This window comes from Enhydra lutris, unplaced genomic scaffold (assembly GCF_002288905.1).
Source record: "Enhydra lutris kenyoni isolate GAN:26980312 unplaced genomic scaffold, ASM228890v2 scaffoldscaffold49, whole genome shotgun sequence".
NCBI classification, from domain to species: Eukaryota; Metazoa; Chordata; class Mammalia; order Carnivora; family Mustelidae; genus Enhydra; species Enhydra lutris.
The window spans coordinates 2,817,189-2,961,367 of record NW_019154133.1 but is presented as its reverse complement, the minus strand read 5'-3'; the positions used below and the strand labels follow the sequence as shown (position 1 = coordinate 2,961,367).

At 38.2% G+C, this 144,179-nt stretch overlaps 3 protein-coding genes across 4 annotated transcripts; all 3 read right to left on the bottom strand.

The window, feature by feature from the left end:
- Positions 1-74,179: 74,179 nt before the first annotated feature.
- LOC111156796 (inositol monophosphatase 1) lies at positions 74,180-108,540 on the bottom strand. The gene is made up of 9 exons (XM_022517856.1): positions 108,485-108,540; positions 105,321-105,386; positions 104,811-104,944; positions 102,730-102,834; positions 100,949-100,994; positions 98,607-98,715; positions 96,789-96,897; positions 77,487-77,638; positions 74,180-75,586 (listed from the first exon to the last, which is right to left on the bottom strand). The coding sequence occupies exons 2-9, from the start codon at positions 105,381-105,383 to the stop codon at positions 75,471-75,473; spliced, it is 834 nt and encodes a 277-aa protein (XP_022373564.1). The 5' UTR covers positions 105,384-105,386; positions 108,485-108,540; the 3' UTR covers positions 74,180-75,470.
- Positions 108,541-113,821: 5,281 nt separating this feature from the next.
- LOC111156781 (solute carrier family 10 member 5) lies at positions 113,822-117,540 on the bottom strand. The gene is given in 12 exon segments (XM_022517851.1): positions 113,822-113,923; positions 113,925-114,186; positions 114,419-114,461; positions 114,464-114,526; positions 114,529-114,632; positions 114,823-114,873; positions 114,875-114,969; positions 114,971-115,230; positions 115,233-115,285; positions 115,480-115,588; positions 115,591-115,715; positions 117,500-117,540. Coding segments are annotated over 12 exon segments (1,308 nt in total).
- Positions 117,541-119,821: 2,281 nt separating this feature from the next.
- LOC111156841 (zinc finger AN1-type containing 1) lies at positions 119,822-142,177 on the bottom strand. Of its 2 annotated transcripts, none has more exons than XM_022517940.1 (8): positions 142,123-142,177; positions 134,427-134,469; positions 132,814-132,853; positions 130,839-130,966; positions 130,660-130,751; positions 129,764-129,889; positions 120,100-120,251; positions 119,822-119,992 (listed from the first exon to the last, which is right to left on the bottom strand). In XM_022517940.1, exons 1-8 carry the CDS (start codon positions 142,175-142,177, stop codon positions 119,822-119,824), a joined length of 807 nt encoding a protein of 268 aa, XP_022373648.1. The 2 variants fall into 2 exon arrangements, with proteins under 2 accessions (XP_022373648.1, XP_022373649.1); XM_022517941.1 differs by having other exon boundaries at positions 120,100-120,245.
- Between the last annotated feature and the right edge of the window lie 2,002 nt (positions 142,178-144,179).

Below are 144,179 nucleotides of genomic sequence, written 5' to 3'. Positions count from 1 at the left end.
AAAACCACCACCCACACTTAAACTCACTTCCAAAGAAGAAACTATGGAACAGTAGAAATAGTAATTTTAGAAACTTAGAAGCCATCATCTTAACCAAGGGATCAAGTCTAAATCACCTGTGTTAAGTCATACTGATGTCATGTGCCCCCTGATATGATGCAGTGAGAAGGCACTTAATCTGTGTGGTTTTCTTCCTAAATACCCATAACCCAAACCTAGTCATGGGAAGGCATGAGACATGTGAAGACAACATTGAGAGACATTCTTCAAAACTGTAAGGTCTTGAATAACAAGGAAAAACTGTGAAGCTGTCATAGATTGAAGGAAACTAAGGAGACATGATGACTAAAAGCAATATGAGGTCCTATCAGATCCTAGAACAGAAAAGGACATTAGTGGAAAAACTGGAGAAGTTTGAATTGTTGACCGTTTGGTGGCTAGTGTCATACCAACCTTCATTTCTTACTTTTGGCAAATGTCCACCATAATGTAAGATGTTAACATTCGGGGAAGTTGGAGGAATGGTATATGGGAACTCCCTGTACTGGATTTGCAGCTTCTCTATAAATCTAAAATTATTGAAAAAAAAATTTTAAATGTAAAAATAAATTTAAAAAATAAAACCAAAAATATTGTCCACAGATCAGTAGACCTAACTCACCTAAAAGCTTGTTAGTAATGCAGATTGTTAGAACTCACTCCAAATCTGCTAATTCAGAATCTGCATTTTTTAAAAGATCCTTAGATAAAACACTTAATGTACAATAAAATTTGAAAAATCCTACTCTTTACCACCAGCCTTGGATTTAGCATCAGCTCAACCTTGTTGAGGCCAGAAATGTGAACTAGTTTTGGAGATTTTTATTTATTTATTTATTTGACCGACAGAGATCACAAGTAGGCAGAGAGGTAAGCGGGTGGGGCAGGGTGGGGGCGGGGAATCAGGCTCCCTGCTGAGCAGAGATCCTGATGTGGGGCTCCATCCCAGGACCTTGGGATCATGACCCTGAGCTGAAGGCAGAGGCTTAACCCACTGAGCCTCCCAGGCACCCTGTGAACCAGTTTTGATTAAGCAGCTACCTACTTCTCAGGTTCAGTTTTCAATCTAATTTAGGTGGCTAAACTTCTGTGCCCCTCCTTAGGGCTCAGTCGTTACATAGTAACACCTTCAAAAAGGCTCAAACCCTTTATTGTGTCTGTGATACATTTTCTCCCTTAAAGGCAGGAAGGAGTATTGCGTCTGGTTCCTAACTCGGTGCATGGGTCCCTGTTGCCTGCCACAGACTTCCCTCTTGCTGAAAGTCAGTTTGCCTGGCATTCTAAGTGCTGCCTCCTAGGACCCTCCTGTCACATCTTTCAAGGCACCTCCCATGCAGTTGTCACTGTAAACTCAGATGTTGTAATCTATTTGCCAGATTCAACCATGCCTGGAAATACCTAGAGATAGGACAGCATGTGGTGAATTTGGTTCTCTGTCAAACAGTTCAACAAAAAGAACAGGACTTCCAGAGACAGCAATTTTTACAAAAAAAAAAAAAAAAATTCAGTAGAATGTGTGGATCAGATAGGTAGGAGCTACTAAAGGCCTAGGAATAAAACTAGAGAGGTAAATAATTTCCTCTGTACCCAGGCTTTTTTACTTTTGTGTCATTAAAGTCTCAGAAACAAGGATTTACTGATTCTATAAAGACAGTTTCTTGATCGGATATTATTTATAAAATCCAGTTAGAATGGTGAAAATGACCATTCCCCAGACATAATGGCATTAATCTTCTCTTGAAGAAAAGGATTGAAGTGAATTGCTGAAGGTGAAAAGTCAGGAGAGAGGTTTCTCGGTGGCTCAGTTGGTTGAGCATCTGACTCTTGATCTCAGTGCAGATCTGGATCCCAGGGTCATGAACCCAAGCCCCACATTGGACTCCATGCTGGGCAGGAAGCCAACTTAAAACAAAAAAATAAAAGGAGAAATTAATCCTTGAAAACCTGACTGGTCTGCCAAGGGAGACTAGAGCTTCTTGCTTTTTGTAGGGAAACACTGGGCACTCATCTTGAGGCATCATGGCAAGTGCCAACCTCAGGAAACATTGTCTGAACTGAACCATGACACATGGATTTTTCAGGGAAGAGTTGCACCAGCACCCAAATGATTTGAGAGCAGCTGAAATAAGTCCAAAATGACCTAAAAGTTAGAACCAACCTGGTGAGTGGGGTGTAGGGAGAAGTTTATGGGATTCTATGCCTCACTGAGCCATAAAAGAACTCTGGGTTGGGCTGGATGCTCCCACAAGTCTACAGGGGGCAGGTTAAGTTATGGATCACTGATATGCACCTCTGGGCATGTTGCCCATGCCTAGGGAGCAGTAACCTGGGGATTATGCTTTTGAGCCAACACACCAGACTCTACAAAAGCACCCATTTCTAACCTTTTTGTGTCTTATTTCTTTTAATCTTCACTTTTGAAAAACTCTAATCTTATTGTTAATGAAGTAAGAAAGAAGAAGATACTTTCCCACATTGTGATCAGGATAGACAGGAAATTATTATCTTTCCCAACACTGGTGACTAAAGAAGTTTCACAACCAGGGGAAGGAGGGAGCAGGGCTGCCTGAGAGACCCCTTGCTGCAGTGGAGAAGGCCAGGTGCAAGGTGTAACGTGGACACAGCTGACTTTAGTATCAACTGTAGGAAGAAAATCTACTATTCTATCAAAATCATCTATGGAATAATCTAATATCATCTCCAGTTAAGCTAGCCAACTTCAAACTTTTGACACTCTAGAGTCTAAAATTGCAATGAAATATTCAGTAATTTTAAAAAAGTCATAGAAGGCAGAACATTTGTATCTTTGGCTTTTTTGATCATAAGTGTGCATTATGAAACTAATTAGCTCTAGGCTAGGCGGTATGTGAGTAATTTATTCTTCTCATATTAACATCAACTGTGAAATCTAAAGTGAGTGATGACATTCCAGGAACAATTGCATGTAATAATTCTTTAGCAAGTTTGGGCAATGCAGATTAGTTATCATAAGGGAAAACGTCATCTCACGCTATTTTAATGACGATGATGCCTCTATGGAAAAGAACTTAGGGGAAAATGAGTTTAGTCTCTGGGTTCCGGTTGAAGTCAAAGTGAAAATGAAAAGCAAACACTATTTTGAAATTAATTTAGGAGATTATTGGTAACATATGAGAAATTATGTTTTGGGGTTGTCTAGAAACAAACACTAACAATTTTGAAAAGCAATGAGATTTGCTCATTCATTTATTTATGGGTATACAAAGTTACTTACATTCTGATCAAAAATATGAAAAAATTGCATAATTAAATGACTGGAATTAAGTGCACTAAGTTGATTGTGTGAGATGTTAGATCTATGGGTAAGTTAATTTTTTTCTTACCAGTTTTCAGTAATTTCAGTTTTTCTGGAATTGTTCTATAATTAAAAGAATAAATTCCATTTTAAAGGAAAACCATAAAGGGGCAAATACTACATGATTCTACTCATATGAAGTATCTAAAGTGGTCAAAAATCATAGAAACAAATAGGTGGTTACTAAAGGCTGGGGAGTGAAGGAGAGTTTCAGTGTTGAGGGACATGGGTATAGAGTTTCAGTTTTGCAAGGTGAGAAGGTTCTGGAGAACTGCTGCACAACAATGCAAATACAATGGACCCTATGGAACTATACACTTACAAATGGTTAAGACAATAAATTTGTGGCATGTCTAAATAACCACAATACAGTACGTAAAATCATACTGAAAAGATAAAATTTTAAAAATAAAATATATTCGGGGCACCTGGGTGGCTCAGTGGGTTAAAGCCTCTGCCTTCAGCTCAGGTCATGATCCCAGGGTCCTGGGATCAAGCCCCACATCAGGCTCCCTGCTCAGCAGGGAGCCTGCTTCCCTTCCTCTCTCTGCCTGCCTCTCTGCCTACTTGTGATCTCTGTCTGTCAAATAAATAAATAAATAAATAATGAAATAATGAAATAAAATATATTCATTGAGGATTTGTGATACTGACCAGATATGGGAGTTAAAGTCAGAAATTAGCTTGGGAGCATGGGTGGCTCAGTCAGTTAAGCATCTGCCTTCAGAACAGGTCATGACTCCGGGCTCATGACCCCAGGGTCATGGGATCAAGTGCCGCATCATGCTCCCTGCTCAGTGGGGTGCCTGGAGCAGGGATCCTGCTTCTCTCTCTCCCTCTGCCTGCCGCTCTACCTACTTGTGCTCTATCTCTCTGCCAAGTAAATAAATTTTTTTAAAAGTCTTTAAAAAAACGGGCGCCTGGGTGGCTCAGTGGGTTAAAGCCTCTACCTTCGGCTCAGGTCATGATCTCAGGGTCCTGGGATCGAGCCTCACATCGGGCTCTCTGCTCAGCAGGGAGCCTGCTTTCTCCTCTCTCTCTGCCTGCCTCTCTGCCTACTTGTGATTTCTGTCTGTCAAATAAATAAATAAAATTAAAAAAAAAAAGTCTTTAAAAAAAAAAAACACTTAAAAAAAAAATTAGTCCAAAGTGAACTCCTGAAGTACATCATGCGAAATATAGAGTATACAGGAGGGGAAGCAGTTTTGTAAAGAAAAAGGAGATATGCATTCAACTAAAGTGTCTGTAGGATAGCCAGTTTAAAGTGTGTGTTGGGAAGTTGGATACACAGTTGGAGTACAGGGAAAAAAGATTGGAATCAGGGGGAAAAAGAGAGAGAGAGACTCAGTGATCTGATAAGGAAGAGGACATTCAAGATTAGAGTGTAAAATAAGAGGAACAGGTGCAGATCTATATGAAAAACTAACATACAACAACCAGTGAGGTGACTAAGAAAGGGGGACTGTCTGAGTTTCCCAAGGCTACCATAACAAAATCACCACAACTGGGCGACTTATTATCACAGAAATGTATTCTTTCATAGTTCTGGAAGCCAGAATTCTGAAATGAAGATGTCAGCAAGACCATCTTCCTCCACAGGCTCTAGTAGGGAATCCTTTCTTGCCTCTTGAAGCTTCTGGTGGCTTAGGCATTCCTAGGCTTGTGGCCACATCCCTCCCATCTCTGCCTCTGTCATTGCATGGCCTCTTCCCCTATGAGCCTGTCTTTTCCTCTTCTATCTCTGATAAGGAAATTTCTCACTGGATCTAGAGCTCACCTTGGTAATCTAGGGTAATATCTCAACTCAAAATCTTTAGCTACATAGGCAAAACCCTTTTTCCAATAAGATCACATTCCCAGGCTCCAGGGATTAGGATGAGAATGTATCTTTCGGGGAGCCACCATTCAACCTACTGTAGAAAGAAGGTGTGAAAATTGTAAGGACTATGGGGGAAAGGATCTCTATGTGGGTGAGGCAATGAGAAGACCTACACTGAAAAAAATAAAACAAAAAAAGACCTGCTTAATTTTGTGTAACATACCTTTCCCCAAATGCATTTGGCATTCTCTTCAAGTGTGAATACGAAGCCAAATAAGATCCAATCCCAGCCTTCATGAAGTCCAGTGCGGAGAGAGAAGCATATAATCAAAATAATTGTAATGCACAGTTTAAGGGCTACAATAGAAAAATGTTTGGAGTATTCTAGAAGCCCAGTGAGAGATGAAAGTAATTTCTGAAGGATCAAAGAAGAACTAACTGAGTGGAAATTGGCACGCACACACACACATAAGTGGTGGTGGGTGGGGGATTATTCTAGGAAGAGATTTCATGATCTACGATTTAGAGGCCGGGAAATGTTTATGGATTGTCTAGGGAAGAGCGGAAAGTTGGGTACACCCAGGAGGGTAAGGTCTAGGGCAAAAGTGAATAAGAGGTTATGTAGCAGCCAGAACTGTGGACAGAAAACCTTTAGCTTTACCTTTGTACCCCATTCTAATCAAGGTCTGGAAAATTAAAGGGAGGCCCTGGTGTGGGGAGAGAAGGAAGGCTATTAGTTTCCGCAGAGTGTCCGGGGTCACCTGGAGCTCTGTGAGTTGAGACTGATTGACTGCGAGCACAGACAGGCTCAAATGATGTCTGAAAGAACAGCGTGGCTCCAGGGGGGAGACTAGAAACAGGGGGAACCATCAGAAGGAAGGCTGGGGCAGTAAATTGGAGACGATGTGCTCAAGAGAGGCTAAAGCCACGGAGATGAACTACGCGTTGGATATAGGAAGGGGGCTCTAGCAGACAGAGGCAAGAGGCAAAGATCTCCTCTCCTCTTGGAGATCCGCTCAGGAGAACAGACGAACAGCAATATAACTGAGAGAGGAAAGGGAGGAATGGCGTTCAAATGGCGTTCACAGACCTTCACACAAGATTTCAAATCTTAATGGCTCTGAAACACTAACATTTAAGAAATAAGTCTGGGGTGGCTCACTTGGTGGTAAGCCTGACCTGAATGAACATGAGGCCATTTGTAACCTTTGCATATCCTCTTTAGGGGAATATGCAGTTTGCTAAAGAAATACTGCATTTGATTACACGGTGTTGTCTGCATATGACTTGCGTTTCCTTTCTCAAGCCTGATAAAAGTCTGAAACCAGGTATTTTTTTATTTCAAAGCCCAGGGGTTTTAGATAAGTAATTTTACACCTACAAGGAGTCCAGTTTGAAAGCTGCATTTGAGGTGTTCGAAGGGAAAAGTCCCATCAAGAGCAACTCTACATGAATGAATACAGGTGTGGGGGGAGGGGGGAAAAGAGAACATTTTCCAGCAAACTAGAATAAAATTTCAACGTAGTGACAATTTTCAATAAAATACCATAATAATCTGGAAAAAGGTTCTCCTCCCAGAAAAGCGTTCTTAGTTAACTTTAACACATTGAAACAAATTCCACAGTAAGGCTAAAATTTAAAATCTAATGTATAGGGATGCCTGGGTGGCTCAGTTGGTTAAGCGTCTGCCTTTGGCTCAGGGTCCTGGGATCGAGTCCTGCTTCTGTCTTCTTGCTCAGTGGGGAACCTGCTCCTCCCTCTGCCTGTGGCTCTTCCTGCTTCTGCTCTCTCTCTCTGACAAATAAATAAATAAAATCTTTTTAAAAAAAAAAATTCTTTCAAATAAAATCTAATGTACCGGCACTGCATACAAATTTTCCTATATCATTCTTTATCTGAGCAGACTTCTATGACAGACTGTCAGTAGGTAATCTCTACGTGTTTTGTTATCTGTGCTTTCTATTTCTACTTCTTTGTCATTCTTGAATGGAATCAGTCTCACATGGATGGCTACCTGTCTTCACACATCCTTCTGGCATTGCTGAATGCTCAGGTTTCTTTTGAAGCCATGCCCTTGGTGTACAACATTTTTCCTCAGGATATTTTACTTGTTCAAACACACAAGAGTTACTGGCAAAACTCCCTTGTTTCCTTTCCATTTATTTTCTGAGTGAAGGAGTAAGGAGAAAAAGAAATCAGAATTCCCATGCTCAATATCTAGAGAGAAGAACCGTGGAAGCTGAGACACTGCCAACAAGTTGGGAGTAAAAACAGTCCTTTGCCAGCTTGCAAATTCCTGACACATAGACCAGGTTTAATTTCATCATGTGTGGGAGAACGTGGTTTCCGAGCACTTCTATGTGTACACACATGTCATAGACAACTGAAGGGACCCTTGGAAGTGTGTCTCTCCCCACCCCCCAACCCCCACCCCTTGGCATTTCTTCTCTGCCCCATTCAGTCTTAGCACCACACAAGGGCCCACAAGGTCTCTGGGATTCAATGAAAATCAAACATGTAAGTTAGAGTTGGGAGCAGATGAGTCCATTTGATCATATTCCAGTTTCTTAATTACTACACATTCATTTTAATGAGAGAGAATGCACTTGAATTAAAACCGCTCTTCTTTTTCATTCAGCACATGCTGGCGGAAATATTCTAAATAAATAATTGCAACATATCCTGTGATTAACATTTACTGTTTTATCTCTGCACCCGAGTGCAGCAGTGGAATCCACCAGGCCAACAATTAAAATGAGACGTCACTTTTCAAGCCTAGTTTAAATCACTCAATAACATCTCCATTGTTTTACTCTCCATATGTCATTCATTCCACTCAATTCACACTTCACATATACTGTTGTTGTGCTCAAAGCATCCCTCCAGCAACAGAAATAGGGTGAGAACACAAACTTTTGAAGGGAAGGGAGTTGATGTTTGATGAGCACCTACTATGTGCCAAAATACTCTATCATCCAATTTATTCTCCCAAACCACCCCCATCAGTATAAGTGCTGTTAAACCAACTTTATAAATATGGGAACCAGAATTCATATGTTGAAATGCTAACCCTCAGTATCTCAAGCTGTAACTGTATGTGGAGAGAGGCCTTTTAGTAAGGTAATGAAGTTAAAATGAAGCCATGGGGTTGGATCCTGAGTCTACCTGACTGGTGTCCTTATAAAAAGAGGAAACTTGGTACACAAAGTGATGCCAGGGGTACGCACACATGGAGGAGAGATCATGTGAGCACACAGCAAGATGGCTGCCACCTGCAAACCAAGAAGAGAGGCCTCAGGAGAAACCAACCCAGCTGACAGGGTTGATCTTGGACTTCTGACCTCTGGAACTATGTATGAGGAAATGTATTTCTGCTGTTTAAGCCACCCGGCCTGTGGAATTTTTTGTGGCAGCCCTCGCAAACTAATACAGGTGGGTTCATGGAAGCCTTATCTCACAAATGAAGAGAATATAGGGAAACCACTTGAAGACAGGGCACACTTCTGACTAGAGTCATGATTCTCAAACCTTAGTGTGTATCAGAATCATCTACAGAATTTGGCAAATGTAGATACCCAGGTCCTGTGCTATCTCCACAAGATTCTTTGCTTCTGGTGATTCTGGTACTCACCACAGTTTGAGAATCATTAGACTAGAGAGTGGAGGACGTCATTAGCAGGTGAAAAAGCAGTTGTTATTGGGGACAAAGAGAGGCTAAAATGAGTGTGATTCATATGGATGGAAGTGATGATGTTAAGAAAATCTGCATTATTAAGATAAAAGGCATGATGGTTAACTTTATGACTTCAGCATGACAGGGATATGGTACCCAGATATTTGGTCAAACATTATTCTAGGGCGCCTGGGTGGCTCAGTGGGTTAAGCCGCTGCCTTCGGCTCAGGTCATGATCTCAGGGTCCTGGAATCCAGTCCCGCATCCGGCTCTCTGCTCGGCCGTGAGCCTGCATCCCTCTCTCTCTCTGCCGGCCTCTCTTTGTGATCTCTCTCTCTCAAATAAATAAATAAAATCTTTAAAAAACAAAAAAAAAAAACCAAAAAAACATTATTCTAATGTGTCTGAAGGTATTGTTTTGGATGAGATTCTCATTTAAATTGGACTTTGAGTAAAGTAGATAATGTCGGTGACCTCATCCAATTGGTTGAAGGCCTGAATAGAACACTTTGACCAACCCCAACCAAAAAGGAGTTCTTGCCAGCAGGTGGCCTTTGGGACGATTGATAGAGAGAAAGAGAAACATACATACACCCTTACACACATCCTACTGGTTCTTTTTCTTTGGAGAACCCTTATACAAGAGTTAGATGATGGGATACACTGACAGAAGGCCTTGATGAGGAAGCTAAAGAGTGTGGTTGTTAACTGATTGTGGCTGTAGAAGTTTTCAGATAAACCAAGGTGAGCCTTCAGACGACAAGTTTTGCCTTTGGCACTTACCAAAAGAACAAACACCAGTATAGAGTAAGAATCATCCATATCATCCTTTTCTCTTTGACACCAAAGAAAGATAGCAGCTATCTAGAAACATGCAACTTGCTAGAACAGGATTATAAAGGTTGCCAAACTGAATTTTCTTCATTGTTGTGACAAGGAATCACCAATGTATCACAGGGATAAAGTGAAAAGATGTGCAACAGGGTGACGAAAAATGCAGCTGTGGACTTCAAATCCTTGATGTAGATGCCAAGGCCATGCCCTGCTGTCATTTGCTGAGATTTGTTGAAACTGTTCTCTTTTGATGTTGTAATCATGAAAAATATCTCAGAATAAGACAAATCAGGTTAGATTTCAAAGGATTCAAATGAAGAACCCCTAGGGATTTCACACCCTACAGTTCTAACTTGGTTTTCAAAGACTTCTGCTGACATACGTCTTCTATCCTTATTGCTGTTGGAAGGATGGGAATAGATGCTACATGTCCTTGTTTTTAATGTGTTGTTGAAATCATCTATGCCTATCATACCCTTGTTGCAGCTATGTAGTTTTCTCAGTTCTAGACCAGTCTAGGTATTCTTCTTAATTTGTCTAAAATCTGTCAGCTCCCTCTCCAGTTTTTACACCAGTCTGTGTTGGGATGCCACTTCATTCTTTCATCTATTCTTTCCTTCCATCCAATATAGGTTAAATAAATATGTATTGAGTACCTAACCTAAGCTCCACACTGTGATAGGTATTTCAAATTCAGTCTTCCACAAGATAAAAGACATGGTCTTATTCTCATTATAATCTTTTGATAGCCTATAAAATTATATCTTAAAAGGCAAAAAATAAGAAGAAATGTTCCAAAGGATACTGACCCAGACCTCTGCTGGGATTGCATTGGCTTAGCCAGTGTGTTGGGGGTTTTTGTCATGCATGTTTGATTTCTAGAAACTTCATGGAGCTGAACGTTCATGAGTGAGGATTCCAATAGACGTAGACTACTTTGCCAGGAGACATGCAATGTGAAACAATTTAGAGCTTTCCTCCTTTCTCCCTCCCTACCTCTCCTCTCTCTCATTTAACAAGTATGTTTGAATCTATACCATGGACAAGGTGAGGATATAATGAGTGAAAACAGTCTTTGTACCCTTACAGCTTACAATACTGTAGGGAGTAAGGCAGGAATAAAATAAAATTGCTAGCAATTTCTAGCAATAAATGCAATGAAAGGCACACCAAAATGACAGGGGACCTCACTTCATCTGGAGACTCAGAGAAGGCACCAAACATAAGTACCTTTATTCTTACTTACAGGAAACTAGCAAGTACTATGCATGCAGTTGCTCAGTTCACTTAGTTTGAACCAGAGTTGGGAATGATTCCTTTCTCTAAAATGCTATATAAAATATCTATATTAAAACCCCCCAAAGAGGTACTTTTTAACTTAGGTGTCCACACAACTCTGTTATCTGACTGTGAGGATGGGTATCTTCCCTTTGAGTAGGTATACAGTGTGGGATTTGAAAATGGATCCCCCACTGGTCAAAAATAAAGACAACCAAGACATTCTCAGATATCATAACATTAAATATCCCTTTCTGGGTGCAGAAGTCCAAGCTAGTGCTGTCTACCATTCCACACATGGGCTACAGCAGTGGTTCTCATTAGACTCATCTGGGCGCCTCTAATACCACTGCCTGAGTCCCATCCCCAGAGACTCATATTAGTCTGATATAACTGGGCTTTGAAAAGCTCTCCAACTGATTCTGTTGTGAAACTATAATTAAGAACCACCAGGTAACAATGATCTCTATGCACAAATGACTGTTATTACAAAAATGGCCTATATTCTCAGATGTTTGAAAAGTTCTTGCCTGTATTCTCAAAGTTTTGCTTTCTCCAAGTATTTGACTCAAAGAAGAGAATTGCCAGCATTCTCAGAATTCAAGAAGCCTTCTACGGCAATCAAGTGTTAGTGATTATAGGTGCTTAAAACACTCAGAGACTAAAAACTTATTTTAGAAAACATCTTGAGGCAGAGAATATTTGGATTATACTGAAAAATACTTTGTTTGGGTTTGAAATTTATTTAAAGACTGACCTTCTGATACAAAGTCTATTGGGGGTGTATGTTGAAGCTTATTTTGCTCAGGCACTTAGAACAAAATAAAAATTTGCAGTTATGGTGACTATAAATTTTGGACTAAAATATTGAGAACCAGTAGGTTGTGTGTCTGTGGGGTGGGGGATGGGTTAAATAGGTGGTGGGGATTAAGCAGTGCACTTGTGATGAGCACCAGGTGTTGTACGGAAGTGTCAAATCACTATATTGTTCACCTGAAACTAATGTCACGCTGTTTGTTAACGAAACAGAATTGAAATTTAAAGACTTAAAAAAATAAAATTTAAAATGCCAAGAACTTCAATGAGCAATTCAAATGCTATAATCTATGGGAATTGATCTGAGAGAGGCATGAATGCAATGATCAGGAATGCTTCCTGGAGATGGAGGCCAGAGAGGCCTTAACTGGTAAGCAGGGTTTTGTCAGGTAGAGAGGAGAGGAGGCTGGGAGTATGGGGGATTTTACATGAGAGTGAAGAGCATGGAGGAACCGTGTGGAGTTGGAAATAAGCATTAGCCTCCAGCGACAGTGAGGAAACTGACCAGCAGACCTGTAGTGTGCTGTTGTAGAATCCTGGGAAAGAAAAATGCCTTACTACCATAGGACCAAACAGGAACTTCTTTACAGGTACATTGTAATTTCTAACACTGAGGAGACAGTGAAGTTCCTCAGCAGGCACTGATAAGATAGCATTTTATGAATATCAACTTGTTGGCAGTTGCAGAGAGGGAGGGAAAGATTAGAGGAAGAAAGACCAGATAAGAGGGTTTGGCAATGCCTTATCTGTAAGGTCAAGAGAGTTTGGGTTTTCCTGATGACTATGCAAAGAAAAACAATGGGATGTATGAAAGAGGCATTTTGGAATAAGAATCAACCAGAATTAGTCTTGACTATATGTAGGTGGTAATAAAAAAAAAAAAAGAGTCAAAATTATTCTGAGATTTTAAGCCTAAAGGATTTTGAAAGCCCTTAGGAAACTTGCAGATGCTGGGATCTTTGGGCCCATGTTATAACAGGAACAGAATAATCAATTCTGGCAGTTGTCTTTAGAAGGATAAACATACACTCCGTGTATTTTATCCATCTCAGAGTGAGTTTTTCTACACCTCCTTAGAACTAACACTGCGAATATTTTTTATCAGGCCAGATCTCTCACGACAAGAATGGTGTGATGCTCCGATCCCATAGTCAAAGTGGAGAATTCCAATTTATGGAGCAGGTTTTCCGTAAAACCTATAAATTAAGAGGGTAATGAATTAGTGCGCTATGGGCTCCCCTAACAAAATATCAGAATGAGTGGCTTAAACAACATAAATTTATTTTGTCATGGTTCTGGAAGTCAGAAGTCCAAGATAAAAATGTTTGCAGTTTGGTTTCTCCTAAGAACTCTGTCCTTGGCTTGCAGACGTGGTCTTCCCACTGTGTCTTCATGTGACCATCTCTCTGTATGTAAGCATCTTTGGTGTCACTTCCTCTATAAGGATATCAGTCTATTCTATCATGACTTCCATCCATATGACTTCATTTAACTTTAACCACATCCTCAAAGGCCCTATCTCTAAATGGAGTTACATTCTGAGGTTTCCTGGGGGTAAGGATTTCAGCATATAAATGCTGCGGTGGAAGGAACCGAATTTAGTCCATCAGAGGCAGCATTCTTTTGGAGATACCCAAAATTCAAGAATCAGAAAGTTAGGTATTCCTGAGAGTATGTTCAAAGTCAAGAGAACATCTCACCTCTTCTAAAAAACGAAGGAAATTAATCTATCACTAAAATTTTAGGAATTTTACAAAATAAAAATAGAAAATGCATTATGCAACTAAATCATTCTTCTTTGTCTCCCTATGATTGTTCTAAATATTTTGGATAAAAGAAGAGGGGAGCAAAGCTTTTCCCATCTCACCAAATCTCTTCTATGTCCATAAAGTTTTCCACCTGAAATCCTTTGTAAGGTCTCAGCATCTGGGTTTCTGCCCCCCTTCAAAAATCCATTCCATTCACTGATTTATATTTTTATTCATACATTTGTGTAACAGATAAATATTTGCATGTCCTCTCTGCCTCTTCAGGTGCTAGATCCTAGGATACAATCGAGAATAAGGCAATCAAGGGGGATACAGCTCTTCTAAGGCCGCATGGAGCAGACAGCAAATGAACATTAGCAGCCATCTGTGGCAAATGCAAGGAGAGATCTGAAGTGGCTGCTAGGCCAGCTCAACACAGAGGCACTTAACCAACCCATGGGGTTATTCAGAAAAGGTTTCCCTGAGAAAATAAATTTTGAGCAGTATCTGAAGGGTGAATAGCAAGAATAGCAAGAACAAAAGAAAGCAAGGTGGCCGGCTTGAGGTAAAGAGAATGACAAGGACAAGTCCTCTAGTGTGAGGAAGAGAGTAAGGCCTCTGAGGGGAGCTGGAAGAGATTCAGGATGTCGGGAACAGGTAGTGCAGCTCTTCAGATCAGCAAAGAGGCACGGGGGCAACTGGGCGGCTCAGTCAGTTAAGCATCCGACTCTTGATTTCTGCTCAGATTGTGATGTCAGGCTTGTTGAGTGAGACTGAGCCCCAAGTGGGTTCCATGCTCAATTGGGAGTCCGCTTGAGGTTCTCTATCTCCTTTTCCCTCTGCCCCTCCCCACTGCACTGCTCTGAAACCCACAGCACACACACACTCTCTCTCTGAGACACAAGTAAATCTTTAAAAAAAAAAAAAAAAGTTATGGTTTTAAGGGGATTAGGTGGTATTCTGGGGCAATTGGAAGCTGTTGAAGGGATTTGAAGGGAGGAGTGATTTGATCAGATTAGTATTTTTATGAATTCACTCAGGCTTCTATGAGGGCCAGAGATGGAGGCAGGATAAAAGGAGACAGGTTGGAAGGCTATTGAAGGAATTGAAAGCGGACAATGCTTGGAACTAGGAAAATGGATAGTATGGTGAAAAAAGATACCAAAAAACTGTGATTTGTGAAAAAATTAAGAATGTTTTCTTAGGCTTTCCAACGCTTCATTTAAGTTCCATAAAGAACAGTGATTTTCTTTTTTATCTGTTTTGTTCTCAGACAGATCCCAAATGCATCCTTTACGCTTCTGGAGAACTGCAAAGATAATGACCCCAGAGAATGTTGGATTATCCAGACAGCACTGACTGTACACTTTGACTGGATGGTACAATAACAATAGAATCCATTTTGAAAGCTTATTGTGGGCAAATACTGTACTGGAGGCCTTGTCCTATTCAGTCCTTGTGAAAAATGTAAAGAAGAGAAGCCAAGAATCAGAGATTTGGGGCACAGTCCATAAAAGGTAGAATGAAGATTTGAACCCAGGCCTGTCTGACCCCAAAGCCCATCTCCTTCCCCTAGGATCCACTGAACTCCAACCTCTCTGTAATAGGATGGAACATTACTTTTTCTCAGGGAGGTATTTCCTACTTGTTCAAAGACTGACAAACTTGCTTTCCTCCCTTCTGATCTGCCATCTTCGAGCACGGAGGCTTGCCAGGCCCCCAAGGCTGAGGGGACGAACCGGTCTTGAGCAAAGATCTCACATAAAGTGCTCCTGGCCCACAGCCTGTTTCTCCCAGAGTTTGAGGCAGAATGAGATCAGGGCAAACACTTTCATATTTTCTTTCTATGAATTGCTTGGATAACAGATTACTCTCTCAAAATATTTTAGAAGTAATGAGAAAACTGGTTACTTGAAGCTTAATTCTGACTAAGAAGAGAAAATTGTGAGCTAAAGAGGGAGTCACATGTTCCACAGGTTGCGATGACCACATGGTCTTAATTTTTTAAATACCCAGAGAATATAACTGTGAATCGGTTAGTTGAAATGTACTGGGGCACCTGGGTGGTTCAGGCATTAAGTGTCTGCCTTTGGCTCAGGTCATGATTCCAGGGTCCTGGAATCGAGCCCCGCATACAGCTCCCTGCTCAGTGGGAAGCCTGCTTCTCCCTCTCCCACGCCCCCCACTTGTGTTGCTTGTGTTCCTTGTGTATCTCTCTCTGTCAAATAAATAAATAAAATCTTTAAAAAAATGTATTTATTTGTCCCCTATTCTGTATCTGACCCTGGGTACATAGAACAAGACAGACAAAGTGTCATCCCCTTAGAAAGTTGATATTTTAATTTATGGGAGACAAAAGACAATAAACATAAAAGCTGGACAATTCTTGTAAGATTTAGAAAACCGAATTTTAATACCTCCTGGAAGTTTTTAAAATCCAAACTGCTAATACTGGATAAATGGTCCCAATTTTTCCCATCTCTTCTTTTAATTAACAATATAATATTTGGAATTGGAAGCCTAGTTTTAAAGTGAAAATGTATTCCATGACTGACAAAACTTCCATGGGAATGATGGAAAGAAGACAGTAGCATAAGGTAGTTCTCCATCTTTTAATAATTTTGTAAAGTTTTTCATATGCTTGGGGAATTTATCACCATTTTATTTGTTATTTCTGTAAGTATTTTTTATTTCTTGTATCAATTAAATTCAAGCAACATCTTATACCATAGTTAAAATATAGCTCTTCTGTTAAATTCAGCTTGGAAGATACTCTAAAGAATATTCTTAATAGAAATTTTTAATAAAAGGACATGAACAGATTAAAAAATATCAAGGAAAAAAAAGTATTCAGGAAATAATTTCACACCTAGAGACACTAAACGAGAAAGTTTGAGTGACCAAAGACCCAAATGTTCTAATTTTAAAAATTTAAAAAGATATATTCAGATTGTGGAAAATTGCTAAATTCTTGAATATAGCCCGTGAGCATGCAGAAAATGAAATGGTGACCTCCAGAAGATCAAGGCATTTTGATAACAAAGCATACATTTTTTTTAAATTTTATTTATTTATTTGACAGACAGAGGTCACAAGTAGGCAGAGAGGCAGGCAGAGAGAGAGGAGGAAGTAGGCTCCCTGCTGAGCAGGGAGCCTGATGCGGAGGCTCGATCCCAGGACCCTGAGATCATGACCTGAGCTGAAAGCAGAGGCTTTAACCCACTGAGCCACCCAGGCATCCCAAAGCATACTTTTTTAAATGAAAGGACTAAATGTGCTAAAACACAGTGCCTTGGTATTTATGGCATTTCCCAAGATCTTTCACAGTATCTGTGTTAATAAGAGTTTTTTAATTGTATATGTAGTACTACAGTTAGCAAGTTGGATTCCCAGTGGCACAGTAATATTGATTAGCAGTTTAATGGAAAGCTGATGGGAACTCTCTACTCTTCATTCTCTCTAATGATTTTACCAGGGATTTGAATGAAGATATGGAACACATGTCTTCAGATGTAACAATGTACAAGGTTTAGGGTAAAAGCTAATGTGTTTGAAAAGAAAGGTTAGATTAAAAACACTGATTGACTGGAATGGTGAGAAAGGCAGACTGTTGGGTTACCATGATAGAAAACTCATTATCATTGCTGTCTTCCTCCTGGGTTTAGTAAAGCCATAATCCAGATCTAATTGAGCATCTACTTTTTTTTTTTTTTTAAGATTTATTTATTTGTTTGAGAGAGAGAGCATGCACAAGTGAGGGAAGGGGCAGAGGGAGAGAGCCTTCAAGCGGACTCCCCACTTAGCACAGAGTCTGGCTCAGGGCTCAATCCCAGGATTCTCAGATCATGACCTGAGCCAAAACCAGGAGTCAGGCACTTAACGAACTGAGCCATCCAGGCGCCCCTAGTATGTATTTTTATTCAATGAACAGAAATTCATTAGCACTGGGGGAAAATAAGAGACAATAATTATTATCCAGAAAGGACTGATTTTAATGGTCACTGATAAATAGGCTTGTTGTTATTGTTGTTTTCTTCAAATGAATGAGTAGAAAAAAAATCCCCCAAAATAACACAATTTAGCTTTCCTCTTCAGATAAGATCTCCTATCACATACCAGATATATGGCTAACTATATATGGTCTTTTCTGGAGTTTATTCATGGCTATATCACAGTGTTAAAATGATGCCTAGAACTTAGCCACAAAAAAATACTTGTTTATTGAATGACTTTAGGGTAGGGAAACTCACTCCTTTCTTGGACACTGCATTTCTAGGGTATACCAGTTGCTGGAATGGTCTTTCTTATACTGAGTCAAACTCATTTTTCTATAACTCCCCATTTATTAGGTGTAATTATGCTTTCCTGATAGGGGCAAAATGAACCTACTTACCTTCCAAATATTTTAAGATAACTAGCATTTCCCTTTTAAGTATTTAATTTTTCTAAGAAAAAGGTAACTAATTCCTGAACCTTATTTATATAACATGACTTCCTATCCCTTAAATCATTCTCATCATTCTCCTCTGCATATACCTCGATCTTCAGAGTTTCTTATAATGTGGTGCCCTGAATTATATGTATCTCCAGCAGGAAGTTGATCTGAGCACTATACCACCTTATTGTAAGATTGGATTAGTTGTCTGAAAGAAAGCTATATACGTAGCAATTATTTTAGTTCAATCTGAAATCAATTAAGTGTTTTCTCAAACTACGGGTAAGTCTGAGCTGACATCTGAGTTACACATGTTAATTTTTCTTTTCAAGAATAAGATTGTATTTTCCCTTCTGTTTTCTATAGCAAGTCTTTTGATTAGCCAAAGGATAAAAAAAGACATTGGTTATAAGAAAGAGGGTATATTCTACAACAATTTAAATTTGGCTTCAAAAATCTCATATAGGTCTAACCCGATAAATACTTATTGTTCTCTGCAGTCTTGAGACCTGAAAGAAGTGATACCCTGGTGCTCATGGCTTAGACTCTGCATGGGCAGGAAGCAAGGGGCACAGAGTGAGGGGAGTCTGAGAAGCCAGTTAGGTAAGAAGTCACTGGAGCACAGCACAACCATTGCCCAAGCTCCCCTCTAGGCCAAATGGACATGAGGATTGCATGAAGAGTACCATTGGTAAATAGAGAAACAATTCTACGACATGCTCTGGGCTACTCTACCCTGTGCTCTGAATGGAGGGCGAATGCTAGAATTCATCCCCAGAAGGGAGGAAGAGAAGAAATGGCCATAAAGGCATGTAAGGACACAGTCCTCTCAGCCCTTCTCACACACTGTGAATGGATGAGCTGTGTCAGACTCCCCTCTGTATATACCTATACAGAGGGCATAGAGGGATTAGAGTAAGAATTCTGGCAATTCATCCTTCAGTAACTTGAATTTTGAACTGTTTGCAACTCCATGAAGGGTAACAGAAGAAGTTGGGCAGACCCAGTTCACGTTTCCCTAACCCCCCTTCCTTCATTTTTTTCTACAGCACAGAGCCAGGGCCTGCCTGCCTTTCTTTCCTTCCGGCCACCTCCGGTCAGATGCTCCTCCAGATAAAGGCAACCAAAGCCAGCCAAGATTCATCTGCCTGCAGGAGGTCATGTGGCCAAGGTACTCCTGGCATTTAAGTGGACAGAGTCTGGGTGAGTAATTCCAAGGGAAAGGGCTGAGAAGAAGGATGCCGGTGGCACAGGGAGCATCTCTAATGTCCTCACAATTCTGTTCTGGCTCCAGACTTGCATACTTCACTCAGTAAAACACAGGCTTGGCTAAAGCAGAACCTTCTCCTAGAAGGCAGTTTAGCAACCCTATCTTGCTCCTTGGGCATTTATTTCCCTTTGGAATCTTTTTTTTTTTTTTTTTTAAAGATTTACTTATTTATTTGACAGACAGAAGTCACAAGGAGGCAGAGAGGCAGGCAGAGAGAGAGGAGGAAGCAGGCTCCCCGCTGAGCGGAGAGCCTGATGCGGGGCTCGATCCCAGGACCCTGGGATCATGACCCGAGCCGAAGGCAGAGGCTTTAACCCACTGAGCCACCCAGGTGCCCCGGAATCTTTTTTTTTTTAAGATTTTATTTATTTATTTGACAGACAGAGATCACAAGTAGGCAGAGAGGCAGGGAGGGGGTTGGGGGGAAGAAGGCTCCCCGCTGAGCAGAGAGCCTCCTGTGGGGCTTGATCCCAAGACCCTGAGATGGTGACCTGAGCCAAAGGCAGAGGCCCAACCCACTGAGCCACCTAGGCACCCCTCCCTCTGGAATCTTATCTCAACCCACACCCCCCCCCCCCTGCCACTGTTTTATGTCCCCCTATAGAGTGGTATCCTGGGAAGTAATCTTGCCAGTCTACTGATTCTTTTATGGGATCAGCAACCAGCAGACCTTATCTTCTCTTCATTCATGGGTCTAGGCTCCAGCACTTTTTTCTCAGCCATGATGACAAGAGGTCTGGTTCCAATGGAGTCAAGCGTATTGTAGTGAAAAGGAGTTCTTTCCACATCTGCCTCACCAGGTACCATCTCTCTTTCGGCATGTGCCTTCTTTCTGCAAGTATTAAGGTAGGATGGGAGGACTGTTGACCTACCCTTTTCTGATGCCCCAAAGAGATATGTCTTGTATGGTAATATAGACTATACTCTTTATAGAAAATTCAGCATCTGATGTTCCGTTCCTGAGAGTTCAAGAAAGGCCTGGGTGAGCATTGCAATACCACAGCTTCCTATACTAGGGAGAGAAGCTCTAAAAGGTTATAATTTGTCTGCAGCATGAGATGATCAACTTCTTTAGGCTAGTCCAAGATGAAACAATTTAATTTCTGAACTACTGAACCATAACTCACAAGCGGAAAGGACTCCTGAGTGGTACAAACAATTCTTTGTAGGAACATAAGCGTCAGCCATCATTACATGGAAAAAGGATATGCTCTGTTTATGTATGTGTTCTTTCTGTCCCTCCATTCTCATCCCCAGCCAAGCCACAGTCTTTTCTCTTGAATTCATTTTGAAAAAAAAAAAATCATGAAAAAATATTTACAACAAAATCTTTTCTCACCCTCAGCTATATTTATACACAGCTGCAGCAATGGAAGAAGTACTGGAAGTACTGGAAGGAAGACCTTCCAGGACAATGAGATAAAGACTTACAAGAAAGAATGCCAGCTGAAAGAAATGAAGACATAACTAATTTGGCACAAATGTCCCACTCTCTTCCCTCTGGCAGACAATCACTTATTCTCTGCTTCCCTCATACTTTACTATGCTAAGGTGACAGGATTAGGAGCTGTCCACCCTACCTCCAAACTTATGAGAAGATGCTGGAATAAAGCCCCAAACTAACAAAATAGAAAGAAAAAATTCAAATGCACATCACCCTTCAATCATAGTCAGGGCATTCATGGCCCTACTTTGTTTGCCTCAGAAAAGTTGTTTGACATCTGAAGTACTAGGTGGTCCATCTCTCCATCAGCCAAAAACTCATCTGTGGACTGTATTCAGACAAGGGGATAGAACTTTGCAAACCCAAGCCGTCAGCTATGCATGCAGGATGTTGCCAATTCCTTGCATCCCACCCTCCATGTTCGTCAAAATCTCTGCGGCAGACCCTGTGCCAGGTTTTACGAACATCATTATCTCATTTAATCTTCTCGGCATTTTACAGAAACACACACTTTGAAAGATTAGGTGACTTTGCCCAGAGCACACACGCTACTAAGGCAGTAGAGCTAGAACAAGGACACTGTGACATTCAAGCTCAGGCTTTGAATCTTGTGTTGTGCTGCTTCTCCACAGTAAGTGGGGAAAGCAATGATAATCCTCCTTGAACTGACATTCAGCGGCTATGTCTTCACTGTGACCTGGAAGAACCAAGGGGACCTGGGGAGTCCTGGTCATCGTTCCCAGCACAAGTCTCTGCTTCCCATCCACGAGTGCGTCATGTGCATTTTTTCAGAACCTTTCATTATTCTTCCCCACCCTCCAGAAGCAGTGAAGTTTGATGGAAGATTGGCAGATTTTTTTCTTTCTAGTCCAGTCTACTGCTAGTGGCTATGAGGTCTTAAGGAAGTCCTACCTATTCTCAGTTCCAAATTTCTAAAATAGAGCAATCATTTCCCATTCTTCCTGAAAGAATCAAATGATAATAGTGTGTATGAAAGTACTTCATAAATGGAAAAATATTCTATGTGTATTCTGGTTCAAGTTTAAATTCCAAAAGTTGGATCAATGTATTAGCACACACCCACTGCCAAAAAAAAAAAAAAAGGCAGCCCTTTACTAGTTACAGAAATCTTCCATCTGGGCAATAACCAGAATTTTCTTTACTATTATCAAGTGCTTTCAAATATCATATCTTACATGAGGAAGAATTATTCTCTTTTTATAGATGAAAATACTAAATTTTAAAGAGATTAAGCCACATAGATAGTAACTGGTAGAGGTCAAATGTGAACCCAAATCTTCTCTTTCAAAATATCTTAAGTGTTTTTCTATGTTCTAGTCCTTTAAATTTCATCAGTGAAATTCCGCGGTCATTTAAAGCCATGGCTTTGAAATCAGTGAAACAACTAACAAACCCAAGGCAAATGCTCAATTTTCATAAACCACTTCTTGAGGGTTTTATAGGATAAAACCAGTTTGAAAGTTTATTTCCTGTTGTTCCCCCAACAGTTACTGAACTTGTCACAGCACACATCCAAAACTTTGCTGTTATTGTTTTGCTAAAAATTCCACAGGACTCTAACATCGTCTTTTAAATGCTGAAATTAACTTCCCTGTGTACATGCTATCTCTTGACTGAGAACATAAGGCTTTTTAAGAACAGGGCTATTTTGGGTTGGTGCCAGGATTGGGGAGTAGAAGGGATGGGAGACAGAGGATTGGGGGTTGAGATCTGGTCAGGTTAACTCAGGTGTCCAGAAAAGGGTCCTGGAAGGTCCATAGGGAAACTTTAATCTCAGATGTGTAGAATGTTTTTGATAATAATTAAAATGTACTATGTTTTAAACTTGAATATGCCTAGGATATTTGTAAAATATTAGTCGACTCTAATTACATCTTAAAATTATCCACACCAGGTACTTAACCTCTGAGAGTTAAGAAATATTCCCAAGTTCCCATGTCAAACAAACAAGAATGGGAGGTTTTGATGAGGAATTATAGACAAACTGGCCAACTGTGCCTTGACCCACAAAACTGCACGTAGCCCATTAGGAGCTAACTCTGGGAACCATCTGATATTAATGAGCAGAGAATCAAGAACATGAATTTCCTGCCAAGCCAGGCAGGTGGGGCCATTACAATATTATCTCCTAATCAGCCGGCTCACAGGTTCAGACCTGCTCTTCCAGGGAGGGTCTTCCCAGGACAGGCAACCACAGACTTGGTTATCTGATGCCATCCAAACCCCAGATCTACTAGAGAAGAACTTTCATCTCTGCTGTGGATTTCCTCATTGAGACACCTGAAGAGTCCTCAGTCTCAGACACTCTGCCTTAGACCAAGAGTTAGGTAAAAACCAGGAGGGCCACAATCTGTTTTCTAGATGAATACTTACCCTCAGTCAATAGGTGTGTGCATGAGTGGCTAAGAATTAGGTGCTCACATCAATCAACCTCAAGAGGATTCAACTTAACTTTATTTTTAAATGATATTCTAATTTTTATTTCTATTCTCTACTGGAGTGAACAGAAGGAGAAAGAACAGGCAATACCAATAAAAAAAGAACACAGAGTAAAACAAATCATGTATCCAGAATAAGAAAACAAACAAGCCAATTAAAAAGTACCTATTGCAATGAGCACTGGGTGTTATATATAAATAATGAATCATGGAACACTACATCAAAAACTAATGAATTACTGTATAGTGACTGACATAACATAATAATAAAAAAAAAAAGCAAAAGCAAAAAAATATATATGCAAAAAAAAAAAAAAAGGACATTTCACCAAGAATTGGGAGGGGCTGCCTGAGTGGCATAGTCAGTTAGGCATCCTGACTCTTGATTTCAGCTCAGGTCATGATCTCAGGGTTATGAGATCAAGCCCTGTGTCAGGCTTCCTGCTCAGCATAGAGTCTGCTTGAGATTCTTTCCCTCTGTCCCTCCCTCTGCTTGCATGTGGGCTCTCTCTCTCACAAAATAAATAAATAAAACTTTAAAATATAAATAAATAAATAAATCCACAGTGAGATACCACCACACACCTGTTAGGGTGGCTAAAATTAAAACAACTTACCATTCAGAGTATAGGCAAAATACAGAACAATTGTACTTCTTTAGCATGCTGATGGGGACATAAAATAGTACAGCCACTTTGGAAAACACTTGGGGAATTTCCTTAAGAAGCAAAAAACATACCAAAAATACAAACAAACAAAAAAAACCTCGCTATGTAATCTAGCCATTCCATCCCATTACCTAAGTATTTCTAAGAAAAATGAAAGTACATGTCCCTATAAAAACTTGTACATTAATATCTACTATTTGTAATCATCAAAAACTGAAAACAATCCTGATGGCCATCAGTTAGGTGAATGAACAAACTATGGTATATCCAGACGATGGACTACAATTCAGCAATAAAAAAGGAATGGGGCACCTGTGTGGCTCAGTCAGTTAAGTGTCTGCCTTCAGCTCAGGTCATGAGCCCAGGGTCCCACATCCAGCTCCCTGCTTATCAGGGAATACGCTTCTCCCTCTCCCTCTACCCTTCCCCTAACTCATGCTCTCTCTCTAATAAATAAATAAATTTAAAAAAATGAATATTGATATACACTACAACATGGATAAATCACAACGTAATTAACCTTAGTGAAATAAGCCAGACAAAGAAAATGTATATACCACATGATTCCATTTATATAACATTCTAGGAAATGAAAACTAATGTGACATGACAGGAAGTAGATTGGTGGCTGACTGGGTATAGCTGGTAGGAATGGGAGGAGAAAGGAGGGACACCAAAGGAGCAGGAGGAAACTTTTGGAGATGACAGATACGTTCATTATATTTATTATGGTGCTTGTTCCATGAGAGCATAGGTAAGTCAACTTTTCAAATTATATACTTTAAGTATTTGCACTGTTTTTAAATATCAATGATACCTCAATAAAGCTGTTTTAAAAATACCACAAACACTGAAATGTTTCCTTTTCTTGTTTACTTTAGGCAACAAAGTAGTATGTATGTGTAGAAAAACTAATACTAAAGGCCTCATAGTGAACAATAGTAATACTTCTGTACAAATGTCTCTTCAATCCTACTTTTTGAACTTTTTCCGTCTTTTTCTTTTTTCTAAATTTGTATTTAAATTCTCATTAGTTAACATATAGTGCAATATTGATTTCAGGAATAGAATTTAGTGATTCATCACTTACATACAACAACCAGTGCTCATCACAAGTTTCCTCCTTAATCTCCATCACCCATTCAGCCCACCTCCCTCCATCAACCCTCAGTTTGTTCTCTATTATTAAGAATCTCTTATGGTTTACTTCCCTCTGTCTCTCTTTTTTTCTCTTCTTTCCCTTATGTTCATCTGTTTTGTTTCCTAAATTTCACATATGAGTGAAACCATATGGTATTTGTGTTTGACTGACTTATTTTGCTTAGCATAATACACACTAGCTCCATCCATATCGTTGCAAATGGCAAGATATCATTCTTTTTGATGGCTAAGTAATATTCCATTACATATGTATAGGGGTGTGTGTGTGTGTGTGTGTATCACATCTTCTTTATCCATTCTTCAGTTGATGGACTTGGACTCTTTCCATAGTTTGGCTATTGTTGATAATGATGTAAACATCGGAGTACATGTGCCCCTTTGAACCTATATTTTTGTAACTCTTGGATAAATACCTAGTCGTACAATGATTAGATCATAGAGTAGTTCTATTTTTAACTTTTTGAGGAACCTCTATACTGTTTTCCAGAGTAGCTACACCAGTTTGCATTCCCACCTACAGTGTGAGAGGTTTCCCCTTTCTCCACATCCTCACCAACATCTTTTGTTTCCTATGTTGTTCATTTTAGCCCTTATGATAGGTGTGAGCAGGTATCTCATCATGGTTATTTGTAATTGCACTTTTAAAAAAATATTTTTTAAAGATTTTACTTATTTATTTAAAAGAGATCACAAGAAGGGCAGGGGCGGGTGGGGAAGCAGGCTCCCTGCTGAGCAAAGCCCCATGTGGGGCTCAATCCCAGGACCCTGAGATCATGACCTGAGCCAAAGGCAGAAGCTTAACCCACTGAGCCACCCAGATGTCCCCGTAATTGTACTTTATTTGTATTTGTAATGAGTGATGTTGAGTATCTTTTCATGTGTCTATTAGCCATCTGATGTCTTCTTTGGAAAAAATGTCTATTCATGTCTTCTGGCCATTTCTTAACTGGATTACTTGCTTTTTGGGTGTTGAGTTTGATAAGTTCTTTATAGATTTTGTATACTAACCCTTCATCAGATATGTCATCTGCAAATATCTTCTCCCATTCTATAGGCCACCTTTAAGTTTTATTGTTTCCTTCACTGTGCAGAAGCTTTTTATCTTGATGAAGTCCCAATAGTTCATTTTTGCTTTTGTTTCCTTTGCCTCCAGCAACTCATCTAGTAAAAACTTGCTCTGGCCAAGGTCAAAGAGGTGCTGCCTTTGTGCTCTTCCAGGATTTTCATCCATTTTTTAAATTTTGTGTATGGTATAAGAAAATGGTCCAGTTTTATTCTTCTGCATGTTGCTGTTCACTTTTCCCAATACCATTCATTGAAGCGACTGTCCTTTTTCCATTGGATATTCTTTTCTGTTTTGTCAAAGATTAGTTGACCATATAGTTGTGGGTCCATTTCTAGGTTTTCTATTCTCTTCAGTTGATCTATGTGTCTGTCTTTGTGCCAGCACCAAATTGTCTTAACAACCATAGCTCTGTAATGTAACTTGGAAGTCCAGAACTGTGATGCCTCCAGCCTTGCTTTTCCTTTTCAGGATTGTTTTGGTTATTCAGGGTCTTTTATGGTTCCATACACATTTTAGGATTGTTTGCTCTAGTTCTGTGAAAAAAATGTTGCTGGTATTCATATAGGATTGCATTAAATGTGTAGATTGCTTTGGGTGAAATAGACATTTTTTAAATGTTTGTTCTTCTTATCCATGAGCATGGAATTTCAGAGTCTTAACTATAGAAAACAAACTAATGGTCACCAGAGAGGAGGTGGGTGGGGGGATGGGTGAAATAGGTGATGGGGATTAAGGAGGGCACTTGTGGTGGTGACTAACAGGTGTTGTATGGAAGTGTTGAACCACAATATTGTACACCTGAAACTAATATGATACTGTATGTTAAGTAACTGGGACTTAAATAAAAACTTAAAAAAATAAAATAAAACTTTTAATATTTCCTCAGTAAAAAAAATAAGTAAATAACATAAACTGTTTTTAACTACCTCTAATTTTAATTCTTCAGTATTATTTTTCTAACTTTAAATAACAGACTTAAATTATTACTATTCTCAATTTTCCAATTTAAGATTCTCTAGGGGTCATACCACGTCTCCCTTTTCTCAACTACCTTTTATTATGCTATTTCTTAGATTTCCTTGATTTCTCAAAATCTTGACATATTTTATTTTGCTTCATAGTCAAATGCATTTTTCAACACAGTTTTTTGTTTTTCTTCACCAAGCCGTTACTACCATCTCGCAATGTATAGTTACAGTATCTAATGCTTGGAAAACACTTCTTTATTCTTCTTAAGATAGTCTTCCTAAAGTCTACTTACTTGATTTCCTGGCTTGCTATTCAATTATGGTGCAAAGATTTCTCTTCTTTGCCTCACTAACTACTGGGATAGTTCCCAATTCTTTGTACCCCATTCTTTTTTTTGGTTTCTACTATTCTCTTGCTAGATTATGTCCTCAAGTAACTTATGAAAATGATACCTGGCACCTAAAGTTTCTGAGTCCTTCCATATTGAAAATGGTCTTTATGCTCTTCCTAGACTTGATTAAATTGATTAAAGTGGAGAATGCTAGGTTTAAATTATTTTTTATGAACATTTTACTTTGAAGAGTCTAATGCAACAATCTGATTTCTTCTTCTATGCAGGTGATCTGTATCTTTTTTTTAATCTTGGAAGAAGTTTCTATTTTATGCATTATCTTCAAAAATACTGAATTTTCATGAAGTTTTATCTTGATGAGGTCTTTTCTATTCGATCTGGTCATCACTTGGTAGATTGCTTCCATAAGAAGTTTCTTTAGCTCTGGGAAATTCTCTTCGTTCTTTTATTATTTCTTCTCCCTTGCTTTTCCCCCGCTTCCTACACTTTTAGTTTTGTTTTAATTCTTTTCTTTCTGGAATTCTTAATATACAAATTGCTGATATTTAGGCTTGACCTTCTGTTTTATTTTTCCTTTCTAGATTTTCCATTTTACTCTACTTGAAAACTTTATGTAATTCAAGCCCTTCTAAAGGGCGCCTGGGTGGCTCAGTGGGTTAAGCCGCTGCCTTCGGCTCAGGTCATGATCTCAGGGTCCTGGGATCGAGTCCCGCATCGGGCTCTCTGCTCAGCCAAGAGCCTGCTTCCCTCTCTCTCTCTCTCTCTCTCTGTCTGCCTCTCTGCCTACTTGTGATCTCTGTCAAATAAATAAATAAAATATCAAGCCCTTCTAAAAAATGTAGGGGGAAGTAACAATCATGGAGTTAATGTCTAAGAGCTCTTTTTTTTGTTTGTTTGTTTTTAAGATTTTATATATTTATTTGACAGGTATAAAGAGAGAGCACAAGCAGGGGGAGTGGCAGACAGAGGAAGAGGGAGAAGCAGACTCCCTGCTGAGCAAGGAGCCCAACATGGAGCTTGATCCCAGGACCCAAGACCATGACTTGAGCCAAAGTCAGAGGTTTGATAAACTGTACCACCCAGGTGCTCCCCTTTTTTGTTTCTGATTGCCCAACACTTATTTTATGCATACCACATCTTCCCTCTTCTCCTTAGGGACAAGAAATAGTGCTCACAGACTCAAAATTTTCTTTTGTTCTCTAAATGACCAGTTACTCTTCTTTTTCTTGGTCTTTTAAACTGTGGATTTCCTTTATATAGTGATGTTTGGTTGTTCTTTTATATTTATATTCTACGTTTACTATTTCAAGGTAACTGGTATACGTTTTCTTTTCTACTGCATATATAGCATGCAGTATTCCCTAGTATCCCCACTAGGGAATACTTCATGTTAGACTTAATAGGCAGAAGGCTCCCAAATGGATAGAGCTTAATAATATCTATCATAGGAGACTTGATTCACTGCAGAGAGTTCTTTAATTCTTTCCTAGAGAAGAATTCTAAGGTGAGAGGAAGGTGTGTAGAGGAGTGTGGGAACTAATTGACCAAGTTATTTTGTAACTAGGTTTTCAATTAACCTCTAGGTTTTCTTCAAATTTTATTTTGAAACAATTTTAGATTTGTAAGAAATTTCAAAAAATAATACAGATAACTCCCATGTACACTTCACCCAGATTCCCCCAAAGATAACATCTTATACAACATTATAAAAGCCAAGAAGCTGATATTGGTACAATAATATTGATAATATAGGCTTAGTCAGATTGTGAAAATCGTACACTATTCTTTTTTATGCGGCAGAGTTCCATGAAATTTTACAACATGTATAGATGAGTGTAAACACACTAACAGGATATGGAACTGTTCTGTCACCACCAAGAAGTAGGCTTCGTACTTCCATCGTCGCCTTCCCATCCTACCCCCAATCCTAATCCCTAGCAACTACTGCTTTGTTCTTCACCATTATCACTTTGTCACTTCCAGAATGTTATATGAATGGAATCATACAGAAAGTAATTTTCTGAGATTGTCTTTTTAACTCATTACAATGCCCTTGAGATTAATCCAGGTATTTGCTTACTCATACTTTGTTCTTTTTTATTGCTTAATAGAGTTCCATTGTAGGGATCACCACAGTATGTTTATCCAGCCACTCTTTGAAAGATATTTAGGTTGTTTCCATTTGGGGGCTATTGTAAATAAAGACGCTATGAACATTTATCTACTGGTTTTCCTATGAACATAAGTTTTCATTTCTCTAGGATACATACCCAGGAATGTGAGTATATAGTCAGATGGTAACTCCATGTTTAACTTCTAATGAAACTGCCAAATTTTCCAAGGGGCTCTACCATTCACATTCTCATAAGCAGTGTGTGAGAGATTCAGTTGCGCTGCATCTTGTCAGTACTTTGTATTATCAGCATTTTTTATTTTAATCATTCTAACAGGTACATGGTATTTGATTTACATTTCCCTAATGCCTAATGACATAGAGCAGCTCTTCATGGGCGTATTCACCATACGTCTATCCTCTTTAGCAACATCTTTGGTCCAATCTGTGCTTGGATTGATTGCCTTTTTTCTATTGTTTAAAGAGTTCTCTCTATATTCTGAATATACATCCTGTCGTTTAAATAACTGAAGACTCGGGGCACCTGGGTGGCTCAGTCCTTGAATGTCTGCTTTCAGCTCAGGTCATGATCCCAGGATCCTGGGATCAAGCCCCACATTGGGCTCCCTGCTCAGCAGGAAGCCTGCTTCTCCTTCTCCCACTCCCCCTGCTTGTGTTCCCTCTCTTTCTCTATCTCTATCAATCAATAAATAAAATCTTTAAATAAATGAATGAATGAATGAATGAGTAAATAAATAAATAAATAACTGAAGATTCATTTCTAAAATGGGGAAAAAATAATCTCTAGGAAGGATTTTCAAATTAAAAATGTGTTTTTCATTTGTTTTCTAATTTTCTCAGCCAAGACACAAAATATTTAGATTGATAAATATGCCCTGAGAAAATCATCAAATAAAAATCTCTTTGAAAGCCAATGTCATTTGTCATTTGTCTGGCACCTCTTAAACATTTTTTAGGTGAAATATTATATTCTTACTGGCATGTTACTAATTATCTTTAAACACTTTAATATTATCAGTGACCATGTTCGTAAATACATTTTGATTGAATTATTTTGAATTAGGATAAAAATGAGATGACTTTGACAAATAAACAGAAGTGGAATTTCTTTAGAAATTTCTTTGATAATAAGAAGTCAAGGCTTTGAATATATTTCAACAATAATCTGAAGATGGGCTTCTAACCCTAAAGAAAAAATAGAAATGCCTATTTTATTTCTATTTATTCTCTTTAATATGCTGAAAAACCTGGAGTAACAGTTGTTTCCTAGAAGCTATTTCACAAAAGGAAATTGAGTGCTCTTCTGAGATAAGGCTGAGATATAAACATAGTGATTTAAAATTTATTAAAAAAAAAAAAGAATGCAAGGTTCAGATTACAATTTCATTCAGAAATTTCCCAGCTTCCTCCACAGGTGTCCCCAAAGGCTATGACCATCTCACATTTCCATTCCTCAACCATCAGTCCCTCTTATGTCCTCACATCATGGTGCAGAGGTCTGTTTTCTGGCCATTTTGGTTTCTATTGGTACTACTGACCACAGTTTCCCTGGGGTTGTCATAGCCACACAAATGCTCTGTTCTGGCAACTGCTGTTTTAAAGTCAGGGAAATAACTTTGTCTGGCTTGGGTTAAACCCTAACACTGGTAAACCCTAGGAGTTCTCAGCAGTAGAGCTACTGACATTTAGACAGGATAATTCTCTGTTGTGGGGGCTGTCTTGTACAGTCTTGGGAAAGAAGAAAATCCTACCATTTGTGAGAACAGGGATGGAACTTGAGGGCATTATGCTAAGTCAGCTAGATCAGACATAGACAAATATATGATATCACTTATATGTGGAGTCTAAAAAAGCTAAACTCGCAGAAACAGAAAGTAAAATGGTGGCTGTCAAGGGCTAGGGGGTAGAGGAATTGAGGAGATGTTGCTCACAGGGTACAAACTTACAGTTAGGAGATAAATGAACACTTTGGAGATCTAACACACAGCATTGTGTTCATAGTCAACAATACTGTATTGCTTCAAAGTTGCTAAGAGACTAGACTGTTAATGTTCTCACCACAAAAAAAGAAACACTAATTATGTGCATGATGGAGGTATTAGATAGTGTTATGATGGTAATCATACTGCAATATATAAATGTATCAAATCAACACACTGTATGTCTTAACTCATACAATATTATATATTAGTTAAACCTCAATTTTTAAAAATAAAATAAAACATAAAAAGCATTTTCCATACCCTGAAAAAAAAAAGCATATTTGAGCATAGATTGATTGACCCAAATCCCTAGTTACACTCAAGTTAGGTCCTAATTCTTAGAATTAATATATTTGTAAATTCTCTGATTCTTATTATAAGTATTCTTAATTTTTTAAATTTAAAGTCAATTAGCCAACACATAGTACATCATTAATTTCAGATATAATGTCAACAATTCAGTTGCATATAATACCCAATGCTCATAGTATGCTTAATTTTTGAAAAGAAAAATTTTAAGAACCTGAATTTGGAGCTACTGTAATAGTTCAATGTATTAATGCTTAAAATTGTAAAATGCTCAAAATGTAAAATGCTTAAAAAACTAATATGATTACATATTTTTAGATAATTTTTAGTTTACTTTTTTAAATTTATAGCAACTCCTAAACATTAGCCAAAATAGTGACGATTGACTTTAAAACTTAACATCTTTGCTCTGAATATATTATCAACAAAATGAGCCCATTAAATAAAACTGTTCCTTGGATTCCAAGGGCACCAGTCTAATCAAGAATTGCTTTGTTTGCCCTATATGAGTAGCCAGCCAAACATTTAACGTTAGCTAAAATATAGGCTTATCACAAAAAAGATAAGAAAGACCAGAATCTAATCTCCCTTGCTTGTTTTAGGATTCACCCCATGGAAGAAGTTCTATTTCCTCATTGAGAATCCAGATATTGGTCACAGTCTAGCCCCTTGGAGGTTTCTATTGTCTGAGAAGAGCAAGGTTCTGTCCGCTACTCCCAGATGCACTCTGGGTAGAAACGCTGACCCTACCCCTTTGTCTCCTTGCCATGGGCCTTTGTGCCGAGATTTCTGAGTTTGGCGTGAAAGAGAATATGTAGTAAGGCAAGAGACTTTAGTAAAATACACAGCAGAATAATTTATAGAGATGTTAAATTCGATCTTATTTTTCCTATAAGACTCAGGACAGAGTGCAATTTTTTTTTTCTCTTCTTTATGCTTTTTATCTAAGCAATTTCATCCTGGAGCCGTCTGTTGTTCACAGGGGAGAAAAATTAAGACCTTTTTTTGACAGCTTGGCCTGGAAGATGCCCTAGAGCAAACCTCTAGGAGGTTTGAGGTGGTCTAGAGGAGGTTGATGGGAGGGGACAACTGAAAAGGGGTTGGTTTTCAAGAGTGGTAGAGGCCCAGGGTTTCATATTGAGTAGAAATGCTTAACTCTAATGCGGGAAGCCAACGAAAATAGATGAAGGCTGACTGGATACCAGGAATGAGGGAGGAGCCAGCTCAGATGCGCTCTTATGCGTCCACTCAGCCTAAGGGGGCTGGAGTTGCCAACCTCCAAAACTTTGACCAGCATTAACTGTGATCAAAAACACCCATTCCCTAACGCTTTTACTGTGAAAATAGCCTCCTGCCTGACCCTCAGGAAGGGGAAAGAATTCCCCAAACCTGACTGGGATCAGAAAAATAAAGCTCACAACCGGACCAGATATAATTAGATTTTGAACAAATGAGGGAATGTGGCATTTCTTAGACCCAAGTATTATGCAGCAAATCCGTTGTTACTACAATGCCTCACTCACTCCAGTTGCTTACGGGTTTCAACCAGATGCCTCCAGGGAACATTAAAAAAAAAAAATGTGTTAGCAAAGATTACTGCTTAAAGTGGGTAGCCAGAAAGGCTTTCAAACTTGTTTAACAGAATCACACAATTTCTTATTTATATGATCAATAAAATGTGATTCATGAGAGTTAAACCTTACAAATCCCACTTCACATGAGACAGAAACTCAGAGGCTGTAATTGTTGAGTTCTAAGGACCAAAGTGGAGGACTGGTGTGGAACAGTCTACAGGTCTTGCGGGAAGACATGGTTCAGTGCAAGCCTCACGGGGACAGTCAGCTCTGGTGCTCTGAGTGGTACAGGATGGCTGACAGTCAAAGTCTAGAGACCACAGTACAAACAACAGATGACTGTAGCCTGATTTAAGGTTGAGCCTGAGGACGGCAAGAGGGAGGAATGATTCAAGTGTGGTCTTTAAGGTGATATTTTTCCCTTTAAAATAGGGTTTTGCAGTATACTGGATTTCTGATCCTTCATTTGAAACTTCATAGGATTTTGCACATAGATTTTCAAAATGCTTGAGATAATTCAATTCTACAAATATTTACTAGGTATCTACGAGGTATAATGCATTATAGTAAACACCTGGGAGAGAGAAAAAAGGTCAAGAAGACACAATTCCCTCTCACAACTTAGTGGGAGAGATGGAAACAAACATAAATCAGTCTAACACGAGAAATAGTAGGTCATATATTAAAAGAAAGTAAGGTTTGTTGACAGCTTTCTGAGAACCAAGCACTAATATGCACTACAACATTGTAAGGGATATACTATTATTAACCCCACTGTACAGATGAGGGACCCGAAGTCCAGAAAGGTTAAGAAACTTGCCCATGGTCCTGTAACTAAGAAGAGTAGAACTGGAATTTGAACCCAGAGATACTGACCCAGAAATCAAGCTGTTAAACATTTCTGTGAAATACAAGTCATATGTAATAGTAGAATGGGAAAAAGTAGGAAAAAGCTAAGCCATTCATAGAGAGGAAATCAGGAACCAATTAAGACTTCTCAATCCTTCTACTTCTTAGGAGAAGAGGCAAAACGGGCAAGCTCTGTATTATTTTCATTTTCAAAAACAAATACATTCCTTTTGCTTATTTATGCTCCTTATACAAGCCAAAAGGTTATTAGATATAAGAGTACTTCAAAGAGAAAAGAAATGTCACTTAATTATTTTGGAAACCACCATATTTTTCACATATTTTTCCCCATAGATACACACTTTTTCTTATCCCTGCAGCGAAATTACAATGTTCTTTTCACTATGTTTTATTTTTCCAATATGTTTCTTTTTGCTTATTTTTATTTACATTGCAGTTAGTTAACTACAGTTAATTTGCATTACAGTTAGTTAACAGACAGGGCAATATTAGTTTCAGATGTAGAATTTGGTGATTCAACATTTCCATACAACACACCGTGCTCATTGCAACCAGGGCCCTCCTTAATCGCCATTACCTATTTATCCCAACCTCTGTACTATGTTTTATTTAGAATAATATAATTGTATTAGCCAAACTTCATGTCTACAACTAATATGAGATCTATGAATAGAAGTAATATCTTGCATTTACATTACTCTTTTCTCTCAAACAGTCTAAACCCTTCATGAAGCCCCGACCTTTTCCATTTTCAGGAGACCCATGTCAATGATTTACCATAACATGTATCTAACGGAGGGAAGGACTAAACAAAAATGAGTCTGTGACTTTTCGAGAGGTGTAGATCGCTCTCTGAAGGAGACTGGATTAGAACATGTAACTTCACTCCCAGTCTTGGGCTCAAGCAACCTGCCACGCCAAGTGGCAAAGTAAATGAAGTTTAGCAGAGCCGATGGAATAAAACTAGGAGCGATGCAAACAGTTCCCTCAAAAATCAGTGTACTGTTTCTGAAATCCTCCCTAAGAGATTTGTCATGCGGAGATTGTTCACACCCACAGTAGCCACTTTGTAGGTTTTCTTATTATAACACGTACACTTCTTCACTTTCGTCCCAGTGGGTCGTTACACTATACCATTGTATCATTTGTACCATGATAGAGGGACTTTGCTAGAATGTGAGCAAGCAAGGAAGGGAACGAAAGAAACAAAGACCTTTAGTCATGGAAGTCTGGGAATTCAGTCTCAGAGTGTCTGTTTTAGTCAGATCAACTCTCATTGTGGAGCTTCAGAAGCTGGGCCTGTCCAGGCTCACCAGAGAAAGACATGTTAGTGTGAGCTTGCCTCGTCTGATGCCAGGTCTAGATTGGTTTTGATTGAACTCATTCCACAATTGTTTCCAATGGGGGCTGAGTCTTTAGTTGTAATCATAATTCCAAAGGCAAGCTTCAGAACGCTTGGCCACTGATTTTATAGCCTTAATACAGTTGGGTAATTTTCCTAGGGCCTGGCAGATGAGCAGTTCCCTGAATAGAGTCAGGGAACGTCCCCCCGATAAGCAGCCTTCCCAGTGTCTAAGATAAGAATGTTTATCAGAGGAGCACGAGCAGCAAAATTCTGTCACCACACTTGAGTGTGTGTGTGAGTTGTCCTATATATCGTATTTAAGATTCTCAAGAGTTTTAGGAGAGGGAGGGAAAATTGAGTTTTGCAAGCTTGTCATATCAGTTGTAACATTCTCTTCACTGGACATAGGAACCAAGTTTTGAGACCATCTCCCAACCCTGGCCTCTGACCCCCTCTTTGGGCCCCCTCTTTGGGTCTGTTGAGGGCAGTGTGAGGACCATATTAGAATAGTTTATAATCCCTAAATTGCTACAGCAGTTGATAATTTTCTTGCATTTCAGCTATTTTCAGGAAACCCTCTCTATTTGAATAGCCAGCTTGAATGCTAATTTTATCAAGCCATGTGAATGATCTTCCTGTCTCACTCCTAAACTATCAACCCCATTTTGCTACTAGTTCCCAAGCTCAGAAACGATTTCCCTCTCTCCTAAGCCTCCCTGCATGCTTTGTTTTCTCAGAACTCAAAGGAATTCTTTTCAAAAATAGTTATAAAATCTCACATTGTGAAGCCCTTAGCCCCCATTACCTAATTGCCTTCCTCCCCTTAACTTCACTTCCAAAACCAGATTTTTTCATGTGTTTCTCACCTCTTTCTATCTACATTATTCTTTACACTCCCTTCTGTTAGACATGAGTCTACTTAAACACATTTTGAACTTTTTAAAATTTCTACCTTGTTCTACATCTCATGATAATGCATCCTATACTTCTTTTCCTTACTAAGTAGGAGGGTCAAAGGCTCTAGAGTCATCCCTGAATTTTGTCAATGAAAAAATGAGGTTACATCATTGGCCCAAGTGTTACAGCAAGTGGCTATACACCATAGGCAAAGATCTGGGTTTAGACAGGTCATCTGACTTGGGTTCAAAGAGAAGGATTTGAGAGAGCCCATTTATCATATCAGTGGATGGATTATAATGGGAAGGGAGGCTCACTCAGAGCTCTAAGCTGCGGTGACTCATGGGAACCCAACAAAATGCAGTTGGCAAATTTATAATGGCAGGCACTGGGGTTGAGTCACAAGAAACCAGGTGTGTGTCTTAGCACACCTGATTCCTGGCTGAACCAAGAGTGAATGCCATCTTCCTTTTTTTTTTTTTCCCCGTGAAATGTGTTTAAAGTAGATAGTTTTAAGGAAAAAATGTTGGGGTTTGAACTTAAAGTGATTTCGATTTTTTCTAGTAGCTGCCTCTGTACACATGGTGTTGGAACTTCCCTTTCTTACTGGTTATTGAGTCCCTTCATGATTATGGGCCATACTTTATAACTTCCAATAAATTTTGGTTATCACAGAAGTCTTGTTTCATCTTTTAAAAGCTCATTTCTGGGACGCCTGGGTGGCTCAGTTGGTTAAGCAGCTGCCTTCAGCTCAGGTCATGATCCCAGAGTCCTGGGATTGAGTCCCACATCGGGCTCCTTGCTCGGCAGGGAGCCTGCTTCTCCCTCTGCCTCTGCCTGCCATTCTGTATGCCTGTGCTCGCTCTCTCTTCCTCTCTCTCTCTGATAAATAAATAAAATCTTTAAAAATAAATAAATAAAAGCTCATTTCTGTTCATTTTTTAAAAATAAGTTACAAATTTTAAAAAGTTTTCCCCCATGACCCCAGCCCTGGCTAGATCCAAATGTCCAGTTCCTGTGTTTTCCTCTGGGCGAGGGAGCATGGTTTGCTCTTTAGGAAGCTTTCCCTTTTCCCTCTTCCAGCTGCAAGCTCCCCCATTGTCCTGAGAAGACTAGCCATCCCCTGACCTAACTGGGAGGTTGCAGTTGGGTCCCTGGTTCACCACAGCTGCTAACCTAGATTGTGTTCATTAGGAGTGGACAGTGGTTCCAACCTGCCAGTTCAAGCCAGGCTTGAGTCCTTGAAGCTTTCCTGGGCATTGCTGATTCATTCTTAAGTGTGGCCACCTCCGCCGCTGACCCCTAGCTGGCACATTCATGTGCCCTTCCTCCACCTACGCCTCTTTGCTTCTTTTGCTTGGTGTTCTGGCAGTTCTATGGCCCTGAGTCTCATCTTCTCTCTGCAGCCATCTCCAGGCAGGACTGGTGGGACCCATCGTCCTTACCTCCCAGAAACCCCAAAGAGCCCTGACTCCCCTCCTTAGGTAATCTCCGTGATGCCAGGTCACTCCAGCTAACTTTCCCCCTGCTTAAGGAGAATGGGACAGGTCAACAAGTCCCTGACTAAGCAGACATCTAATTAAGGGGTAAAGTGTCCATGTTCTTTCAGGCACGGCCAAATCTTAAGAGGATTCTCTTGGCACCTCTGCTTCCATGGGTTTGGAGGAGCAAAGCTTCTGACTCTCTGCAAACTGCGCTTCCTAAGATGGCTGCCTTCTCCCCTCTCAGCAGCATCATACCCGTTCATGAAAGAACCAAATCCTACAGGTAGCTGACTCTCACACAGATGCCTCCTTGAGTTTGGCATTTGAATCACAGAATGACTTCAGTTCATAGATTTGAGTCACTGAGATTTTAACCAACAGAAAAAACTCCATACAACATTGTTGTTTATACATATATAAAATAAAGGCATTTCTAAAACTGTTCTTATTGTGATAAACTAATTTTCATATAAGTAGTACTGTATCATACCTGAGAGTTCCAGGAAGTCACATAATTGTCGCCTGAGGAAGGAATCTGGGATTCCTCCATGAAGCGTGCAGAGACCACGGTTACCAACAATCCCTCGAGTTTAGAGGATTACCGGGCTCTGTGGGAGATTACGGCTCTATTTATGCTTCTTGTCTCCTCATTTCAACATATGTTCATCACTGGTTTAACAGTGACCATTTATACTTTACAAACTCCACCCATGAATATAAGATAGAAGGAGATTTAATGAAAAGCAAAACACTGTAATTCACGAATTTTCTGGATCAGGCATGTAAGAAAATGTGCAAAGGGGCGCCTGGCTGGCTCAGTCAGGAGAAAGTGTAACTCTTGATCTTGGGGTTGTACGTTCAAGCCCCACATTGGGTATAGAGATTATTCAAAAATACAACTGTAAAAAATACATGCAAAAAAAATGAATGTTGGCAAACTTTGAATTCTAAAATAATCAAGGAATGATAGCTCCATAATGATTTTTACAGCATCATAATTTGAGTACCCAAGGCTTAAGAAATGAGCGGATACACACCCTTCATAATAGATCTTGTTTTCTTGCAGTTAAAGAAACAATGATTTTCTTTAATTTTTATTCCTCTCTTTCAAAGTCTGAAAGACTATCTGAATCACATTTTGATCAATTGTTTTGGCTACCGCTTGATTTGATCTGAGCCTTTTTTTTTCTTTAACTATTTACTTAAATTAAAACAGGCTGTGGCCTCGGGCTCTACTGGTTCAGTTAACGCCTTAAGGGTTTAAAGAGTTTCCCATTCAGAGGCGTTGGGAAAGGCTGACTTGTGGTGGGTCGTATGCTCTCCCTGGTGGACAGAGAGAAGAAAGTATCTGATGAGCCCTGTGGGGGGGTAGTTTCTCCCTAAAAAAGCTCCACTTTGTGACATTCAAGTTACCAAGGCTCCATCAAGCAGTCTATGCATTTTTTATTGTTTAATTTTATCTCCACTGTTGTCTTTTTTTTTTTTTTCATTATGATTCTCTTTCTCATTAAAGTTATTCAGCCAACAGATACTATTAAAGGCCTTCCAAGCATCAGGCTCAGCTCTAGGCAGTGGGGATACAGCCCTGAGTGAACAAGATGATTCAAAATCCTGCCACTGGGGAGTGCCTGGGTGGCTCAGCCCTTAAGCGTCTGCCTTCCACTGGGGTCATGATCCCAGGTGCCCCAGATGGAGCTGCCTGCTCTGCTGGATGCCTCCTTCTCCCTCTCCTGCTCCCCCTGCTTATGTTCCCTCTCTCCCTGTGTCTGTCAAATAAATAAATAAAATCTTTACCAAAAAAATCCTGCCACTGGGAGCTTAAGATAATATCAGATAGTGTTCATTGTGTGTTTCCTACACACCAGACTATGTACTTAGTGATTTGTAAGTATTATTTAACTGAATCCTCCCAACAACCCTTAAGGAAACTGAGAAGCTAAGAAATTTGCCTAAGCCCTCGCATAGCTGGGGAGAGGTACGAGACACCTGTGACCCGCAGGAATCATGGCCCTGCTTCAATTTTCATGACAACTTTTTTTTTCTTTTTTTAATTGCCTGTCTCCTCCAACTAACAGATAAGCTCCAGAGAGCAGGGGCTGTGTCTGCTTGTTTCCCATAACCCAGAGCCCAAAGCCTGCCAGGGCTCTTCTCCAGAACAATGTGGTTAAATGGCTTCATGGTAATGGAATCAATGAGTTCAAAACAGATCTTGGGACTAAATGACTCCAAAGCCCTTCTCACCAAGGGACTGTACTACTTTCACGAAAATCCAAAATACAGACAGCAGCCCCATGCTGGCTGGCTCATTTCACTTAGTTTGGAATTAGATGTCCTCTCCATTTCCTTAAAGGGTAGGTGAAGATAGTGGAGTCTAAAAAGAACAAGATCTGGCTCTTTAGAAGATTTAAAATCTTTTTTTTTTTAAGATTTTATTTATTTATTTATTTATTTATTTATTTGAGAGAGGGAGAGAGAGTGCACGAGAGGGGTTAAGGATCAGAGGGAGAAGCAGACTCCCCACTGAGCAGGGAGCCCTACACAGGGCTCCATCCCAGGACCCCGGGATCATGACCTGAGCTGAAGACACTTAACCAACTGAGCCACCCAGGTGCCCTGAAGATTTAAAATCCTTAAACAGAATTTCATTTGCCCCCTCTCCTGAATTTTACAGCTAGAGGGGACAGGAAGAAGCCAAAGCAACATTGACGCTGGGCCGAGTGGATTCCCCCTTTAAAAAACCACTGATGCTTTGCTGAGGAGAGCGGAGGAGGAGGGCAGAGAGAGATGGTGGAGCTGCCCCTTCAGGAGCTACTGACCCTGCCCTGAGTACCACCTAGGCCTGCAATAAACAGGTCAATTTCCATGGTTTTGGTTATTTATTTTATAGTAGTTATTCCTGCAACAGCTATACACCCTACACCGTTGTTTGCCACTTGCCAAGTGACTTAAGAGCATGATAGCCATCATTCAAATCTATTAACCTTTCTTTCTGGGTTTGAAAGTAATCAACAGCGTTCTGGTCGCAGTTGCCCAGGGCAGAATGGTAAATATTGAAAGAGTAATCTTGCCATTTGGAGTTTTTCTGGCTGGAATAAATGTTTGCTCAGGTTGCAGCAATGCCCAGGTCGTTCGATGAAGCAGGGATCACCTTCAGGCGCTAGGGACAGCAGGAAAAAGTACTAGACGCAGGAACTGCTTGTAGGGTGGATCTCACTGGGCCTACCCTTTAGTCTTGTATTTTAAAGAGGAATTGCTGCTGTCTGCTCCTGGTAGGCAAGACCTAGTAAATAAACCAAACCAAAAGGAGAAACAGAAGTTATTTCAGGCTGACCATTATCACACAACCACAAGAAACAACCCAAGGGAATCCTGAATATCACAAATCAGGAGGCCTAGCCTGTCGTCCAAACTTGCTTAAGATCACAGGGATCTTCCCTGTTTAAGTATTTGTGTGTGGGGAGTAGTTCTGTAAAGGTAAGTTTGCCAGTTAATTCTGTACGACAGTTCCTTCATCGCACGCTTGTTTTTTCTTCCCAGCCAGACTGTGTTTACCGTTGATAACCACCATCTAGTCTCTCAATCTCTTCCTTCTGCCTTTCTGTGATTCCAACTTCTCCTACAGTGCGAAAATTCTCCTATGGACCTGTATGCAAATATTTCTCACATTTTACTAAATCTTCTTTTCCTAACTGTAGGGGGCTATCTCAACTGCCCTCTGGGCACCTCTGAGTGAATTTCCCACTCTTGCTTGAAGCTCAACGTGTCCCAAACTGAACTCCTCCCAAAATCTGCTCCTACTCTTTCTAATCATTACCAAAGTCCTGAGTTGGGGTTTTGGATCTGTCCCCTACCCATGAGTTCCTGCTGCCCACAGTCAAGTTGCCCTCACTCTTTCTTTGGCGTCTTTGAAATCCTTTTAATTGGCCTCCATGCTTTTCAAATACCATTCCGGTATGCAATCTGCTCATTTGCCTGCTGTCAATCTTTCTGCTGCCCCACACCTGTGAGTAGTCCATTAGCAAATTAGAGATACTCCCTGGCCCAGCTGGGCCTCCAAAGCTCTCCCAAATGGGCCCTTGGACTTACCCTGCATGCCCACTAAACTGGAGAACTCCCCCTCTCTTAAACAACCAGTCCTCTCCTGTGTCCAGGTGCCAGTCTCCATTCCATCTTTCCCAATCCCATCCATTTCTTACGGCCTTCGACTCCATTCAAAAGCCAGTTTCCAATTCCTCCTGAGAGTGTCTCCTTCCATCTCTTCATAGCACCATGTCGGTGTTTCTCCCATCATAAATCCTTATTTTCTTCCTCTTGGTATTGTAGTTATTGATTTACATGCTTTATTACACATGCACACATAAGCCCCTCCCCCCGCCCCGATGCACATGCACCCCCCCATACACATCATGCTGGAAGGGGTGCCTTCCATTGCTTAGGAAAAAATAGCAGCTCTGGATCCTAGCTCTAACACCTATCTACATGGCTTTGGGCAAGCTTCTTATCAGCTCTGGACTTGATTATCTTATGGAAAAAGTGAGTAATGCTCAACGTCTTCAAATTAAAGTATGTGTATTAATTGCCAGATGCTCTCTAAGTGCTGGCTAATGCTGGCTCTTGTTATTAACTTCATGCCCTTCTTGTCTGCAGATCACCTTACATAGCCCAAACCTTATACAAAATAGGTTCTCAGAATGTTGGTTGTATTGAAGGATCTTGCCTTTGGGTGGCCCTTTTGCTTAATACTTATCTCAAAATTTAGTAGCAGTTTGACAAACATTGTGTTGACCTACAGAGCACTGAAGAACATTTACCAATTAGATTTATCAGACTCTAGGGTTTTCGGCTAGATCGCACTGACCCAGTTCTTAGCCAATTCTTATAAAGCTGATCTTGGTGTGGTGAAGACTAGCCATCACTTAATGTTTCAGAACAGATGGAGCTGTATGACAAATAGATATCCAAAAAGTGAAAAACTAGAAAATACACTGGACCCTAACAGCCTCAAGCCTGATTTCTAGAACAGAGAGCTGGTGTCTGGCTACATCAACCCAAAGGCTCCATGAGGTCATTTAGTTGAGATGTCTCAAACTGTGGTCTCACCAGAGCCTCCTCCTGGGAATGACTGAGGAGAATAAAAGAGGAGACAAAAATCTGGTTTCACCCAGCCACAGACACATGATCAGTCACTCAGCTAAATAAAGCAAACAGTTACCCATATGTTACAGTTCCTAGGCTCAGCCCCAATTACAGTGATTCTCAAAGACTGATGGTTGTAGTAAAGACAGAAGGTTGTAGTAAAGACAGAAGGGCAGAGGGTGCATTTCCCTCATTGAAACATATCAAAACAACCTACAGTCCCCCTCCCTTCTGGTAATTCTGAGAATCGCTCTCTAAAATTCCTGTAAATGTATGCCTTCTTTGCCTTCTTTGGGGATTCAGTAAAAGAAGACAAGGCAGGGATTAAGATGCAAAGGGTTGGGACCAACCCAGAAAGGGTCCCCCGGAGAGAAGCATAGTCTAATCGAAACATCCATCCATGTTACTGTTTCAGACATGAGTTTTCTAGCTGGTACATGTACCCACAAGTTTAATGAGGAGCAGCAAAGAAGTACAGTTGCTTTTTGATAGAAAAATTCAAAAATGATTCCCTGAAAAGCTGAAGTACAATAGTTCTTTAATTCACACGCGTGGCCTCCTCTCCCCTTTCTCCCACCATGACCGGGTATGTATGTGTGTACACGTGTGTGTATGCGCACACACGCATGGGGTTTTCTCCACGTCAGCCAAGGATGGTAACTCTCACCAACTGCCAAGAATATTTTTCTCTCTACAGAAGCTGAGTGTGATCATTATTTACATATTTGTCTGGCTCCCTGCCTATCATGCTCCTTGTCATGGTCCAAAAAGAATTTAAGATGGCTTATGTGGTTATGTACTATGACAAGAATTTAAATTGGAACTGAGCTGAAAGAAGAAATAAATACAAACCAAAGACACAAACACGGGGAGACAGGGAAATAATTAAGAAGTATAACAAAATGGTCTATAACCCTGCTACCAGTGAACTATAAATTTGCTTTCTAAGCTTTCCAGTGGCTGAATTTGAAAATTATTCGATTACATAATTCTCATCCCTTAGAGGCATTCCCAAACTTCTGTGTACACCTGAATCACCCGACAAGCTTATAAAACAATCATCACTCAGGGCCCATCAATAGAATTTAAAATTTTATATATCTGGGGTGAGATCCTGAGGTTTATAATTTTAATGCATTCTTATTGAACTGTCAGATAAAAGGAAACCAGCTTCTCAGGACAAGAACAAATATTTTTTTATATTAAGAACTGCAGGACTTTCAGGGTTCCTGGGTGGTTCAATCGGTTAAGTGTCTGACTTTCACTGGGGTCATGATCTCAGGCTCCTGGGATCATGCCCTGCATTGGGCTCCACACTCAGGAGTCTCCAGACTCAGGAGTCTTGCTTATCTCCTTCCCTCTCCCTCTCTACCTCCAACCCTAGTGCTTTCTCTGTTTCTCTTTCAAATAAATAAAAATCTTAAAAACAAAAAACAACAAACAAAAAACTACAGGACTTTCTTCTAGGGAGTGACAAAGAAGATCTTGGATTTCACAATGAATATTCTTAGCTCCAAGATAAGTTTCAGGGGTCCACGGGCTGCTGCTTATAATAACCTTCAAAATGGCTCTTATATAGTTATAGGAAAGTAATTACGTTGAGAGTTGGTTAAGAGGGTACAAGAAACCTAATAATGTTCCCCCAGGAACTTGATTTTTGCTAGTTTGCCTTGGCCCCGAATAGAAACTAAAAGGATTTTAAATCTATTCAATCCCATTATCTTTATATGGAACCAAAAATTAAGAACTCCTTAATAAATATGTCAGCAAAGTATGCAAGCTACAGGGCTAGGTCAGCACTGAGGCTTCTCTACAAACCATAATACGAGTTTGAAGAAACATAATCTAGTAAATCTTGTCTTTTATATTTATTCTTGAGGAATTGTATTGTTTCCTGGTTTGAACTGTGTAGCAGAGTGGGGAGGCAAGTGCAGCGTGGGGAGGGGGGGCGGTGCAAGGAAGTGAGCTCATCTGAATTATGGAAATTGTTCTTTGTAAGACCGGAGTCTGTTTTTAGTGAACCCGAATCACTGAAAGTTCTCGATATAGTGAAGTTCTTGATACTCATAAACTTTGTGTGATCTTGTAAAGTTTCTTCCATTTCAATTTTGTAACAAAAAAGATTTTATTGTATTTTTCCTGTCTCCCATCTTGTCACCTTGAATCTGAAATGATTCACGATTTTGGGGTGTTTCATACATGTTCTGTCTTTCAAATCAATTAGTTGGGATGCTCTTTTGTTTTTCTAGGAAAGGGACCATTTGGGCTGGTTTTAGACAGTTTATTATTTGCAAGTGTGCATCAAGTTACTGCTCTCAAACCTGAGACATAAGTAGAGTGCTATTAGGTGTTGAGACCTCCCCCCACTTGTTCAGTAAATATCTATAGAGAACTTGGCATTTGCCAAGCACTGAGCTAGCTAAGAATACAAGAATAACTAAGAATGCCTCCATGCTGTTTGGGGTCTTTACAGACAGGAAAGAGGTGATTAGAACATAGTGTGGGATATAGTCTGAAGGGGAAAATGCAAAATACTCAGGAAACAAAAGTATACTTCAGTGGTCATGAAAGGCTTTCTGGAGGAAGTTACTTGTAAGCTAAGACCTAATGTGTAGATAGAAATTAAACATGTGAAGGTGAGGTAAGCATGGGTTGGAATGAAGTTCAAAATGGAAGATGGGAGAGAAAACCTAAAAAACCCTCCCAGCTCGTTGTGAACGTTCATGAAACAGAAGAAGGTATGTTGCTGAAGCTGAAATAAATCTAGTCTGACCTCTACATGGCATATGTGGGATTGGGAATGAAAAGTTTGGGAGATAAGAAAGCGGGGCTAGATCTTGAATAACCTTATAATCCTTATTAAGGAATCCAGACCATATCCGTGATAATTGGGGAGCCACTGCACTGGCGATCATTTATTTGTATTTTGGAAGATCGCTTGAACTAAATCTCTCCAGTCCTATCTTTCATCCTGTGTAATTTTAGATGAAGGATATTAATTGTTTAACATTTCAAAAACCTAAGGTAGTGACAGAAATTCTGAATGGAGAACCCCACTGCACCTTGAAAAAGTCCAAGATAGGTGTACCTTGTCTTGGCTGCCCTGGGTATGCTGTCTTGCAGGTGGCTGGGCCCCTTTGAACTCAGGAATGTGAAGATACTTTGCTAGTTGTGAGATCCTAATAAATGATCGTGTTAATATACTCCTATTGAGTCTCACATACCCCACTTTTGTAGCTCCATTTTCCAAGCAAACACTGCCTCTAAGAAGGGAAAATGGGTATATGGAACTAAGCACCCTCTGCCTTGTAGGCTGGAGATGTGACAAGATCCCTAAGAAAGTTAAGCAGAATATTTGTAAATGTTTTTATAATGGGCCAATTATTTGACAGGAACATTGAAATCTATTGGTGGGAAAGTATTCTCAAGTATAATAAAAAGAAATATTTCATTTTATCTACGTTTATGATGAACAAAACCCTTTTTAAAGCTCAAGTTGGAAGAGGACTAAAATCCAGGCCATGCTACATACAGGGCATTCGTGGCTCTGCTTGAAATAATACAAATTGACCTGTAATACAGAGTAATCCAATTTATGAAAAAAAGTTACCCTGATTTTAATACTATATTGTTAAACTCGAATATTGGCTAATGAAGTTATTTAAAGGAAAAATGTTTCTGAAATGAAAATGCTTAAAATGATTCCCTATGTGTCGTCTGCCACCTAGTGTTGATCTGTGGAAATAAAAAAGGGTGGTACGATAATTTTCAAATCCAACTCACCAGGTGACAAAGGGATAACTCAAAACATTTCAGTGTTAAGACATCAAATTATATTGTAAGACTTTCTGAGGTTTGTGGAAGTGAGAGAGTGGATGGGAGAGCTGGCTCCTTATAAGACATCAATTACTTCTGGGAAACAGTAGTGTACAGCTAATCGTTCTCAATTCTGTCTGTCAAATAGAATGGGAAACTTAAAAAATATGGATGGCTAAGCTATACTGCAGGACCAAGAAAATCAGATTCACTTAAGTGGGACCCAGCAATGGTATATTTAAAAACTCCCAGGTTATTTTAGGGACACCTAGGTGCCTCAGTAAGTTATGTATCTGACTTTGGCTCAGATTAGGATCTCAGGTCCTGGGATCAAGCCCCACATCAGGTTCCTCTCTCAGTGGGGATCCTGCTTCTCTCTCTCCCTTTCCCCTCCCCCAACTTGTGCTCTCATGCATGTGCACCCTCTCTCTCTCTCTCATAAATGAAATCTAAACAAAACAAAACAAAACAAAAAACACAACTCCCAGGTTATTCTAGTGTGCAACCAGGGTAAGCAGCACCAGGGAATGGGGTAAGACTGTGGAATTTAGCTCTACCTCTGTGAGTTTCATTGCTTAGTTATGTGACTTTGAGCAGGGAAATTTGGCTACTTAACATCTATGTGCCTCAGTAAAATGAAGCTAATAACCTCTCCTTGGGTTATTGTGAGGATTAAAAATCATAAATGTCAAGTATTTAGCATAATGTCTGGTACACTGTTCAACAAATGTTAGATATTAATAGAAATTTCATTATCAAGGAAAATATTTTATGAGTTATTTAAGGGAATAAACAACTTAAGGGATATGAACACATAATGTAGAGCATATTAGAAATTAGAACATATTACATATGGCCTATTTCTATTCTTCTTAAACTAGAAGCCTTGTGGGATTGAATGCTGATGCCCAGCTCAGCCACCCCTGAGAAGCATGTGACTTCTTTAGTGCCAACCTCAAGTGCTTTATGGCATCGTAAATTCTTCTCAGTCATTCCCAGTCTTTATCACTGGGCTCAAGATGCCCAGTTCCCTAGTATATTTCATTTGTCCTGCTTGGGTCAGACGTCCTTTCCTAAATTAATCAGGGGACAGAACCACATTTCTATCTATGTTGTAATAGTAGTCACAGTCCTAGGCATTGGTGGTAGTTCCTAAGGAATGGGAAATCATTGTGACTTAGGGTCTCTTTACAATCAAAAAATATCTATTATTACTATCATTACTAAAAGATCCACTACGACTATTATTATGATTTGAGGCAGAAAGAATATCATCTGAAAAGATTTAGAAGAGCCCAGTGAAGAACAAGAGTTTATTTGGCTGGGTATTTAATGGGAATATTAGGTGGGACCATATTATTAAAAACTTTGGTTATGATAAATTTGATGTCAGAGACTAGGGTCAAGGAAACATCAAATGTAACTGATTCTAAAAATGAATGAATGAATGAATGAATGAATGTAACCAATTCTAATTTAAGAGTGACAGGAGGTAGTGGTGGGGAGGAAATGCATACATTACAGGAAAGTAGCAGAAAATTCTGAGGAGCGATTAGTTTGGTTAGAGACCTGTTGAGCTGATAAAAGGAGAAGACATTCAGAAGGGAATGTCCAGCAAGGAGCTAGAGAATCAGGGTGAGGATTAGGAAGGGAAATGTGGGTCTCGCATCAAGATTTGGGAATCAGTGAAATAGGTGTGGTAGTTGAAGTCATGGACATGCATGTGTTTCCTCAGTGACTTGAGAGAAGAGCAGATACGCTATAGAGCAGTGTCATGACCACAGAAAGAGAAAGCAGCAAAGGGGCTGAGAAATAGTGGACGATGAGATGGATTTTAAGTATGATATTTAAAAACACAGAACAAGCCAAGGGAAAGAACTGCAGAGAGGTCAAGTTAAAGGCAGGAAAGATTTGGCTTCTGTAAAATAGGACATCACTGTCAACTTCAAAAAGGGCGGGACCACTGGAGGGATATATGCAGCCAATCACCTCCCATCCTTACCAGTTCTTGGTATCACTGAGGGTTTATTTGGTTTGTTCTTGATGTTGCTGGGTTTGCTTCACTCTAATCATTCTGTGGTGTGTAGTGGTATATTATTATTTTAACTTGGATTTCTTGGATAACATGATATTGAGCACTTTTATATTTGCTTATTTGCATACATATTCTTAGGGGGTATGTGTTCAAGTGATTTGCCTATTTTGTAATTATCTCTTTTTTTCACTGATGTATAGTTGGATACACAGTGTTACATTAGTTTCAGGTATACAACATAGTGATTGGATCAGTCTGTACGTGATACTCAGCTCACAAGTGTAGCTGCCATCTGTCCCCGTAGAGCCCTATTACAATACCAGGGACTATATTCCTAATGCTATACCTTTTAGCCCCATGACTTACTCATTCCATAACTGCAGACCTGTACTTCCCACCTCCTTTCACCCATTTTGCCCATCCTGCATGCCTCCCCTCTGCAACAATTAGTTCTCCATATTTATGAGTATGTTTCCGCTTTTTGTTTATTCGTTTGTTTTGGTTTTTACATTCTACATACAAGTGATATCTGATTTATTTCACTTAGTGTAATACTGTCTAGGTCCACCCATGTTGTTACAAATGGCAAGATCTCACCCTTTTCTATGTCTCTGTGATATTCCATTTACATATGTACCACATCTTTATTCATCCATCTGTCAGTGGACACTTGGGTTGCTTTCATATCTTGGCTATTGTAAATAATGTTGAATTACACATAGGGGTGCATGTATCTTTTCAAGTTAGTGTTTTTATTTTCTTTGGATAAATACTAAGTAGTGGAATTACTGGATCATATGGTTATTCTATTTTTAATTTTTTGAGGAAATTTCATACTGTTTTCCTCAGAGGATGCATCAATTCACATTTCTACTAACAATGCACAAAGGTCCCTTTTTCTTCACATCCTCAGCAACTTCACTATTTCTTATCTTTTTGATTCTAGACATTCTGATGGGTTTAAGCTGATATCTCATTGTGGTTTTGATTTGCATTTTCCTGATTATTAGTGATGTTGAGTATCTTTTCATGTGTTGCTTGAACATCTATATATCTTCTCAGGGGAAATATCTATTCAAGTCCTCTGCCTATATTTAATCAGATTTTTTTTGGTATGGAATTGTATATGTCCTTTACATATTTCAGATATTAAACCCTTATCAGTTGTATCATTTGTGAATATCTTCTCCCATTAATAGGTTGCCTTTTCATTTCGTTGACGGTTTCCTCCAATGTGCAAAAGGTTTTATTTTGATATAGTCCCAATAGTTTATTTTTGCTTTTGTTTACCTTGCCTTAGGAGAGCTCTTTAGAAAAAGGTTCCTAAGGAAGATGTCAAAGAAATTAATTATCTATGTGTTCTTCCAGGAGTTTTATGGCTTCAGGTGTTACATTAGGTCTTTAATTCATCTTGAATTTATTGTTGTATATGGTATAAGAAAATGGTCCGGTTTCATTGTTTTGTATGTAGGTGTCCAGTTTTCCCAGCACCATTTATTGAAGAGACTGTCTTTTTTACCATTGTATATTCTTGCCTGTGTTGTTGTAGATTAATTGACCATATAAGTGTATGTTTATTTATAAGCTCACTATCCTTTTCCATTGATCTATGCATTTTTTATTATTTTATTCATATACAATTTATTATTTGCTTCGGGGGTACAGGTCTGTGAATCCTAAGTCTTACACAATTCACAGCACTCACCATAGCACACACCCTCCCCAATGTCCATAACCCAACCACCCTATCCCTGCCCCTCCCAGCCCCCAGCAACCCTCAGTTTGTTTCCTGAGTCTTTTATGAGTCTTTTATGGTTTGTCTCCCTCCTGATCCCATCTTGTTTCATTTTTTCCCTCCCTAACCACCACGACCTCCCACTCTGCCTCTCAAATTCTTCATATCAGAGAGATCATATGATAATTGTCTTTCTCTGATTGACTTATTTCACTTAGCATAACACCTTCTAGTTCCCTCCATGTCCTTGCAAATGGCAAGATTTCGTTTTATGTCAGGACCATACTGTTTTGATTACAACTTTGTGGTAAATGGTGAGATCTGGGATTGTGATACCTCTAGCTTTGTTCTTCTTGAGTGACTTGGCTCTGTGGGCTCTTTTGTGGTACCATACAAATTTTATGATTATTTGTTCTAGTTCTGTGGAAATGCTATTGGTATTTTTATAGGGATTGCATTCAATCTGTAGATTGCTTTGGGTAGTATGTACATTTTAATAATATTAATTCTTATAACCCATGAGCATGGAAGCTATGTTTCCATTTGTTTTTGTTGTCATGAATTTCTTTCTTTTTTTTTTTTTAAGATTTTATTTATTTATTTGACAGAGATCACAAGTAGGCAGAGAGGCAGGCAGAGAGAGAGGGGGAAGCAGGTAAGGAGCCAGATGCGGGGCTCGATCCCAAGACTCTGGAATCATGACCTGAGCCGAAGGCAGAGGCTTTAACCCACTGAGCCACCCAGGTGCCCCGAGTTGTGAATTTCTTTCATCAGTGTTTATAGTTTTCAGAGATCTTTTACCTCTTTGGTTAAGCTTGTTCCTAGGTATTGTATTCTTTTTGGTGCAATTTTAAGTGAAATTATTTTCTTAATTTCTCTTTCTGTGAGTTCTTTTTCAGTGTATCAAAATGAAACCAATTTCTGTGTTAATTTTGTATCCCATGAGTTTACTGAGTACATTTATCAGTTCTAATAGTTTTTTTTTGGTGTAGTCTTTAGGGTGTTCTATGTATAGTATTATGACATCTGCAAGTAGTGACAGTTTTACTTCTTCCTTACTAATTTGGATGCCTTTTATTCCTATATCTTGTGTGATTGAAGCAACTAGGACTCCTAGTAGTACATTGAAGAAAAGTGGTGGAAGTGGACATTCTTGTCTTGTTACTGCTCTTAGAGGAGAATCCATCAGTAAGTATTTTACCATTGAATATAATGTTAGCTGTGGGTTTTTCATATATGGCCTTTATTATGTTGAGGTATATTCCCTATAAACCCCCTTCACTGAGAGTTTTTAACATAAATGGAAATTGAAATTTGTCGCATATTTTTTTGGCATCTCTTGGGATGATCATGTAATTTTTTTAAAAGATTTTATTTATTTATTTAACAGACAGAGATCACAAGTAGGCAGAGAAGCAGGCAGAGAGAGAGAGAGGGAAGCAGGCTCCCTGCTGAGCAGCCCGATGTGGGGCTTGATCCCAGGACCCTGAGATCATGACCTGAGTTGGAGGCAGAGGCTTAATCCACTGAGCCACCCAGGCGCCCCTGATGATGTAATTTTTATCCTTCATTTCGTTGATGTGGTATGTCACAGTGATTGATTTGCAAATATTAAGCCATCCTTTCATCCCCAGGATAAATCCCACTTGATCATGGTGAACGATTCTTTCAATCATTCAATGTACTGTTTGAATGCAGTTTGCTAATATTTGTTGAGGATTTATGCATTTCTGTTCATCAGAGATATTGGCCTATTTTTTTTTGTAGTCTTTTGTGTGATTCTGGTATCGTGGTAATTCTGACCTCATAAAATGATTTTGGAAGCTCTCCTTCCTCTATTTTTTGTGGAGTAATTGAGAAGAATAAGTATTAACTGGTATTAACTCTTCTTTAATTGTTTGGTATTATGCACCTGTGAATCCATCTGGCCCTATACATTTTTTATTGTAATTCTTTTTATTGCTTTTAATTCCAGTATGGATAACATACAGTGTTAAATTAGCTTCAGGTGTACAATACAGTAATTCAACAATTCCATACAATACCCACTGCTCATCACAAGTATCCGCCTTAATCCCCATCACCTATTTCATCCATCTCCCCACCTAACTCCCCTCTGGTAACCATCAGTATGTTCTCTATAGTTAAGAGTCTATTTCTTCATTTCTATCTCCACCCCCCCTTTTTTTCCCCTTTATTTGTTTTGTTTCTTAAATTCTACATATGAGTGAAATCATACATTTGTCTTTCTCTGACTGACCTATTTCACTTAACATTATACTTTCTATCTTCATCCATGTTGTTGCAAATAGCAACATTTCCTTTTTTCTGGCTGAGTTATATTCCTGTGTGTGTGTGTGTGTGTGTGTGTGTGTGTGTATACACTAACTACATCTATATATATGTATACTACATCTTCTTTATCCTTTATCTATCAATGAACATTTGGGCTATTTCCATAATTTGGCTATCGTAAATAATTCTGCTATAAACATCAGGGTGCATGTATCTGTTTGAATTAGTGATTTTGCATATTTGGGGTAGATATCAAGTAGTGTGATTACTGGATCATAAGGCAGTTCTATTTTTAACTTTTTAAGGAACCCCTCCCCCCATACTGTTTTTCACAGGGGCTGCACCAGTTTGCATTCCCACCAACAGTGTCCAAGGGTTCCTTTTTCTCCACATCCTCATCAACACTTGTTTCTTGTGTTTTGTTGTTGTTGTTTTTTAGCCATTCTGACAGGTGTGAGGTGATATCTCATTATAGTTTTGATTTGCATTTCCCTGATGATGAGTGATGTTGAGCATCTTTTCATATGTCTGTTGGCTCTCTGGATGTCTTCTTTGGAGACATGTCTGTTAATATCTTCTGCCCATTTTTTTAATTGGCTTATTTGTTTTTGGGGTGTGGAGTTGTATTAGTTCTTTATATATTTTGGATACTAACCATTTATTGGGTATGTCATCTGCAAATATCTTCTCCCATTCAGCAGGTTGTCTTTTATTTTTGCTGATTATTTCCTTTGCTATGCAGAAGCTTTTTATTTTGATGTAGAAGCAAAAGTTAATTTTTGATTTTATGTCCCCTGCCTTGGGAGACCTATCTAGAAAAATGTTGCTACTATCAGTGTCAGATACACTGCTGCCTATTTCTTTTCTAGGGTTTTTACGGTTTCAGGTCTCAGACTTAGATCTTTAATCCATTTTGAGTTTGTTTTTTATGTATGGTTTAAGAAAGTGGTCCAGTTTCATTCTTTTGCATGTAGTTGACCAGTTTTGCCAGCACCATTTGTCTTTTTCCCATTGGATATTCTTTCCTGCTTCATCAAAGATTAGTTGATCATATAATTGTGGGTTTATTTCTGATTTTCTGTTCCATTCCATTGATCTTTGTGTCTATTTTTGTGCCAGTACCACACTGTTTTGATTGTGGAGGAATTGTGATACCTTCAGCTCTGCTTTTCTTCTTCAAAATTATTTTGGCTTGTGCAGGTCTTTTATGGTTCCATAAAAATTTTAGGATTGTTTGTTCTAGTCTATGAAAAATTCTGTTGGTAGTTTGATAGGGATTGCATTAAATCTGTAGGTTGCTTTGGGTAGTCTAGTCATTTTAACGATATGCTTCCAATCCATAAGAATGGAATGTCTTTCCATTGTTTATGCCATCTTCAATTTCTTTCAGCAATGTTTTATAGTTTTCAGAGTACAGGTCTTTCACCTCTTTTTTCCTAGGTATCTTATTATCTTTGGTATAGTTATAAAGGCAATGTTTTCTTAATTTCTTTCTGCTGCTTCATTATTAGTGTGCAGAAATGCAACAGATTTTTGCACATTGATTTTGTATTGTGTGACTTTACTGAATTCATTTATCAGTCCTAGTATTTTATTTTTAATGGAGTATTTAGTATTTTATATATAATATCATGTTATCTGCAAATTGTGAATATATCTTATTGCTTCCTTAGCTATTTGGATCCTTTTTATTTCTTTTTGTTGTCTGATTGCTCTGGCTAGGACTTCTAGTACTATGTTGAATAAAAGTGGTGAGCAGAGAGCCTGGGTGGCCTAGTTGAGCATCCGGCTCTTGGTTTCAGGTCAGGTCATGATCTCAGGGTCAAGAGATCAACCCCTGCATCCTGCTGTACACTCAGTGGGAAGTCTGCTCGAGATTCTTTCCCTCTCCTTCGCCCCACCACACTTGTGTGTGCTCTCTCCCTCTAAAATAAATAAATCTTAAAAAAAAAAAAAAAGTGGCAGGAGTAGACATCTTTGTCTTGTTCCTGACCTTAGGGGAAAAGCTCTCAGTTTTTCCCCATTGAGTATTCATATTCACTGTGAATTTTTCATACATGGCCTTATTATGTTGAGGTAGGTTCCCCCTAAACCTACTTTGTTGGGGGCTTTTATCTTGATGTTGTATTTTGACAAATGCCTTTTCTGCATCTATTGAAATGATCACATAATTTTTATCCTTTCTCTTAGTAATGTTATGTAATACATTGATTGATTTGTAATATTAACCACTTTGCATCCTGGGAATAAATCCCATTTGATCGTGGTGAATGATTTTTTTTAATGTCTTATTGGATTCAGTTTGCTAGTAGGTTTTTAAGGATTTTTGCATCTATGTTCATCAGAGATATTTGCCTGTAGTTCTCATGTTCTTTTTTTTTTTTTTTTTTTAATGTCTGTATCTGATTTTGGTATCAGGGTGATACTGGCTTCAAGAATGAATTTAGAAGTTTTTGTTCCTCTTCCCTTTTATTTTGGAATATTTTGAGAAGAATAGGTATTAAATTAACTCTTCTTTAAATGTTTATTAACATTTGCTTGTGAAAATTTCTGGTCCCGGGCTTTTGTTTATTGGGAGTTTTTTCAATACTGATTCGGTCTCCTTGCTGGTAATCAGTCTGCTCAAATTTTCTATTTCTTCCTGCTTCCTGCTTCAGTTTTTGTAGGTGATAATGTTTCTAGGAAATTATCCATTTCTTGCAGGTTGTCCAATTTGTTGGCATACAGTTTTTCATAATATTCTCTCACAATTGTTAATATTTTTATGGTGCTGGTTGTTATTTCTTCTCTTTCAATTATGATTTTATGTGAGTCCTTTCTCATTGTGTCTATTTTTCCTTTTCTCTAATGAGTCTGGCTAAAGGTTTATTAATTTTGTTGGTTTTTCAAAGAACCAGCTCCTGTTTCATTTATCTACTCTCTTGGGTCTTTGTTTGTTTCTATATCATTTATTTCTGTTCTAATCTTTATTATTTCACTCCTTCTGTTGGTTTTGGGTTTGTTTGTTGTTCTTTTCCTGGCTTTTTAGGGTAAAAGCTTAGGTTGGTTGAGACTTTTCTTCCTTCTTGAGGTAGGCCTGTAGTGCTATAAAATTCCATCTTTAAACAGCTTTTGTTGCATCCCACTGTGTTTTCATTTTTGTTTGTTTCCATGTACTTTTTAAATTTCTTCTGTGATTTCTTGATTGATCCATTTATTGTTTGGTAGCATGTTATTTAACCTCCATATGTTTGTGCTCTTTCCAGATTTTTTCTTGTGGTTGGTTCCTAGTTTCATAGCATTGTGGTTGGAAAAGATGTGTGGTATGACTTCAGTCTTCTTTAATTTGTTGAAGCTTGTTTTGTGGCGTAATATGTGATCTCTTCTGGAGAAAGTTCCATGTACACTTGAAATGCATGCATATTCTGCTGTTTTCAGATGGAATGTTCTGAACATATCTGTTAAATCCATCTGGTCCAACGTGTCATTCAAAGCCACTAGTTCCTTGTTGATTTTCTATTTGGATGATCTGTCCATCGATGTAGGGGTTAAAGTCCCCTACTATTATTGTATTACTATTGATTAGTTCCTTTATGTTTGTTATTAACTATTTTATGTATTTGGGTGCTCCTATGTTGGGGTCATAAATAATTACAATTGTTATGTCTTCATGTTAGACTGTCCACTTTATTACATAATGTCCTCCTTCTTCGTCTCTTTTTACAGACTGTTTTAGAGTTTATTTTGTCCAATATTTCTACTCCTGTTCTCTTTTGACATTCATTTATATGATAAACGTTTCTCCATCCCCTCACTTTCAATCTGCAGGTATCTTTAGGTATGAAATTCATCTCTTGTAGACAGCATATGGATGGCTCTTGTTTGTTTGTTTGTTTGTTTGTTTTTAATCCACTCTGTCACACTATATCTTTTGATTGCAGAACTTAGTCCATTGATGTTCAAAGTATTTATTGGTAGATATCTATTTGCCTTTTTTTTTTTTTTTACTTGTTTTGTGGTGGGTTTTGTAGTTCTTTTTATCCTTTTTTTTTTTTTTTTTTAAGTAGGCTCCATGCCAATGTGGGGCTTGAACTCACAACCCTGAGATCAAGACCTGGGCTGAATAAGAGTTGGATACTTAACTGACTGAGCCACCCAGGCACCCCATTTGTATTTTTCTGATCCTTTATTCCTTTTCTCTCTTTTGTAGTTTGTTGTCTTTCTTTAGTCATGTACTTGGATTCCTTACTCTTTATTTTTTGCATATCTATTACTCTTCCTGGATTTGTAGTCACCACTGGTTTTATATATAACATCTTCTGTGTATAGCAGTCTATATTACGCTAATGATCACTTAATTTTGAACTCATTCTTTATTCCTTTCCTCCACATTTCAGATATTTGGTTACCTATTTTACATTGTTTTATTTATGAATCCCTGGACTTATTTTTGCTATTTTTGTGTTTTTTACTTTTTATACTCACCTGTTTTCTTTCCACATAAAGAGCTCCCTTTAACATTTATTATAGGACTGATTTAGTGGTCATAAATTCTGTTAATTTTTGTTTGTCTGAGAAACTCTTTAACTCTCCCTCTATCCTGAATGTTAGCCTTGCTGAATAGAGTATCCTTGACTGCAAATTTTTCCCTTTCAGCACTTTAAATATATTGTGCCACTTTCTTCAGGCATGCAAAGTTTCTGCTAAAAAATCAGCTGATAATCTTATGAGGTTTCCTTTGCATATAACTATCTTCTCTTACAATCTTTAAAATTCTTTATCACTATTTTTTGCCATTTTAATTACTATGTGTTTTGGTGTGGACCTCCTTGGGTTGAATTTGTTGGGAAATCTCTGTGCCTTCTGAATCTGGATCTCTGTTTCTCTCTGCAGATTTGGGAATTTTTCAGCTATTATTTCTTCAAATACATTTTCTGCCCCCCTTTCTCTCTCTTCTTTGGGGATCCCTATAATGTGAATGTTATTACACTTAATAGAGTCACTGGGTTCTCTAAGTCTATTCTCATGGTGCTGTATTTGTTTTTCTCTCATCTGTTCAGCTTGATTGTTTTCCATTATTCTATCCTCCAGATCACTCTGCTTCCTGTAGCCTATTGTTAATTGCATCTGTTGTATTCTTTATTTCATTTATTGAGTTCTTCATCTCATTTTTTTTATCCCTTTGTCAAGGGTCTCACTGATGTCCTCCACCTTTTTCTGAGGTCCAGTGAATATCTTTATCACTTTAAATTCTCTATCAGGCATACTACTTATCTCTGTTTTGCTCAAATCTCCTGCTGTAATTTTGTCATGTTCTTTCATTTGGGATTATTTTTCTGTCTCATTTTGTATTCCCCTCTGCGTCTGTTTCTTTGTGTTAGGAAAGTTAACTATGTCTTCTGCTCTTGAGAGTAGTGGCTTTATGAAGAAGAGGTTCTATAAGGCCCTTCAATGCGTTGTTCCCTGTTCACCAGAACCTAGCACTTCAAGGGAGTCTCCTGTATGTGTTGTCTGCATTTTACTATTTTGTCTGAGTCACTTTTCCACTCAGTTGAAACCTCTGCGCTAACTCTCTGCCTGTTGTGGGTTGTGTTTGCACTCTGATGTTAGTAAATGCCAAACATGCTGGTGGGGTGGACCACAGAAGGGCTCAAGAGTGTGCAGGCCATCTTAGAAAAATTTATGCTAATCCACGAGTCCTAGGTCAGACAGCCCAGATCTCAATGGCCTCTGGGAGTATAGAGCATGGAGGGAGTGGCTGGGTGGGTTGCACATGGTGTTAAAAAATTTTGCTCTGGGATGCCTGGGTGGCTCAGTTGGTTAAGCTGCTGCCTTCAGCTCAGGTCATGATCCCAGGGTCCTGGGATCAAGTCCCACATCGGGCTCCTTGCTCAGCGGGGAGCCTGCTTCTCTCTCTGCCTCTGCCTGCCACTCTGCCTGCTTGTGCTTTCTCTCTCTCTCTCTCTCTCTGACAAATAAATAAATAAATAAAATCTTTAAAAGAAATTTTTTTTGCACTGAGTCCAGGGCTGAGGCCAGCAGGCTTGAAGTAGGTGAGTCCTCAAGAGAACTCATGGGTGGGGTGCACTACTAGCAGGTTAGATTGCAAGTATTTGTGCATTGTCACCTCCCACAGCTGGTTCTGTATAGATGGGGGGCGGAGGGGAATGGCACCTGCCGGTTCCTTTTTTCTGCAGAAGTCCCCCAACATGCTCTGAAATCCTTATAAACAGGTCTCCCTCTCATTTGCTTCAAGTGTTGTACAAAATATTGATTCTATGTTGCCACTCTGTGGGCTGTTGTCTCTCTAAGAGTAGTAACCCAGCTATCACTTGCCCTCCTAGCTGTCCCAGGGCTGAGTCAGCTGACTTTGAAAGCTCCAGGCTCTATGTCCTGCTGGTTATACAGACTCCCTAAATTCATCATCTCTGTTTTTTCAAGGCCAGAAGTCATGGGGACTCACATGGGCTCCCTGGTGCTTTCCCCTCTCCATGCCCACAGCTTCTTCTCTCTTGCAGGCAGCTCCCAACTACCATTTCTTCCCTTCCTAACATTTCCAATGTAGCCTCTTCTCTACATTTAGTTGTGGAGTATGTTCTTCCAGTCTTCAGATTACTTACTAGTTTGACTCAGATGTCAGCAATATCTAGTTGTAAATGTGGGACATGGTGAGCTTAGGGACCTCCTACTCTGACATCTTCCCTTCATTCTGGTCCTGGACTCTTGTTTGTTGAGAGTTTTTTGATTATTGATCCAATTTCATTATTAATAATTGGCCTGTTCAGATTTTGTTTCTTCCCTATTTTGGAATATTGTACGTTTCTAGGAATTTGTCCATTTGTTCTACGTTGTCCAACTTGTTGGCACATAATTATATATCAGTCTCATAATCCTTTCTGTGATGTGGTTGTTACTTCTCCTGTTTCATTTTGATTTTACTTGTGTCCCATCCCTTTTTTTCTTGATGAGTCTAGCTAAAGGTTTATCAATTTTGCTTATCTTTTCCAAGAACCAACTCTTGGTTTCACTGATCTCTTCTGTTGTTTTGGATTTTTTTTAAAGTCTCTATTTCATTTATTTCTGTTCTGATTCTTATTATTTCCTTCCTTCTATTAACCTTGGGTTTTCTTTGGTCTTTTTCTCATTCCTTTAGGTTTAAGATTAGATTGTTTGAGATTTTTGTTCCTTGAGATAGGCCTGTAACACTATAAGTTTCCCCCTTACCACTATTTCTCTGAATCCCAAAGATTTTGGACTATTTTTATTTTCATTTGTCTCCAAGTGTTTTATTTCTGGTTAGATTTCTTTGACCCATTTTCTGTTTGGTAGTATGTTATTTAGCCTCTGTGTGTGTGTGTGCGCGCGCGCGCGTGTGTGTGTGTTTTCTTTTTTCTTGATATCTGGTTTCATACCTTTTGTGGTCAGAAAAGATGCATGATATGATTTCATATGATTTCCATATTCTTGAATTTATTTAGATTTGTTTTGTGGCCTAACATGATCTATTCTGGGGAATGTTCTATGTGCACTTGAGAAGAACTTGTGTTCTGTTGTTTTTGATGAATGTTCTGTTAATTCCATTAGTTCTAATGTGTTATTCAAAGACACTGTTTCCTTTGATTTTTCTGCCTGTATCATGTATCCACTGATGTAAGTGGGGTGTTAGAATCCCACACTATTATTATATTAATGTCAAATTCTCCCTTTATGCCTGTTAATAACTACTTGATGTACTTAGGTGCTCCAATATTGAGTGCATAGATACTTAAAACTGTTATACTCTCTTGTAGGATTGACTCCTTTATCATTATGTAATGCTCTTCCTTTGTCTCTTGCTAGTCTTTGTTTTATTATTATTATTTTTTAAATATTTTATTTATTTATTTGACAGACAGAGATTACAAGTAGGCAGAGAAGCAGGCAGAGAGAGAGAGGAGACAGCAGGCTCCCTGCTGAGCAGAGCCTGATGCGGGGCTCAATCCCAGCACCCTGGGATCAAGACCTGAGCCAAAGTCAGAGGCTTTGACCCACTGAGCCACCCAGGCACCCCTAGTCTTTGTTTTAAAGTCTACTTTGTGTGATATAAGCATTGCTATCCTGGCTCCCCCCTCCACCACCATTTCTTTCTTTCTTTTTTTTTTTTAATTTTCAGCATAACAGTATTCCTTGTTTTTGCACCACACCCAGTGCTCCATGCAATCCGTGCCCTCTCTAATACCCACCACCATTTCTACTTCTATTTACATTGTATATCTTTTCCATCCTTTCACTTTCAGATTGTATGTGTCTTTAGGTCTGAGGTCTCTTGCAGGCACCATATAGATAGGTCTTGTGTTTTAATCCATTGTGCCACTCTGTGTCATTTGATTGAAGCATTTGGACCACTTACATTTAAAGAAATTATTCAAAAAATTTTTCAAAAAAATTATAGGAATGTATTTATTGACTTTTGTTAATCGTTTCCTGGTTTTTGTTTTTGTAGTTGTTTTTGTTACTTCTTTTACTCTCTTTCCTTGTAATTGATGACTTTCTATAGTGTTTTGCTTGGCTCTCTTTCACCTTATCTTTTGGGTACCTGCTATAGGTTTTGGGTTTGTGATTACCGTAAGGTTCATATATAGGTTCCTAAGTATATAGCAGTCTATATTGTTGATGGTCATTTAAGTTTGACCACATTGACCACATTATAAAATATCTTCTTTCATCCCCCTCCATACTTTTAAAATATATGTTATATTTTTATCTTTTAATTCATAATTTACTTCTAATTATGGCCTTTTCCACTTAAAGAATTCTCTTTAGCATTTTTTAAATATTTATTTATTTTACATACAGCATGAGCAGGGGGAGGGGCAGGGAGGTATAGAGAGAGAAAGAGAGAGAGGCAGACTTCCCACTGAATGTAGAGCCCAGCATGAGGTTCGATCTCATGACCCTGAGATCATGATCTGAGCTGAAATCAGGAGTCAGATGCTGAGCCACCCAGGGGCCCCAAATTCCCTTTAACATCTTTTAAGTCTTGCTTAGTGGTGATGAACTCCTTAACCTTTTTTCTATGCAACTCTTACCTCTCTTTCACTTCTAAATGATAAACTTGCTGGGTGATTATTCTTGGTTATACATTTTTTCCTTTAAGCTCTTTGAATATACTGTGCCACTCCTCTCTGGTCTGCAGTTTCTGCTGAAAAATTCACTGATAGCCTTATGGAGTTTCCTGTGCTTAACTTTTTTGCTTCTCTTGATGCTTTCAGAACTCTAGTTTTATCTTTAACCCTTGCTGTTTAAACTATTATGTGTTTTTGGGTGGACCTCCTTGGGCTCATCCTATTTGGAACTCTGTTTCCTGAACTGGATGTCTGTATCCTTCCCTAGGTTAGGGAAGTTTTCAGCCATTCTTTCTTTCAAATAAGTTTTCTGCCAAATAAGTTTTCTTCAAATAAGTTTTTTCTAACTTCTTCTGGAACACCTATAATGTAAATGTTCACTTGATGTTGTCCAAAAGCTCCCCTAACCTATCATTTTTAAAAATTCTTTTTTTCTTTTTGCTGTTCAGCTTGGGTGCTTTCCATTATCCCCCAAATGGCTGATCCATTCTTCTGCATCCACTATGACTCTTAATTCCCTGTAGTGTATTTTTCTTTTTTCATTTAAAAAATTTTTTTTTTCTCAAGGATTTTATTTATTTGACAGAGAGAGAGAAAGCAAGAGAGGGAACACTAGCAGAGAGAGTGGGAGAGGGAGAAGCAGGCTTCCTGCTGTGCAGGGAGCCTGATGTGGGGCTAGATCCCAGGACCCTGGGATCATGACCTGAGCCAAAGGCAACCACTTAATGACTGAGCCACCCAGGCGCCCCTCTTTTTTTATTATTAACTTTTATTTTTTCATTGTTCCAAGATTCATTGTTTATGCACCACACTCAGTGCTCCATGCAATACGTGCCCTCCTTAATACCTACCACCAGGCTCACCCAACCCCCTACACCCTTCCCTCCAAAACCATCAGTTTTTTTTTTCATTTCAGTTATTGTATTCTTCAGCCCTTGTTTTTTATATATTTTTTTGTCTCCTTGTCAAAGTTCTTATTTTATTCTTACACTCTTCTCCAGTCTGATGAGCATCTTTACAATCATTCTAAACTCTTTATTGGGCATATTGATCATCCATGTCTCATTTAGTTTTCTGGGTTTTGTCTTCTTTCAGTTGAAACATAATCTTTTATCTCCCCATTTTGCTTGATTTTGTTTCTATGAATTAGTTATAACAGCTACTTCTCCTAAACTTGAAGGAATGGTCTTGTGTATGGTCATCCCCTGTACAGATCTCGTGCCTGGTAACTTTGACTGGCTGCCTAGAGCTGTGACTGGTATGGGGGTCCCTGGACACTCTGCTAGGGCTGCCCTGGTGGGATGTCCAGAGCTGAAGTGGGCATGGACTGGGGTGACCCTGGGGCTCTCTGCCCAGAGAGCGCCCTGGCAGGTCAGCTGAAGTGAGCATGGGTTGGGGTAGTCTCTGGATTTTCTGTGTAGAAGCCATCTTGGCAAGATAGCTGAAGCTGAAGTGGGTGCAACCCAGGTTGTCCCAGGTTTTTCCAAATACAGGGCACCCGGGCAAGTCAGCTGGAGGCAAGGTGAGCCAAATGCCAAGAAGTCCTGGGGCACTCATCATAGGGCCACCCCAGGGTGCAGGGAGCTGAAGCGGAGATGGGGCACAAACTGCAGGGTCCTGGGGCACTCTACACAGGAGGAACACTAGGATACAGCTGAAGCTCAAGTGGGTATAAGCCAGAGTGTGCTCAGCACAGGGGGTGCCCTAGCAGAGTGACTGGAGCCAAGGGCGGTGCCAAGTTGGGTGTCCCAGGACAAGGTGCATAGGGGGCACTTTAGTGGGAGGGGTAACTGAAGTAGGTGTGAGCCAGGAGGCCACCTAGAGCCAAAGTGATATGGGCCTAGAAAGTTCTGGGTTGGCTTATACCTATTGCACCTTGGTGTAACCGCTAGAACTATATATAGTGAGCACATACTTGGAGTGTCTCAGTGTTTGTCATGCTGGGGCCACCTGGTGAGACAGCTAGGGCTGGTATGGGCTAGGGACTGGGGATTCACTAAAGGGGATAAGGCCAGCTATAGTACCTGGACATTGCTCCCATCCACACTATTGAGGCGGAAGGAGAGAATATAAACCATGGTGCTCACCAGCCCCTCTGACCTAGAGTGTTCCAGCAGTTCCCTTACTATATGGTAGGATGCTAGGGCTAGTTCCTTTATATTCTAGTTGCTCTTTTATTAAACTATTGCTTTTTTTCTGGACCCCAGGGCTCACAATTTGCTCATAGTCCTTCAGTAGTATCCCTCCCCACTGCAGTATGTGTCCTGGGTGGGAGTTCCCTTTATTACTATCTCCATCCCTCTTGCCATTCTTTATGTGGTCTTTTGTACAGAAGCTGTTTAATCAGCCCTCAGTTCTTTAGGAGGAATTGTGTTACATTATGAGGGCAGACTTGGTGTGTGGAGGTGAGTTCAGGATCTTCCTACATAGCCATCTTGGACCACAGTCCCAATTATCTTTTTCATTAATAAGGAGTTATTTATACAATCTGGATAGAATTTGTCAGATGTATTATCACAAACTTTGGGGGTTGCCCTCTGACTCTCCTATTCGTATATTTAGATGATAAAAGTAGCTCGATCAATCTTCCTTTAGGATTAGTGCTTTTTGTGTGTTTTGTTGTTTACCACAAAGAAGCTATTCTCTTATGTTATCTTCTAGAAGCTTTACTTTCATATTTATGATCCATCTGGAATGGATTTTTGTGCATGTGGATCAAGATTTTTCCCACTTCAGATATTCATATTAATTGATTCCACACCTTTACTAAAAAGACCATCTTTTTCTTATTCCATTAATTATCTTAAACTAGATAGCTCTATATGTTGGTCTATTTCTGAACCTTATTCCACTGGTCTATTTGAATATCCTTGTGCTAGTAGTAAAACTGTTTTAATTATGGCACCTCTATAATAAGTCTTGATAACTAGTGGTATAGTCTTTTAACTTCACTATTGTGCTTTAAGATGATCTTTGCTATTTTTGGCTCTCTATATTTCCAGGTAAGTTGTTAGCCCTCATGCCCTCACCCAAACCATTAGGATTTTGGTGGACTGCATTCAATTTACATCAATTTGACAGGAATTAACAATGGAAAAATAGTGTTCTAAACAATAAATATGTATATTATTACTATTCAGATCTTTTAAAAATTTGTTATGTTTTGTACTTTCTCTGTGCAGAGCTCTTGTACATCTTTCATTAGACAAATATTGGATAGTATTTAATGAAGATCCATAGTATTTAAAAAGCTATCTTAGGTGTTTCTAGCTTACACAAATGATTTTGTACTTTGACCTTATCTCTAGTAACACCACTAAAGACACTAATTAGAAAGAAAATCCAAAAGGATCTGCAAATAACCTAAGTGGGAAATCAGACAGTGAATTAGTTTTATTTCTCCAATCAATCCATTTTTTTTCTCATGTAATTTCTTACATTAGTTACCATATAGTATGTCGTTAGTTTTTGATGTAGTGCTCCAAGATTCATTGTTTACATGTAATACCCAGTGCTCCATGCAATATGTGCCCTCCTTAATACCCATCACTGGGCTCCCCCAACCCCCCACCCCTTTCCCCTCTAAAGCCCTTGGTTTGTTTCTCAGAGTCCACAGTCTCTCATGGTTCATCTCCCCCTCTAATTCCACACCCTTCACTTTTCCCTTCCTTCTCCTAATGTCTTTCATTGCTATTCCTTATGTTCCACAAGCAATCAATCCTTATACTGTTTTTTGTTTTTGTTTTACCTTGCATTGAAGGCTACAGATTTCCCTATAAGCAGTGCTTGACCTGTACCTGCAAATTTTAATGTTATATTTTCATTAAAATAAACCGTGAAAACTGAAGAACTTTCAAGGGATAATGACAGGGATAGAATTAAGAGATAGCATAACATTAAAAAAGTAAATAAAAGGGGGAGGAGTCAAGATGGCGGAGAAGTAGCAGCTGAAACTACTTCAGGTAGCGGGAGATCAGCTAGATAGCTTATCTAAAGATTGCAAACACCTACAAATCCAACGGGAGATCGAAGAGAAGAAGAACAGCAACTCTAGAAACAGAAAATCAACCAGTTTCTGAAAGGTAGGACTGGCGGAGAAGTGAATCCAAAGCGACGGGAAGATAGACCGCGGGGGGAGGGGCCGGCTCCCGGCAAGCGGCGGAGCAACGGAGCACAAAATCGGGACTTTTAAAAGTCTGTTCCGCTGAGGGACATCGCTCCAGAGGCTTAACCGGGGTGAAGCCCACGTGGGGTCAGCGTGGCCTCAGGTCCCGCAGGGTCACAGAAGGATCGGGGGTGTCTGAGTGTCGCAGAGCTTACAGGTATTAGAACGGGGAAGCCGGCTACAAAGACAGAGCCGAGGAGTAAGCTCTAAGCTCGGGGTTACCTTGAACCGGTCGCAGGCTCGGTCAGCTCGGAGCGCGGCCGGAAGCAGGGTGACGGGAGTAAATCGGCGCTGTTCTCTGAGGGCGCACTGAGGAGTGGGGCCCCGGGCTCTCGGCTCCTCCGGGCCGGAGACCAGGAGGCCGCTATCTTCATTCCCGCCCTCCGGAACTCTATGGAAAGCGCTCAGGGAACAAAAGTTCCCGAAAGCAAACCCGAGCGGATTACTCAGCCCGGCCCCTGGTAAGGGCGGTGCAACTCCGCCGGGGGCAAAGACACTTGAGAATCACTACATCAGGCCCCTCCCCCACAAGATCGACACGAAGCCCAGCCAGGACCAAGTTCACCTACCAAGGAGTGCAGTTTCAATACCAAGGAGAGCAGCGGAATTCCAGAGGAGGAGAAAGCAAAGCACGGAACTCATGGCTTTCTCCCCATGATCTTTAGCCTTGCAGTTAATTTTTTTCTTTTTCAATTTATTTTTCTTCTTCTAAATTTTTTTAACTTTTACCCTTTTCTTTTTTAACGTTTTTTAACTAGTTTATCTAATATATATATATATATTTTTTTCCTTTTTATATTTTTTCTTTATTGGTTTTCTTTTTTTAATTGTTTCTTTTTTTTTTTTTTCTTCTTCTTTCTGAACCTCTTTTTATCCCCTTTCTCCCCCCTCACGATTTGGGATCTCTTCTGATTTGGCTAAAGCATATTTTCCTGGGGTTGTTGCCACCCTTTTAGTATTTTACTTGCCCCTTCATCTACTCTTATCTGGACAAAATGACAAGGCGGAAAAATTCACCACAAAAAAAAAGAACAAGAGGCAGGACCAAAGGCTAGGGACCTAATCAATACAGACATTGGTAATATGTCAGATCTAGAGTTCAGAATGACGATTCTCAAGGTTCTAGCCAGGCTCGAAAAAGGCATGGAAGATATTAGAGAAACCATCTCGGGAGATATAAAAGCCCTTTCTGGAGAAATAAAAGAACAAAATCTAACCAAGTTGAAATCAAAAAAGCTATTAATGAGGTGCAATCAAAAATGGAGGCTCTCACTGCTAGGATAAATGAGGCAGAAGAAAGAATTAGTGATATAGAAGACCAAATGACAGAGAATAAAGAAGCTGAGCAAAAGAGGGACAAACAGCTACTAGACCACGAGGGGAGAATTCGAGAGATAAGTGACACCATAAGACGAAACGACATTAGAATAATTGGGATTCCAGAAGAAGAGGAAACAGAGAGGGGAGCAGAAGGTATATTGGAGAGAATTATTGGTGAGAATTTCCCCAATATGGCAAAGAGAACAAGCATCAAAATCCAGGAGGTTCAGAGAACCCCCCTCAAAATCAATAAGAATAGGTCCACACCCCGTCACCTAATAGTAAAATTTACAAGTCTTAGTGACAAAGAGAAGATCCTGAAAGCAGCCCGGGAAAAGACGTCTGTAACGTACAATGGTAAAAATATTAGATTGGCAGCAGACTTATCCACAGAGACCTGGCAGGCCAGAAAGAGCTGGCATGATATATTCAGAGTACTAAACGAGAAAAACATGCAGCCAAGAATACTATATCCAGCTAGGCTATCATTGAAAATAGAAGGAGAGATTAAAAGCTTCCAGGACAAACAAAAACTGAAAGAATTTGCAAATACCAAACCAGCTCTACAGGAAATATTGAAAGGGGTCCTCTAAGCAAAGAGAGACCCTAAAAGTAGTAGATCAGAAAGGAACAGAAACAATATACAATAACAGTCACCTTATAGGCAATACAATGGCACTAAATTCATATCTCTCAATACTTACCCTGAATGTTAATGGGCTAAATGCCCCAATCAAAAGACACAGGGTATCAGAATGGATAAAAAAACAAAACCCATCTATATGTTGCCTACAAGAAACTCATCTTAAACCCGAAGACACCTCCAGGTTTAAAGTGAGGGGGTGGAAAAGAATTTACCATGCTAATGGACATCAGAAGAAAGCAGGAGTGGCAATCCTTATATCAGATCAATTATATTTTAAGCCAAAGACTATAATAAGAGATGAGGAAGGACACTATATCATACTCAAAGGATCTGTCCAACAAGAAGAGCTAACCATTTTAAATATCTATGCCCCTAACGTGGAAGCAGCCAACTATATAAACCAATTAATAACAAAATCAAAGAAACACATCGACAATAATACAATAATAGTAGGGGATTTTAACACTCCCCTCACTGAAATGGACAGATCATCCAAGCAAAAGATCAACAAGGAAATAAAGGCCTTAAATGACACACTGGACCAGATGGACATCACAGATATATTCAGAACATTTCATCCCAAAGCAACAGAATACACATTCTTCTCTAGTGCACATGGAACATTCTCCAGAATAGATCACATCCTCGGTCCTAAATCAGGTCTCAACCGGTATCAAAAGATTGGGATCATTCCCTGCATATTTTCAGACCACAATGCTCTGAAGCTAGAACTCAATCACAAGAGGAAATTTGGAAAGAACCCAAATACATGGAGACTAAACAGCATCCTTCTAAAGAATGAATGGGTCAACCAGGAAATTAAAGAAGAGTTGAAAAAATTCATGGAAACAAATGATAATGAAAACACAACGGTTCAAAATCTGTGGGACACAACAAAGGCAGTCCTGAGAGGAAAATATATAGCGGTACAAGCCTTTCTCAAGAAACAAGAAAGGTCTCAGGTACACAACCTAACCCTACACCTAAAGGAGCTGGAGAAAGAACAAGAAAGAAAGCCTAAACCCAGCAGGAGAAGAGAAATCATAAAGATCAGAGCAGAAATCAATGAAATAGAAACCAAAAAAACAATAGAACAAATCAACGAAACTAGGAGCTGGTTCTTTGAAAGAATTAATAAGATCGATAAACCCCTGGCCAGACTTATCAAAAAGAAAAGAGAAAGGACCCAAATAAATAAAATCATGAATGAAAGAGGAGAGATCACAACGAACACCAAAGAAATACAGACAATTATAAGAACATACTATGAGCAACTCTACGCCAACAAATTTGACAATCTGGAAGAAATGGATGCATTCCTAGAGACATATAAACTACCACAACTGAACCAGGAAGAAATAGAAAGCCTGAACAGACCCATAACCAGTAAGGAGATTGAAACAGTCATCAAAAATCTCCAAACAAACAAAAGCCCTGGGCCAGATGGCTTCCCGGGGGAATTCTACCAAACATTTAAAGAAGAACTAATTCCTATTCTCCTGAAACTGTTCCAAAAAATAGAAATGGAAGGAAAACTTCCAAACTCATTTTATGAGGCCAGCATCACCTTGATCCCAAAACCAGACAAGGATCCCATCAAAAAAGAGAACTACAGACCAATATCCTTGATGAACACAGATGCAAAAATTCTCACCAAAATACTAGCCAATAGGATTCAACAGTACATTAAAAGGATTATTCACCACGACCAAGTGGGATTTATTCCAGGGCTGCAAGGTTGGTTCAACATCTGCAAATCAATCAATGTGATACAACACATTAATAAAAGAAAGAACAAGAACCATATGATACTCTCCATAGATGCTGAAAAAGCATTTGACAAAGTACAGCATCCCTTCCTGATCAAAACTCTTCAAAGTGTAGGGATAGAGGGCACATACCTCAATATTATCAAAGCTATCTATGAAAAACCCACCGCAAATATCATTCTCAATGGAGAAAAACTGAAAGCTTTTCCACTAAGGTCAGGAACACGGCAGGGATGTCCGTTATCACCACTGCTATTCAACATAGTACTAGAAGTCCTAGCCTCAGCAATCAGACAACAAAAGGAAATTAAAGGCATCCAAATCAGCAAAGAAGAAGTCAAACTCTCACTCTTCGCAGATGATATGATACTATATGTGGAAAACCCAAAAGACTCCACTCCAAAACTGCTAGAACTTGTAAAGGAATTCAGTAAAGTGTCAGGATATAAAATCAATGCACAGAAATCAGTTGCATTTCTCTACACCAACAACAAGACAGAAGAAAGAGAAATTAAGGAGTCAATCCCATTTACAATTGCACCCAAAACTATAAAATACCTAGGAATAAATCTAACCAAAGAGACTAAGAATCTATACACAGAAAACTATAAAGTACTCATGAAAGAAATTGAGGAAGACACAAAGAAATGGAAAAACGTTCCATGCTCCTGGATTGGAAGAATAAATATTGTGAAAATATCTATGCTACCGAAAGCAATCTACACATTTAATGCAATTCCTATCAAAGTACCATCCATTTTTTTCAAAGAAATGGAACAAATAACCGTAAAATTTATATGGAACCAGAAAAGACCTCGAATAGCCAAAGCAATATTGAAAAAGAAAGCCAAAGTTGGTGTCATCACAATTCCGGACCTCAAGCTCTACTACAAAGCTGTCATCATCAAGACAGCATGGTACTGGCACAAAAACAGACACATAGATCAATGGAACAGAATAGAGAGCCCAGAAATAGACCCTCAACTCTATGGTCAACTAATCTTCGACAAAGCAGGAAAGAATATCCAATGGAAAAAAGACAGCCTCTTCAACAAATGGTGTTGGGAAAATTGGACAGCCACATGCAGAAAAATGAAATTGGATCATTTCCTTACACCACACACGAAAATAGACTCAAAATGGATGAAGGATCTCAATGTGAGAAAGGAATCCATCCAAATCCTTGAGGAGAACACAGGCAGCAACCTCTTCGACCTCAGCCGCAGCAACATCTTCCTAGGAACATTGCCAAAGGCAAGGGAAGCAAGGGCAAAAATGAACTATTGGGATTTTATCAAGATCAAAAGCTTTTGCACAGCAAAGGAAACAGTTAACAAAACCAAAAGACAACTGACAGAATGGGAGAAGATATTTGCAAATGACATATCGGATAAAGGGCTAGTGTCCAAAATCTATAAAGAACTTAGCAAACTCAACACCCAAAGAACAAATAATCCAATCAAGAAATGGGCAGAAGACATGAACAGACATTTCTGCAAAGAAGACATCCAGATGGCCAACAGACACATGAAAAAGTGCTCCATATCACTCGGCATCAGGGAAATACAAATCAAAACCACAATGAGATATCACCTCACACCAGTCAGAATGGCTAGAATTAACAAGTTAGGAAATCACAGATGCTGGCGAGGATGCGGAGAAAGGGGAACCCTCCTACACTGTTGGTGGGAATGCAAGCTGGTGCAACCACTCTGGAAAACAGCATGGAGGTTCCTCAAAATGTTGAAAATAGAACTACCCTATGACCCAGCAATTGCACTGCTGGGTATTTACCCTAAAGATACAAACGTAGTGATCCGAAGGGGCACGTGCACCCGAATGTTTATAGCAGCAATGTCTACAATAGCCAAACTATGGAAAGAACCTAGATGTCCATCCACAGACGAATGGATAAAGAAGATGTGGTATATATACACAATGGAATACTATGCAGCCATCAAAAGAAATGAAATCTTGCTATTTGCGACGACGTGGATGGAACTAGAGGGTATCATGCTTAGCGAAATAAGTCAATCGGAGAAAGACAACTATCATATGATCTCCCTGATATGAGGGAGAGGAGATGCAACATGGGGGGTTCAGGGGGTAGGAGAAGAGTAAATGAAACAAGATGGGATTGGGAGGGAGACAAACCATAAGTGACTCTTCATCTCACAAAACAAACTGAGGGTTAATGGGGGGAGGGGGCTTGGGGGGGTGGGATTATGGACATTGGGGAGGGTATGTGCTATGGTGAGTGCTGTGAAGTGTGTAAACCTGGTGATTCACAGACCTGTACCCCTGGGGATAAAAATATGTTATATGTTTATAAAAAATAAAATTAAAAAAATAAAAGTAAATAAAAGGGTAGGAAGATAAAGTTAAGGAAGTCCCTTAGAAACAAAAGCGAAGAGATGTTAAATAGAAAATAAGAAGGGGGCTCCTGGGTGGCTCAGTGGGTTAAGCTTCTGCCTTCGGCTCAGGTCATGATCTCAGGGTCCTGAGATCAAGCCCTGCATCAGGCTCTCTGCTTGGCAGGGAGCCTGCTTCCCCCGGCTCTCTGCCTGCCTCTCTGCCTATTTGTGATCTCTCTCTCTGTCAAATAAATAAATAAAATCTTAAAAAAAAAAAAAAGAAGGAAAGAAAATAAGAGGATAAATCTAGGAGGTCCAATACCTGAATAAGAGAAATTCCAGAAAGAGGACAGAGAATGAGGAAGGGAGGAAACGATGAAAGAAGCAAAACACTAAAGGACTTAAATTCACAGAATGAAAGGATATGAATAACTAATTAGCACAATGGATTAAAAAAAAATCCTATCACTAGGAAATTTAGGATTTTCTTTAGATTTCAGGAGTTTTCTAAGATTTTCAATAAAAAAAGACTTGGTTAATGGATTGAAAATTGAAAGACTTCTCATCCTCAATTCTGAAGCGATGCAAATTCTGAGGGAAAACTGTTTTCAAGCTAGCATTTGAGAACTACCCAAACTGGGTGCCTGGGTGGCTCAGCGGGTTAAGCCTCTGTCTTCTTCAGCTCAGGTCATGATCTCAGGGTCCTGAAATAGAGCCCCGCATTGGGTTCTCTGCTCAGCAGGGAGCCTGCTTCCCCCCCTCCTCTGCCTGCCTCTCTGCCTACTTGTGATCTCTCTCTCTCTGTCAAACAAATAAATAAAATCTTAAAACAAAACAAAACTACCCAAAATATCAATGAAGGGATAGACATTTTCTTGTGAGATTTCAAAACCTACCTCTAAGTATCTGGAAGATGGGTGCACCAAAATGAGAGAATGAGCAGGAAGATCAAGGACACAGATGACTGAACATAAGAGAAATAAAAAGAAGGTCCAGGACGGTGGTGCAGCATATTTATCCAGTAACCAGTTTACACTGGAAGAAAAGAAAATGGGCCCCCCAAAAGTGTATCTATAGGAGGAAAAGAAAACAGTGCTAATAGAACAGAATACCTGATTAGGGTTGGACAAGTAGGAAACAAAGAGGTTTTACAATCCTGGGGAAAAGGTATTAATTTCAGGAAGAACAAAAGTTGTACAGGAGAGAAAATATAATCATAACACACTACTAGTTAGCTAACCAGTGAATAAAAGTCCTAAGTTAAACACTGAATATAAATTTAACAGTAACAAGAAAGATATTATTGTAATAGGAGGATGAAAAGGAAGAGATAAAGGTAACTCACGGGTGAGTTACAAGTACAAAATCCTTATCTTCTATAACAGCAAGTTAACAGATAATGAATAAAACCCATAAATATGTAACAGAATATATCCCTCGTTAAAAAGATGGAGGTAAATACTAGAAGAAACTGCTAAAAGAGTTGGAGAGATGGACTATTACTCAAATTTTCAAACTATTGTTGGATAACTTACTTGTCAATCCTTTTTCAACATCCAAAGAAATTTCAGCCACTGACTATCTAATTGCATTTAGAATAAAAAATTAAGTCAAGTCTTTTAGAAAAGCTGAGAAAACAGCAGGCAAAAAAAACCCCAAGAACATATATTCAATCACAACTGCAAATGTCAAATATTTACAACTCAACACAAAACACCTAGAAGTACTTTAAACTACAAATTTTAACAACATTCAATCATACTTACTTAAAATTTTTCATCAGTCTTAATTAAAATAAATTTAATTGAAAAATTAACCTCAGAGTAACATAGTACAAGATATTTTTACTGCACATGACCAACAGCACAAATACAGTAACTTTATTACTCAAATCTTAGTATATTTTTAAATATATTAGATGTGCACAACAATAAAATAACCTCCTAGTTTACAGATGCACTTTTCATTCTATCAAATACAAGGCTCACATGAGACCATAACAAATCTCTATTCAAGTGCCCAGGGACAAGGCTAAGCAGTCAATTAACCTTTTAAAATATCTATAAACCAGAATAATTTTCTTTAAGTTTCATAAGCCAAAGACTATTAAGGTATTTTTTAAGACTGAATCGAATCTGGTGGCAAAGAAATTAAGAAATTTGGGGAAAAAACATAGTTCAATATTAACAATAAAGTATATCTGCCAGGTTCTAGGTTTTCCTTGGCACAACCATGAAGTATGAACATCTTTAAAACATGAATATTGAATTCAGTACAATTTTACAGTGTATCCAATTATAGTAGAAAAGTAGAGATAGCTGATGAGAATGCTTTTTTGAAACAGCTTCTTGAATCCAAATGAATACTGTCATGCAGGGTCTTAGAAAATATATTAACTATAGAAATACCCGCAATTAGAAATGGTATCTGGCAATATGGTAATTGAAATGGTATGGCAATGTGAAATGTTAAAAGGAATGATAATGTAAAATATGAAAACGATGATGGGATAATTTTTACTTTAAAACCTAAAGTAAAAATAAAGAGTGGTGAGCTCATTACTTTATGTATGTTATAATTAGGAATTGTTACCTCCAAAATATTTCTTTCAATGCTTATTTTTTAATTGCCCATATTTGACAGATACTCTGCTAGGTGGTATGTATACACTGACGAGTCAAACTAGGTTCTCTGCAAAGAAAAATACCTTGGTCTAGGAAGTACCCATTACAGACTTACAAATTTAATTAAATACGGCTTTGGGAACTAAGGAGAAAATCTTTTCCAAAAAGTTACCTCTCTAATTAAGAATGCTATGCACATAGTCAATTTCAGAGGCTCATACATACTTAGAAACTCTAAATTGCTAACTACTGCAGTTGATGTGACTGATACTTCTCTCATCAACTGCCTGTGTATTTTCCCCCAAAGCACATTCTTACACACAAAATTTTTTAAAACAATGAAATATTTCCTCTGTTCTTTCATACTCCGTCTTAGTAAAATATACAACAAAATGCAATTTTTCATCTGGATATCAAATAATTTAAACCAAACATATTACACACGCAAAACAGACGTCCTAAGTTTTAAAACACCGTCAGTGTGTCCACAAATATGGGGCGAAGCAGCTGTGACTACGTGGTGCTGCTGCAATTACTCTTCATCGTCTCTTTGAAGTGGTATCACCTGAATTTCTGTGGCTATCCTTTCTGCTAAGGTTTTATTATTCGCAGCAATTATTCTTCGTGACATCAAGTCAAATGGCCCACCTAAAATCAAACCAAACATGATTCCTGTAAAACTAGTATAGTATGTGCTATTGGTCAATCATAACATTTTAATACTTTCAATTTTCTTTAAAAAAAAAAACTGTCATTATCATAATGTTTAAGCTTTGGCAACACATAAATGAGTTTTAACAATCTTTTAGTAAATACCAGAGTTTTTTGTGGGGGAGGGGTGTCTCAATCATACCAGTCTGAAAAATGTCATTTTTTTCTTCTAAATTTAAACTCATGAGTTAACATGCAATGTAACATTAGCTTCATCTACTTCTTTCCTGTGTTCTTTTTCTAATCTTTTTATTACTTTTATTACCTCTTTCATGTTTGGCAATCTATGGACAGGAAATCTGACTCCACAGCACAGCATTTTCATATCACTCTCCTTCCCATTTCTTTACTTCTTCATTGCTTTTTTCCCTGATCACTGGTGAATACTTTTAGCCCAGGTTCACTCTTCACTTAAAAAAATTTCACCATCTTGGGGCACCTGGGTGGCTCAGTGGGTTAAAGCCTCTGCCTTTGGCTCAGGTCATGATTCCAGGGTCCTGGGATCGAGCCCTGCATCAGGCTCTCTGCTCCGCAGGGAGCCTGCTTCCTCCTCTCTCTCTGCCTGCCTCTCTGCCTACCTGTGATCTCTGTCAAATAAATAAATAAAATCTTTAAAAAAAAAAAAAAATTTCACCATCAGTTCATAGAAAGAAGTTAACCTCTCTAGGCCCAAGGCAGAAAGTGAAGATGGGGCAAGTTCATTGTCAACTACCACCGTGGTCACCAAAAAGCTCTTGGTACAAACCTCAGATTCAGTGACCTTCTATAGTTTTCAGTAGCTTCTCAAGAGTTCCTGATACTCGGGCAACTGGGTGGCTCAGTGGGTTAAAGACTCTGCCTTCGGCTCAGGTCATGATCCCAGGGCCCTGAGATGGAGCCCTGCATTGGGCTCTCTGCTCTGCAGGGAGCCTGCTTCCCCCTCTCTCTCTGCCTGCCTCTCTGCCTGCTTGTGATGTCTATCTGTCAAATAAATAAAATCTTAAAAAAAAAAAAAAAGAGTTCCGGTGTACAACATTTATTTAACCTGGACTAATGGGAAAAGAATGGAGGCAGCTTTCATATTTAAGTAATGTGTTCATGCCAGGGACAAAATGAAGATTTTGACAAACTGAGTCAAGCTCCAGCTCACTGTATGGAACACACATCTGAAAGTAAAAGAACTATGGCCACAGCAAGCACTGTTAGAGATTCTGGACAATAGTAATGGTCATATTGAATTAATATTATACTTTTGAATTTTCTTTGTTGTATAGCTTGGTTTATTTTTAACTTGAAAATGTTTTGGTTTCATAGTTGTATCTTAAATTATTTGGTTTTACGTTTACACATGTATAAGCGATTTTAAAATAAAGTAATTCAAGATGGAAAAAAAATGAGTTCCTGATACTCATGTCTGAAGAGGCTTAATCATTTATCATTATTAATCCCACATTATAATTAGCTTTTTATCTTTGCCTCTATCTCTAAATTTGTTTTTTTTTTGTTTTTGTTTTTTTTTTTAGATTTTATTTGACAGAGATCACAAGTAGGCAAAGAGGCAGGCAGAGTCAGAGAGGGAAGCAGGCTCCCTGCTCAGCAAAGAGCCCAATGCGGGCTCTGATCCCAGGACCCTGGGATCATGACCCGAGCCAAAAGCAGAGGCTCAACCCCCTGAGCCACCCAGGTGCCCCTCAATTTGTTATTCTTATTTTGCAGAAAACTACATGCCTTGTTTTTGTTTTGCCTTTAAGAATTTATGTAATAAATATTAATATATATTAAACATTAAAGGAAAAAAGCTACATATAAAGGAAAGTCCAACAGAGAGAAAAATGCTTTTACTGTTCCATAATTTTACCTGTCACGTCCAATAGTACTCCACCAGCTTCGGTAACAATAATGCCAGCTCCTGCCATATCCCAGCAGTGAATTCCCATTTCATAATAGGCATCTGCAACTCCAGCTGCCACAAGGCACATATTAACAGCTGCTGTTCCAACACCTCGGATCCTAACAAATAACATTTAAAAATCAGATTGAAAAATATCTTTCAAAAAGCCTCCTCCTCTAGTTTAATTGTTGAGAGAATTTACAAGTTAAAAAAAAACTTATCTAATTATCATGATATACTATACAGATGACAAAATTAATCCCCATAGAGCAATCGTTTAGTAAGCTAAACACTAAAAGATATTTTCAGGGAAAAAAAAAAGGAAGAAAATGCCATCATTCTTCTATAATGGCATGCATGTATATTCATATTTATCCCAACGCAGGGACTGCAGCCCCATAATACAAGCAGTCTCTAGGAGGAGTAAAATATGTTATTGGTCACTGCCACCTGTGTGCACATCAGTATGTGTGACTAAAGGGTTAACGGCACACCCGGGCTCTGGTAAGATGCAAGACTACCTGAAAAGAGTATTACAGGTTTGTACCTCTTCCCTGGAAATATCTATGTAAATATGGACACTGCTTTGATAGCCATTACAGTAATAACCGATTCAAGAAAGAATCACTAATAAATGCCAAAATGAGCAAGCATAAGACTGGTATTTACATAATGTCAAATTACCTCCCCCTAACATATGTAATGCATGCATATATCATTTTATTGTGTTTTGTTTTATCACATATCATATATATTGATTTTTTTACAAACTGAATCTATTGGTACTTCATGTCTCTTTATCACATTTTGGTAATTCTTACAATATTTCAAAAATTTTCATTATTATGTTGATCAATGATTAAGACCCACTGAAAGCTAAGATGATTAGCATTTTTAGTAATAAAATGTTAAGGTATTATGCACATTGCTTTTTTAGACATAATGCTATTATATATTTCATATACCATGGTATAATAGAAACATGACTTATATGCACTAGAAAACCAAAAAATTCATTTGACTTGCTTTATTGAGGTAGTTGTTTTATTGCTGTAGTCTAGAACCAAACCTGCAATATGACTGAGGTATGCCTGTACCTATAATGGAAAAGCATCTTTATAATGGTCTACCAATATCAAGTGAACTAACTTATTATCACCAATAATGGGACAAAAAGCTATCAAGTGCCTCCTCCTATGATGCACTGAGAAAGACATAACATTGCTTCTCTAGCATTCCTGACAAAAATGTATAACTCCAATCTTGAGGAAACCAGACAAACCCAAATCAAGGACTTACTACAAAATAACTGGCATACATTTTTTAAAAATAGCAAAAGCATAAAAGACCAAGACCAAGTAACTGTTCCAGATTTTTAAAAATTGATGATAAATGACAACTAAATGCAATGTTTGATCCTGGGTTGAATCTTGGATCTGATTCTTTTCAAAGTTTGAATAAAGTGTCACTGTATTAGATAATATATCACTGTTAACTTCCTGATTTTTACAACTGTATTATAATTATGTTAGGGAGTATCCCCTTTATTAAAGAACACTGAAATATTTAAGAAAAAGTGTTCATCATGTCTGCAAGTAATTTTCAAGTGATTTTTACTCAAGCTCCTTTTGTAATTACTTAAACCCCTTCATAAAAGGCTGTGAGATCTGTTCATTGAAAAGGAAATAACAGGAGTTGGGGGGGAGCAGGAAGATGGAGTGGTAGGAGCATCCTGAGCTCAACTCCTTCCACAGATACACCAAGATTAACAGCTCTATCTGTGCAAGTCACTCTGAAAAATGACCCAAAGTCTGGCAAAATAGACCTTCCAAAGTTAACTGTGGAAAGACCAAATCTTCTGCCCTCTTTAGGGAAGAAGGGGACAGAGCTGCCCTGGAACCAAACCCCCCAGGTGAGACTAACACAAACAGGAGTGACATCCCAAGTGTGGAGAAGTGAGATGATCAGACTCCATGCCCGGTACCCCAGGCACTAGGGAACCACACTGCAAAGATGAGCTCCCATAACATTTGGCTCTGATAACCAGTGAGGCTTAACTTTGAAAGCTGTTAAAATCAGCAGGGTTTAACTCCAGGTACTTTAAAAATCAGTAGGCTTAGCTCTGGAAGAGCTGCAGCGCAATGGGAAACTGTTCTTGCCCTAAAATAACCCAAAACAAAAAACCTATAATAAATATCCCAGCCTAGATACAGCATAGAAGCAGCAATTTGAAAAGTGCCTGTGGTATACACAGAAAGAGACTTATTTACTAATCACAGAACAAGTGCTGGAGGGGCAGGAATCTTCAGGAAACTTCTCCAAGAACAAAAGTATAGGCAGGCACCACTTCACTTCCTCTCCCCTAGCCTAAGTAGCCTGACACTGTGTGGGAACCTGTGTAAACCCTATCCACCTATCTCACTAGCACTATATACCTCACCCTCCCCATACAGCCCACACCCCACAACTTGATAGGTATCCCTGAAAAGCAGCTCCTGCCCACCACATCCAGCAAACAGCCCCAGCAAGGACTAGCACCACTGCAAAGTGACTCTTTCTTGGGTAGAGGCAGGGATAACCCCACACACCAGCACACCCACAGTTCCAGCAACCAAGCCTTTGAGCTGGCCACCCCAGGAGAATGCCCTGCACTTGGTGTGCCTGCAGCTACAGCAAACAGACTCGGTATAGATATCTACTCTGACTGCCCACCCCTCGCACCAAAAAAAGCTTCTCAGGGAGCCCCACAGGGAAAGTGCCCTGCCTTCTGAAGTGCCCATAGCTAAGGCAAACTAGATGTAGACACCTCCCACATACATCCATACAGTAGTCTCAGGCCTCTCAGTGTGCAGGACCAAACCTGGTATGTTGTGCCCACAGCAAGCAAAATAAGACAGGTCACTGTAGCCAACTGGACTAAGGCAAATGTGACTGGGCCACAATAGCAGGGTGCACAGAGCCCACAAAGACACCCCTGTAGTGCCTGGTTCTGATGAACAAGGGCACTGGGCTCCAGGGCACAGAAGTTTTTCTTCATAAGGCCACTACTTTCAAGACCAGGAGACAGAGCTGACCTTAATACACAGACTCAGAGTTTGACAAAATGAGGAGAGAGAGGACTATATCCCAAATGAAAGAACAAGAAAAAAAATTGTAGCAAAAAAGCTAAATGACATGGAGATAAGCACTATGCCTGATAAAGAATTCAAAGTAATGGTCATAAAGATATTCCCCACTCAAGGGACTTGAGGAAGGAAAAAAAAAAAAAGAAAAAAGATCGCAGATCTTCAACAAAAAGATAGAAAATAAAAAAAAAAAAGAACCAAACAGAGATGAACTCAATAATGGGGGGAAAAACACACTAGAGGGAATCAACAGAACAAAGGATGCAAAAGAACAGAGTGGTAATCTGGAAAACGGTAATGGAAAGCAACCAAACTGCACCAAAAAAAAAAAAGGAAGATAAGAAAACTCCATGATTTCATCAAGCATAATAACATAAGCATTATAGGGATCTCAGAAGGAAAAGAGAGAAAGAAAACTTATTTGAAGAAATAATAGCTGAAAACTTCCCTAACCTGGGGAAAGAAACAGACCTCCATATTCAGGAGGCAGAGCGTCTAAGGAGATCCACATCTCCCTACATTATCGTTACTTTCTGCCACATTAATTATTAAAAGAATTGTAAAAGCAACAAGAGCAAAAACAGTTGCATACAAAGGAAACCCCATAAGGCTATCAGCTGATTTCTTGGTAGAAACTTTGCAGGCTAGAAGACAGTGTCATGATATATTCAAAGTGCTTAAAGGAAAAAACCTGCAACCAGAATACTCTCTCCAGCAAGATAATCATTTAGAATAGAAGGAGAGATAGAGTTTCCCAGACAAACAAAAGTTAAAGCAGTTCATTACCACTAAGCTAGCCTTACACAAAATGTTGAAAGGAATTCTGAGTGGAAAGAAAAGGCCCTAACAGTAAGACAATTATGAAAGGAAGAAATTTCATGAATAAATAAAAATAAATAATAATGGTAGGCAAATCTCTTAAAAAACCAGTATGGAGATGAAAACACAAAAGCAGTAAAATGAATTATACATACAATAATGAATCAAGGATACACAAAATAAAATTATATAAAATATAACATTCATAAAATGGGTGGGGAGTAAATATTTCGTGCTTTTAGAATCTGTTTGAACTTAAGTGACCCTCAACTTAATATAGACTGCTATACCCATAAGATGTTATATATTAACCTAATGGTAACTGCAAATCTAAAACCTATAACAGATAAACACACACAAAAAAGGAGATAGGAATTAAAAGTGTAACACCAAAAAGCCATCAAACCACAAGGGAAGAGAATAAGAGAAGGAATGGAGAAAAACAACCAGAAAGTAAGTCACAAAATGGCAATAAGAACATACTTATGAATAATTACTTTAAAGGTAAAAGGACAAAATGCTACAATCAAAAGATACAGGGTGACAAAAAAGATTTAAAAAAAAAGAGAGAGAGAGAGAGAGAGAGAGAGACCTATCCATTTGCTGCCTATAAGAGGCTTACTTTAGACCTAAGACATGCATACACTTAACGGACAGAAGAAGATTCCATGCAAACAGCAGTGAAACAAAAAGCCAAGGTAGCAATATTTAGATCACACAAAACTGTCTTATGTTACAGTCTCTGTTTTAAAGTCTAAGCCTGGCATTATACAATGATAAAGGGAACATTCTAAAAAGGGGATATAACAACTGTAAATGTCTATGCACCCAACATTGGACAACCAAATATATAAAGCAACTACTAACAGGCATAAAGGGAGAAATTGACAATAATGGTAGGTGGCTTTAACATAACACTTACATCAGTGTAAGACCATCCAGAGACAAAATCAACAGGAAACAGTATCTTTGAACAACACATTAGACCAATGGACCTAACAGATATATATACAACATTCTACCTGAAAACAGCAGAATATATGTTCTTTTCAAGTGCACACAGAACATTTTCCAGAACAGATTACATGTTAAGCCATAAAACATATCTCAATAAAATCCATAAGACTGAAATCCTACAAGCATCTTTTCTGACCACAACAGTGTAACACTAGAAATCAATTACAAGAGGAAATCTAGAAAGAACACAAATACACACAGGCTAAACAACATGCTAGTAGGCAATCAATGGGTCAACCAAAAAAAAAAAAATCAAAGAGGGAATAAAATCTATGGAGATAAAAGAAAATACAACTGTCCAAAATCTTTGAGATGCGGCAAAAAGCAGTTCTAAGAGGGAAGTCTGTATCAATATGAGCCTAAATCAGAAACAAGAAAAATCTCAAACACCTAACCTTACATCTAAGAGATCTATAAAAAGAGCAAAGCCCAAAGCTAATAGAAGGAAATATTAAGGCTAGAGCAGAAATAGAGACTTAAAAAAAGAAAGAAAGAAAATGTCAGTGAAACTAGGAACTGGTTCTCTGAAAAGACAAAGCTGATAAGCCTTTAGCCAGATTCAGCAACAAAAAAAAAAAGAGAAAGAACTGAATCAGAAGTGAAGGAGGATAAATAACAACTGATAGCACAGAAATGCAAAGGATTATAAGAATATTATGAAAATTATATTGGGCAACCTAGAAGAAATGAATAAATTCCTAGAAACATATAAACGTCCACACCTGAATCAGAAGAAATAGAAAATTTGAACAAACTAACTGCTAGCAGTGAAACTGAATCAGTAATCAAACTCTCAGCAAACAACAGTCTAGGACCAGATGGATTCACAGGTGCATTGTACCAAACATTTAAGGAAGAGTTAATACTAAAATAAATTTTAAAAAATAAAGAATATGTATTCTTCTCAAACTATTCCCCCAAAAAATATTAGAAGGAAAGCTCCCAAATTAATTCTATGAGGCCAGCATTACTCTGACACCAAAACCAAAGACACTACAAAAGAAGAAAACTACAGGTTAGTATCTCTGATGAACACAGATGCAAAATCCTCAACAAAATATTAGCAAGCCAAGTTCAACAATACATTAAAATGATCATTCACCATGATCAAGTGGGATTTAATCCAAAGATGTAGGGATAGTTTAACAGTCACAAATCAATATCATACACCACATCAACAAAATGAAAAGTAAACATCACACGATCATCCCACTAGATGCAGAAAAAGTGTGACGAATTTCAATACCTATTTATGTTAAACACCCTCAGCAAAATTGGTTTACAGGGAACATAGCTCAACATAATAAAGGCCATATATGAAAAACCCACAGCTAACATTATGCTCAATGGTAAAATACTGATTGATAGCTTTTCCTCTAAGAGCAGTAACAAGACAAGGATGTCCACTCCCATCACTTCTCTTCAACATACTGGGAGCCCTAGTTGCAACAGTCACACAAGATAAAGGAATAAAAGGCATCCAAATTGGTAACGAAGAAGTAAAACTGTCACTACTGGCAGCTGCCCAGATACTATACATAGAACACCCTAAAGACTCCACCAAAATATGGTTAAAAATGAGACATGTTTACACCAAATCAATTTTAAAAAAAGATTAAAATTATGTGATGCCTTTGATTCCAAATATGCTTTCCTGCCCATTTCTTATTGCATATCAGATTTAAGAAAGAACTAGTAACAAATGTTAAACAGACATTTGACTGCTTTTCAAATACATAAAACCAAATTAACTTTAGTGGCTTTTGATAGTTTATATAAAGAATGGCATATGGAATTTTCCCCGTTTCTCATGGGATATGTTATAGTTCATAGCTCATGTCCTAGAAAGCAAATATCAAGCTCTTTCATAAATGACCCCTTGGTATTTCTATTCAGAGATAGAACTGTAGGCTGGAAGAACAATACTGCTACCTACTGGCAATGCTTCTGTTCATTTCTAATAAATATCACAGGCTCTCAGGCAAGGGGCCTGATAGTAAGAAAAGAACATATTCTTTTAAGGACAAATACTGCCAGAGAGTACTTAATTATCAAATAACCAAAACTGGGTATAGATTTTACAAATGTGTTCTGAATCCTATCTTAGTCTGATCCATCTAGAGGATTTATGGCATAAAGTAAAAAAGGACTATCTTCGGTATCACAGAGATTTGAGTTTGCACCCCTACTTAGCTGCTTAAAACTGTAATCTTGAGAAAGTTTCCCCTTCAAGTTTTACTTTTCTTGTCATCAAAATGGGGATACCAACTTACTCTGGACACTGTTGTTAATGGTTATAATAAATATATGCAAAGCCCCTAGGAGAGTGCCTAACATCTGAAAGGTCCTCAAAGACTATATTTAAGATGAAATTATTCCGTAAACCATGATGCCAGAAAATATTACAGAAGCAAATGGATATGCATTTCACCTAAATAAGTCCCTAAAAATTAAACTAAAGGAAATAGACCTGTAATGATTTAACTTTGCTACATAAATATCATTTACTAGTTAGGAACTTATTAGACTGTTTCTACTTGTTTAAGACATTCATTCAAATTATAACTCTCTTTACTTTCATGTGCATGTGCATGTGTAAATAACCCTTCCAAATTCACATTGAAAAAATCAGCAGAATGCAAAAGATCACAGAAAGAAATCAGTTAAGTCAGCACTTCTTGGCAATATTTTCCTTGTTCTACCTTTAAGAAAATACAAAAATAAAAGGGCACTGTTTAGTTTTTACTTCAGACCATGGAAATAGAAAAGGTTAAAGTTATAAAGCACTTATAGCTCTTTCATGAATAACATAAACATTTTATTGCCTGCAGTTAAAGTCCTTGCTTCAAAATAGCGCTGTAGCTACAGGCTTTTTTAATCATATTGCTCTTCCCTCAAGGACATCATTCTGGGACATTATATACCTTCTTTTCTTCTTCTTCTTTTTAAGTAGGCCCCATGCCCAATGTGGGGCTTGAACTCATAACCCCAAGAATAAGAGTTGCATGCTCTAGACTGGACCAGCCAGGCATCCCTAGGTCCTATACTTTCTTGACAGGAACTTTTTTTACTTTACTTATTGCAAAACAGATCACAGATCTACAGCCTAAAATTATAGTTTGTATCAGGCCAAACTGTACATGTAATGTCCTGACTCCTAAAATGAAAATCTAATGTTGGAGACAGAGAAATGGTCTGGAAGCCAGGATTCTAGTCACATCTCCGTCTACCTGTGTGATCTCAGACAGTCACTTTACCTCTCCGAACCTCAGTCAAATCATCTACAAATAAGTCTGGATTATCAGATGTTCATTGGTCAGTTCTAAGAGTCTTTTAAGTCAATATTTTCAGAAGGCAAAAGGTAGGCATAATTGGTAGTGAAATAAAATCCCCCAAATCTGTGGTTATTATTTTTCTCTATTTTTCTTCATGAAAACAACCACAATAAAGGTCAGGAGAATTCTACTTAACATATACATTAACTACACTAAATTTAAGAACCTCAAAACTCTAGCTTCTCTTTTAAGAACAAATGTATATACCTGTTTAATATTTGCTTTTAATTTCTTCATCTACAAAACTTCCATTATAGAAGGACTCTAAGGTTTGGAACATAATAGTAGCATTCTGATTTAAAACTCACTATTATCTTCCTCCCAAAATAAAAATAAAATCAACAAGGACAAGTAAAACCTATAGGAACCATTCCTTCAGCAATTCTAGGAACTAGAAAACATAAATTCTCTGTAACTAGAGGGAAAACAGAAAAATCCTAATAGAGCACTGCAAGCTTGAAGATACAGAGTTGGGGAGGGAGGCAGAAAAGACTCTGTCACAAGGAAGAAAAGGGAACAGAAGAGCCAGAGGGAACACAGACAAAGCTACCTTAAGAAAGAGAAAGTGAGGAGAGGAAGCAAGATGGCGGAAGAGTAGGAGACTGAAATATCATAATGTCCCAGGAGTTCAGCTTGATAGTTATCAAACCATTCTGAACACCTACAAACTCAACAGGAGATAGAAGAAGAGCAACAATTCTAGGAACAGAAAATCAACTACTTTCCGGATGGTAGGACATGCAGAGAAATGAATCCAAAGCGATGGGATGATAGACCATGGCAGGAGAGGCCAGCTCCTGGCAAGTGACAGAGCACAAAATTGGAACTTTTATAAGTCTGCTCCACTGAAGGATGTAGTTCCAGAGGCTAAGCGGGGTGGGTAGAGCCCTTGCAGGGACAGTGTGGTTTCAGGACCCACAGGGTGACAGAAAGACCAGGGGTGCCTGGGTGTGGCAGAACTCCCAGGTATCAGAGCAGGAAAGCCAGCTACAGACATGGAGCTAAGAAGTGCAATCTCAGCTCAGGGTTACCTTGATCTGAGATCCGAGGCACAGTCAAGCCACTGCTCTTCCAGTAGGGACCCTACAAGTGGCAGATTCAGAAAGACCCCCTCCTTCCTCCTCTGGGAGGAGCAGCCCAGGAGCACACTGCAGAAAGCTGCTGGGTTTGGAAAGTCCAAACGGGGCCATGCGCCAGACATAGAAACACAGTCACAGGTGGGATGAGCACGGAGTGTGGCCGGAGATCAGGGAGATGGGTGGGAGTGACTGCTTTTCTCTGAGGGTGCACTGAGGAGTGAGGCCCCGAGCTCTCGGCTCCTATAGGTTGGAGACTGGGATGCTGCCATCCTCATTCCCTTCCTCCAAAGCTGTATGGAAAGCATTCAGGGAACAAAAGCTCCCAAGAGCAAACCCAAGCAGATTACTTAGCCCGGCCCTTGGCAAGGGCGGTGCAATTCCGCCTCAGGCAAAGACACTTGAGAATCACTGCAAAAGGCCCCTCCATCAGAAGAGCAGCAAGAACATCCATCCAAGACCAAGCTCACTGATCAATGAGAAGTGCAGAACTCCAAAGCTAGGGGAAAACAACACACAGAATGCATGGCTTTTTTCCCAAGATCCTTAAGTCTCTCAAAGTTAACTTTTGTAAATTTTATTTTTTTCTTATTCTACTTTTTAAAATTTTCCTCTTTCCTATTTATATGGTTTTTAATGATTATATCTTATCAATACCTTTTAAAAAAATCTTATTAAATTTTCATTGTTATAGTCATATTCTATGCCTTCATTGTATTTAACCTTATTTTTTGTACACAGAAAGGATTTTTTTTCTTTAAAATTTTGGGGTACAATTTCTTCTAATAGATCAAAATATACCCTAAATCTAGCACATGGCTTTGTTCTAGTCTCCAGCCTGATCACATTCTCTTTTTTTTTTTTCCCTTTTTCCAACCAACCTCTTATCAATTCCTTTTTCAGAATCATTTTGAATTTTCATCTTTATAGTCATATTCCAACCCTTCACCATGTTTACCCTTATTTTTGTATATATATAAGTTTTTTCTTTCTTTAAAATCTCTTCTAACAGACCAAAATACACCCAAAATCAAGTGGTGGCTCTGTTCTATTCACCAGCCTAATCTTTTTTTTTTTCCCCCTTTCTTCTCCCTCCAGTTTTGGGTCTCTTCCAATTGGGTTAGTGTGCATTTTTCTTGGGTCGTTGCTACCCTTTTAGTATTTTGTCCTCTTATTCATCTATTCTTATCTGGGTAAAATGACGGTAGAAAACTCACCTCAAAAAAAAGAACAAGAGGAAGTACTGACAGTGACTGACCTAATCAATATGGACATTAGTAAGATGTGAACCAGAGTTCAGAATAACGATTATGAGGGTGCTAGCTGGGCTCAAAAAAGCATGAAAGACACTAGGGAATCCCTTTCTGGAGAAACAAAATCCCTTTCTGGAGAAATAAAAGAACTAAAACCTAACCGAGTTGAAATCAAAAAAGCTATTAAAAAGGTGCAATAAAAAATGGAGGCTCCTACTACTAGGATGAGTGAAGCAAAAGAGAGAATTAGTGATATAGAAGACCAAATGATGGAGAACAAAGAAGCTGAGAAAAAGAGAAATAAACAACTACTGGACCGTGAGGGGAGAATTTGAGAGATAAGTGATACTATAAGACAAAACAATATTAGAATAATTGGGATCCCAAAGAAGAAGAGAGAGAGAGGGGCAGAAGGTATACTAGTGCAAATTATAGCAGAGAATTTCCCTAATTTGGTGAAGGAAACAAGCATCAAAATCCAGGAGGGCACAGAGTACCCCCCTCGAAATCAATAAAATAGGTCCGCATCCCATCATCTAATAGTAAAACATCTCAGTGGCAAAGAGAAAATTTTGAAAGCAGCTCAGGACAAGAGGTCTGTAACATACAACAGAAGAAATATTGCATTGGCAGCAGACCTATCCACAGAGACCTGGCAGGCCGGAAAGGACTGGCATGATATATTCAGAGCACTAAATGAGAAAAATATGCAGCCAAGAATACTATATACAGCTAGGCTATGACTGAAAATGGAGAGATAAAAAGCTTCCAGGACAAACAAAAATTAAAAGAATTTGTAAACACCAAACCAGCCCTCCAGGAAATATTGAAAGGGGTCCTCTAAGCAAAGAGAGAGCCTAAAAGTAACAGACCCGAAGGGAAAGGAAACAATATACAGTAACAGTCACCTTACAGGCAATACAATGGCACTAAATTCATAACTTTCAATAGTTACCCTGGATGTAAATGGGCTAAATGCCCCAATCAAAAGACAATGGGTATCAGAATGGATAAAAAAACAAGACCCATTGATATGCCGTCTGCAAGAAACTCATTTTAGACCCAAAGACACTTCCAGATTTAAAGTGAGGGGGCAGAGAACAATTTACCATGCTAATGGACATCAAAAGAAAGCAGGAGTGGCAATCCTTATATCATATCAATTAGATTTTAAGCCAAGGACTATAATAAGAGATGAAGAAGGACACTATATCATACTTAAAGGGTCTGTCCAACAAGATCTAACAATTTTAAACATCTATCCCTAACATGGGAGCAGCCAATTATATAAACCAATTAATTACAAAAGCAAAGAAACACATCAACAATAATACAGTAATAGTAGGGGACTTTAACACCCCCCTCACTGAAATGGATAGATCATCTCATCAAGAGATCAACAAGGAAACAAAGGCTTTAAATGACACATTGGACCAGATGGACATCACAGATATACTCAGAACATTCCATCCCAAAGCAACAGGATACACATTCTTCTCTAGTGCACATGGAACATTCTCCAGAATAGATCACATCCTGGATCACAAATCAGGTATCAACAAGTACCAGAGGATTGGGATCACTCCCTGCATATTGTCAGACCACAATGCTCTGAAGCTAGAACTCAATCACAAGAGGAAAGTTGGAAAGAACTCAAATACATGGAGGCTAAAGAGCGTCCTACTAAAGAATGAATGGGTCAACCAGGAAATTAAAGAAGAATTGAAAAAATTCATGGAAACAAATGAAAATTAAAACACAACTGTTCAAAATCTTTGGGACACAGCAAAGGTGTTCCTGAGAGGAAAGTATACAAGACTTTCTCAAGAAACAAGAAATTTCTCAAGAAACTTTCTCAAGAAACAAGAAAATACAAGACTTTCTCAAGAAACAAGAAAGGTCTCAAGTACACAACCTAACCCTACACCTAAAGGAGCTGGAGAAAGAAGAGCAAAGAAAGCCTAAACCTAGCCAGAGAGGAGAAATAATAAAGATCAGAGCAGAAATCAATGAAATAGAAACCAAAACAATAGTAGAACAAATCAACAAAACTAGGAGCTGGTTCTTTGAAAGAATTGAAAAAGACTGATAAACCCCTGGCCAGACTTATCAAAAAGAAAAGAGAAAGGACCCAAATTAATAAAATCACGAATGAAAGAGGAGAGATCACAACCAACACCAAAGAAATACAAACAACTATAAGATCATATTATGAGCAACTCTACACCAGCAAATATGACAATCTGGAAGAAATGGATTAATTCCCAGAGACATATAAACTATCAAAACAGAACCAGGAAGAAATAGAAACCCTGAACAGACCTATAACCAGTAAGGAGATTGAAGTAGTCATCAAAAGTCTCCCAAGAGACAAGAGCCCAGGGCCAGATGGCTTCCCAGGGGCATTCTACCAAACATTTAAAGAATTAATACCTATTCTCCTGAGACTGTTCTAAAAAAATAGAAGTAGAAGGAAAACTTCCAAACCCATTTTATGAAGCCAGCATTACCATGATCCCAAAACCAGACAGAACCCATCAAAAAGGAGAATTACAGATCAATATCCTTGATGAACACAGATGTGAAAGTTCTCACCAAAATGTTAGCCAACAGGATCTAACAGTACATTAAAAGGATTATTCACCACGACCAAGTGTGATTTATTCCTGGGCTGCAAGGTTGGTTCAACATCCACTAATCAATCAATGTGATACAATACATTAATTAAAGAACAAGAACCATATGATACTCTCCATAGATGCTGAAAAAGCATTTGACAAAGTACAGCATCCTTTCTTGATCAAAACTCTTCAAAGTGTAGGGATAAAAGGTACATATTTCAATATCATCAAAGCCATCTATGAAAACCCACAGCAAATATTCTCAATGGGGAAAACCTGACAGCTTTTCCACTAAGGTCAGAAAAATGGCAGGGATGTCCACTATCACCACTGCTATTCAACATAGTACTAGAAGTCCTAGCCTCAGCAATCAGACAACAAAAAGAAATTAAAGAAATCTGAATCAGCAAAGAAGAAGTCAAACTCTCACTCTTTGCAGATGATATGATACTTTATGTGGAAAACCCAAAAGACTCCACTCCAAAACTGCTAGAACTCATACAGGAATTTAGTGAAGTGTCAGGATATAAAATCAATGCACAGAAATCAGTTGCATTTCTCTACACCAACAGCAAGACAGAGGAAAGAGAAATTAAGGAGTCAATCCCATTTACAGTTACACCCCAAACCATAAGACACCTAGGAATAAACCTAACCAAAGAGGCAAAGGATCTGTAATCAGAAAACTATAAAGTACTCATGAAAGAAATTGAGGAAGACACAAAGAAATGGAAAAACGTTCCATGCTCAAGGACTGGAGGAATAAATATTGTAAAAATGTCTATGCTACCTAAAGCAATCTACACATTTCATGCAATCCCTATCAAAATACCATCAATTTTTTTCAAAGAAATGGAACAAATAATCTTAAAATTTATATGGAACCAGAAAAGTCCCCGAATAGCCAGAGGAATGTTGAAAAAGAAAGCCAAAGTTGGTGGCATCACAATTCCAGACTTCAAGCTCTATTACAAAGCTGATATCATCAAGACAGTATGGTACTGGCACAAAACAGACATATAGATCAGTGGAACAGAATAGAGAGCCCAGAAATGGACCCTAAACTCTATAGTCAATTAATCTTCAACAAAGCAGGAAAGAATGTCTAATGGAAAAAAGACAGTCTTTTCAACAGATGGTGCTGGGAAAATTGGACAATCACATGCAGAAGAATAAAACTGGACCATTTCCTTACATCACGCACAAAAATAGACTCAAGATGGATGGAAGACCTCAGTGTGAGACAGAAATCCATCAAAATCCTTGACAAGAACACAGGCAGCAACCTCTTCGACCTCAGTCGCAGTAACTTTTTCCTAGAGACATCACCAAAGGCAAGGGAAGCAAGGGCAAAGAAGAACTTTTGGGACTTCATCAAGATCAAAAGCTTTCGCACAGCAAAGGAAACAGTCAGCAAAACCAAAAGACAACTGACAGAATGGGAGAAGATATTTGCAAATACATATCAGATAAAGGACTGGTATCCAAAATCTATAAAGAACTTATCACACTCAACAGTTAAAGAACAAAGAATCCAATCAAGAAATGGGCAGAAGACATGAACAGACATTTCTCCAAAGAAGACATCCAAACGGCCAACAGACACATGAAAAAGTGTTCCATATCACTTGGCATCAGGGAAATACAAATCAAAACCACAGTGAGATACTACCTCACACCAGTCAGAATGGCTAAAATTAACTGGTCAGGAAATGACAGGTGTTGGTGACGATGCGGAGAAAGGGGAACCCTCCTACACCACTGGTGGGAACGTAAGCTGGTACAACCACTCTGGGAAACAGTATGGATGTTCCTCAAAAAGTTGAAAATAGTGCCACCCTATGACCCAGCAATTGCACTACTGGGTATTTACCCTAAAGATATAAATATAGTGATCCAAAGGGGCACATGCACCCAAATGTTTAGAGCAGCAATGTCCGCAATAGCCAAACTATGGAAAGAACCTAGATGTCCATCAACAGATGAATGGATAAAGAAGATGTGGTATATATATACAATGAAATACTATGTAGTCATCAAAAGAAATGAAATCTTGCCATTTGCAACTACATGGATGGAACTAGAGGGTATTATGCTGAGCGAAAGAACTCAATCAGAGAAAGACAATTATCACATGATCTCACTGATATGAGGAAATTGAGAGGAAGGGTGGGGGGTTGTGGGGGGTCGGAAAGGCAAAAATGAAACAAGATGGGATCAGGAGGTAGACATACCATAAAAGACTCTTAATCACACAAAACAAACTGAGGGTTGCTGGGGGGTGTGGAGGTAGGGATAGGGTGGCTGGGTTATGGACACTGGGGAGGGTATGTGCTATGGTGAGTCCTGTGAAATGTGTAAGCCTGATGATTCACAGACCTGTACCCCTGGGGCAAATAATACATTATACGTTAATTTAAAAAAAAAAAAAGTGAGACAAACATAAAAATGCTGAACAACATGTAAGGATTGCTAATTCATAGTCCTGCTACAGGGAAGGGACTGGGAAAAAAAGTAGAACCTCACCTCACAGCCACAAGGAAGCTATACTTCTTGGGGAGAGTCAGATAAGATTGGTTATTCTACATATATGTGCAATCTAAAAACAAAACAGGATAAAAAAACAACTGATCTCTTAGAGAACATATTGGTGGGTGCCAGGGGTAGGAGGTTGAGGGGATTGGCAAAATGGGTAAAGGAGATCCAAAGGTACAAATTTCCAGTTATAAGTCATGGGGATATACTACACAGTGACTACAGTTAGTAATATTGTACTGCATATTTGAAAGTTGCTAAGAAAGTAGATCTTAAAAGTTCTCACCACAAGATGAAAAAAATCTGTATGTGGTGATGTTAATTAACTAGACTTACTGTGGTGATCATTTCACAATATATCCAAATATGAAATCACTATTCTGTATACTTGAAACTAAAATAATGTGTCAATTTATTGCAAAAAAAAAAAAAAAAAAGAGAGAGAGAGAGAGAGAGAGAGGTGGCACCTCTTTTAGACAAAGAATTGATGGAAAAGAATTAGGCATGAAAAAATAAGGATCCTGCAGAAATGAAAGAGAAATAAGACAGGCCAACCCTCACTGCCCACCACAATTTAATAGATTATCAGAAAGGAAATTGTACAGAAGGTCAGAACTGACAGCAAAAACAGGTACCAGAAACCCTGATCACAAAATAAAACAGAATAGAAAAAAGGAGACCATAATCACATAAAACTACTATAAAATATCAGGTATTTGCTAATGAAAGTATTTGGGATTTTTTTTTTTTTTTTTTTTTTTTTTTTTTTTTCTTTTCCCCCCCAAAACAAAACAAAAAATTATAAAAAAAAAAAAAAAAAAAAAATAAGTTTTTTAATAAAAAAATTTTTGGTTTTTTTTTTTTTTTTTTTTTTTTGCCTGATACAGTCTCCCCCCAAAACTCAACAATGAAGCTATAAAAAATTGAAAATGAAATCAATCCAACCTGAATTAAATATCCTCAAATAAATATTTGTAAATATGGGGGCAGGGGAGGGTGTTAAATGAGAAATATAAAAACTACTGTAGAAACTGTGGGGGGAGGGTGTGGAGAAAGAAAGAAAACAAGAAATGAGTGAACCCAGAAAAGGTGGCGGAGGGGAGAGACAAAATTAAATCAGGAATGAAATCCCAATCACAAGGTACCTGAAGGACAACATATGCCAATAAAAATCTAATCAAAGGCAATGAAGAAAGGAAATACAGGAAAGTAGTAAAAAGGACTAGAGAGAGAGTAGCTGAAAAAGAAGACCCAAAGGAAACAGCATTTCTACTAGTGCCTTGATGAAAATGAAAACGGAACAGAAAATGAAAATGAGAACTGAACTAGTATTTAAAACTGTAACTCAAGGGGCGCCTGGGTGGCTCAGTGGGTTAAGCCGCTGCCTTCGGCTCGGGTCATGATCCCAGGTCCTGGGTTCAAGCCCCACATCGGGCTTTCTGCTCAGCAGGGAGCCTGCTTCCTCCTCTCTCTCTGCCTGCCTCTCTGCCTACTTGTGATTTCTCTCTGTCAAATAAATAAATAAAATCTTTAAAAAAAACTGTAACTCAAAAAAATTATCCTGGATGAAAAAAGACCTGAATATACATGTTAAAGGAGGAAATTCTGCCAGAATGGGCAATTCCAAGATCTGTCCTTGTAAAGCTATTAGCCATGGAAGATTAAAAGAAAAAAAAATTCTCAGAGTCTCCAAGCAAAACATGACTTTTTTTTTTTTTTAAGATTTATTTATTTGTAAGAGAGAAAGAGAAAGCACGTGTGAACAAGCACACACAAGCAGGGGGAGCGGCAGGCAGAGGGAGAAGCAGGCTCTCTGCTGAGGAAGGAACCTGATGTGGGACTGGATCCCAGGACCCTGGGATCATGACCTAAGCCAAAGTCAGACGTTTAACCAACTGAGCCACCCAGGCATCCCAAAATATGAATTTAAATGCCAAGAAAATTAGAATGGCATCAGATTTCTCAAAAGCAACATACAAAGCAAGGCAACAGTAAAACAGCCTTTTCAAGACATTTAGTTCATACTGTTTCTTAAGGATATTATATCCAGCCAAGCTGTTCAAGTTTCAAGGCCAAAGAAAAACAGTACGGAATGTGCTAGAACTCATGGAGTCTTATGCACATGTGCTCTTCTCAAGGAATCTATAGAGGATGAGCTATAAAATGCTTGCCGTTCTTTCCTAAAGTCAAGCAAAAAACTAAGACCAATGTATGAGAAAGGTGAAGTAGACAAAAAAATAAACAACATAATAAGGTTCATCTTTAGGCTATATATCAAATACTATACCCTAATAATGGAGAATATACTTTCTTTTTAGTATGTACAGAACCGTCCCCAAAATTAATCATATATACTAGGCACAAACAAAATATTAGTAAGCTCAACAGCAGATTCATTATAATGTAATAAAATTCCTAAAATTAAAAATGATATTTTAAAAATATTCCTTATTTAAATTTAAGAACACAACTCTCAGGTGAAAGAGGAAATACAAATTACAGATTTTGTGAAAAATAATTAATGAAAACCCTACATATTATTATCTGGGGGTTCATTTAAAACAGCAGTAAGATAAAAATTCATAGCCTAAACACTTATATTAATAAAAAAAATTAAAGAATAAAAATAAATTCAAGACAGAGAGGAGAAAAACTGTATATCAGATTAATAAATCATAATCCTGGCTCTCTAAGGGGAAAAAAATGACAAAACACTAAGTAATTTAATTAAGATTTCCAAAAAGAAAAAAGCACAAATATAAAAAAGAACAAGTAACAAGGGAGAAGTAACTATTGATAGAAACCTGAAATAAATTATAAGAGTCTAGCTTGTATTCTTCTATGAAAATAATTTGAAAACTGAGAGGAAGTGGGTAATTTCTTAGGCTGTGGAAATATTCAGATCAAAAGTGGCTGAAGAGATGTGACAACTATATTCATGCTTGACCCTACGCTGACTTGCACTGGAGGAAGAAAATGCTACAAAAGACATTGTTAGGTCAACAGCAGAAACTAAATATTGATGGTAGATTAGATAAAATGTAAATTTATAAAGTCAACAATTGTATTGTGGTTATGAAAAAAAATCCCTAATCTCAGGAAATTGAAGTATTTTGGACTAAAGAGCCATAATATACGTAATTTACCCTAAAACAGTCCAGAGGAAAAAAGGTGTATATCCACTTGTGTATGCACGCATTCATGTATACATACACACACACACACACACACACACACAAAGGAAATGATGAGATGATAAAGCAAATGGAGTAAAATGTTAACAGGTGAATCTAAGTAAAGAGTATCCTTTTTTTTCCCATTATTTCTGCAAATTTTGTTAAGTTTGAAATTGTTCTCAGATAAAAATGTTTTTAAAATTATATTACAAAATTACAATTATGGGAGTGATCCCAAGCCTGTTAATGGAAAATTTATTCTGAAAAGGTTAAATTCTCTGGAACTTTAGAGAAGAAATGAAAAGAGCTTACCCATGAATAGGAATGCACAAAAGCTTTTCCAGATTAGAAAGAACAATTCTTACAGTCTCTGGTGTTCTGGAAGAGCCAAACTCTGTCACCAAAAGTGATTTGGTAATATCTAAAAGAAAATGTTTTAAATAATCACTAAAGTTTAGTAATAAGAACTCTGATTAAAAAATGTGATCCTTGTAATTCAAAATAGGACCATTTTCATCCCTCGTCCTAGATGTACCATATTTCTTTCATTCTAAGCCTTGAAGTATTAAAATTCTGATAAATTTATTATCCTTAAGTGGTTGTTCTCATAATCAAGGAGTCTGCTTCTTTGAACATCCCCCCAAAATATAAAATATAACCAATTTGCTTGCATGCATGATACCTTTAGTGGGAAATAAGCAAATACCTTAAATATTTAAAAAGAATTTACAAAATAAATAATTTAAATATCGGTTTGAAATAAAACAAAAGTTTAAACTGAATGGTGGCTGACCTCCATTTACTAAATTGATGGATTACCCAATGCTTTCCATTCCGTCTTTGAAACAACATGATTGAAGCTTATAACACACTCAACACCTTTGGCTAAGAGACTCCCTGTGTAGCGTACCCTACACTTCATCTCCTTCCACCAATTGTTCTGAACATGTTCACAATTACTGTTTCTTCTAATAATCTGATAATCTAATTAAGAATTATAAAATGCAAAAAAATTATAAAAAGGGAAAGGTTTAGTTTCTACAAAAGCTACCACATTACTTTTCTTTTTTTTGCATTTGAAATGCTTCAATTTTTTTAAATTTTTTTTCAGTGTTCCAAGATTCATTGTTTATGCACCCCACCCAGTGTTCCATGCAATACAAGCCCTCCTTAATACTCAGCACCAGGCTCACCCAACCCTTCATCCCCCCTCCCCTCCAAAACCCTCAGTTTGTTCTCAAAGTCCAGTCTCTCATGGTTTGTCTCCCCCTTCGATTTCCCCCAACTCACTTCTCCTCTCCATCTCCCATTTCCTCCATGTTATTTCTTATGCTCCACAAGTAAATGAAACCATATGATAACTGACTCTCTCTGCTTGACTTATTTCACTCAGCACTTTGATAAGATGCATGTTTTTTCACGTTATCTTAAAAATTAGGATATGTCCCAATCTTTAGGGTCTTAGAGTTCAATAAAAAGAAAAGGAACTAAAAATCTGCTCTCAACTTAAGTGTCTGAGGAAAAAAATTATAAAAGTGTAGGGGGATTCTGAACTTAGACTGATTTGCAAGTATCTTTAAGTTCTTGCTGCACTTAAAAGAATCTGCAGTACAAACTGTGGGAAATGTTGGACATGGTTTATGGAAAAAAAGGGACTCAAAAGTTCAATGAGCTGTCACACAGAAGACAAAATGCCAATCATCAAGGTCATAAAAAATGTACAGACCTCATTTTTAATGATTCCCAACATTAACAGATTTTTTCCCCCTAGATTTACAGTCTATCAACTGGTCCCAGTGACATCAGATCAGAGGAATTTGACAAAGAATTTGAGATGTAGTGGCTGAAACAATAAACCATGAACTTCACAGGGGCAGGAAGCCATTCTTATTCATCTTTCTATCCCCAGCATTTAGCAAGCCGGTGAGTCTGAGTGGTGTTTGCTGGACTATACTTCTTCCTTGGTTCCACTACCACATTCAAAATTGTGGTGGAAATAAAAATGTAAAGGGAAAAGACACGTAATTTACGAATCTGTTAAAAACCAGGAGAACTCCATTGGTTAACTCAAAAATAATGAAAAACATGTATAGAATATCAACCACACCAAAAATGAGAGAATAAACCTACCTTCTTGTTGTGAAACCTGTAATTTTTGACCATTACAAAAGGCTCCCTTTCCTTTCCTGCCAGTATACATCTTATCCTCCAGGCAACTGTATACCACTCCAAATTCCATCTGCAGAAGGAAAAGTTTCCTTTATCTAACCTGAGTATTTTTCATCATTAAATCAATACTTTTTTTTAAGGCAGTAACAAAAAAATCTGTATACTGAGAATGTTTTCAAATAACTATTATGGGATACTTAAAATGCTAATTTCCAGCTTAAACAGAGGAAAGAGGTCATCAGACTTGAATCACTGACTCTTGTCCCATCCATTTCTCAACTTAAGAGGACCCACCTTGACCTCTCACCCTCCTGCCTCAGACAGGTAAGTATTTCCTACTTTCTAAGGTGAATCTTCCTTCCATATTGATTCCAACCCTCTCGAATGTCTTTGAAATACTCCTCTACCAACTGAGCCTCCTTCTCTCAGATTTCCATTCTGATACTTTCACACCAAATTTCTACCTCCCCCACAAAATTTTCAAGATATTATCTTCTCCTTTTCCCTTCACTGCCTAAAGGGTAGTCTATACTTCACCTCTTTTATTCTCCTCTTAACAAAAATTACAATTTGGCTTCTGCCCTGATCACACACACTTCCAAAACTTCCCTGAAAGAGATTACCTGTGAACTCCTACTAACCAAATACCATCTCCAAATATTGGCGACTGCTGACCATCATCCATACTTTATTACTTAATCCAGTACTCCCATGTTTCTGGCAGTATACGTAGTCCTACCTCTTTCACCAATCTTTGTATCACTTTTTCTGAGGACCTTGTTCTCTGTCCAACCCTTAAAAGTGGTGTAGGTCAGGATTTGTTCACTCTTCCATTTCTTCCATCCCCTTCTTGGATGTCTATATTCTTAGAGGTTTGTTCTTTCCAGTTCATAAATTCAACTACCACATTTAACTGTGGCCTGTACCACCTACAACCACACTATCACAGGGAAGAACCTATGCTTCCATTAATCTTGCAGAAACCTCAACCAAAGAGGTCAAAGATCACTCATTACCTGATCACACATCATTCCTTCCCCAAATGTCTTCTTCAAATTTTGGTTTTATTTTTGGTTCTGGCATTTCCTCAGCCACCCTCACTGCCCCATCTTAGTTCAGAATCACCCACCCTGCCCCTCTGGTATGATCTCTGCATTGCTAGAATTATCTGTCACCCTGTACTTGAAGAACCTCTACTGGTTTTCTACAGCCTAAAAAATAAATGTTCTGGCCTAGACAAGCCACAGTGCCTCACAATAAAACCACAACTAACTCGCCTCATCATTTCTGCTCCTGCCACTTTCAGAGTTCACTCACAATGAACATCTCGTTCCCTACACACATCATGCTCTTCTTCAAGCTGTTCTGATTAAAATACTTTCCTCCGTCTCTTCTTTATCTGAAAAATTCCTCCTTTTCTAAAAGCCAACTCACATGACCAAACTCTAAAGAACCCTTCTGTTATGAAGATTTTCCCCAAACCACTCTTGGGCAGAACTGGATACACCCTCTTCATGTTCTCACAGCATTTGTTTCATAGTTCCACTACGTATTTATCTGTCTGCACATCTAACTTCTGCATGAACTGTGAGTTAATGTAATAGCAGGGACAGCACATAGCCCAAGGCTGATTATAGGGTAAAGGCTCCTTTAGCTTCTTTCAGAAGTTCTCACTAATTAGTGCAACCCTGTGCCTAAGATGTGTTTTTATTTTCACAGATTTTTTTAACTCTCCTGTATACACACTGATTAAATATATCACAAGCTCCTGGAAGTCAGGTATGTCAGATGTTAGTAAACATCATTCATTGTTGGATCAATCAAATAGCCAAACAGCAAGGAAATGCAAAAGCTACAGCTTGTATTCTACTAGGTTTCAGATAAAGCAAGTATTTGGATTCCTGAACATACTCAGCATTTCCCAACCATGTTCTGGCCCCTACCATTTTCTGGTCTTTCAAAGTCTCCCTTCACAGACACCTTAAGGCATTCCTAGCTCAAATCCCACTGCTTCCATCTAGCATACATCAGCTCCTATCACATCTGACTCTATCACATATATAATGGTGATTAAATACTGAATTGTATTTCAGTTACTTGTCTGTATTTTTTCCTTTTAATTATTGCTTCTCAGACATTAAATTTTCTTTACTGGAAAAAGTATCATGCCAATTCTAACAGTTCTGCAGCTTACTTTGAAATAATGCAGTTCTATAAATTGAATATAGAAACAAACCTAAATTTATGTACTCTTTCTTAGAAAATGAAAGCAAGGCATTTTACTATAAATTTAAACAGCATACCTTTTTATTTACAGTGAAGCCAATCGAAACAGCTACAAAAGGAAATCTTAAAAAAAACACACACACACACATATATATATACAAGTTAACCAAGATAAAAATTACTTTAAATAAAGATGTTTTTTCATAATGTAAATGACTACAGAATTTTTCATATAGTTTCAACCCTCCTTCCACAGAACAGTGTGTACAGTACGCAGAGACTATGGGGACAGGTGGCACATGTATATACGTACATACATTCAAGATGCTTCTAGCTTCTACAGACATGAAACATCTTTGAAAGAATTCCCAAGAAACAGATAACAGTGGCCACCTCCAGAGACTGGTCCTGAGAAACTGGGGTCAGAAGTGGAGGGACACTTTGCACTGCATGACATTTTATATCTTTGGAATGTCAAATGCCACAAATATAGTAACTGTAAAATACTTTTTTCAAAAAAATACAAAATTAAAAAAATTTTTAATTGTTCATGGTTAAGAAGTCTCTTTCCTTTGGTTATTTCTCCCATAGTCAGGACCTATAAACACAGATATCAAATTGTACAGAACAAACTGTTACTTGTCTTTAATACCAAATTTGGAGTTTCACATGTGAAAAGTAAACTGTTAGCCACAACTATTGCTATGGCCGCATGACAGTTTGAACACATACATTGTAATTTTTGACTCAAGAGTCAAGATGAACAAAATAAGACAAAATGTGTTCAACTACTGAAAATAAAAAGTTTAATATTTAATAATTTTCATTTTAACAAAAATGGGACCATAGTATACACTCTGTATTAGAATCTTGTTAGGGGGCGCCTGGGTGGCTCAGTGGGTTAAAGCCTCTGCCTTCGGCTCAGGTCATGATCCCAGGGTCCTGGGATCGAGCCCCACATCGGGCTCTCTGCTCTGCAGAGAGCCTGCTTCCTCCTCTCTCTCTCTCTGCCTGCCTCTCTGCCTACTTGTGATCTCTGTCAAATAAATAAATAAAATCTTTAAAAAAAAAAAAAGAATCTTGTTAGGTCATGAGCATCTTTCCACATTAACACTCCACATATAAATTCTAGATCTTAGCTTTTCAGACTTTAACAATTCTGTACTAGTAAAGGTATGTATAGCTACACAGCAACTTCAAATATAACATTTATGTGTAATCCCAACAAACTAGGCTACCCATTTTAACTGTCACTGGCAAATCCCTCAGGTTTTCTTTCAGTGCTAACATACTGAGTTACATACTGACTTTGTGCCAGGCACTATACAAGGTCTTATATAAAAGTATTACTCACTGAATCCCATGAACAAACCATTCTGTAAGGAAGGTAGCATCAAAATGTCCATTTCACACATTAAACAACAACTGAGGCTTAGAAAGATTAATAACTTGCCTAAGGTCACAAAGCCTATAAAAAAGCATCTGAAATCAAGCCCAAGTCTGTTGATCCTAAAGTCCACACTCTTTTTAATAGTTTCTTCTCCTGAACTGAACCCACTCTATATAGACAACACTCTCTATGACCCCCAAAACTGACTCCACTAGTTCCTTAATCTCAAAACAGCAATACTGCTTGCTTACATTTCTATCGGGCTCCACCAGTGAGAAAAAGAATGGTGAACAGGGCCCCTCACTGCCTAAGTCCACAGCACGAATATTTCATCATCTCTTCCATATCTGATGAAAATTCTGCATGATACATTTCACTCTACAAATTATATAATTCTCTAAAGTATCTGGGTCCATTTAGTTAATATGCAAACAGTAATTACGATATTAACATTTTTAAAAAACATACCTATGTACAAAATTTGTTGTCCCGTCAATAGGGTCAATGATCCATGTAGGGCTGTCAGTTAAGACACTTTTTTCCCCAGCTGCCACAGATTCCTCACCAATGAAACTACAAGCAAGAATGACAAATTCCAAATCTTCACACTGCATTCAGCAATTTTCAAACCTAAATATTTCCTTAGATTCAGAGTCTACTTTAAATACATAACAAAAGTCCATACACCACTTTTCTATTGTTGTTCCTTCTTCCTTCAGACTAAAGTGAGAAAACTTTATTCCCCCAGAGCAAAGTCATGTGAAAAATAAAATTCAGATTCTCAAATGTAATACCAGGGTTAAGTAAAGGCACTCACATGTGAGTATGCACTCACATTTGTTGCAGATGAAAACTTACTAAGAAAATGTGGTGGTTTAAAAAAAAATAACTCTACACATTCTCTCATGCTCTTCTCTTTAAGAGGTAGAACTTGACACCCCTTGCCTTGAGCATGAATTTGAACCAAGTGACTCTTTTCCAACGAACAGTGAAAGCAGAAGTTACAATATGCAACTGTGAAGACTTGTTCACAAAAATGGTACTGTGGTTTCCATCTTTACTCTATTTCTCCCTCTGTCCCTTTCCCCTTCTTGCCCCAGGGGAAGTTGTCACAACATCAAGAGTTGTTCCATGGAGAGGCCCAAATGGCAAGGAAATGAGGGGAGCTGCTGGCAGAAAACCCTTGAGGAACTGAAGTCACCAATAATCACATACATGAATCCTTCAGCCCTAGTTGAGGCTTGAAAGTCTACAGCTCTGACCAGCAGTTTGACTGTAACTTTATGAGACCCTGACCAGAACCATGCAGCCAAGCTATTCCCATATTCTTGACCCTAGAAAACTCTGAGATAATAAGTGTTTGTTGTCTAAAACTGCAAAGTTTTTAGGATAATTAGCTATACAGCAACAGACAATATAGAGAACATTAAGTCAGTGAGAAAGCAAATTACCCATCAAAATTACTATATCTACATGCCTTCCCAGAACACGCTATGCAATAAATCTCAGGTGAATTTTGTAAATGGTGTCTGAGTTCACTGGTTTTCTTTGTATTTCCTTTATTCATTATTTTATTTCCTTTACTCAATACTGAACTGTCCTATAATCCTTATGATTCTCTTTTATCCCCTTTTCACTTAGCTGTAAACCTTTTTACTAAGAGGGAGTATATTTAGCCACAGCTTTAAACATTTTTCTCTTCTCAGTGGCTAAAATACCAAGAACAGATAATGGCATGACCAAGAAATTGAGAATGAGGGGTGCCTGGGTGGCTCAGTTGGTTAAGCATCTAACTCTTGACTTCAGCTCAGGTTATGATCTCAGGTTTGTGAGCTCCAGCCCTGCGTCAGGCTCTGTGCTCAGCAGAGAGTCTGCTTGAGATTCTCTTTCCCTCTCCCTCTGCCCACCCCAGCTACGTGCTCTCACACTTTCTATAAAATAAATCTTTAAAAAAAAAAGTAGAGAATGACAATGTTAAAACTTTAAAATGATGATGTTTCTGCTATATGTTTCTGTAAGAGAGCCCTGATCTTAGTTTCTCTCAAACTTGTTGAGGTTATCATCCCTCTATCACATAAAAGAGTTTGCAATGTAGAGAATAAAACTTTTAAATCAAACCTATGGCAGGCGTTTGTCATATTAGCTTCTCAGTATCCAAACACTCCTCTTACTATGAAGGAATCAAAATACCTCCTGTTTACTCCTTCCTGGCAGCTTGATCTTGGGCAAACAATCTGAGTTCAGCAAGACCTTCCTGCTTAGGATTTGCAAACTTGAGATAATGGGGTAAAGATATCCAAAACCAGCAGTCATGAGACTACCACCAGTGGCATCTGAAGCAATGGCTCCTGAGGCACCTGTAGCTCTGCCTTTCTTCCTGATTTCTGCCTATGCCCTGCATTTAGGGCTCCTGAGCTGCCCAACACTCCAAATAAATTCCTTTTCAGCTTAAGTTAAAGTCAATTTCTGTGTCTAGAATAAAAATTTGTCTAGTACATTGACTCTAACCTAAGTTTCAACTTATCATGTGAAACTAAAATAAAAAATACCTGTGAGATGGATACTTTTCTTTTATGGAAGAGATAAGCATTTTTTCAATTTTTTGGTCAGTAGCGGTTACCAAATCAGCTGGAGAACTTTTAATCATGACATTCATTTCACCTTTTATGGCTTCACGAACCACCTAAAAAGATTTTTTGATGAGCAAATAGAAAAGCATAAATCATTTTAAATCAAACTAAAAGATAAAATATAGAAATAGCTTAAAACATTCAATCTGTCTGAAATGCTGTTCTTAAAAATGTCTTACCAAAATGTATATAAAACAATCTTTTAGTGGTTATGACCTGAATACAAAATCATACAATCTTACATCCTATTTTAAATTCACAATTGTCATTAATAAGATTTAACGACAAAATCAGAGTATTGACTCCATTGAAAATGTTTAGTAAAATGAAAACAAATGCAAATTAATCAAAATACATGTTTTATTTCACAGGACAACCACATGCTGCCCACATCCATCACATTATGGCTGACAAGATTTCTGTTCATACCTCTCCAGCTTGTCTTGCTAGGGTTACTGCATAATCCATGCATTCCTGCCAAGGATCAGCCATCTTCTGAACAGATTTAACACAAGTCAGGACAAAGCAATTAAAAAACTCTAAGTCTTAATTATAGAATAGTTAGTTCACAAAAACATCTCAATTAGCACAATACTTTCATTCAGGTAATGAATCACACGTGTACAAAATCACAAACGTAATCATTGCTTTAAAGTTCAATGTTTTTCAAGATTCACTCATAGGTCCATTAAAAAATATTCTTACCTAAACCACTTCTATTGTAGAAACATTTACATAACAAAAAAACTCTATAAAAGTGTTTCCCGAAGTGCTCATAACATCATGTTATAAAACAACAACAACAACAACAACAACAACAATAACACACACACTGGTTTGGGGGATGGAGAAGAAATGACACATAAGTACTTTAAAACATAGCTGCATGTTTGGGTAGAGAATGAAGTGAAAATAAAAGAACACTGGGAATGCTGAAATTAAAGAAGCTTTGAAAGAAAGGCACAGAAGGTATATACTTAATTCTTGTATTTAAGTCCACTATCTTTCTATTATAACATGAGGAAAAGAAAATTCCAGGTCTAAAAATATAATAAATTTATTTCCCAGAAAAAAATAACATATTTTTCTCTTCTGAACTGTCCAGCTTTCCACTGACTTCTGAAGAGAATATCAAAATAACTCACCACTGGCTTGACTACACTCTAAAATCAGAACCTAGGACAGTGAAGCTCTTCAGGAGATCAGAAGAATATGGCATCACTTATAAAGCAACCCCAGGGATGCCTGGGTGGCTCAGTTGGTTAAGCATCTGCCCTCAGCTCACATCATGATCCCAGGGTCCTGTGATCCAGTCCCACCATCAGCCTCCTTGCTCAGGAGAGAGCCTGCTTCTCCCTCTGCCTGCCATTCTCCCTGCTTGTACTCTCTCCCTTACCCTCTCTAATAAATAAATAAAATCTTTAAAAAAAATAGATAAAGTATAATGCAACTCCAATTTTGTCACCTTTATAATTGAGAATAACTGACAGTTTCACCTTAAAGACTACTCAGAATTCCCTACCATGGTGCTCACAGTGTAGGAAAGAGGAAAGGAAAGGAGGGGAGGGCAAAGGGCAGAAACAGTAAGCTGTTTGTTCCTGCTGGTAGGTTTTTTTTTCCTGATTTTTTTTTTTTTAATGTAAAAGGGAAGCCACTTTTCAAGTTACAGAAGTCACTGCTTAGAGTATCTCAAGAATTGTTTCCAAACTTTTTTCCCCCTCCGTTCTTACTCCATTCCTCTCTTCTAGGCTTAACAGAACTAGATTAACCGAACAGTGCATTTGCTTTCTTGCCAGAAACTTTGCTCAAGCCTCTCATATCTCTGCCTTCTAACAGCAACAGCACTGATATAACTCCTACCAATTCTTCAATGCCCATTTCAAAAGCTACCCCTTCTTCTAGGGATTCTCCATCTGGAATTCATTATTTGTTTAATCATTTGATAGTTATTTGCTGAATACCTGTGATACCCTGTGTACTGCAATGTAATGAGGAAAACAGGCCCAATTCACTTACTCACCAGTGGGGAGTCGGATATTAATAATAAAAAAATCAGACTACATGCGAAATCGCAAACATAATAAAGCGTAAGTAGGAGAAGTACAGTGAGAGAACCATGTTAACAGGAGAGCTTTAACTGGGCCTTAGGTATCAGATAAGCTTGCCCTGACAACATGATTAAACCAAGCTCTGAAGGACAAGTGAATAGGCATTAACTAACTCAAGTGCAGGTAAGTGAAGAGTAACTAAAACACCTAAGTGTCATAGTTCAGAGATCAAGGGAAGGGGGTAGGGATGAGACTGGGGAGATAGTAGGCATCATCCCAGGCAGGGCCTTAAAGGTAACATTTTGATTTGAGAGCCATGAAGAATCATTTCACCATGGCTATTGAAGAGAACAGATTGGAGGGTGGAGGGAAGAGTGGACAGTGGGTACTGGGTAGACTGGATTGGAGATTTAGATTTAGGATGCAGTAGTCCAGGCGGACCTGAAGGTTGGCTTAAACCTGGGAGAGTGGAGGGAGAGGTTTAGAGAAGTTTAGAGAATGGAGAGATACTTGCTTTAGGAGGTAAAGTTGGGGGCACTTAGTAATAATTTGGATATGGGTATGAAGGAGAAGAAGAGTTCAGTGATGCCCAGATTTCCCACTTCAAGCAACTGAATGGATAATAGTGACATTCACTGAAGCCGGGAGTAACGGAAAAGAGTCAATCTGAAGATGTGTGTAGGAGGTGGAGAGATCAAAAGTTTAATTGGTAGAGGATGAGGCGGCTTTGTGAAGCCAAAAGGAGATGCCAATTCGGCAGCTGCACTATGGATCCTGAGCTCACAGAAGAGTTAATGACCTTCAGATATAAATACTATGTAAGCCACCTGAGTAGGCAACACTGAGTCCTGAGCCTGAACGACAGTCCCAAGGAAGGAACACACAGTAACAATCTGGGAGGACGCCTTGGCCTGGAAGAGCCCATAAACTCCGTGCATCACACTTAGGGCCCTCAGGAATGTCCTCCTTACGTCTTGATCATTTGTGTAGGTGCCTAATATTCACAACCACTTGGAGCCTATCTCTTGATGGAAATGAGCATATTCTATTCACCTTCACTTTCCTAAAGACAAACGCCCGAAACATTCCCAACTGTTTCTGTCCATAGCCTTCCTGACAATGGGAACCATGCCACCTTCCTATCACCTGTCCCCAGCAGCGCGACTGCACACAGCAGGAAGTGAGGGGCTCGCACTGGGACTGCAAGCCCCTGGGAACATGCCAGGTCTCTGAGCTTCTTTGAAATCAGTAAAATGAAAAAGAGAAAATTATTCTACGTCAGCTGCCACAAGGGTTCAGAGAGAACCCGTGGGCGAAACCGCTACACGACGTGGGGCCTTCCCCGTTGTCACCGGGAGGAAGGGGCTAAGGTAACACTGCAGGGATAAAGCCCCCACCCCACCCCCCAGCCGCCTGCGGCCTGGGTCCCTGCGAGCCCACCCACTTCGGCTGGGGGAGGGGAGTGCTGCCTGCAGCACCCACGCCCACAGCTCGGACCCACACGGCCCGACGGCTGATACGAAGTCGCAGGAATGCAGCACTTACCTCAGCTTGGGGGACGTGAAACCCACTAAGCTGCCCGCGGGATCTGCGGCGGAGTTCTTCCTGAGAGAGCGAGAAGTCTCCCCGACAGGAAGTCCCACCCCTGCGGCCCCGCCCATGTGGGCGTGACTCCTTCGGGCCGCAGCCCCGAGTGCGCCAGTGTGAGGCTCCTGCCCCACCTCTCCTCGAAGGCCTTGACGAGGGGTTGTAGATTTAGCCTCATTACTTCTGGTTCCAACTTCCTTTCTGCAGCCTGCGCTTTCTTCAGAAATTCAGAAAAACTTAAGAAACTAGCTTTTTGGTTCATTGTCAGTTATCTTAAAATAATCTTGCCAGCGCGCTTGGGTGGCTCAATCAGTTAAACATCTGACTTCAGCTTAGGATCCCAGGATACTGGGATAGAATCCTGCCTCTCTGCCTCCCTCCCTCCCATTCTCTCATGAAAAAAGAAAATCTTTAAAAAATTATCTTGCCAACGGTATACCGACGATGTGCGTTGATCTAACCAGATAAAAATTTTCCAGGCTTTTGAAGAAATGTCACCAGAGTCTTCTTAAAGCCTCCTTTAAAAGAACATGGTCCCACTGCCTTAGCAAAGCTGCTACAACTAAAATCAATGTAAGAAATGTTAAGTCAGAAGATCAAATCTTACTCCTTATTCAAATTAAAATCACTTCACACTTCCTACCTCAAATAAACAGGAAGTCCAATCTTTTTCTAGGGGCCTCAGCTGCTACCTCACAATTGTTCTCAAGTAACTCAAGAGTGTTTTCAGTCCAAAGAGACTATTCAATTTCCAAATGCCTGAAAGAGAAAATCCTCTAAGTGCACAGCAGAGATCCGCACAGATCTGCACAGATCCGGTTTTGGCAGTGTTGCAAATTGGTCCCACACAGTCCAAACCATTTTTATTCAGTGCTGTGAGTTTAGAGGGCTGCAGAGGTCTCCATACCTAGTATATTGTTCTTGGCTTCCCAAAGGTACAATTTTTAAAGCTATGTCATATTTACAGCCATTGTTCCCACTACCAAAGATCATCTATTGTTCCAAGGTGGTTGGAAGTTAGGGAGGGGTCAGGTTCCAGCATGAGCCACATACTATGCCAGGACAAAATCTGCTTCCTGATGGGGCATCCAAGTCACCATTCCAGACTTCCCTAAAGGCAAGTTCCCTCTTCTGCGTCTTTGAGATACCCTTTCCTCCCGGTTGACTTCCATCCATGAGAAAGGTTCTGATTGGGCTAAGCTTCAAAACAGAAAAGAGGTGAGATCTAATGGCCTTGATACTTTCCCAGACACCTGACTATAAAAAGAGGTGGTGATTTGGGGGAAGGTCCTTTATCAAGCCACCGAGTGCTAAGGTCACACATCTGCAGGAGCAGTTAAGTGTCCAACTGCCCTGTATTTGAATAAAGAGGGACCACCGTGGTGATTCCTTTCCCAGCAATCTTGGGTATCCTGTTAACTCTTAAGTGTTAACTTAATTGTCTGGAGCTGATTTCCTTTAGATGGCAACTCTTTTCACTGGAGAAAAAAAAAAAATCAGATGCTACATACCAAGACTTTACTATATTTAGTGGACTTTGATTTTAAGATGATAAAAATTTACACAATATGCAGGTCCTTAGGGATGGAGTCTCCAGAATACCTAATAAGGTTTCATGTTTTGACATAACAGATTAGAATTGCAGATAGACTTTTCACTCTTGGAACGATGTATCCTAGAATCACCCCCTCTTGAGGGTTGGAAAGAAACTATTAAAATCGTCTTACCCCTCTACCTCTGGATCTTTTGTCTAACCAGTCCTGGCTATATAAAATGATTGGTGTGAACTCAAGCAATCAGACATGCTTTATGCCTCATTCTTAAAAAAAGAATAACTTGAGTAACTTCATCCCCCACCAAATTAGATGAATGTTACCATGTAAAAACCTGTCTTCCATGAAACATCTATAAGAGAAATTATATTCCTACCTCCATCATACACATTCAGTTGCCCTTAAGGTTACAGATCATTCAAATATGTATAGAGTAACAACAGAGTTTACTATGTGTTAAGCATTGCTCTGAGGACCTTACTAACATTAGCTCATTTAACTTTCACAACAATATCATCATACTATCATTATCCCCACTTTCCATATAAATTTAGGCCTAGAGAGACTGACTTGACCAATGTTACCCAGCTGGTGACAGAGCTGGAAGTACAGACCCAGGTGTTCTCTGGTTCTAGAGTGTATGATTTTGACCTTTATAGATATTGCTGATTAATTCAATGTTTAGTGAGAACCAACTCTATTTAAAGCACTGAGGTAAACACTGTAGGGAATTCAAGAATAATATTTGGTCCCTCCTCTCAAGAAGCTCTTTTTGTTGTTACCATACCTAGAAAAAGCAGGAGCTGTGAATGAATTCCTTGTCAACCTGAACCTTCTTCACTTTGTCCCATCACGCTGCCTATGGTGTTAGGTCCTAGAGTTTTACGCCAGAACCACAGACTTAAGGAATTGAGCAAGATCTTAAACATGAGTTGAATACCCTTATTTTACAGATTTGAAAAATGAAATGCAGAGAAAGGTCTTATTCAAAGTCACAAGGTTAATGATAAAATGTAAATAGAAAGGCAATTTGTCTCCCAATCAATAAAGTATGTTCAGGGGCACGTGGTGGTTCAGTAAGTTAAGCACCTGCCTTTGGCTTAGGTCATGATCCCAGGTCCTGGGACTGAGCCCCAAATTGGTCTCCCTGCTCAGTGGGGAGCCTGCTTCTCCTTCTCCTCCCAGCTTGTGCTCTCTCTTGCTATCTCTTTTGCTATCTCTATCTGTGACTCCCCCTCTCTCAAATAAATAAAATCTCAAAAAATAAAGTATGTTAATGGAAATGTATGTAAGTTAAATTTGTGTAAGCTTAACTATAAACTCCTAAGTGGAGATTTCTGTTTAAAGGAGTCAGTAAAATATTCCATGTAGGTGATTATTTTATAAAGCGAATAATAACCATCTACCACCATGCCAAACCAGGTCTTTTATAAATCTTGATATTCATATACTGGGTTTGGTGAAATTAGAAAAAAAGAACTCTGGTTGTCGTATTAGCTGGCAAATTAAAAAAAAAAAATTCCCTAATACTACAGGTAAGAGAGTGAATATCACTGATAGGAAATGTTCAAAGTTTTAGGCTCCATACAGACTTATCAAATTCATACTTCAAACCAGTAGATATTTCAGGGTCAAAAGTGTAATAGCTAACAGCAGCAGCTAACGCTGAGCATGTACTATGTGCCAGGTATACACTAAGTAAGTACATTATATGTACTTACTTAGCATAGTAATATATGTAAAATATGACCTCATTTAATTCCGTGGAATTGTATACAATTTCTGAACATGAAAGACTCCATTTTGAAGCTTCATTTTCCTTTCTAACTAGGGAATTCTTGAACTGGGCCAAAAGTGGCAACTTTTTATAAGGAGTTGCTAAACAGAACAACTAGCATCAAGACCATAAAACTATTGGTATGAGCTTATGAAGACAGAATAATTAAAACACACCAAGATTAGTTTCGTTTGATAGCACCAATTAAAGTCAGAGTAATCAAAGCAGCTCAACTAGTTAGCACCAATTAATAAGTTTTTATTTTTCTCTCTTTATCAAAATCATGTGATTACCCCAATTCTTCTTTCTCAGAATAACCTCTTGTCTTCCCCACATGCGTGGGACACTTTTCTGGTTACTAACAGAATCTGTGCTCTCTGAATTGCAATTCGGAGACCCCAAATAAAAAAACCTTTCTTATTCTCTTTTGCCTCTTTTTCTTGGATGATAATTCCTACAACAATTTGACAGAGTTCACATTATTACCTCCATTTTTTTTAGACAAGGAAACTGGACTACAGGAAGATTCATTTGCCTATAACTACAGGGTAAGGAAATGTGGGAAGCAGAATTATTTAGAGAGATTTCTCATTATTGATGCCCATACCATCTTTGGAGAAGAAAGCAAACTCAAGCTAGATACTGAAACTGCCACTGAACATTCAAAAGTGGCATAAAACAAGCACACTTTTCCTTTGGGGCCTAGTCTGTGCTTTTAGCCCTTTATTTGAGTAAGCACATAAGAAATGTGCTAGACATGGGGAGTATCAAAATGAATACCGTTTATACTATTATATTGTTTGTATGATTGTAGTTCTCATGTTCAAGGATTTATAGCAAAATAGGGTATGACAGGAACATATAGTTGTAAAACAAGCCAAGCTGGCTAGATATGATATATTAAAAAATTGAGCATTTAGAGAAAATTTCACTTACAGGTTGCTAAGCAGGATTAGCGAAAGTTTCATAGCAAGATTGACACTTGAGCCAGGTCTGCAGTAGTCAGAATTTAGATAAAGATGAGGCCTGCCCCTCAGGTTAACAATGTGAACAAAGGCATATTCATGAGCTACTGAGTCATCCAGTTTGAATGGAACAGGCTTTATGTAAAGAAGTGGGAGTGGAGATAAAACTGGGAAGTGAGAATGAAGTCAGATAGTACAGTGTAATAAAGAAATGGATTGCTAAGGAATACAGACTATTCAAAAGGCAAAAAAGCTGGTAGCAGGGAAGATAGACAAAGTTAGATTTTAGGAAGATTAATCTGACAGTGATTGGAGAGTGGGCAGAGGGGACAAAAGCCAGTTAAAGATTTAGGAAAGCAATAATATGGGGTAGGGAAAAAGTGGTATTTCTGGGAATGAAGAGGAGATTGATAAAAAGATATTATTGGAAATTTTCTGTAGGAAATAACTGGACTATAAAGGAAAGAATGAAAGGAAGAAAGGAGAAAAGGGGAAAGAGATGACCCTGTGTTTCAATATAAATGGTAATGTCTTTACTGCCACATGGGCAAGACAGAGGAAGTACAGTTATGAGAGCAGAGAGGCTACATTTAAGACATACTGGGGGAAAAAAAAAAAAGACATTGATTCTGACAAGCCAATGAGAGATCCAGGTCGGAATTTATATATTCATTTACTGTGTGAGCATTTACTGACTGCCTATTACATGAGAGCCCTTCCATATATACTTGGAATATATCACAATCACTAAAGGATTATTTATTGCTCTTTCCTGTTTATGAAACCCTAATAAAGGGCCATATTCAAATTCAACTCTATAAAACATTTCCAAACTAACACAGTTGAAAAGTGGTCTCCTTCCTCTGAATTTCTGTACATTTAACTGTCTGTACTACTCATAGGGTGTTTAGCACTCCCATAGTGTCAGATTTTCAATCAGATCATAAGTGTTTTGAAAACAGGCATCATTTTAAGTATACTTTGAATCTCCCACAGTACCTCATTCAGAGTAAGAATTCCATAGTGCTTTAATTGTTCGGGATTTCTTTTTCCTTTTATCTTCTATGATAAGGATACATCTTTCCTTAGCCTTGTAGAAAAGAGAGGAACAGTAACATTTCACATCCAGAACGCATAACCACTGTAAGATGAGTCACAGAAGCTAAGTCAGTCTTGGACTGTGAAAAAGAGCTGAATAATGGCAAGGGCTAAGAAACTAGCATCCCACTTCTGATAGCAACAAGTTTACAAACAGGAAGAGGCAGCACAGAAATTTTAGCAAAGGAGTACCCAAACAACAAACCCAGAGCAGGAACTAAGACACCCAATAAAGGCACCTCTAGGTTAACCATTTTTAGAAACATTCTTTTTTTTTTTTTTTTTAATTTCATTTCTCTCTTTTTTTTTTTTTAATTTATTTGACAGAGAGAGATCACAAGTAGGCAGAGAGGCAGGCAGAGAGAGAGGAAGGGAAGCAGGCTCCCTGCTGAGCAGAGAGCCCGATGCGGGGCTCGATCCCAGGACCCCGGGACCATGACCTGAGCCGAAGGCAGAGGCTTAACTCACTGAGCCACCCAGGCGCCCCATTTTTAGAAACATTCTAAAAGTCAAATAAATCCCTACAGACATTAAAACGGAATTCTAATTATTCTCTCCAAGAAGTTGGCTTTTTCAGGTATTCTACACTTGACTATTCCAACTGATCTAAGTATAAAAAGGTATATATAATTTTAGAAACAAGAATATAAAATGTGCATGATAACCCTAACATCCTACTGTATATATATAAGAACTGGCAAACATTGGGGCGCCTGGGTGGCTCAGTCGGTTAAGAATCTGCCTTCAGCTTGGGTCATGATCTCAGGGTCTGGGTCTGAGCCCAACATTGGGCTCCTTGCTCAGCAGGGAGCCTGCTTCTCCCCCTCCTCTGTTACTTCCCACTGCTCGTACTCTCTCTTTCTCTCTCTGTCAAATAAATAAAACCTTAAAAAATTGGCAAACATCAATATCAGGGCCAATAACACTGAACTGCAAGTTATCTAAACGGCCAAAAGACAACTCCTTCTGGAAGCAGAAGACATTCATTCCTCCTGGGCATGTGCAGGTCATTATAAATCCAAAAGCCTAGGTTTTGCCTCCTGTGATACCAGATCTGTGTCAAAGGCAATTCATAAAGTGGCATAAGAAAAAAAAATTGCGTAACTAACCCAAGAATTATTGGGAAAGGTCTCTCTCACACTGTTTCAAACACCAGCAATTCAATATTGCATCCAATGCAAATTGGTAGAATAAGCATTTAGGATATTTCAATCAATATGCATTGGTGCCTTAAGACCATCTTTCTTTGTTTAAGCACTTTGACTTGAACATTTCTTGAACCTTGCCTACCTTCAGAATCCCACAGTTGAACACAGTTGTCTCTCCATCTTCATCTGTCACAAGGTTTTTGTTTTTGTTTTTTTTTAAGATTTAATTTACTTATTTGACAGAGAGAGATCACAAGTAGGCAGAGAGGCAGGCAGAGAGAGAGGAAGGGAAGCGGGCTCCCTGCTGAACAGAGAGCACAATACGGGGCTCGATCCCAGGACCCTGAGATCATGACCCGAACCGAAGGCAGAGGCTTAACCCACTGAGCCACCCAGGTGCCCCTGTCACAAGGTTTTTGATAAGGTTTTTGTCACATTCACCACTTGCAACAGTTTAAGATCATCTATTTGCAAGCAGAGACAGCTGGAGTTTGGCCAATCATTTTCATAACTTGATCTTCAATGACACTTTCTTCAGTTTTTATGAAAAACAGCATTTCAGTCTTTTCTATATTCAGAATACTGAGAAATGACTTCCTTGCTTCTCCCAGAGTCACAAATGACAAAAGCAGGGTAATAACAAGTTTGCTAATTGTTTTGAAAGTTTAAATAAATCACATATGCAAAACCATTAAAAAAAACATTCTTCGTGCAGGTTCAAGTGACAGTCTGAAGTTGTTAAGTAAGTTGTTTTTGCTGTATTGAAGTCTAATAGGAGGGACTACATGCTTTTCAAAATATGAAGCTATCTAGTAAGTAACACAACTTATTTAACCTGTAGTTATGAAAAAGTAAAAGCCATAGCAGAAACCTCTTTCCTCCGGACTTCTCATTTCTGCTAATGAAAAAACAATCTCCTGTTTACCTGAATTCAAAACCTTAGTGTCATCATTTTTTAAATTCTCTTTCTTCCTATGGAAAACCCACACTAAAAACAGTCATATCTAAATCTAAAATAGAGATTGAAGAGGACTATAAATGGGTATTATTATTTTATTCATTCAAGTCAAAATGAAAATATTTACTGAACATGTTTGCTGGGGCACTGAGCTATGAGCTGGGAATACAATAGTAATCCATTCAGACGCAGTCTCTGCCTCTTGGAGCTTAGTCAGGTAACCTCTTATTATCACTTAGAAACCTACAGTGTTCAGGGGTACCTGGGTGGCTCAGCTGGTTAAGCATCAGACTCTTGCTCTCAGCTCAGGTCTTGATCTTGAGGTTGTGAGTCTGAGCCCCCTACTTAAAAAAACAAAACAAAACTGTAGTCCTCATATACAAGCCTTGTAGCATCCTTAGTCTGATAATAGTTTCTTTAGACTGATGAGAGTGATTGTTATCAGGCAAAAACTGAAACTGTTTTTGATGTCCTTAAGTAGTAAAAAAAAAAAAAAAAATTTCCTGGATGATTACCAGATAAGCTTGGAAACCTAGGAAAAGCAGATGGCTGGATCCATGGCCAAAGGTACAACCTAGTTAAAGGGCCACCACTCCTGGACACTTGGATGGTGACAGAGTGGGGCACAGGAAGGCCACTGGCATAATTCTAATCTCTTACTCCTTCCTATAACACTATTCCCTATTCACAGCTAGGGACAATGACATTCAATTAATCCACCTTAGGTCATATGCTTGTGTCTTATGAGGAGTAAGGAAGATATCAGGCTTTTTTGGAGTTCAACCCACAGGCTCACAAACCCTTTTGTATTTTCCAAACAAGAGGAGGGAGTTCTGATGCTAAACCAAAAAAAAAAAAAAAAAAAAAAAAAAAATTAAAGAAGAAAAGAAACCTTTTTTTTTTTTTGGTTGCAATATTGAATTGCAGGTGTTTCAAACAGTGTGAGAGAGACCTTTGCCAATAATTCTTGGGTTAGTTACTGCAATGGTCTACTACTGAGCCTATAGATCTAGTAGTCTCCAAACATATAACCATTTCAGTGGATCCTTCATACAATCATGACACAATCTTTATCAAATGAAACTCTGAAGGTTATGTATTAAGTATTACAGATAAAATATTTGCCCCACTTTTGACAAGAAGTTGTCAAACCAATTTTTATTGGACATTTTTATAGGTCTTTTAAATATTCCATTTATACAGGCTACTCTTTCAAATGCAATAGATTCTTTTTTTTTTTTTTAAAGATTTTATTTATTTATTTGTCAGAGAGAGAGAGAGGGAGAGAGAGCAAGCACAGGCAGACAGAATGGCAGGCAGAGGCAGAGGGAGAAGCAGGCTCCCTGATGAGCAAGGAGCCCGATGTGGGACTCGATCCCAGGACACTGGGATCATGACCTGAGCCGAAGGCAGCTGCTTAACCAACTGAGCCACCCAGGCGTCCCTAAAATGCAATAGATTCTGTATGTCGTACCTGTTGTTTCCATGTACCACATTAGGAAAAACATGACACATTGTACCAACCTGAAAATAGGGAATGGAACTGATGTTTCTGTAGTACCTCAATTAAATTAAACTGCCTAGTTTACAATTACAAAACAAAACACACATAAAAACTTAATGAACCCAAAACTATCTTTCTACTTGTATGACTTAATATCTTAATTTCTAATTTTTGTTGCCCAGGTCAAGGGTGTGAAATATTAAAGCTTTGTTCCCCTTTCTATCAACAGCCTTTCCCTTTGCTCATGTTCTCCAAGCCTTCTCCTCTCCTTACCTGAAAACTGCCAGGGGAAAAAACCTGACAAATCTGGGAAAAATCTGATACTCTTATCATTTACATGTATTTACTGGCTGATTACATTTAAACTGAGGTTTATATTATAGTGGTTTACAAACACATATCTAAATATAATACGCCCCTCACCCCATTTTTGGGTTTCTACTTAGAATTCTAATTGTCCACAAGCAGGCAGAAAGATACTAGGGTTAGTGGGAAGTCAAACCCAAAAATTTCATTAAGCATACTCAACTGAAACCCCAAAAGAAAGCCTGAGAAAACTGTCTGATTTTTGTAGTTTAGAAATAAGAAGGTAGAGAGACTTTCTTACCCATGATCTTGTTTTGTTGATGACTGCTCATGCTGAAACCCCTGGTCCCTACAGTCTCTGAGGATGGTGGTACCTGTGTGTTTCTTCTAGACTAGTTTGCTACACTATCTGGGACCTGATCTAACTTACCTCTCCTTTGCCGGCTGACATTAAGTCTTTTCCTCCATGCTGCTTTGTCTTTTCTCTAATCACTGACAAGACCTCTTCTTCATTCTCCCTGGGTATAATTCAATTTCTGCCCATCTTACCTCCCCTCTTCTCAAACCCCCGTTGCTGTTTTTTCTGGTATATTTAACTTTAATTCAATTCATGAGGCATGTGTTGATCACCTATTATATGTAAGTAATTATGACAGATGCTAGTATTAAAACTTTCTGGTCTCTGGGAATGTATTTAAGGATTATTTCTACTTCTGGTCTTGTAGTTTCTAATAAAAGAACCACTGGAACATCTATATTTACTGTCTATCTACTCATTCGGCATTTGCTACACAGCTTTTTTATAAGTATGCATACAACTCATCATTATATCCACTGTGGTAATTACAATCAAATTCTTATATTTGGTACATACTCCAATAATTACCTTAATAAATGAACATGTAAGTAAAGAAGTCAGAAGTTATCTCCATTCCTTTCATGAAAATACAAAGAGATGAACATTCTGAGTTTCCTTTATTTAATTATATGTAAAGCTACTTTGTGTCCATGACAATTAAAACAGAAAAGGGACAAAGTCTTTCCCAAAAAGAACAAAAAAGGGAAAAGAAGAAATCATTTCTATTTCTTCTATATGGTAGTACTTTGTTGAGTACCGATGGAAGAGATAGATCAGTCAGAAGCATTCATTTTAATGTGTTGGTAAAATATAATTCCTTTTGGTATGTATTTTGCTTTGATATATATAAAGATACTGAAATTAAGTTGTGCTACCTCATCTTACTCTCATTTGTAATACATTTACACAAACAAAAAAGGTAAATCCTACTGGATGAGGACCTTTATCAGAGAGATATGCCCCAATGCAGTACAGAGAACACCAAGAAAATCATTTCTTCTTCCTACCCTGAGATTCCTCATCTAAAAACTTAGAAGAATGAATGAGATGGTCTCCAAGTTTCTATGATTCATGTACACACATCAATTTATAGATCTGGATATATAGTTAAGGCTTTATACCCTGGCTTCATAATACAAGGTTTGGCCAGGTTACTTGCTTAAAGCAAAAGTGAAACATGTATTTTTTCTTTCTCTCTTTTTTTTTTTTTTGGATACATGTATTTTCTAAAAACCATCTCTTTCTTCCTCTGCCTTAAAAGTAGCAATGTCCCAAACATGAATCATTCCTTCAGCTTGGATCCAAGAGTAAAGAGGATACGCAGCAGCGCCACAACAGCTGACATTAACTAAATGAAATACACCTTTTTGTTGTTACTAAGCACAACCTAATAAAAGCTAAAGATAAGAATTTACTAATAACTGAATTTACTAATAACTGCTCATAGTTAAACTTTAACACAAAAATTCAAATTTAATTTAATAGAAACTGATAATGTAAATTATGACATAATGGAAATAAGTTAAAAAGCAACTTTTAAAAATAAAATATATGTATATAGTGTTTGTAGTAAAAGAAATTGACTTAACATAAAATTTTCTTTATTTCTGGCTTGAATCCTTACATGACTATTCCAGATAAGAATCAACATTTTTTAAAAATTGTTCTTCATCATTAAGATATTCCAAGATAATATTTCCACCATTATATAAAGGACAATCCTCCTTAGCAATCCAGGTTTCCAAACTATGGTCCAAGGGTAAGGCTTCTCCTGAAGTAATGTGACATAACCTTAATTTCTGTTAAGGGAAAAAAATGAAAGGAAATAAATCATGCTGTAATAAACAAACATGCTGGTATACAGGTATCCTAAAGCTTTTAAAGAAAAATTATAACCAGTTGTTACCTTAGCTGTTAATTTGTTATTATCATTTTTAAGACTAGTTAAAGAAGCTGCAAAGTCTATGACCTTTCCAATGCTCCATCGGTGGCAAAAGAACATTGGTTTGCTCTTCTCTTTGCTCCCCTTAGGTAAGAAAACGTGAAAGTAAACTCTTTCTTTCTGTAAAAATAAAAAGTTAAAATACAAATTACACACACACACACACTCACATATATAAACAGAGAACATCTGCTTTTGTTCGGTGACCTGTCTTCCTCTCTTCTTGTGGTTAGATGATTACCCTCTAATGATGTATCTTTTAGTGGGAATATCAGTCACAGTACTTAAGAATCCACCTAAATGCATATGCATAGGACCTAAGGCCCTAGGCTGGGTGGTCTGTGCAAAGACAAGATGTGACATAAAATTGGGTCAATCAAGGTCTTTTCCTGGGATTTTATATTCAAAACGTAGGAGAAGGGAGGGGAATTTTTTTTTTTTTTTTAGGAGTTTGGTTTTTTTGGGACACCTGGGTGGCTCAGTCGGTTAAGCATCTGCCTTCAGCTCAGGTCATGATCCCAGGGCCTGGGATCGAGCCGGGCTCTTTGCTTAGCAGGGAGTCTGTTTCTCCCTCTCCCCGCTGCTCCCCTTGCTTGCACTGTCAGATAAATAAAATCTTTAAAAAAAAAAAAAGAGCATAAATACAAAAGGAAAAATTTAAAAGCTATAGCCTCACCCCAAAAAAAGAAAGAAATAAAAGAAAAAAGAAAAAGACAAGCATCCGTGAGGATCAGAAATGAAACAAACACACACAAGTGACAGGTAGGCAGGCTGAGACATAGACTTTCAAAGCTCCAGAAGAGAAAGCAGTAGTCCAAAGTTCAGCTGTGGGTTAGTGGGAAACAACAGTGGCACATGGGGATGAAGTACCTGGATGGGGCTCATGGCCTGGAAGCAGAGGCTAGCACTGAGTTTGTGCTCCAGGAAAGGACGCTGAAGAAGGTGCTGCTGAATGCTAACTTAAGATACTGCTTACAAAACATAGTATTTAGGAATGGAGGGAAGCACAGAGAGAACCTCCTGACAGTGAACAAAGCCAAGGTCTTCCAACTGAGTAAATGGATCCATAATAATCTGAAAAGCTCTGCAGAGCAAAAGCACAATCTGAGTAGACTGGCCAGTGGAAGAAAGTGCAAAATTGCTAAAGAGGGAGAGGTGAGTGACCACAGTGAGCAATATAGCAGGAACACCTACTTAAGACAGACATGTGGAATCTATAAATGGAAATTCAAAACAAAGGTTAACTTACCATAGGCAGATGAACTAAACGAACTTGAAAACGATACTTTTATGGATATATCCGTAAAAAGGGACCAAAAAGGTATGAATCAAAAATAGGCAGAAATGAAACAAGGCAAGCTATGAAGATCCAATAAGAAATATAAAAATTTTAAAATATAGTTTCTGAAATAAACTCAAACAGGAGAAATTTCAATAATATTCAATGAAAAGGTTTAACTGATTGGAAGATGTAATTGAGAAAGTCCTCTAGAATGTAGCACAAATAGACATAAAGATAGAAATTATAAATCCAAAAATATGTCCAACAAAAGTTAAGAGAAGGAAGCAATATTCAGAGGTAATGACTATAATTTTCCAAAAGTAAAAAAAAATAAGTCAGATTAAAAATGTACCTCCAGGAAAAAAAAAAAAAAAAATACCTCCAGGGCCACCTTGGGCAATCAAAATAAATTCATATGTAGAAACACTGCATTAAAATTAGAAAATATCATAAACTCCTAACTACAAAAAAGAGACTGATTACCCATAAAGCAACAAGATTGACAGATGCTTCCTCAATAATAAACAGTGACCAATGAATAGTGTATTAAGAGAGTTGAGAGAATCTAATGGACATTCCAGCTCAAGTGAGGGCAAAATAAGAGCTTTTTCAGAAGACTTGAAGTTTACCAATGAAGACTCTTAAGGAATGAACTATAGTACTTATTCAAAATAAAAGTGAGTCCTAAGGAAAGGAGAAATTCAAAAAATATGTTGGTAAATTTTAACAGCTACTGATTTAAAAAGAATCCTGTGTGAACAAAGATGAAGGGATGAGACACTCAACTGGACGTGAAAGCATGTCAAACTCCTTGTCTTATTCAAGAGGATACAATACTAAGTAACTTTAGATTCTGAGAGAAAAATTGGTAATTATATATTTTAAAAATTAAAAATGTAAGCGCATGGCTAATATCATGTTATGAAACATTACAGTGGAGATTCTAGATAATACAGTACAGAAGATGAATTAAGCAGTATAATTACTGAAAAATTAAAATTGAAACTATCCTTATTTGTTAGTGGGGTATGATTGTTTACCTAGGAAATGAAGGCAAAGAAAAAAAAATCACAGAATTTGGTGATGTGACTGAGTAAGATGAACAGGAAACACCTTTTTTTCTCTATATTGGCAGTAAGTATCTGGATATAGAGGTAGATGGATATATTCTGTTCACAACAGAAACAAAACCCATGAGATAATTAGGGATGAAAATAAGGAATAAGATTTAAATGAAGAAAAACAAAATGTTACAGAAGACAAAACAGGAGCTAAATAAATGAAAAGACTTACAGGATTCTTAGACAACATTACATATCCTACAATGCAAATCCAAAGTGAATCCCTCAGAACGATTTCAGTCAGGACTTATAGTCCATACTAGCTGGGAGAGTGAATTTTACTTTACCTAACTTACAGAAATCACTAGACAATGTATTTAGGACCTTTTACGTCAGTTGCTTACATCTAGTGAGTAGGAAGGAAGCCAGAATCTCCACTACAAAGAGGAAGAGTTCAAGAGGGTATAAATCCTCCTGAGAATACCAAAGGGGGTTTCTTATAAATGGTCAAACCGTTACATCCTATTGGCGCTATTATTCACAGCTTATATTCTTGTGGGAAATGGGGGGCATGGGAAGCCACATATCTAAGACTATGCTGTGTTCTCTCTTGCTATTTATAATGATTTCTCTCAGTTTCTCCATTTCTCCTTCAAAGAGCCTAAAATCTTTAAAGTTACCTACTGGAGTCTGTCACTCAAAACCTTGTCCCATCAAGACAACCATGAAAATCCCAAGAGGTTTATTTGTTTGGTTTGTTTTGTTTTTACTATAGTTGACATACAATATTACATTAGTCTAGGTATATAGCATAGTGATTTGACAAGTTTATATATCATGTTATGTGCACCACACAGCTACCATCTGTCCCCATACAACGCTATTACAATATCATTGACTATATTCCAACGCTGTGCCTTTTATTCCCATGACCTATTCATTCCATAACTGGGAGCCTGTATCTCCCACTCCCATTCACCCATTTGACCAAAACCCCACCCATAAAGTTTAATTTGAATATAATAAGGATGAATAATATGGGTGAATAAAGAATAAAACTGCTAAGAAAAAATACAGATGGGACTTATATTATTATATTAGGACATTCTATAAAGCTATTGCATCATATCAAGTCGGTACTGATAGGAGTAAAAAATGAGTGGAATAGGAAATCCAAAAATAGACCCAGTAAAAATAAATCTTAAACTTATTATGAATTGAAATACCAAATAACATCTTCAATAGGAGAAATGATTTAATAATTGGTGATGACAAAATTAGCTAAAAAACTGGGAGAAAATAAAATTGGGTCCTTAGCTCATAGTTTATGCTAAAAACTAATTCTGTATGGATTAAAGACAAATGCAAGATGCAAAAAAATAAAGAAAACCAAAGCAGAAAAAAAAAGACAAATCTTAGAAAAAAATAACCACTGATAATGTCAATGAGATACATAAGCAAAATCAAAGTAGATTTTGAAAAAAATAATTTCCAAAGCAAACTGATTATAGATTAAAAAAATTTAACATCTATTATACTCCAAGAATTTCCATAAGTTGACCAAACAACATAAAAGGATATGAGTATGGGTTAATAGACAACCGAGAAAAATGATCAAAGGATATGTATGGGTGACTAAAAGAGCAGTTACACATGGCCAACAAACATATTAAAAGATGCTCAAACTGAACAGTAGTCAAGGACATGCAAACTAAAGCAATTAGAAATATCTTTTTAATAGCCATTAGACTGGAAAACATTAAAAAGGATAACAGCTACTTGCAAACCAGGGGAGGAGGAAAGGGTACTTTCATGTCTGGCCCCAAGAGGCAGTATATTAAACTGGGTAGGTGGGCAGCCTCATCCTGAGTTATCTGAGACAACTTCAGATTATTCATCTGTGAAATGAGGACACAGAATACAGAATATTCCAGTATTTCCAGTTATGGAATGTACCAGCAAATGTGTGTGTATTAAGAGATAAAAAATTTAAAGCCACAAAACAATGCTCGGCATGGTGTAATCAGTCAATAAAAGCTGACTTAATAACTGCTGCTAGTAGAAATGTAAATAGTTACAACTTCTTTATAAAGCAGTTTGGCAACACCTACAAAGATTTAAAATACACATACCCTTTGACCAAGCAAACACTCCTTGGAATTTAGCTCACAGAAATAAGAAACCAGATTGAGACTATTTTAGCACAGTAGCCAAAACTAGAAACAAACTGAATGTTCATCAAGAGAAAAATGGCAAAAAAAAAAAAAAAAAAAAAAAAGACCTGTATATCCAAACTGGAGTATTTACCTAGTTTTTTAAAGAATGATTTAAAGCCACACCAGCTCCCTTGAGGGAATTTCTGCTGGGCATGAATGAAAAGGATATGTAGAGATAACGATATATAGCCCACTTAAACCTGCCTTATTTTTATTTATAGCCATAATCACTATTTGACATGGTATCATATATAATATTTAGTAGCCATTCTCACCCCTTGGAATATAAACTCCATGTTGGCAAGGACTTTTATTTACTCTTGTATCCCCAGGTTCTAATATATAGTGAGTATTAAAAAGAAAAATGTGGTGACTAAATGATATGATGCCATTTTTATAAAATAATGAAATAATAACCAAAAGATACTTTGTGTTTGCATACATATACAAGTAAACATTTCCATTTATGTAAAATTATATGTATACACACATACACATGGGTGTGTGTGTGTGTGTATAAGTACATGTGTCTAAACACATACACACATTAATGCAAGGGGAAAAGTTACAGCTACAGACCTGTGGCATTCCCCATGATAAGCTATCACCTGTGTTAAGAACATGGTTTCTGAAGCCAGCCCACTTGGTTTCAACTGGTAGTTCCCCACTTAGTAGCTATGCTACTAGCGAATTACTTAACCTTTTTATGCCTGAATTTTCTTACCTTTTAGGCAGAAATTAATAGTGCCTATATCAGAAGCTCCTTGCAATGATTAAATGTGTTAGGAGAGGGCCTGGAACAAAGTAAGTGCTATACAAATTTTTACTATTTTGTTTCAGTAATGAAACAACTGCAAAGTAATCTGAACAATATATTATTGGATACCTTAGGGCAGCCCTTGTCAACCTTGTCACTACTGACATTTTGGACCAGAAAATTCTTTACTGTGGCCACTGTCCTATGCATAATAGGAGGTTTTGCAGCATCTCAGGCCTATACCCACTAGATACCATAGGATCCCCATGTCCAGTTGTGACAAGCAACTCTAGGGGACAAAAATCACCCTCAACTGAGAACCACTGCCTTAATGAGAAGGACATCGGCCAAGGATGGTGTGTTGGTTTTTCCCTTTATACATCTTTTAAAGGTTACACTTGTAAAAGCATGTACTACATTTGTAATTTTAAAACCATCAAATCAAGATTTCAAAAAAAGGGGAAAATATTAAGAAATAATCACCCAACAAGACTATAATCAATGGTTTTAAACCAGCAGAATAAAAGGGAATATAGAAAATGTAATCAATACAAAAGATGTGAGGAGAGAGAAAATAATCAAAGGAAAAGGTTGATGAGCAAAAAGCATAAGATGGAAGAAATAGGTTCAAATGTATCAGTGATCACAATACAAATGGATTCAACTCACCTATAAAAGATACTATCAAACTGGATTAAAGAAAACAAAGTCCAGCTATACACTGCTTACAAGAGACACCCTAAAACAAAACAGAAAAGTTAAATATAAAGGGATTTTAAAAAGATGTAATAGTTAAGTAGTCACTAAAAGAAAGCTCATGAAACAGTATTATCATTCAAAATAAGATTTAAGGCAAAATTCATAAAGATATAAGAAATTCCATGTACCTGATAATAAATATGTATAGAAAAACCATTAGAATTACAAGAAAGAAATCCGACAAAACCAGTTATAGTGGGAGATTTTAGCACCCTCAGTCTCAGACTGATAGATCAAGCAGACCAAAAATTAGTATGCACATACACACACAGACATGCATATGAATACACACAAATGGGTGAGGGGTGGTGGCAGGAGAAAGACTGCAAATGACTAAGCAAAAAGGGCAAGATGTAAATAATTGGTACCTTCGGATAAAGAATATGGAAAAATTCTCTGTACTCCTCTTGTAACTTTTCTCTGTTTAAACTGTCAAGTTAACAAAAAACCCCATACCCAAACAAGCTGAAAATAAATTCACTGCAAGGAGATGGAAAAAGATCAGAAAATCTAAGCAAAGTAGATAAAAGGAAATATAAAAGCAGAATTCAGTGACACAGAAAGAAAAAAAAAGGCAAAAACAAAACAGTAAAGAGGGCACTAAAACCAAAATATGGTTGTCTAAAACAACTAAAACATAAATTAAAACACACATACACAAACCTCTAACAAGATTGTTCAAGGGGCAAAGTATCAATAAAAAATATTAACATTGAAATGGAATGATTACTAAAGACACAAGAGAGATTTTGGAACATAAGAAAATAACGAACAACTCTATAACAATAAACTGGAAAATCTACACCAAACAGGAAGTTTTAAGACAAATTAATGTTTACTATAATTTGGGGTGGCTCAGTTGATTAAGTGTCCTGACTCTTGATTTCAGCTCAGGTCATGATCTCAAGGTCCTGACACTGAGCCCAAACACTGGCTCTGCACTCAATGAGAAGTCAGCTTGAGATTCTCTCTCTCCCTTTCCATCAGCCCCTCCCTCTAGTCCATACTCGGGTGCTCCAATTCTAATAAATAAAATCCTTTAAAAAAATTTTACCAAAATTTCGAAGAAAGGACTACTCAAATAAACCACAAACCATTTAAAACATTGAAATAGTATTCAAAATTCTCCCCTCAAAAAAGGCAACAGATTCAAAGGTTGTTAATACCCTTTAAAACAACCCTTCAGGAACAAATAATCCCCACTCACTACAAAGATTTCAAGGAATAAAAAAGAAAGCTACTCAATTTTATGTGTATAATATAGGTACTAATATCAAACACTAAATAATAGCTCATCACTTAGTGCATTTTAGAAGAATTACATACCAGAGTCAAGCAGTTTATTCTGGAATATATGGATGATTCAACAAAAATATCGATTAATGTAATTTAAAACATTTGTAAGGTAAGAAAAGACACCCAATTATCCTATTGGATGTAGAAAAAACTTACAGTAAGAGTTCAAACCTATTCATGATATAAATTCCTTGCAAACTAGGAATAGAAAGAAGTACTGCTAACCTGATAAAGGCTACTACCAAAAATTTAGAGCAAACACAGCATTTAATGATGAAATGTTAAAGTCATTTGCATTAAAGTCAGAAAAATGATGAAGATGCCTACTCTCACCCACATTATTTCAAGACTTCTGGAGATCTCAGCCAATGCACTAAGATAAATAAGGAGAAGAAGAAAAGAAAATTTGGGGGGAAAAAAAGAAACCTACGAAACTGTCATTCACAGAAGATATGGCTACACAGAAAACATCCCAGAAAATCTACAAACTATGGGAACTATTAGAAAGGTTATTTGCTAGACAGAAAGACAACATACAACAATGAGCAATAACCATTAGGAAAATGTAATTTTTTAAAAAAGATGTTGTCACTTAAAATGGCAACAAAAATGATGAGGCGCCTAAGATATATAAATATGTGTAAACATTATAAAATGTTAAAGACATTAAAAAAAAAAGACCTAAAGAAAAATTGGAAATCATTAGATGTGGATGAGAAGAATCAAAACTCTAAAAGATGTCAACTGCTGCTAATCTAAAATTTAAGAATTCCTATCAAAATTGCAATTTCAAAGAACAGGACAAAGTGATCCTAAAATATTTACAAATGAGTAAAGTGCCAAGAACAGATGTGGTTGGAAGCAAAGAATAAGGTGGAACGACTTGTCCTACTTATTACAAAACTATGATAATTAAGACAGTTTGCTCTTGATGCAAAGACAGACAAACAGACCAAAGGAACTGAACTGAGATCCATAAATTAATCCTAAATGTATAGAACAAATGTATAGAACCCTACTGGGGGGAAAAAATCTACTTCACTTACAACTAAGTTCCAAATGGAACAAAGAGTTGATTTTTTTTTTTAACTTTTAAAGGATGATATAAGAAAAGAACTTATTTCAAAAAGTACAAATCTTAAGGAAATTAAATTTGAGTACATTAAAATTCTAAAGTCTGAACCACTAAAGAGTCAAAAACAAAGTGAAAACAAGCCATAGACTGAAAAGATACAGGAAACTTGTTTAGTCAAGAAAGCACTGGAACTCAGAATATATTAAAAAATCCTATAACCCTTTTTTAAAGTGTGGGGGAAAAACACCCAACAGAAAAAAATGTGCAAAGTACATGAATAGTTCAGACATAAAATGGCCAATAAATCAATGCAAAGTAACTGAACCTTATTAGTCACAAAGGAAATTCAACTTTAAACTTCAGTAAGATAGAAACAAGAAACACTGAAAACTCTCAGACACGATAGGAAGGAGATAATCTGTACAACCACTGACAACAGAAAGTTGATACTATCTAGTAAAACAGAAGATGAGGAAACCCCATGACCCAGCTTTTCTATTTCTAGATATATTCCTTAAAGTGGCATTTTTCAATCTGATTGATGGTCTCCATCCTTTAAGGGTTATAAAATCAACAATCTTTAAATGAAACAGAACAAAAAACAGCAGAGTATGTAACACATAAGGCTAGTATACAACAGAACTAGGTATTACTTACTGAAACTGTGTTAAGGTACATATATACATATGTATGCATGTATGTACATATGTACTGGGATATTATATAAAATATAATTGATATTATGGAATCTTAAAGGGACCACCCTAGAAAAATGTTCCCACACATACACAAGGATGTTCACTACTAGAACAGTCTATAATAGCAAAAAAATTAGAAAAAATCTGAGTCTGTTCGTTAGGAAAATGGATAAATTGTGGTATATTCATACTATGGAATAATGTGCACCATCAAAATGGTATCAAAATGAATGAACTAGACTAAATGTATCCACATAGGTAAGTGTTAAAAACATGATGCCAAGTGAAAAAAAAAAAGGTTGAAAAGAATGCAGATGGTTCACTGATACTTTGTAAAGTGGAAAAAACTCAAAAGTATTACCATATCATACTAGTAACAATACATTATCAGGTTCAGATTAGCTGTTACTTGATGGGTGGGAAGAGTAAAAAAGGAGCTTCAGCCATCTCTGGAACACTTCTGTTTTTCAAAAATCTCTGAGACCCACCTGTGGCAATGACTTATCTCCATCAGCATGCATTTTTAATTTCATCAGTGCTACCTTTGCAGCTGTTTCACTATTTTTTGCACCTTTCCGTCGTTTACTTGCTATCTCTCCAGTCTTAGAATCTAGGAAATAAGTATAAGCATATAGACACATAGAATTTTTACATTACATTTTCCAAAGTTCTACCAATTACTATTTATTAGTTATGGCCTTGAAATGTACACAAATTACATACAATGGATCTATATAGATACCACATTCTTTTTGTTGGTATTATATTTACATGACCATTAAAAAAATACAGTGAGGTTGACCTAAGCAATCCCCATGTCAAAAAACTCACTGTTATGTGCTTTTTTCCAATTTAAGTCCATTTAATCCAAAACAACCACTAACAACTCTGCAAAAAACTCTGAGATTTGGCTATAGAAGATCTTAAATAAAGGTACTATCCTAATTCAGAATGAAAATTCTGAAGAGATTGCCAGAAAGACTGGTCTAAGTCACAGACACATTCTTCCTGGTGCTTCAGATGATCAGCAACATTCATAAGATAGCTGATGAGACTTAAGATTCATATTTAAAGAAAGGAAACCATTACATTGGCCTTATGAATACCATGTCTAGCCATGATAGTTAACCAGCTGATCTAAGTGGCCCAGTAAAAGAGAACATCTGGTAGGGCACATCCATAGAATTCCCAGTTTTTCACTAGTCACACAGCCCTTGTGAGAAATACGGTCACAAAAATGTCATCAAAGTCTATACCAAGTTACAAACATTGAGGCCATAAAAACACCTTCCATAATGTGCCAGCTGATCAAAGAAGCAATACTCTGTAACAAATATACAGCAATAAGGAAACAACAAAACAAGCTTTCTAGATACTTGCCAATAATATCTTTAACAAGTTTCTGAGTGGCAGCCATACGAGGCTTAGGAATTTCCAGTTTTTCACATTCATGATCCGACTGATGACGGTGCCTATGAGCAACAGAAGAGTGACACTACTTCATAAATTAGCATACAACTTAAACAGATATACAGAATTTGAATGATCTCAGTGATCACCTCAGGCAAAAATTCTTCTCACAATAAGGACATTTAACTGGCACAAGCTCTCTTTCAGCACAGTCCTTGAATGAGCATGGGTAAGATGTAGGCTTATCTGACTTCAGTTTCTCATTGATTACAGTCACCTGAAAAATGTACAAAGGGGAAAATGGCATCATATATTTCACATTTAAAGCAAATCAACATCTATTTTGGAAGGCAACATTCATATCGCTTTCGCTTAAACTTGTCAGAACAACTTATGTACTCTCACATAACAGATTATAATAAGGTGTGAGAAAGGATTACTCTGCTGACTGTTCTACATTTTCATACTTTCTTACTATGGTATATTTATCTTCTAAGTCAAGTTAAAATGACTATTCAGTTACTCTTCATAATTTTAGTCTTCTACTCTGTATCAGTCCTAAACTGAGATGCTCCCATAATAATATGTTTAGGTCATCATTTCATCAACCCTCAAGTGGCAAGTCATAACTACTTTCTATGCTGATTTTAGGAAGTTAAATATATACTATATATATGTATGAGAAAATTTAAAAGTATGTTTATCCATGATACAGAAGGTTAAAGATGGTTTTTACAATGATACATTCTCTATTTTGCTACATGCTCTATTCTGCATTTTTTATTATAGTACCAGCAAATATTGAGGAAGAAGAGATTTTACAAGATTTAAAAAAAAAAAAAAAATCCAGGTCAGGCTAGTTTGAGTTTTAAGTAACTAGGTTTTTAGAGTTGAATGAATTTAGTGAAATAATCTCTTAAAATCTACAACCAAAGGGCATTCCTCTATATAAATGGTAGTTATATCTTGTTGGAATTGACTATTTTTCCAAATTTGATCTAATGGTAAAATTATTTTCATTTCATTATTTAAGGAGATCTTAATTGACATTCTATGAGAGACATTCATAGAAATCAAGTGATATCGTAAGAAAAAGGAAAGCACAGAGAAGATTATCAAGCTAAAGAAACATCAATATGTTTACTATATGACTACTTCCCTCCAGTTAATTTGCACAGTATCAAAATGTTAATTTTTATTTTCCTAACATAAATCACCTAAGCCTCAAAGGACCAGATTGGGACTGAAGCTCATTTAACTTTCTATAATTGAGAAAACAGATATAAAAATCCTTAGTAAAGTGCTTGGTAAATGTTGGGCAGGAATAAAATATCAACTGAAATGTAAGGCACAAAGCTTTCTGCCAAATCAACTCGCTTCAGTTTAACTTCTTTCCTTTCTCTGACAAAAGGAGATGAAGCAACTTATAAATATGAGAAAATTACCTTTGGTATGGTGGGCTCAGCTTTCTCTTCTTCCCTCTTGGAATTGAACTGCTCTCTAGGAGGAGGCCTAACCTGGCGAAGCGCAGCTGTGACTAGTAGGAAAATCTGCCTAATTCTGGATTTCCTTTGCAACCTACACTACACCACACTAAGCTTTATCATTCAGTTTATCCTCTGTGAGTAGTAACAGTGATATTTTGGCTTCTATCTAACTGCTCTTATTAATCTTTCAATTAGATCAGAACTGGAGTGAGGATTTTATTGGACTAAAGTTTTGTTCCTGGTGATCTAAGGCTGATTGAGTGAGAACAATTTGTAAATACCGAATCCTAACACTAGGAAATAAGGACAATGAACAAAACGGTGGAGGAAAACTTGAAGGAATATATGATGAAAATGTTAACTCCATTGTAGATTTATAAATATAGAGCCTAAAGCTGTAAGTGGGCTACCTAAACCTAATCTCAATGTTTAAGATTGATAACAATTTATAAATAACAAGGAAACCAATTTTTCTTTAAAACAAACTGAGAAAAATAACAGAAAATGAACTAAGAGCCTCTTTACATAACTGGTTTAGTATGCCAAATTTTAATCTGTGGTACCTTGACTGGTTTTAAATTCAAATTCTGAATGAAAGTACATAAATACAAGCATTTTATTAGAACTAGTAACATACCTCAGGACAGCTGTGTGACTCCCTGCTTCTGTGTTCAAGGCTTAAATAATTAAAAAAAAAAAGTTTAAATTCAATCAAGTAATGTGCTTAAAGATAACTGTAGTAATTAGATAGTATCCTTAAGAATACTCACACTACATTAAATGGTTAATGGTTAGTATCATTAAGAATACTCACAATACATTAACTCTGCATATAAGAATAAACTGAAATGGCAGACAAATTAAAGACAGAGCATCTAGGGGCACCTGGGTAGCTTAGTGGGTTAAGACTCTGCCTTCAGCTCAGGTCATGATCTCAGGGTCCTGGGATCGCGCCCTGCACTGGGCTCTCTGCTCAGCGGGGAGCCTGCTTCCCCCTCTCTCTCTCTGCCTGCCTCTCTGCCTACTTGTGATCTTTCTGTCAAAGAAATAAATAAAATCGTAAAAAAAAAAAAAGAGCATCTATAGTCTCAAAAGTTTCAAAATCCAACTGTTCTACTTCAATATGAATAAAAACAATTCACCACTCTAAACTGCCTCTGAATCCTTCAAGGTATGTGCAAATACAAAGAATCTTTTAATTCCTTTTATTTGTCAAAGACCATCAGGAATAAAATGTCAAAGAAATGCTCTACTTCTGAAAAATATGCATTACTTTTATTTAATCCTAATAAATCTTTGAGTTACCTTCTGAAGATAATTAATTTTTTCCATGTTCTATTTAATAAGTTAAATGCCTAAAACATGGAAGCACCTGGGTGGCTCAGTAGGTTAAGCATCTGCCTTCGTCCCAGGTCATGATCCCAGGGGCCCTGGGATCCAGTCCTGCATGGGGCTCCCTGCTCAGTGGGGAGTCTGCTTCTCCCTCTCCTCCTTCTGCCTGTATCCCCACTCATGCTCATGTTATCTCTCAAATAAAATCTTAAAAAAAAAAAAAAAACAAAAAAAGAAGAAGGCCTAAAACACAAAAGTTTAATTACAAAGAAAAGACCTTTTTCAAAATCTTTGGTTAGTTCCCAGGTTTTATCTTGCATGTGATGTATGTGCAATGGACATGTGATATCCAATTTAAGAAATGTATAGGCTAGATTCTTCATTTTAATTAATGAAGTACCTGGATTGTTTTCTACCCTACTCTTATTTTTTTTTTAAGATCTTATTTGTCAGAGAGAGAGACAGACAGTGAGACACATGTGCACCAGCAGGGGGAGCAGCAGGCAGAGGGTGAAGCAGGCTCCCTCCAGAGCAAGGAGCCGGATGCAGGACTCAATCTTGGGACCCTGGGACCATGAGCTGAACCAAAGGCAGATGCTCAACCGACTGAGCCACCCAGGGAGTCCCTTCTACCATATTCTTTATATTGTCGCTATGTTCTCTCCTTATGATTACAAGACCACAATATAACTTCTATGTAAAATCACAAAGACAAATTCATTTCTGAAAGTTTAAAGTTTACCCATATGTATGCACAAGTAATCAGAGCCTAGGACTATATTTTCTAAGTAATTACTATAGTATAAAATATCAGTGGCTAAATTAAAAACTATTTTAAATCATTCTGCTTTTCAGAAATAAATCTCATATTACAAACACTAAAATTACTCCCAAATCCTGTATAAAAATTTAACTTACCAAAATACTCCTGAACAACCATCACACACAAAAGGAAGAAAATCTAAAATTGAGGGGAAAATGTTACATGCACTGGTCAGTATCTGATTTTGACTTAGTTTTCTTAAACAAAAAGATCCTTAAAGTACTGAACTACCTCTATAGGAGAACTCTTCTTTTTGACCTATATCCTAGTGTAGGAAGTAGTAGTTAAATAAAAGCTATCACAACCTCAAGCACTCTGGGAATGACTGGATTATCAGGAGATTAAATGTTCTTTGTAGTAGTGTGCTAAATCAGAAAAAAAAAAAAAAAAAAAAAAGTACTAGGGTTTTTTGGATGCCCAGATTTATTATGTGTTGTTTCTGAGTACTGTATGCTACAAAAATCCTGCATTTGAAGTGAAAATCCTAGGTTTCAATTCTGATTCCACAGTTTACTAACCTAGCAATGCTAAGCAAAGTATTTAATAGTGAAGTTTTGGGGCAATGAGAAGATGACAGTGTAGGAGGACCCTAAGCTCATCTCCTCCCACAGATACACCAAGATAAAAGCTACCCCTGAAAAACACCTTAAGACGTGAAACAGATCTTCCACGCTTAATGCTACAGAGGGAGGACATACTGGAAGGGTAGGAGGAGTGGAGACACAGTTGGGATCCAAACCTGCGGTAAGACTAGACATAAATAGGGACACAAGCACAGAGAAGCTAGAGGATCAGAGCCCGTACTAAGCACCCCAGCTACTGGAAACCTGCACTGGGAAGAGAAGTCCTCATAATATCAGGCTTTGAAAACCAGTGAGGCTAAACTTCACAAGCTTTTAAAATCAGCTGGGGTCACCTCCAGATATTTTAAAAATCTTTTAGAGCTGGAAGCAATAGTAAACGGAGTCCTCACACTTAAAAAGTTAGAATAAGTAACTGCTGGCAACTAGCACAGAAATAGCTGTTTGAAAAACACCTGGGTATTCATGAAGGCAATTTATTTACTAATCTCAGAATGTGCACTAGAGGGACAGGGTCCTCAGACTTCTCCAAGAACCGAAGTGCTAGAGGGCACCATTTCTCTTTTCCTCTCCCAGGTTAGATAGCAGGGGCCTTGGAAAAACCAGCACTAACACTCTCCAACTACCTTGCTACCAGGGTGCCTCTGTCCATGCATTCACCTGCCTTCCTACCCCATCCAATCTGCTCACCTCAGCAGACTCCCTCCAAAGGGGCTCCTCTCCTGCCGTATCTCCAAGCAGTCCCAGTAGGGACCAGTGCCACTCCAAAGTGACTCCTGCCCTGGGGAAGTGGGGGATAACCCCACACACAGGACGCCCCAAGTTCTAACAGCTTTTAACAGGCCACTCAGGGAGAAAGCCCCACCATTCAGTTGGACCATAGAGGCTGTCTGCGCATACCTACTCTGAATGCTGGCTCAGCCACTTCCAAGCCCACCAAGGCCTCTCAAAAGTGCAGGAACCAAACTCTGCCCAGTGTGCCCACAGGAAGCCAAGTAGGTCACTGCAGCCAACAGGGCTGAAGGCAAATGAGGCTCAGCCACAACAGTAGTGCACATGCAGCCCACAGAGAAGATACCCCGGAGCACCTGGTTCTGGTGACCAGGTGACATTGTACTACAAGCACCACAGGACCTCTTCAACACACGTACACTAACTTTCAAGACCAAGATACATAGCTGATCTCCCAAATACATGGAAACAGAGTTACACAATATGAGAGAAAAATATGTCCCAAATTAAAGAACGGGACAAAAAATCACAGCAAAAGAGTTAAAAGAAACTGTGATAAGCAATATATCCAATAATGAAAACAATAACAGTCACAAAGATACTCACTGGACTTGAGAAAAGAGTGGGTGAAATTCAGAGAACTTCAACATAGATATAGAAAATGTAAAAGAGAACCAGTTGGAAATGAAGAATTTAATAGCTGCAATAAAAAACACACTAGAGAGAACAGATAAGGGGAGCAGTGGAACAGACCACAAATTCAGAAGACAGGATAATGAAAAGCAACCAGGCTGAAGAGTAAAAAAGAAAAAATAATAAAAAATTGGAATAGGATAGAGGAAATCAGCATCATCAAGTATACTAACATTCACATTATGGGGATCCCAGAAAAGGAGAAAAGGCGGCAGAAAACTTAACTGAGGAAGGAAACAGACATCCATATCTAAGAAGCAAAGAGAACCTCCAACAAGATGAACCCAAGGAGGTCCATACCAAGACACATAATAACTAACATGACAAAAAGTAATGAAAAAGAGATAATTTTAGGTTCACCTGGGTGGCTCAGTCGGTTAAGCATCTGACCCTTGATTAAAGCTCAGGTCATGATCTCAGTGTTATGAGATCAAACTCTGCATTGGACTCCATGCTGGACATGGAGCCTGCTTAATGTTCTCTCTCTTCTCCTTTTGCCTCTCCTACCCCCTTCCCAAAAGGGTAATTTTAAAAGCAGGAAGAAAAACTTAAAAAAAGAAAAAAAAAAAAAAAAAAGCTATATACAAGGAAAACCCCATAGGGCTATTAGCTAACTTTCAAGCAGAAATTTTATAGGCCACAAGATAGCGGCATGATATATTTGCAGTGCTGAAAGGAAAAAACTTGCCACCAAAAACACTCTACCCAGCAAAGTTATCATCCAGATAAACAAAACTTAGAGTTCATCACCACTACATGAGCTTTACACAAAACACTGAAGAGAATTCTGAGTAGAAAGAAAAGGCCCTACTAGAAGAAACTTATGAAAGGAAAATATTTCACAGGTAAGAGCAAACATATAAGGTAGTAGACAAAAATCACTTATAAAACCAGCGTGGAGGTTAAAAAGCAGTAAAATGAATTGTATCTACAAAAACAAGTCCAATGATACACAAAGTGATGTAAACTATGACATATACATACAACGTGGGTGGGCGAATAAAAATAAAATCCTTTTAGAACAGTGTTCAAGCTTAAGCAACCACATCAATTTAATATAAATTGCCATATGCATGTTACGAACCTCAAAATAACCACAAATCAAAAACCTATAAGAGATATATACAAATAAAGAGAAAGGAATCCAAGCCTAACACTAAAGAAAGCCATCAAACCACAAGAGGGCAAGAGAAGAAAAAACAACCAAAAAACAAGTAACAAAATGCCAATAAGTACATACTGTTCAATAATTACTTTAAATGTAAGTGGAGTAAATGCTCCAATCAAAAGATACAAGACAACCAAATGGATTAAAAAACAAGATCCATCTAGATGCTGCCTAAAAGGGTCTTCCTCCAATGTGAAGGACACACGTACAACTCTAAGTGAAGGGGTGGAAAAACATACCATGCAAATGGAAGCCAAAATACTTACAGCACACAAAATAGACTTCAAAACAAGCATGGAAGCAAGAGACAAAGACACATAATGATAAAAGGAACCCAACAAGAGCATGTAACAAGTATCTATACACCCAACATAAGAGCATTCAAAAATATAAAGCAATTACTAACAAAGGGAGAAACTGACAGCAATACAATAATAGTGGGGCATTTTTTTATTTTATTTTTTTAAAGATTTTATTTATTTATTTGACAGAGCGAGATCACAAGCAGGTGAAGAGGCAGGCAGAGAGAGAGAGAGAGAGGAGGAAGCAGGCTCCCTGCCAAGCAGAGAGCCCAATGTGAGACTCAATCCCAGGACCCTGAGATCATGACCTGAGCCGAAGGCAGAGGCTTAACCCACTGAGCCACCCAGGCGCCCAATAGTGGGGCATTTTAACAACTCACTTGCATCAATGGGTTAATCATCCAATCAGAAAATCAATATGGAAACAGTGACTTTGAATGAAACATTAGACCAGATGGACTTAATACATACACAGAATATTCCATCCAAAAACAGCAGAATACATTCAAATACATACACTCTCTAAGACAGATAACCTATTAGGCCACAAAACTAGTCTCCATAAATTTAGGAAGACTAAAATCATTATCAAGCATCTTTTTTTTAACCACAAAGGTATGAAACTAGAAATTACAAGAGAAAAAATCTGGAAGGAACATAAATACTTGGAGGCTAAGTAGCATGCTACCAAACAATGAGTGGGTAACCAAAAAATCAAAAAGGAAATTAAAAAAATACATGGAGATAAATGAAAATGAAAACAGTGGTCTAAAATCTTATTATGGTCAAGTAACCTATTACAAAGGAGGCAAGATTAAACAATGGGAAAAAGTCTCTTCAATAAATGGTGTTGGCTGGGGCACCTGAGTGGCTCAGTGGGTTAAAGCTTCTGCCTTCAGCTCAGGTTATGATCCCAGGGTCCTGGGATTGAGCCCCACATCCAGCCCCACATCCAGCCCCACATCGAGCCCCACATCAGCAGGGTGTCTGCTTCCTCCTCTCTCTATCTGCCTATCTCTCTGCCTACTTGTGATCTCTCTGTCAAATAAATAAATAAAATCTTTAAAAAAATAAAATAAATGGTGTTGGGAAAACTAAACAACTACCTGTTAAAGAATGAAACCAAAAAAATTTCTTACACCAGGCATAAAAATAAACTGAAAATGTATTAAAGACCTACATGTGAAACCTAAAACCATGAAACTCCTAGGAGAAAATACTGGCAATAATTTCCTTCCTTGCATCAGCATTAGCAACATTTTCTAGGTAAGTCTCCTAAGGCAAAGGTAACAAAAACAAAATAAACTTGGAATTATAACAAATAAAAAAGTTTTTGTGCATCAAAGGAAACCATTAACAAAAAGGCAGCCTACTGAATAGAACAAGATATTTGCAAATGATGTATCTGAAAAGGGATTAATATCCAAAATATATAAAGAGCTTATACAACTCAAGATAAAAAAAAAAAAAAAAACAAAAAAAACCCACGAAACAACCTGATTTTAAAAAATGAGCAGAGGCCCGGAATAGACCTTTCTCCAAAGAAGATATAAGAATGGCCAATAGATACAGGAAAAGATGCTTAAATCACTAATCCTCAGGAAAATGCAAATCAAAGCCAATGAGATATCACCTTATACCTGTCACAATGGTTCTTTAAAAAAATTAGAAATAGAAATACCATTTAAAAAAAAAAAAAGAAATACCATATGATTCAATCATTTCACTACTGGGCATTAACCTAAAGAAAATGAAAACACTAATTCAAAAATATATATGCACCCCTATGTTTACTGCAGCATTACTGTCAATAGCCAAGATATGGAAACAACTCAAGTGTCCAATGATAGATGAGTGGATAAAGATGTGGTATGTAAGGGATGCCTGGGTGGCTCAGTTGGTTAAGCCACTGCCTTGGGCTCAGGTCATGCATGATTCCAGCATTCTGGGATTGAGTCCTGCATCGTCCGGCTCCTTAATCGGCAGGGAGCCTGCTTCTCTCTCTGCCTCTGCCTGCCACTCTGCCTGTGTGTATGCGCTTGCTCTCTCTCTCTCTCTCTCTGACAAATAAATAAATAAAATCTTAAAAAAAAAAAAAAGATGTGGTACGTAAATATACTACAGAATAATACTCAGCCATAAAAAAGAATGCGACCTTGCCGTTTGTGGCAACGTGCATGGACTAGAGGGTATCACTATGAAATAAGACAGAACAGACATACCATATGATTTCATTTACATGTGGAACTTTAAACAGAAACAAACAAAAAAACTGACTCTTAAGTACACAAAACAAACTGCTGGTTGCCGGAGGAGAGGTGGGTGGGAGAATGGGTGAAACAGATAAAGGGATTAAGAGATGCAAACTTCCAGTTATAAAATAATCAATTCACAAATGAAAAGCATAAGGAATGTTGTCAATAATATTATAACACTGGATGGTGACAATGAGGACTACGTTTATCATGGTAAGCGCGGAGCAGTAAATGAATTGCTAAATCTATATATTGTGCACCTGAAACTATACAGTCAAGTGAAGCTGGTATGTCCAATCGCACTTTTACAAAGTGAAAACAAAAGGTACATTTTAGAGAAGACTACAGTTGCCCCCGAAAAGGTCTCTCATCCTATAGGGTACCTTAACTAAAACAGAAAGAGGTCCTATCATAACCCAAAGGGATCCCTGGATAATTGTGCTTGTAGGACCAGGGAGTCTGAATACAGTTCTTCTACCTCAGAAGTAAGTAAAGTGAATTGACACTGTTGTTCTGAGGTATGATACTGTGAGCATGCTGCATACCCAAAAAAGTATGCACTCATTTGTTAACAAGAAGAAAATGAAGCACATAATATTCTAACTTCTATGTCTCTTTCAAACTAGAAAAATTATACATGCTTTCTACTTTGAAACTCATGATGATGAATTAGATACTATATGCAGACCAAAAGGACCTAGAGGGAAGAGTTAAGATCAAGGTAGGAAACTATGTTTCTATCCATACAGAAGCTAAGTGAGATTTAGGATACTCACTTAATACCCTCTAAATCCTAACCCTCTCTCCACTACTCTGAAGAAGTAAACCCTGGACTCATTTCATATATATTTATATCTTAAGAGATCCCTGAATTTGGCAGATACCACAGACTTAGTAATCAGGTATACCAGAGATAAACATAACTTACAGTCAAAACCAATTGGCTAAGCTTCTCTATGAGAGATCTCTATGAAAAGAAATACAGGTTTTCTGAATGGCTGGCCATGACAGCCAGTGGTAAAATATACACATAAAGACTGTAAGTTAGAAGAACATAGAGGGTAGTGTGCCCTTTTCCCCCGCTGCCCACAGCAAGTATCACTAAACCATTATGGCATTCCCAATAAAACTGGGGTTAAATCTCGGAGTCCTCTTTTCACCGGGTACCTACAACCAATAACTGAAGCTGCAATGAGAGATGAAACCTATTTGCCACCCTATGTAGTAACTGTCAACTGTGACGGCACACATTTGAAGCAAAACCCAGATACCAAAGACTGAGCATTCTGTATCGCTCTAATGCTTTGGAAACTTCCCTGTCCAAGTGTAGGACATCTTAAAGCTTGTGCCACACTACCACTGGCTATTAGATTGGGCTCTCAGTTGACCGTAGAGAGCACATCGCTTTACTAATGCTCCAAAATGCACATTATCCTGAAAGCTTTTCTATGGAAAAGACTATTCTATACCCTCCTATGTAGTTCCAGCACCAAAATTGATGCTTGGTAAATGTTTGTTGAGTCAACAATATTCAATCAAAGAACTGAGTGAGCATAAAGATCATTTAGCAGAATAGTCTGAGGATGAGAATCTGCTAAAAGCTAAGGGCATTCTCACGAGAAGCCACGAAGACAGGTGAAAAACTGACCTCACCCGACTCCATCTGACAGGTAAGTAACAGATTAAAAAGTTTGGAAAGTGGCTTGCCCAAGGTTGTAGTGGCGGGATCAGAGGGGAACACAAGTCTCCCGACATCAAAAATGAGTAGGAAGGACACAACAAGTTCTTGGCCAGGCACACTCGAAAAACAAAGGGAACGCTGCAAGGCATGTTTTCGGAAATTGCATGGTTCGCTTCTAAAAAGACCACAAGTCTCTTCCAAAGGCTCTGGAGCAAGAAAAAAATACCAACACATCTCACTGCAGACCCAGGAGAGACGAATCCACCCTGCCTCCTCAGACTTCACCCCGCCCCAGCACCCCCCTCACCCGCCACCACTATCCGTGAAGACACAGTGCGACCCAGTCTACCATGCCCGGAGCTAAGGACTGCTAGATCACCTCGCTGCCGGCAATGCTCCACCTGACAGTGCTGCCCTATGTCCAATTCCGCCATCACTGCGCCGCAAGAGGCGGGGCTACGGCGCACGCGTGGCGCCCGCTGGGAATGCGGCAGGCCTCGGGGCGGAGCCTGCCGCCGGGCTGGTGCATCCACTGGAAGGAGTCAAGCTGTTGTGAGCGCGCGGCGTTGTGAACGTATACGCGATCCAGGAGTCTAATGAGGCGGCGCGAAGAAAAGGGAGTTGGTTGCTTTGTCTTCTTGGGCAGAAGACTTCACATCCTGTCCTTAAGGAAATATCCAGTTATTCACCTGGAAGACTGTGCATGCGGAAGTTCCCTCCGTGCTGCAACCCAAATCGGGGACGACCTTACGAGGATTGTCTTTTTTAAATTGATGTAAATCTCCGAACCGGCACAGTGCTTGGTACAAATATTTGCAATCATCAAGTGAAGAAGGACCTTACCCAATTCCGCATTTGTCCTGCACCATTGTTACTTAATAATAAAGTAAATACCTCTTGCAAGGGAATCATTAGGCTTGTTAAAAGTAAAGTGTTTTTATTTATTATTTATTTATTTTTTAATTCGGGGGAAGGGGAAAGTCTGTAGTTCTGAGGTCCCGAGTGTGTACTGAACCGCGTTGAGTCCCTCAGTTTAGAGAGCCCCGTCTCATTTAAAACAGCTCCCTGAAGAAAGCTTGTGATTCTTTCAGGAAGAAGGGGAGTCTCATGTATTTGATGAGCCACTTCAAAGGCACCAAGGAAATAGAGGCTCTTCTAGGTGGAGTACGAATGGATGTCATTCCATTGGTATGACACCAGACACGACTCAGAGTGGGATGAGCGGCGATCAAAAACGTATTCATAAAAAAAAAAAAAAAAGTACTCATGACATGAACTGGAAAAATATTCAATACCTTGTGTATAACAGGGTCTATCTAAATCAATATTCATTTGAGAAGGGGAAAGGGTGAGATAGGGAAACAGTTATTACTTCAAGGTTTGCTCCTGCATGAATCTGTTTAAGATTTCCATCTCAGACTTGCTTGGGTCCCTGGAAAAACTCTAGATTTTAGAGCTAGAAGCAACCTAAGATATCATTTAGTTATGCCAGCATCAGTTTTGTTTTTGTTTTAAGATGAGAGAACAGGGTCACAAAATTTAAATGATTTGCCCAAATTAATGGAAGAGCCAGGACTAAAATTCAAGTATCAAAGACTTCTGGAATTCTTGAATTTAAGAATCATTTTTGTATGTTTTAGATTTTGTATGTTTCTTTTAGCTGGTTGAGTCAATCAATAACAGGTTTTCTTGAGTTTTACTAAATGTTTAGAATGTCCTAAATTGGTGGCAGGTATTTTATCGTCCAATCATAAAATTAAAATACTCTTATTTTTTCAGTTCACTTACCCTGGGAGTATAGGGAACATCAGATAATTAAAGTAGCCAAGATTGCAGTTGCTAGCTCTTTCATCTCTAGTCTCCTTTGCCAGCTTCTCCTCTAGGTGCTACTTCAACGTGTGTTTCCCTTTAATTTTGTGTTTGGCCCATTTATCAATGTACATCCTCATAGAAATGAAATTCCCCTGGTTCCAAATGACTCCCATAACCATATTATCTTGAGAACTTTCTCCCAGACTGAAGGTCTCTATTTCTGTCTGTAGGCATATTCACTTGGTGTCATCTGTCATATAAAACTTACGTCAAAATGGGATGCTTTCTTACTCCTCCCTAACAAAGACAGTCTACCAAATTAGAAACCCTAAATTTACTCTTCACCACTCCATTCTTATTTCTCTCATGGAAGTAGTCATTAAACCCTATCAATTATTCCTCAGAAAGTTCTCAAACCTACACTCTTCAACTTCTCAGGTTAATTCCTCCCCCGAAAATTCACTTCCTTACCTAAGATCTTCTGATGGTTCTCCATTATTCACAACATTAGTTTAGTAAGGAAAAGCTTTATTGGTAAAGTTTTTCATGATCTCAGCCTCAGCAATAACTACTTCCCCTCAAACACCCTACTCTCCACTAATTTCCTAAATGTATCTTCTGGTT

Excerpts from the sequence above, each read along its gene's own strand:
- LOC111156796 (XM_022517856.1), bottom strand. The coding sequence starts at position 105,383 with ATGGCTGATCCTTGGCAGGAATGCATGGATTATGCAGTAACCCTAGCA. Across the intron at positions 104,945-105,320 it reads TAGCAAGACAAGCTGGAGAG|GTGGTTCGTGAAGCCATAAA; the intron begins GTATGAACAGAA and ends AAATCTTTTTAG. Across the intron at positions 98,716-100,948 it reads GCTTCACTGTAAATAAAAAG|ATGGAATTTGGAGTGGTATA; the intron begins GTATGCTGTTTA and ends TTCCTTCTGCAG.
- LOC111156841 (XM_022517940.1), bottom strand. The coding sequence starts at position 142,177 with ATGGCGGAATTGGACATAGGGCAGCACTGTCAGGTGGAGCATTGCCGG. Across the intron at positions 130,967-132,813 it reads AGTCACACAGCTGTCCTGAG|GTGACTGTAATCAATGAGAA; the intron begins GTATGTTACTAG and ends TACATTTTTCAG. Across the intron at positions 129,890-130,659 it reads ACTTGTTAAAGATATTATTG|ATTCTAAGACTGGAGAGATA; the intron begins GCAAGTATCTAG and ends CTTATTTCCTAG.